The following is a 138,743-nucleotide window of genomic DNA, read 5'->3' on the forward strand; positions in this document are numbered from 1 at the left end:
CTGGACCTTTAATGGCCCGGACAGCGCCGTTGACCACAGCCACCAAGGTCCCTTTTCAACCAGGCATTCCGGTCTAAAACTGGACTCCTGGCAACCCTAGCAATGAGTATTATTCCTCCAGTAACTAGAAGGCCTGGGAGCCAGCTGGCTGGATTCACAGGGTTGATGCCAGGCCTGTAACCAGTTTTGGGAGTGATCAGTTTAGTGTACCAGGGCCCAGGGATCCACACAGCTCCACAGGGGCAGGCCCATGGCCTCCACCACAGGGCCTTTGGTGCCAGCATTCCCTATCTCTGACCGTGAGTCCAGCAGGCCAGACCCCTGCGGGAGCCCTGTTCTGCTCTTTCCGGGCCCAATGCCCCAAGGCCTGGTCTACACTTAAAAGTTAGGGTGCCATAGCACAGCACTCCCCTGCTGTGCCAATCTCACCCCCGCTGCAGATATGGCTTGGGCAACAGAAGAACACTTCCACCAGCCTAGCTGCTGGCACAGGTGTGGAGAGGTGGATTACCCCTTCTGTTGCCGCAGGAAGCACCTACAGTGCTGTAGCATCAGACGTGGCCTGAGTCAGCATCTGGCATCAGCAAAATTTGGCCAAAGCACTCTTTATGCTTTGAAATCCCTGCTCACAGGCCTCCATCCATTGCACCCAGTCTGGCTTTTCCTTTTTCATCAGGTCTGCGATGGATGCAACAATGTCACTGAATCCTTTTACAAACCTCCTGTAATAGTTGGCCAGACCAATGAACGATTGGACCTGCTTTTTAATTCTAGAGGTAGGCCAATTTTTAATGGCCTCCACCTTTAAAGGCTCAGGGTACAGTTGCCCATTGCCCACCCTATGCCCCAGGTAGGTCACCTCAGCAGCTCCCACTCTGCATTTAGAAACTTTAACAGTTAGGTTGGCCTCCCTGAGCCAGTGCAACACAATCCCTATGTGGTTAAGATGAACTTGCCACGAATTGCTGAAGATGTCTAGGTCGTCTATATATGCCCTTGCAAAAGATTCAAATCCCTGTAGGACCTTGTTTATAAGTCTCATGAAAGTAGCCCCTGAATTTCACATCCCCAGGGCAGCACTTTGAACTCATACAGGCCAGATTCCTCTATGAAAGCGGACTTTTCTCCTGCATCAGCATCTAGGGGTATTTGCCAGTACCCCCTAGTCAGGTCCAGGGTGCTTATAAACTTCACCCCCCTCCCCAGTGTATCTAATAGATCCTCTCTTCTGGGTGTGAGGTAAGGGTCAGGCTGAGTTAGAGGATTTAGCTTCCTAAAATCCACACAAAATATCATGGTTTTATCCCTTTTGGGCACCATCACAATGGGAGAAGCCCAGGGGCTCTTGGATTTGGTGATTACTCCCATTGTTAACATGCTTTCCACCTCCTCCTGGATCGGTCTCTACATTTCTCCCTTAGCCCTGTAAGCCCTGCTAGGAGCTGGGCGGGGACCCACTGTCTGAATGGAGCATGTCATCCTATCAATGAGCCCCGGCCTGTTGGAGAATGTTTGCTTGTGGTGTTTCCACATCATTAGCAACTCCTTCCTTTTGGGGCGGGGGGGGGGGGGGGGGAGGCGGTCAAACCCTCTCCCATCTCAGTGCTCTCAAGGGGTGTCTCCTCCTGGCTTTCCACCAACACGTCAGTCAAAGGGACGGACATTGCCTCTTCCTCAGCACAACAAATCACATTCACATTTACCTCCCTTTCATGGTAGGCCTTTCTTTTGTCCACACGCACGATCTGCACACTTCCCCGGCCCTGGGGTTTCCTCACATCATAGGTGCCCTCATTAATCCTTTCCACTATCTCCAAGGGTCCAGTCCAAACATCTTTCACTATGTTCTTCCCGACAGGATCTAGCACCAACACCATGTCCCCTATTTCAAATGCTCTTTCCTTAGCATCTCCATCATACCAGGCTTTCTGAGTACCCTAGCTCTCCTTCAGATTCTGCTGAACCAACTTCATCATCTCCTGCAAACTCTCCTTGAACTGAGCCACATACTCAGCCCCTGGCTGCGCTGCCTTCTCAACATTCCTTCCCATGAGTCACGAATCAGATCTAGGGGCCCACAGACCTGCCTCCCAAACCCTATAGACTCTTGGGGCACGCTTCTGTATGCTGTGGCAAGGCACCTTCTTGGTGGCACCAGACTCACTCAGCTGTTTCTAGCCTTGGTGAGATGGGCTTGGGGTAAAATAGTTCCTCTTGGCTGCACAGGGGCAATCTGTTCCTTCTCTCCGCCAGTCTTTTGGGCTTGTTTTTCTCCCTTATAGGAGGGAATGCAGCCTCTCTCCCCCATGGTGGGGCTTGCTGTCTTGCTGCTCCTACTGGCAACTTGACTCCTTCTCTCTCTCCCACTCTTCTCCCACCAGGGGCAGGTTTAAATAGGTCTCAGGCAGCCTGTCATAAATATAAAAGGAAAAGTAAACACTTTTAAAATCCCTCCTGGCCAGAGGAAAAACCCTTTCACCCGTAAAGGGTGAAGAAGCTAGGATAACCTCGCTGGCACCTGACCAAAATGACCAATGAAGAGACAAGATACTTTCAATGCTGGAGGGAGGGAGAAACAAAGGGTCTGTCTGTCTGTGTGATGCTTGTGCTGGGGACAGAACAGGAATGGAGTCTTAGAACTTAGTAAGTAATCTAGCTAGATATGCGTTAGATTATGATTTCTTTAAATGGCTGAGGAAATAAACTATGCTGAATAGAATGGATATTCCTGTCTTTGTATCTTTTTGTAACTTAAGGTTTTGCCTAGAGGGATTCTCTATGTTTTGAATCTAATTACCCTGTAAGGTATTTACCATCCTGATTTTACAGAGGTGATGCTTTTTACTTCTATTAACATTCTTCTTTTAAGAACCTGATTGCTTTTTCATTGTTCTTAAGATCCAGGGGTTTGGGTCTGTGGTCACCAATGCAAATTGGTGAGGATTTTTATCAAGCCTTCCCCAGAAGGGGGGTGCAAGGTTTTGGTGAGGATTTTGTGGGGGAAAGATGTTTCCAAATGGCTCTTTCCCAATAATAAACCCGGTTAGACGTTTGGTGGTGGCAGCAAAAGTCCAAGGGCAAAAGGTAAAATAGTTTGTACCTTGGGAAAGTTTTAACCTAAGCTGGTAAAAGTAAGCTTAGAAGGTTTTCATGCAGGTCCCCACATCTGTACCCTAGAGTTCAGAGTGGGGAAGGAACCTTGACACAGCCCTTAGTTGGAATCAGCTGATTCTAACTGACCTCAGGTTAATTCCCTCTCAGCTGATCCTACCTGATCTCTGTTAACCCTCTTCTCAGGTGAACCTGATTGACCTGTAGTCACCCCTCCCCAGTTGATAGGGAGGAGGGCCTTTTAATCTTCTGGGACTGTTTTCTACCCCACCTCCCCTTGCAGCCATCTGTCCTGAGTTTATCACAATGCATAGAATAGATATGACGGCATAACATCCCAGTCATTCTGGCATCTATCCATACACATTTTCAACATTGACTTCAGGGTTCCATTGGACCTTTCCACCAGACCATTAGTCTGAGAGTGGTAAAGAGCAGTTTTCAGGTGTTTCACCCCACATAACTCCCACAACTGCTTGAAAACCACAGACATAAAATTAGAGCCACGGTCAGACAATATTTCCTTGGGAAAACCCGCCCTGCTAAAAATAGAGAACAAGGCTCTTGCCACTGTCTCTGCCTCAATATTAGATAATGCTACAGCCTCAGGGTATCTGGTAGCAAAATCTAACAATACAAGGATGTATTTTTTCCCATTCCTTGAAGGTTTTGGGAGTGGTCCCACAATATCCACAGACACCCTGGCAAAAGCCTCCCCAATAATGGGCAGAGGCTGGAGGGGCCCCTTGCTAGGCCGCCTTAACCCCTTACGCTTCTGGCACAGTTCACAGCTCCTGCGGTACTCTCTCACTGATCTAAAGAGGTGGGGCCAGTGAAAATTTTGCTCTAGCCTGTCATGTGTTTTGCCTATACCCAGCTGTCCTGCAAATGGACCATCATGAGCCAACTTCAACAAATCATTGCAATAACTCTCAGGTACCACAAACTGTTTGCGAACTGCTGCTTGGGAATGCTTCCTTCCCCTAGGAGGCTCCCTATACAACAACACGTCCTGCATGAAAAACCTGCCTCTCTCTTCACTAGCTGGGATCTGACTCTGAGCATCATTCCTGGCTCTCTCTAGTAATACATCACTCTGCTGGGCCATAATGAATTCCTTCTGGGTTTCATTCGAATTCAGAACCATCTCTGATACCTCAGATAAACCCTCACCTGATCCATCCTGGGAGACTCTCTCTGTTTGCAGTCCCCCTCACTGTCATCAGTTAGGGTATCTGCACAGACCCAAACTCTCTTTGTGACCTGGTTACCACATTAACTCGGACAGGCACCTTCAGTAGGTTATTTCCTACCAAAACATCAGCCGGAATTAAATCCCAGACAGCAGCATTCACATCCCCTGTAAAGCCATACCACTCAAGATGGATTCTAGCCCTCAGCAGGTCCACAGAGTACTCCGATGTTGCCAGGGGAGTATGGGACGGTAATGGCACTATGTCCTCTGGCTTCACCAGATGTCCCTTAACTATAGTCACATCAGAGCCAGTATCTCGCCATCCCATGCATTCAACACCATTGACCTTTGCCTCCTTAATAAATCGCTCACTCCCTTGCCATGCCTCAGTCCTAACATAACTGGTGAGCTCACCGCCTCCTCCCATGCTACTAGAGACTCAGGGGTTGTCATTAGTCACTGCTATGCTTGCACCTGGACTCAAGGTGGTGCTGTTGTGGCTTGGTTCAGCCTGGGTTCTCAGAGTAATGGAGTTGGCATTTACCGTGGCTTTTGGGGCTGCTGGTCGGGCAATCTGGTCTCATGTGGCCAAGCACACCACAGTGATAACATTTAACCTGTTTATTCTTGTGGTGAGAGTTCCTACCCTCTGGGCCCCCTTGAGCTCCTTTATAAGAGTCAGGGCCAGGTTTACTTTTAAATCCTTCCCTACCCTTGAAGTGGGGAGAACGGTCATTAATTTTCCCCTGGGGTTTATACCCTTCCTGAGCCCCGTTTTGAGTATGCGCATCTGCAAATTCCACGGCCTGTAGGACTGACTCAGGGTTCCTATCCCTCACACAGCTGCTCTCACATGGTCAGGAACAATGTCCAAGAACTGTTCTAAAATTATTAAATCCAGCAGTTTTTCAAAACTCCCAAGCTCCTTTGTTCCCACAATCTACTTTTTAACAAAACCCATCAGCTTATGAGCACATGATACAAAAGTAGAAGCATGAGACATTTTAAAATTTCTAAACTTAACCCTGTAAGACTCAGGAGTGACCCTGAATCGCCTTAACACAGAATCTTTAAACAGCACATAATCTAAGGCTTCTTGCTCCCTCAATTAATTAAATACTTCCCTGGCTTTTCCAGTCAGTCAATCTGGTCAGCAGGACAGGCATTTGCTGCTCATCTGGGATCCCATGCAGAGTGCACAGATGTTCGAAGGTAGACAAAAACTCCTCTGTGTCTTCAGTATCTTTGTAAATGGGACAGATCCTTTCCCAGTTTCTTTCGTTATGGTGGGGAAGCGGAGTACCAGGTGGCGAGGACTCTCTCTGCTCTTCCAATACTTGGATCTGAAGTCTGGCTGTCTCCTGTTGCATCTGGTGAATCTTCTGTTGCATCTGCTTTAGATATGGTCTCCCACAGTATTCTTGCTAGCAAGTTAAAGAAGTATGGGCTGCATGAATGGACTACAAGGTGGATAGAAAGCTGGCTAGATCATCGGGCTCAGCGGGTAGCGATTAATGGCTCCATGTGTTATGCAGACAAAAACTACACAGGATCGTTTCAGGGGACAAGACAAGACGTCACGTTTATTATAACACAATTTGATTTATGGCCAATAACTAATATCTAATACCTATGTACACACACACACACACCCCCCCACACATCCCAAATGTTCTGCAGCCGCTGTATAGTTACCAGTCCTGAATGTAGCTTGAGTTCGTGGCTTGGGTTCGTAGCTTGTGGTGGCTACCTGGCCAGGAAAGCTGGGCACAAGGAAGGGCTGGGTCTCTGTGGGGCGTGCACTGATGCCCTTCCATGTTGGCAGCAGAATGTTACCCTCCAAAGTCTTCCATCTCATCCATCCTTTTTGTAGGCTTCAGTTTGAATCCAGAGTCTATAGGTCTTGCTGTGTCACGCTGCCTCTGGGGTCGGTGTGACTGATCACCCGTCAATTGCAGACATGACTTTCAGCTTTGATGTTTCTTCAGTTGTACTTTTGTCCTTTTCTTTTGAGGGTGGTCTCTTCTTGCTTTGTCAGGGCTGTTGTCTGCATCTTCAGCCATTGGCATTTACACTTATTTCATCAGGACAGGCTGGGGCTGGAGGTTGAGTCCATCATCCATCCATACCCATCCATCCATACCTCATTCCCACATCTAAACTACACTAATCAGATTACAGCCGGGTTTTGCAAAATGAAGGGTGCAGCAGGGTTTACAAAATGGAGTTTGGGACAAGTTAAAATGGAGTTTGAGTTACAATATGGACAAGTGTAAGGAATGGCAAACAGTGAGCAGAAGTTACAATGTTGAAACAGCGGCAAAGAGTTCTGTGGCACCTTATAGACGAACAGACGTATTGGAGCATAAGCTTGAAGTGGGTATTCTCCAATAAGTCTGTTCGTCTATAAGGTACCAAAGGACTCTTTGCCTCTTTTACAGATCCAGACTAACACGGCTACCCCTCTGATGTTGAAACAGTGCAAGTTTCAGTGATTTGAGCAGCAATTGAATTGAAAGTGAAACTCAATTAGACAGTTATTGGGGTAACCGGTTTTATGAATGAATGTTGTTTCATTCATAAAACTTTGCTTATGAAGTTATATTAATAAAGTGAACAATTAAAAACAATTTCATTGATCAGTTCTACATTGTCTAGTTGGCAGCCGGTATCAAGCGGAGTGCCCCAAAGGTCAGTCCTGGGACCGGTTTTGTTCACTATCATTAATAATCTGGAGGATGGCATGGATTGCACCCTCAGCAAGTTTGCAGATGACACTAAACTGGGAGGAGTGGTAGATATGCTGGAGGGTAGGGATAGGATACAGAGGGACCTAGACAAATTGGAGGATTGGGCCAAAAGAAATCTGATGAGGTTCAACAAGGACAAGTGCAGAGGCCTGCACTTAGGACGGAAGAATCCCATGCACCGCTACAGACTAGGGACCGAGTGGCTAGGCAGCAGTTCTGCAGAAAAGGACCTAGGGGTTACGGTGGATGAGAAGTTGGATATGAGTCAGCAGTGTGCCCTTGTTGCCAAGAAGGCCAATGGCATTTTGGGATGTATAAGTAGGGGCACTGCCAGCAGATCGAGGGATGTGATCATTCCCCTATATTCGACATTGGTGAGGCCTCATCTGGAGTACAGTGTCCAGTTTTGGGCCCCACACTACAACAAGGATGTGGAAAAATTGGAAAGAGTCCAGTGGAGGGCAGCAAAAATTATTAGGAGGCTGAAGCACATGACTTATGATGAGAGACTGAGGGAACTGGGATTGTTTAGTCTGAAGAAGAGAAGAATGAGGTGGGATTTGATAGCGGTTTTCAACTACCTAATTGTCAAAGTTTGACTCAGACTCACAATTTATCAGACCGCTCTGTTTTATTAGCAAAGCTGCTCTGCTAATACATTTAGAAGTGAGCCCGCCAAGTGGGGCTTGTGTCTTTTAATTTGTACAGTTTTTTGGAGAACAAGTTACAGAGAAGTTACAGACAAAAGAAGAAAAAGATTTTAGTCACCACCCTTCGAGATCCCTGAGACCAGTCACGTATCTTCAATTACCTGCCACCCTTAACAATCTCCTTTAACAGCTTCCAGTTAACTTAACTAATTGCCCTTCACACCTTCCATTCTGATGCCTGCTTCTTAGAGGTGCTGGCTCTATTTTAATTGCTTCTCCATTCAAAAGTAACTGTCCCTATGTGTGCTCCCTCAGATACTTTGTAACATGTTTTGGCATGCCTTCTCATATACAATGTATCCAGCATGTCCCCTTATACAACGTTATATAATGTTATACTTCCACAATCCCCCCTTTTGGTCAAGGCTACACCCATGGCCAATGACTTACTGGATTCCATACATCAATCGTTCTTTTTCATTACTTTCACTGGTGACATTTAACAACATTAGATTAGCACTCTGGTTAGGGGTAACCTGATGGATGGTGTGTCTTGTGCAGTTTTGGATACAACAAGAAATCAATTGAAAACACACAAAGATTATTAGAATTCCAAATAGGATTGTTAGGATTCCTTGAAACAACCAGTTTCCCAGACTAGAGAAATTGAATAAGTTACTTATCCATTTCCACAAGGAACTTGGTTCTTCGTGGGGAAGGTATGCAATTTGCTCCAGATGGCTAGCACGATTTATTTCCTCATTAGTATTATCAGGTATGTATACACAGCATTCTGTTCCAATTAGAGCACAGGTCCCTCCTTTGGCTGCCAGTATTATATCTAATGCCCGACGGTTTTGGAGGGCCACTTGTTGGACCGCTCCTGCTTCTTTGGCTAGAGCTTTTAAGCTCTCTCCTGTTTCATTGGCCATGATCTCAACCACCGCTTGTAACCTTAAAAGCCTTTTTGCATGGTGGATTACCCCCCCCTACTGGGACTAAAGAAATGCCAACAGCTTCTTCCCAAGTTAGGGGGCTTATGTTCTCCACATACCATTTAGCATCTGGCAAGTCCCTCCTTTTTTGCCTGAAATTACGGAGGTGTTTTTGTGGGAGGGATTGAAGCACCCGGAATTGTGGGAAAAGCTGAGCAGGATAACAGATACCTGACCAATTTGCTGGTAACACAGTGTAAGCATTTTCCCCACAAACCCAATGATGTCCCATTAAAGCTGGGAAGGGTTGACTGCAACCCTTTGACATGTAAGAATTTACAAAGGAGGAATAGTATCCCCCAAAGGGCACAGGATGATTTTCACTGGGAGAAGAGGTAGCATTCACACGACATTTGTAGATGGTGCTGTTTTTCTCAGGGAGGCTGTAGGAGGAGCAAGAGATTGAATCTTTGGTTTGATCCCAGGTTGAGAGGAAGTTTATCTTTCTATACCCGGTTCGCCATTCTCCAACCTTGTTTGAATCGTCCCATACACCATGGGACACGATGTATTGGAGACAGCTGCTCCTCCCTAGATTCAGCCCTGTCCCATTACACACCCAGCACCAGTGGCCCTTTCCTTTCACCACACTTATAAATTTAGGAACATATGTTTTTCCCAGCCCCCAAGTGTCATTTTCCTTCCATGTCCTTTCAAGTGGATAGGGTTCTCCAGCAAGCTCTGAGGAATTCACAGGGATCGCCATGGTGGGGATACTAGCTTGTGAGTGAGCTGGGATGTGGCTGCAGACCCAGCAATTAGAAATATTCAGGATCTGGGCTATCTGCACCTGTTGTTGGATGAAAGAATTGTCACTGTCACTCTGGATTGCCCAGATCCTCAGGACACAGTAGCTGAGGATTAAGCTTCTCAAAGGACACATGTTGGAAGCAGGACCCTTTCTGGTTCCGACAACCCCTTTCGAGGGAATCGCAGTCATGGTTTTACGTCCACCAGGCAGCAGACGCTAGGCTCACTACTGCTTCTTGTTTGTTGGGTCCTGCTGTCTGCTTACCCTCTGCTTCTGGCAACCCTTACGAGAGCGCAGATTGTAAGGTATTGCAGGCTGTTCCTCTTTGTCTTCTGGGGTTGAAGCTGGTTCTGCGTGGTCTTGCAGAGGTGCTGGGTCCCCTTGAGGTGGCGCTGGCTTACACTGTGGGGTGTGGATCCATGCAGCGATGCCGGATAATTTCACTGCTGTCTGGGTGGTGAGCAGTACCTGGTACGGACCCTCCCACCGGGGTTCCAAGGCGTGCTTCCGAAGGTGGTGCCGCAGGCAGGCTCAGGGGTGTGACAGGCAGCGGAGGTGGGTTCCCTCGGCCAAGCTGCTCCCACCTGCGAATGGAAGGAGCTCACCGCTTGCATTAACCCTTTGCAGTACTGGAGGAGCGTGCTGTGAGTTAGGTTTAGGTCTGGGGCTGGGGTAATAGTAGCCATTGTTCGCATAGGGCGTCCCATGATGATTTCAAATGGACTCAATTTGTGTCTCTGGGATGGGGATGACCGAATTTCCATAAGGGCCAGTGGTAAAGCAGCTGGCCAGTTTAACCCTGTGGAACTACAGATTTTTGCCAGCTTATTTTTAAGCACACCATTTCGCCTTTCCACGGCCCCTGCACTCTGTGGACGGTAAGGGCAGTGCAACAGGGGGGTGACATGTAATACCTGGTTTAGATGTTGAACAATTTTTCCAGTAAAATGTGTTCCCCGGTCACTAGACAAAGGGGCAGAAATTCCCTTGGTAGGGATAATGTGGTTTAACAGACATTTTGCAACAGACAATGAATCAGCTTTGCGACAGGGAAAGGCTTCAATCCAACCTGAAAACAGACATATTATAACTAAAATGAATTCATATTTCTGACACTTTGGCATTTGTACAAAATCGAGTTGCCAGTGTAGGAAAGGTGCTTGAGGCAAACCCCGGAACCCTTGTGTTACTTTTACAGATTTGCCGACATTGTGGCTTTGACAAGTAACACAAGTGGCACAGTGGCGGGTTGCAAAGGGGCTGAAATGGGGAGCCCACCACCCCGCCTTACTCATAGCAGAGACCATCCCCTCCTTGCCAACATGCAAAACACCACGTAGCAGGGCGGCTAGAGACGGGTAGAGTGAGAGGGGGGCTACAAAGGTACCGGTGGGCGATCGCCAAAGGGAATCAGAATGCAAAGAGCAACCCAAAGCACTCCAGGAGTTTTTCTCTGTTTCTGGGGCAGAATCCTGGAGCTGAGCGAGATGAGACAGGGATGGTGGCGTTACAGAGACAGAGAGGGGACCAAGAAACGCTTCTGGTGAAGATTTTATAGTGGCGGCATGTTTTGCAGCAGCATCAGCAAGTGCATTACCTTTTGCCACCTCGGTGTCTGCCGCTGAGTGGCCAGTACACTTAACAATTGCCAAGGCAGATGGTAGTAAAACTGCATACAGGAGGGCGGCAATGTAGGGGCCATTCTTGATAGGGGTACCAGCAGAGGTAAGAAAACCTTGAGCCTGCCAGAGGGTGCCAAAGTCATGCACAACCCCAAAGGCATACCGAGAATCAGTAAAAATAGTGGCAGAGAGCCCCTCGGCTAGAAAGCAGGCACGGGTTAGAGCAATCAGTTCAGCCACCTGGACAGAGGTCACAGAGGGTAAGGGCGCAGCTTCTATGGTCTCTGAGAGAGAGACCACAGCATACCCTGCAAGAAGGTGGCCTTGGTCATTTCTATAACAGGACCCATCAGTGAATAATACCAGGTCAGAGTTAGGGAGAGCTACATCTGAAAGGGCGGGGCGCGGGAGAGTGATAGCGGAGACAGTTACAAGGCAGTCATGGGGTTCACCATCACTAGGTAAAGGAAGGAGGGTAGCAGGGTTTAACCGGGAGCAGCGCTTAATAGTGATATGTGAGGCTGAAAGCAGCAAAAGTTCATACCTAGTGAGGCGAGCAGAGGAGAGGTGAGCCGTGTTGCGTTGCAGAAGGAGAGTTTCCACAGAATGGGGAACCATGAGAGTGAGAGGAGAGCGGAGGACAAGGGACTCAGACATCTCGACCAGGCACACTGCAGCAGCTACAGCGTGTAGGCAAGGGGGTAAACCCTGGGCTACAGGGTCCAAGGTTGCAGAAAAATAAGTCACCGGGTGATTTCTGTCACCGTGCTCCTGAGTAAGAACCCCGAGGGCACAAGCAGATTGTTCATGACAGAAAAGGGTAAAAGGCTTGTCATAGTTAGGTAACCCTAAGGCAGGGGCAGAGGCTAAATTCTGCTTAAGGGAGATGAAAGCAGCATTTGCTTCAAGTGACCATGGCATGGTGTTAGGTACAGAGGATCGAGTGAGTTCTTGGAGTGGTTTAGCCAGAGAAGCATATTGGGGAATCCATTGCCTACAGAACCCTGTCATGCCTAAGAATTTTCTGACCTGGCGTGGAGAGCAAGGCTGGGGAAAGCTAAGGATGGCTTGTACCCGGGCTGGAGAGAGTGTACGGGAGCCCTGGGAGAGAAGGAAGCCTAGGTATGTGACAGAGGTTTGGCAGAGCTGCAATTTTGTGCGAGAAGCCTTATGACCCTTGTTTGCTAAAGCTGTGAGAAGTGATAGTGAATCAGTTTCTGAGGCAGACAGAGAGGGGGAGCACAGGAGTAAGTCGTCCACATATTGGATCAGTGTGGATCCTGATGGGAAAACCAGATCAGCGAGATCCCTGGCTAGGGCTTGAGAAAAATAGGATAGACTCTCCGTATACCCCTGGGGAAGGGTAGTCCATGTATATTGCTGACCCTTGTAGGAGAAGGCAAAGAGATACTGGGATTCAGAGTGAACTGGGACAGAGAAGAAAGCCGTCAGCCTTTTGAACTGGGAGGACAGGGGTGTTACAAGGGCTGGAACAAGGGACAATAATTCCTTGTTCTTTTAATGCAGATATAACTGGAGCAATCCCAGCCTCTGCCTCAGGATTCAAAGGATACTGAGACAGGCGAGGCAGAGGTTTGGAATTGTCTACAGTAATCCGAACTGGGTCAGTATTTAATCGGCCCACTTCAGATGGGTGCGATGGCCATAGGGAGGAAGGAACCTGAGAGATTAGGTGCTCTAGGGACGGAGTTAAGGGACAGCAAGGGACCGGAGTGGAGAGGGAAGTTTCAGACAGCAGGGAGGCTACAGAATCACATAAGGAAGACTGAGGGATTTGCAGATAGACACCATCTGGGGAGCAGTAAATAGAATAGCCAAGTTTGCATAGCAAGTCCCGTCCCAGAAGGTTTGCAGGGGTGGAATCAGAGAGGAGGAATGCATGCTCCTCAGAGAGGGGACCAACCTGAACAGACAAAGGTTTTGAGAGGGGAAAAGAGGTAGGGATCCCTGTAATGCCAACAGCAGACACAGATTTTCCAGATCGGGGAACCTCAGGCAAGTCAGGGGTGCGGATTGTAAAAAGAGAAGCTCCAGTATCAACAAGGAAAGGGAGAGAGAGATCATTTACAGTCAGGACACATTCTCCAGTAGGGGACAGAGGTAATAAGGGAGCTAAAACTTTGTGAGGTTCCCCAGCATCCCGTCATTGTTGGGGTGAAAAATAGGGTTGGGGATCAGCTGGAGGAACCAGCGGGGGGTTCACTTGATTTCCCATACAATTATTAGGTCATCTTGGACACTCTTTTTTCCAGTGTCCAGGCTGTTTACAGTAGTTACAAACCCCAGTTAATCCAGCCCCCCACCCACTTCCGCAACCCCATCCCTGTCCCCGGTGTGGTCTGCTTAGTCCTGAATAATGCTGTATCTGCTGAGCCATTAACTTTTGGGAGGACTGTTCCTCCTTTCCTTTTAAAGTGCGGTGGCAATGCTCTGCTACTGCCAGCAATTTGTCCATGGTTTCAGTCTCCCATCCCACACTTATTCGTTTTAACATGCTGCCTGTGGCAGGGAGAAGACCATCAACAAATGCATGTGCCAAGGCCCTCTGCCCATTTACATCGGGCTCTTGTATTCCTGAATGTTGTAGGAAAATATCAGTTAGCCGGGACCTATAGTCGCCTGGGCTTTCTCCTTGCCCTTGCTTACAGCAACGTATTGCTGTCCAGTTTGTTTTAGGAGATCACGCTTTGGGAATGGCTTGATGCAGGCGCTTCCAAAGAGCCATACACCGGTCTCTGTATGCCGAATCTGGGCCAGTACTTTTTATGGTTGAGTGGCCAGCTGAGGCACGCCAGTCTGCGGCAGCCAACCATTTTTCATAATAACTGGCAGGAGCTAACAATTTACACAGTTAGGGGAGATCTGTCTCAGAGGGTTCATAGGTTTCACAGATTAACAGAAACTCCTCAGCAAATTTGACAGAGTTTTCCTGTGGTTTGGGAAAACTTTTAACTATAGACAAAAGTTCCGTACGAGTCCAGGTCTTATAATCCCATATGGACTCACTTTCTCCCATCTTAAGGACTCGTAAGGGTGCCACAACAGTTTGATCAGAGTCTCTCATTAACCTCCCATCAGGTTCTCTTTTCCAAGAAGAGATGTCAAGAGAATCTTTGCAGTCTGCTTTGGATTTCTTCTTCATAATATTTTGCAGAGCTGCGAGGCCAATGAGGGTATCTTCTTCGCTTTCATTATCTGTAGTCACTGAAGATTTTTCCTTTTCTGATTTCTTATTTGCGCAGGTGTATGGTGGGGGTCGGGTTTATAGAATCATAGAATATCAGGGTTGGAAGGGACCTCTGGAGGTCATCTAGTCCAAAGCAGGACCAATCCCCGATTTTTGCCCCGATCCCTAAATGGCCCCCTCAAGGATTGAACTCACAACCCTAGGTTTAGCAGGCCAATGCTTTGATCCGGATCATTGCACAGGACTGGGCAAAGGAGAGCGCTCGGACTAGTGGTGGGAGAGACTGCATCCAATTGAACTGTTAGTTTTTTTAAGAATTTTTAAGAGAGGTGAGTTTTGACTCAGTCCATCTGTGATTTGCCTCTTCCCACCACTGCATGAAGCAGTCTACTTCTCCTCTCTCCAATTTGGTTTTTGGGAGGACGAGTTTGCTTTTTAAAGCGTCCACTCGATCCTTGTCCCAAGAACCTAACAGTGGCCACTGTAATTTGGGGTTCTCTAGAGCTAATTTGGACCATTTTTCAAGAAACCTACAAGAGTCCGGACCCCTGCTAAAATACATAAAATAAGCTGGAGTTCCCTTAGGGAACTGTTCTACCTTAGACTTCTGATTACCCATCCAGGAGGACTTCACACAGCACTCACACAAGAAGGAAATTCGGGCTCAGCAGAGCGGTACCCAGTGCAACACACAGAAAGGAGCCCACAGGCTACTGCCTCAACTGCCCTTGCTTTCACACCAGGGGTTATACCCAAGGTGTGGTGCGGCTGCAGCTGTGCAGATTCCACTTATTCAGACCGTGGGGACGGGGACGCCTTGGTCAGCCAGTCTCCGGACAGAGATGGCTCCCAGATTCACACACACACCACAGGGAAGACGGATAGACACAAAGACAAGACAGTCCTCAAACCGGTTAAAGCACAAAAATAATAATTACCTGAGACGTCTGATTCCAGAAGCTGGATCCAAAGACCCCTACCCGAACAGAGTGGGAACCAACAAGTTCAAAGGCGTAGACTGCGCTGCTGCTGTGTACCTTTCTGTCTTGTGGAGGATCGCTTGGACTAAGCGTCCAGGCGCCGGCTGCCACGATTGTCCTGCAAAGCAGTCAGGGATCACACAGCCTCAGTGAAGCCACTTGCCATCTCGGTGGAGCCGCTTGCCATCTCGGTGGAACCTCCAAATTGTCAAAGTTTGACTCAGACTCACAATTTATCAGACCTCTCTGTTTTATTAGCAAAGCTGCTCTGCTAATACATTTAGTAGTGAGCCCCCTGAGTGGGGCTTGTGTCTCTTAATTTATACAGTTTTTGGAGAACAAGTTACAGAGAAGTTACAGACAAAAGAAGAAAAAGATTTTAGTCACCACCCTTCGAGATCCCTGAGACCAGTCACGTATCTTCAATTACCTGCCACCCTTAACAATCTCCTTTAACAGCTTCCAGTTAACTTAACTAATTGCCCTTCACACCTTCTATTCTGATGCCTGCTTCTTAGACGTGCTGGCTCTATCTTAATTGCTTCTCCATTCATAAGCTAACTGTCCCTACGTGTGCTCCCTCCGATACTTTGTAACATGTTTTGGCATGCCCTCTCATATACAATGTATCCAGCATGTCCCCTTATACAACGTTATACTTATACAATGTTATACTTCCACACCTGAAAGGGGGTTCCAAAGAGGATGGAGCTCAGCTCTTCTCAGTGGTGGCAGATGACAAAACAAGGAGTAATGGTCTCAAGTTGCAGTGTGGGAGGTTTAGGTTGGATATTAGGAAAAACTTTGTCACTAAGAGGGTGGTGAAACACTGGAATGCGTTACCTAGGGGGGTGGTGGAATCTCCTTCCTTAGAGGTTTTTAGGGTCAGGCTTGACAAAGCCCTGGCTGCGATGATTTAATTGGGGATTGGTCCTGCTTTGAGCAGGGGGTTGGACTAGATGACCTTCTGGGGTCCCTTCCAACCCTGATGTTCTATGATTTGGTAAGCTGTCTCCTCAGCAGTGAGCTGCTCAATACGCTCTCTACGAGTCCTTCCTCTCTCTCAGAAGCCTCTCTTTTTAATTCAGAATTCTTTTCCTTTTCCAGAAATCAAATGTCTGCTGGTTTCTGTTCATGCTGAAGTTGCAGTTTATTTGCTGCCTTTTGCATTCTAATTGCTTCTGCAGCATCAGGAAGGGCTGTGCTCCTGCCTTCTGATGACTGGCCATTAACAGATCTCTCAGTTCTTGATTTGTAGCTTTCTTTTTAAAGCTTATCTCCTTTTCTGAACACAAATCTTCCAGGGCTTTTTTGTCAGGACCCTCATATGCTCTTTGCTCACTCACTGCAAGTGCTCTTTAACCAACCAAACTCTCAATTCCAAAATTAAACTTGGATAGTGTGGGGTTCTGACCCAAAGCTTAACTGACCTGTGGAGCCAAGCAGGACTATGCCACTGTAACAATGCTGCCCTTGGTGGGACCCAACTGAGAGAGCCAATTCAGGACAAATTGCTTAGAGCAGAGCAGTTACAGCACAAGGCTGGGGTTCCTTTGCACACCAAGGCAAACCAAACCAGCCAGACAGAGAAGACTTTGGTTTTACACCATTGGCCAACCATAAGTCATACAAGCAATTCCCCTAGACACTCCAGTTTCCCAGTATTATCACTGGTGCCACTCATTATGGGGACGAATGGTTACGAAAACCAATACCCCAGTAAAAGAAAAAGGTTCTCCAGATCCCAAAGGACCAAGCCCCAGACCCAGGTCAATATACAAATCAGATGTTACCCACAAATCACACTGTTGCCCATCCTTTAGAATCTAAAATCTAAAGGTTTATTATTCATAAAAGGAAAAAGATACAGATGAGAGCTAGAATTGGTTACATGGAATCAATGACATACAGTGATGGCAAATTCTTGGTTCAGGCTTGTAGTAGTGATGGAATAAACTGCAAGTTCAAATCAAGTCTCTGGAGAACATCCACAGCTGGGATAGGTCATTCAGTCCTTTGTTCAGAGCTTCAGTTTGTAGCAAGCTTCCTCCAAGGGTATGAAGCAGGATTCAAGACAAAATGGAGATAGGGCAGCTGCCTTTTATAGTCTCTTCCAGGTGGAAGGACACCCCTTTGTTCTTACTGTGGAAAATTACAGCAGAAAGATGGAGCTCGGAGTCACATGGGCAAGTCACATGTCCATGCATGACTCAGTTTACAGGCCAACGCCATTGTTTACCTGTTAGTTTGAATGTTCCCATGAAAGCTCAGATATGGATTGGAGTCTCCCAAAGTCCACTGTCAGTTAAGTGTTTCTTGATTGGGCACTTACTGAGAATAGTCCCTTCTCAAGAAGCTGACCAAATGCTTCACTGAGGCTACTTAGAATCAGAACACATTGATTTACAAGTACATAGCTAATATTCATAACTTCAACTACAAAAATGATACACCATACAGATAGCATAATCATAATTAGCAAATCATAACCTCTCCATAGACTCCTTATATGACAGCCTTTGTACAATATTTGCTGCAAATATATAACAGTGGTTGCAACAATGATCTATACGGTCACAGGTTATGTCAGTAACGTCACACAGCTACAAGGATTAAGCATCAAGAATCGCTTTCTTGAGGTCCAGCTTAAAGGCTACAAGCAAAACAAAAGCACCTGGGGTTAGCACAGAGGAATCCACAAGCCATAACAAAATAAAAGGAATAAACCTAACCGTGTTTTCCTAAACATTTCCTCATCTACTTACATATTTGGGGTTTTAAATGAGTAGTTTGTAGGTATGATACTGATGATTTTTTCATACCTGGTCTAAGTTTCTTACAGCATAGCTGCTCCCTGGCCACCTCTCCCCAGAGAGCAAACACAGACAAAAGGGGAGTCTTGTTTCCATTTTAAAAAGTTCTAGCCTTTCCATTGGCTCTTTTGGCCAGGTGCTCACTCACTTCCTTTTACCTATGAATAGCAGGGAGACTTTTTAACCCTTTACAGGTAACACAATTAGAGAACAGCTACTAAGAGGGATTTTATAGCTACTGGCTGGCTGGGTGTCCATAAAAGGGAGCTACCCTCCACCCCTTTTCATTTATCACAGAGGTGTTGCATTTGGATTGCTTTATGGGTTTCATGTTACCCTGAAATGTTAGGGAATACATTCAAAAAGGGCAGGATGGCAGCCCGATTACACAGCCCACATCTGCACAGAGTCCTGTGCTCGGGCAGAGACCCACGGTAGAGTCCCCATCCGCTTTTCAGTTCTTTGGCTTGTTGAGCCAGACTGGGGGTGCTGTGTGAAGCGCTTTGTTCATTCCTTTGTCTCTTGGGTCATCTTGAGAGATCTCCAAGAAGCTTGCATGGAGATCCTCCATGACCCTCTCTGCTAGGGAATGCAGTCTTGTTTCTTCCCCCACCATAGTGCCACAGCAGCAAACAGGTGAGTGGCATAAACTGGGTACTCTGGCTTTGTTACCCACACCAGAATCACCATGGCCTGTAAACCAGTGCCAATATATACTGCACTTGCCTTATGGCCGTACCCAGGTAGGGATGCCCAATGTTTACAGCTTCCATACCACAGAACACTCCCACCGCCCCGTCTGGCCATTCTCACCATGGTTTAAGCTGCCCAGAGGACAATTAAGAAGGACCAATGCTAGAGAGAGCTATTGCTGCAGGAAAGACAATAGGATCAACGGGAAACACACCAGGACAAATTGGGTTTGCTCAGGCAACAAAGCCAAATATTGCACTCAAACGAATGTTCAGTTCAGGATGGCCACTAAGGTGCCGTTAGGGTTCGGTTCTGAGCAGGCCAGGGCAGGTGTTTTGGGTTAAGACAGAAGACATACTGCCTATCCTGTCCCAGCATCACCCAGAACAGGCCCCTAGAAGATGCAGCCAATCCTTTTAATCCTGCCTGCTGGGCCCTGATTGACTTGTGACAGAGGAGGAAATATTCTGTAAGATTTTTATGAGCTATTTGTGTGACTGTGCCTGTCATCTTGGCCTCGTCGTCCACTGGGGGGGGGGGGGTAATTTGCTCCCTAGTACTTGGGAGATCTGGTGTTCGAGACATGTAGTCACATCTGTGTCCACATACCTAAAACCTACAACAACAGTACCTTGTGGCCATCCTGAATTGAACATTCGTTTGAGTGCTGTAAGGTCAGGCACTGGACACCCCACTGCCTCCCATGAACTACATCTTCCAACTCACTCACGGATCCTAGTGGCCTCTTAGCCATGCAGTACCCATGCTGGATTGAACCCATTCCTTTGCAGGACCCCCCCCAACCTCCATGTGACAATTTCCTGCCTGTACAGTTCCAACCCTGCGCTTCCTATAAGCTAGTCCTCTTCTTGTTCCTTCCAGGCTGGTGCCTGTGTAATTCCACCCCGTCTGCATTTAGGCCATTCAGAATTTATAGCAGAGCCTCTTCTGGGCCACGTGTACTTCACAAGTCTGCACCAGCCCCTGTTGACTTTAACTGGGCCACACACCCTCCCCGGTCCTGGTCAACGTCCCTCGCCAGGAAGATCAAGATCAGAGTTTCTCAGCCAAGCAGCTTTGCCTGAGTCAATAAAACCTTGGGAAGAGCTTCCAAAATGGAGCCCCACCCCCCTTCTGGTTTGGCTCCAAGTGTCCAGGAATAGTCTACCCTGGGCCAGCTGGTTGGACTCTGGCAGGGTATGACAACAGCAGGAAAATCAGTGAGCAACAAGCAGCTTTCCAGACTAGGAACACCTTAACTCTGACCCCACGCTCCCCTGCTAGCAGGCTGCAGAGCAATAGCAGAGATGGTATGGGATCTAGGAGCCCTGCAGACAGGAGCCAGGCGCCCTGGCCGGTAGCAGCAGCCTCGAACCCGCAGCTCCCCCGTTGTGAGCAGGGGGTTACAGCCACTAAACCAACCCGCCAGGCAGCGAGCTTACTGGACGCATGCTCACCACGCTCAGGCGCTAACAGTTGATACGCATGCGCGACGCCCTCCCTCAACAGGTTTAGGGGTGGGGCTGAAGGACGCTCCGCATCCCCGCGCGCGCGCGCACCCGTACCTGTGGCGTGTGGGTGCGTGACTGGTGGTTGTACGCTGCGCATGCTCAGAGCCCTTCTCCCAGGCATGGCGCTTGCGCAGTTCTCCTCCAGGGCCGGGCATCCGAGTGATTGCGCATGCGCGTCGTCTTCAATCCCCAGGGAGCCGTGGCAGCGCATGCGCGGTAGGCCGGGAGAGGGAGCGGGGCTGTCTATGGTCGGCGGCGGTGGGGAGTGGGTGCCCGGGATGCTGCGGACAGTGGCAGCCTTGGTGCTGCTGGCGCAGCTGGCGGGCCGGGGGGCGCATGCGCTCTACTTCCACATTGGGGAGACCGAGAAGCGCTGCTTCATCGAGGAGATCCCGGACGAGACCATGGTGATCGGTGAGGGGGGTCAGGGCGATGGGGAGGGGGGCGAGACCAACCGGCGGGGGAGGCCGGGCGATGGGGGAGGGGGCGAGACCAACCGGCGGGGGGCGAGACCAGCTGGCGGGAGGGGGTGGGGGAGGCAGGGCGATGGGGAGGGGGGAGAGACCAACTGGCGGGGGGGGAGGCCGGGCGATGGGGGAGGGGGGCGAGAACAGCTGGCGGGAGGGGGTGGGGGAGGCAGGGCGATGGGTGGGGGGGCGAGACCAACCGGCGGGGGGAGGCAGGGCGATGGGTGGGAGGGGGTGAGACCAGCTGGCGGGAGGGGTGGGGGAGGCAGGGCGATGGGTAGGGGGGTCGAGACCAGCTGGCGGGGGGAGGCAGGGCGATGGGGGAGGAGGGCGAGACCAGCCGGGGAGGGGGGCGAGACCAGCCGGCGGGGGGGGGGAGGCAGGGGGAGGGGGGCGAGACCAGCCGGCGGGGGGGGGGAGGCAGGGGGAGGGGGGCGAGACCAGCCGGCGGGGGGGGGGAGGCAGGGGGAGGGGGGCGAGACCAGCCGGCGGGGGGGGGAGGCAGGGGGAGGGGGGCGAGACCAGCCGGCGGGGGGGGGAGGCAGGGGGAGGGGGGCGAGACCAGCCGGCGGGGGGGGGAGGCAGGGGGAGGGGGGCGAGACCAGCCGGCGGGGGGGGGGGGAGGCAGGGCGATGGGGGAGGGGGGCGAGACCAACCGGCGGGAGGGGTGGGGGAGGCAGGGCGATGGGGGAGGAGGGCGAGACCAGCCGGCGGGGGGAGGCAGGGGGCTTGACACGAGGAGGGGAAGTGGGCGGGGGGCTGGGTTTGATGTGGGATGGGGTGGTTGGCGTGATGGGCAGCAGGGGGTGAGAGGGCAGTGGGGGTGGAGTAGCACAGGGCAGTGCAGGATAAGGGAGTTGGGGGTGGGGTCAGGGCTAGCTGGGGGTATGACGGCAGCCCCCCGCCCTGATCCCCGTCTCTGGCGTGCAGGGAATTACCGCACGCAGCTGTGGGACAAGCAGTCAGAGTCGTTCCTGCCCTCCACGCCGGGGCTGGGCATGCACGTGGAAGTGAAGGATCCTGATGGAAAGGTAATGCTGCCGGTGGGCGCAGGGCTGGGGGTGGCAGCGCCCCGTGCCTGGACTTGCCCTGCTGCTTTGGGCAGAGCCCAGTTATCCTGCACCGGGGCATCTTTGTGTGCCCTCTCCCTTCCTCCTGCCCAGATCCTGGTGCCTCCCTATGGTAAGGCCTTTGGGGCCAGATCTCAGGGGCTGCAACCCTTTGTTGGCCCAGGGTTTCCCTTGCCCTAGGAAAGTGACATCAGCAGCATGCTGGCACTGTGGGGTGGGATGGTGTGTCTTGCTTGGCACTCACAGCTCTGTCGCTGGTGGTTCCAGGTGGTTCTGTCCCGGCAGTATGGCTCAGAGGGCCGCTTCACCTTCACCTCGCACACCCCAGGCGAGCACCAGATCTGCCTGCACTCCAACTCCACGCGCATGGCGCTCTTCGCAGGTGGCAAGCTGGTAAGAGAATCCCCCAGTGCTTCACCCGACCTCTGCCCCTGAACCCGGGGGGGTGGGGGGCTTAGGGTGCAGGTTGTCTGTTTCTTCCGGGAAAGCAGTTGGGACACTGCCTGTTGGCTGAGAGGAAGGGCTGTCTGCCTAACGTGCCTGACTGGGATTCCTGGGCTCCAATCCTGGCTCTGCCACTCTCTCCCAGGATGATCACCATGGGCCATTGCCTGCCCTCTTTGTGCCTCAGTTTCTCCAGCTATAGCACAGGGATAATGCCTACTGCTTGTGGGAAGGTGAAGTGAGTCTCTCTGATATGTGTAAAGTGCTCTCAGATGCTGGAGGGAGGGGGCCAGGGGGTGTGTGGAAGCTGAAAGACAGATTCTCTGGGGCCTTAACCTGTAACCGCGTGTGCTGTGTTGCTGGGAGCCCTGTGCCTCTGACCCCATGTGTGCCATGTGCAGCGTGTGCACCTGGACATCCAGGTTGGAGAACACACCAACAACTACCCCGAGATTGCAGCGAAGGACAAGCTGACAGAGCTGCAGCTCCGAGCCCGGCAGCTGCTGGACCAAGTGGAGCAGATCCAGAAGGAGCAGAACTACCAAAGGGTAAGGGGCCCTGGGGTACGTGGATGTGGGGCTCTTGAGGGTTCCTGAGGTGACTGTCCATTCTCCCCATAATCCTCTCCAAAGAGTTCAGGGCTGTAAGACCTGCTTGCTGAGTGCTGGTTCGCATTCTTGGAATCTGCACAGGGCTGGGACAGGGAACCGTGGCAGGAAAGCCATCCCAGTGGCAGAGAGGGCTCATCAGGGGACGTACAGGCTGAAAACACACACTTGGCCTCATGTTCTGCCAAAGGGGCAATACAAGATGTGCTTCGGGTTGTGGCTGGGTGAGGGGGGATTTGTGAGGAGTGGGGGTGTCATGAGGCAGCTGGGCATAGGATGTCCATGGCCACCCTCTCTGCTTCACCTGATCCTGGTCTGTGTCACACCTGGGACCATTGGGGACTGAGTGGGTTGGTGCCTGCCTAATCTGGAAGCTGTTGGCAGGGGATGTAAGTATGCGTGTGGGAGACCTGCCCGGTTTGGAAGCCATTGGTGGGGGGCAGTAAGTGTGGGTGTGTGCCTGCTTGTGGACGTGAAGAGGGCGCCATACGCTGGCTGCGCAGTAGCAGGGGTCGTGATCCCCTTTAGAGCAAGATGGAGAGGGGCCTGCCAACAGGGGGTGGCATTGTGCCTGGGAGGCAGGGATTGAGGAGGATTCCCCACCCGCTCTGACTCCTCTTCCCATGTGCTCCCTGCACAGTACCGGGAGGAGCGGTTCCGCATGACCAGTGAGAGCACCAACCAGCGGGTGCTGTGGTGGTCCATCGCCCAGACCATCATCCTCATCCTCACCGGCATCTGGCAAATGAGACACCTCAAGAGCTTCTTCGAGGCCAAGAAACTGGTTTAATCCCCTCCCTTTCCAATCGCCACTGCAGCGCCCTCCACTCTCCCCCACACTGGCATGCCCCTCGCTGCCCCTCCCCCTCTGGGCATAGGTAGGCACTGAATTGCACTGGAACTGGGAAGCACGGGTACCTGCTGGCTGTCACACCACCGTGCTCCCAAGCCCCTGGGGGGCCATGATTAGCCAGCCTGGCCACCAGGCATCTTGCTGTGTTGCCAGCAGACAGACAGGAGGAGGCCAGATCCTGGCTGTCTCGCTGACTCCAGCAGGTGCCTCTGGTGCTTCGCCAGCTGGGGCTAGCAGCCCCTCCTGGGGGCTTGGCACTGATCTGCCCTGCTACTGACAGGGCATCAGGGGTGTGCCAGCCTGGTCAGAGGCCGCTCTGTCCTCGCACACGAGTGCCATCGGTGCTGCTCTCCCTCCAGTTGCTGGGGCCCTGCTGCCCTGTCCTTTACCCCCCTGGCACCTGTTTCGCTCTGGTTCATCCCACCTGTGGTCGATAGCTGAGGCATTCGGGAGTGGGGTGCGTTTGGTCGGCGGCTCTGCACCTAGCGTGTGTGTTTCAGCCCTTGGGTGCGAGGAGAGGTGAGGGGCAGCCGCTATTTTATACCAGAATCTATTTTGATAACTGCAGCCCAAGACAGTGGCCCGGCGTCTTCTTTCCCCTGGTGCCCTGCCCCTTACCTGCAGGGGAGGCCAGACCCCACCTCCTCTCTCCCCTTCATCTGCTCCAGTCCCCCATAGGAGACCAGAGATGCTCTGACTGGCCAGGAGCGCTCAGGAAGGGAGAGCTGAATTTAGCCCTCTGGGGCCGGCCACATGCCAGGCTGTATCGGCCTGTCTTGCCCCCCGGCACATGACCTGTTCAGTTCTGTCTGAGATCCCAGGCTCCACGCACCCTCCCTCAGCTGGATCTATTCAGGGGGTGAAGTACATTGTGGTGGGTGCTTTGCCAGCTTTGTTGCATGGCAGGGGGAAGCGGCTGGTGCCAGTGGACACCCCCCTCCCTTTTGGTGTTTATGGTGGTGAAGGCAGATGGATGTGGGGCTGACCTGGTATAGTTAAGATGCAGTAAATCTGAAATGCAGTTTGTTGTTTTCTCCTTCCCCCATGGTACTACCAAATTGGGTTGGTTCTGTCTGGGCCCAGCCCCTGTGTTGCAGGGAGAATTCATAACAGATGTTCTTTGTTACAATTTTGGAGTGAAATAAAACCTCTTCTGGTAACTCCTGTGCTGGGGGATGGTTATTGGACTGGGGCCGGTTTCTGAGCTCTCTGTCTGGCTGCTTCTACTGGTGGGGAAATGGGGGAGATCCTAGAAAAATAACCCCAGTAAATTCTTTGGGGAGGCCCATGTGTACAGTGCCTAGCACCGAGCCCCACCCCAACATGCTGTGAAGAAAATGGATCTAGGTTTTGTAAAGATGGTGTTGTTTTCAAAGATGTGAGATTCAGGTGACAGTGAACAAGAACACAGGGAGCAAATGGTTACACACGCAACACAATCATAACCTGCTTTCTAGAGCCTCCCACCAGCTTAACTTCCTCTCTAGAGAAGTTTCTCTCACCCAAAGCCCTCTGCAGCATTTCAGCCAAGGTTGGCTGAGCCAGTTTTCATGATTGTAATCGTGCTGTCTGTTTACTTCCTAGGTGGGGAATGTTCTTTGCCTTCTAGAAATCCCCCCCAAGTTAGTTGTCTTTGCTTATGGACAGGATAATCTCCCTTTGCCACCGGGCTTGCATGCTCCATTCCTGTTGAGGTCACATCTGTTTGTTAACATTTGAGTGTGTTTAGCTGGGCACCCATTGCGTTAGCTTCCAATGCTTTAATTACATCCCAGTCCTGCTTTTCATCTCTGCCAGTGACTCATACTTTGCTGCAGACTCTGAGAACATATTTTCAGTCTATGTACATAACTCCTTAGGGGCTAGCCGGGCGTACATTTCATGCCGATGCTAAGGAGCAGCGTGACCCTGGCTTTCATATGAAACTGCACCTGACATCTGTTGGTGAACCAGCATGTACAGACCAGTCAGGATATACCTGTAACCCCCTTGTCAGTGCCATTACGAAGGTCTTGGGTCACAACGGGAGCTATTCTGAGCTCAACAGCTGGCCCATAAAGCATGTGGGAAGAGAGGGGAGATGCCTGTGCTCACCTACGGACATGACCCCTGAATGTAGATACACTCGCAGCCACTGTGACCCCAAGTGTGAATCACTCATAACTGATGTACAGTAAGAACAGCAAAGGGGGTACGTGGTGAGGTACATGCTAGAGTACATCTTCCCCTTGAGGGGGATCACTGTCTGGTGTTTCCTGTGGGGTCCTGCAGGGATCAGTTCTTGGCTCTGGGCAGTTTCATATTTTTATCAATGACCTGGAAAAGAGAATAAAATCACTGCTGAAGTTTGCAGGTGCCCCAAAGGGTGGGGGAGTGGTAAGTAATGAAGAGGACAGGTCACTGGTACAGAGCCAACTGGATTGCTTGGTAAGCTGGACACAAGCAATACACATTTTAATATGAGTGAATATAAAGTCCTACATCTAGCAACAAAGAATGCAGGTCATACTTACGTGACAGGGGATTCCATCCTGGGAAGCAGTGACTGAAAAGGACTTGGGGGGCATGGTGGAAAATCAGCTGAACATGAGCTCCCAGTGACACACTGGGGCCAAAAGAGCTAATGTGATCCTGGGATGAATAAACATCTGGAGCACAGAGCACTGGTGCGAGCACTGCTGGAATCCAGCGCCCAGTTCTGGTGCCCGCAGTTCAAGAAGGATGGTGATTAATTGGAGCGGGGTCAGAGAAGAGCCAAGACATTGATTAAAGGATTAGAAAATCTGCTTTGTAATGATAGACTAAAGGAGCTCAATCTATTTAGCTCAACAAAGAGAAGGCTAAGGGGTGATTGGATCATAGTCTATAAGCATCTACATGGGGAACAAATTCAATGGGGCTTGTCCATCCAGCAGGGAAAGATGTAACAGTGCAAGGGTTGGAAGTTGAAGCTAGACAAATTCAGACTGGAAATAAGATGCGCATTTTTAATGAAGAGGATAATTAACCACTAGAACAATTTCCTAAGGGTCATGGTGCATTCTCTATCACCGGCAATGTTTAAATCCAGACTGGATGTGTTTCTACAAGATCTGCTCTATTTCAAACAGGAATTAATTCGGGGAAGTGTTAGGGCCTGGGTTATGCGGGGGTCAGCCTAGCTGCTCACATTGGTTCCTTCTGGCTTTGAAATCTACAAGGCAGTGGGGGGCCCTGATTTATAATGGCATTTGGGTACTGCCACAAAACAAGTAAACTAGTAAAATGGCCTGGATCCACCTGGAGTCAGCCCCTGGTGCCTAAGAACCATGAGTCTGGCCCCAGCTTAACCAAAAGAACCAACTCTGAGCATTTTTCTTCGCCCTCATATCTCTGAGCCGTTAGGCAAGGCATTTCCCAGTTTTTCTCTACCAACGTGGCTGGTAGAAACGAACTCACACAATCACCTGACTCCATGAGCAGGTGCTTTACTAAACATCAGATATCACCAGACTGCTGAGAGTTGACAACACTGGAGTGCGGAGTGGCTGTGCTGGAACCAGCCTGGGGGGTGGGGGCAGCTGGGTTGGAGCCGGGTGTTGGAACAGACCCCCGAGGAGCAACTAAGGTGGAACTGGGTGTTGGAACCAGCCCTGGGGGAATGGCTGGGGTGGAGCTGGGCATCAGAACTAACCACCATCCTGTGGTTTCTCCCTGGGTGGCCCCTGGCTTGTAGCAATGCCTTTGATGCCACCCCAGCCAGCTGTGTTTGGGGGTGGGACCCAGCATCCCTGGATCTCAAAGCCTGAGCCAAAGGGTCATTAATGGCCCTTTTGCCTCCTGAGCCCTGCTCTGGGGACTGAGGCCAAGAAGGGCCAAGCCCCACTATCCCAGTGCTGGGAGGGGAGGAGGGTCTAGTGGTTAGAGGGGGGGGCTGGGAGCCAGGACTCCTGGGTTCTCTCCCTGGCTCTGGGAGGGGAGTAGGGGCCAGGGGTCAGAGCAGGGGGCTCCCCCTCCTTGGCCCAGGGGCTCTCGGCAGGGCTCTGCTCCTGCCCCCGCCCCCTCCCCCAGGCTCCGCCCCCCGGGGGTGCAGGACTCTCTTCCTGCCTAGGGGGCAGCAGACGGAAGAGGAGGGCGCGCTAGTCTCGCGGCTGCGCCTTTATGGTGCTTCCGCACGGCGAGCGGCGCATGCGCTCTGAGTCGGGGCGGGCGGGCCCGCGCCGGCTGGAGATGGCGACCGAGTCGAGCTTCGCGCACATGGGGCTGGACGGGCGGCTGCTGCAGGTACCGCCCCCGGCCGGGGAGAGAACCCAGGAGTCCCGGCTCCCCCCCTGCCCCCCCGGCTCTAACCACTCGAGTCCCCCAGGATCCCGCCGCCCCCGGCCGGGGAGAGAACCCAGGAGTCCCGGCTCCCCCCCGCCCCCAACCACTCAAGTCCCCCAGGATCCCGCCGCCCCCGGCCGGGGAGAGAACCCAGGAGTCCCGGCTCCCCCCCCCGCCCCCCCCGGCTCTAACCACTCGAGTCCCCCAGGATCCCGCCGCCCCCAGGCCGGGGAGAGAACCCAGGAGTCCCGGCTCCCCCCCCCGCCCTCCCCGGCTCTAACCACTCGAGTCCCCCAGGATCCCGCCGCCCCCAGGCCGGGGAGAGAACCCAGGAGTCCCGGCTCCCCCCCCCGCCCCCCCCGGCTCTAACCACTCGAGTCCCCCAGGATCCCGCCGCCCCCAGGCCGGGGAGAGAACCCAGGAGTCCCGGCTCCCCCCCCCCCGCCCCCAACCACTCGAGTCCCCCAGGATCCCGCCGCCCCCGGCCGGGGAGAGAACCCAGGAGTCCCGGCTCCCCCCCCCGCCCCCCCCGGCTCTAACCACTCGAGTCCCCCAGGATCCCGCCGCCCCCAGGCCGGGGAGAGAACCCAGGAGTCCCGGCTCCCCCCCCCGCCCTCCCCGGCTCTAACCACTCGAGTCCCCCAGGATCCCGCCGCCCCCCGGCCGGGGAGAGAACCCAGGAGTCCCGGCTCCCCCCCCCGCCCCCCCGGCTCTAACCACTCGAGTCCCCCAGGATCCCGCCGCCCCCGGCCGGGGAGAGAACCCAGGAGTCCCGGCTCCCAGCCCCCCATCCCGAGCCCCCCATCCCGAGCCAGGGGAGGACCACGGGGTCCCGCCAGTGCCGCCCCCAGCGCAGGGCGGGAGGCGCGAAGCCGGGAGTCCCCCTCCCCGCAGAGGCTGTGCGGTCCCCGGGCTGGGGGCCCCAGGAGACCCCTGCCCTCCCTGTGTCCGTGGGGGGTGTCTCAGCGAGGGACCAGGCGCGTCCCACCAATCGCATTGCCCCTCGCTGCCCGGTGTCTGGGTCCCCTGGCAATGCCCAGCTGCTGCCCTGGGGGGCGTGGGGGGTGATGGTGCGACATCCCCACCCCTGCTCCCCTTGGCATCCCCCCAGATGCGCTGTGGGGAGCATGGCCTAGTGGTTCGAGCACTGGCCTGGCTGTCAGGGCACCGGGTTCTGTTCCTGGCCCTGCCGCCCAGCCATGCGGGACTGGGGATGTGTGCCCCACTCTGTGCACAGGGTGATGGGGCCGGGGTGAAATTCATCCCCTTGGCAAAGCTCCATGTGATCTCGGCTGCCAGCCGCTGGCCTTGGCAGGTGGCGGAGACCCCAAGACTTGGGCATAGAGTTTGGTTACTCGCGCACCCTCAACCCCTAGTGGGGAGAACCCAGGGCACCGAGTGCTCTAGTCTCAGCCGACCGAGGGGCTGGAAGGGCCCTGCAGCGCCACCCCTCCTTGTGCCCCAGATGTTTTGGCTGCTCTCTGGGGTCCCTACCAGGCTCCCTCCATCCCTCCCTACAGGCCATTGCTGAGCTGGGCTGGGCCAAGCCCACGCTGATCCAGGAGAAGGCCATTCCGCTGGCCCTGGAGGGCAAAGACCTGCTAGCCCGGGCTAGGACAGGCTCTGGGAAGACGGCCGCCTATGCCATCCCCCTCATCCAGCACTTGCTCCAAGTGAAAATGGTACGTCTGCCTCTTGGGGGTAGGGCTCCCTTCTCGGGACTGTCTCCGAGCCAGGGGCCAGCCAGCCCCACACTGCACTGGCTCCTGATCCTGTTAGGAACCCCACTGGCTTGGGCAGTGGGACCCTGAGTCCCTGGGGGAGCAGCTGGGGCCCTTCTGCCTCTCAGCCCACATGGGCCCCCTTTGCTGCTTATGCCAAGGTGCCCCAGGTGGAGGGATGGGGGGCCCCAGTGCATCGGATCAGAACCTGGCAGCAGCCTTGGGGCCCTCTCGAGCCTCAAGGCAGTTGTTGTGTAACAGGAGACAGTAGCTCCTAGGAGGGCTGCCCTGGAATGGCTCAAGGCAGTGTCCATCTCTGGGGCACAGGCATTGTATCCTCTCCAGCGTGATACCCTGGGACATCCCACTGAGCACATGGCAGGCTGTGGGCACCGGGGTATGGCGGCAGGTGCCCAGTTGGCTTCTGACCCTGCCCCTTATCCTCCAGTCCCCCTTGGTGACAGAGCAGGCCGTGCGCGCGCTGGTCCTGGTGCCCACCAAGGAGCTGGGCCAGCAGGTGCTGCAGATGATCCGGCAGCTGATGGCATACTGCTCCCGTGATGTCCGTGTCGCCGACATCTCCGGGCAGGTGGACATGTCTGCCCAGAGGTGAGAGCCCCGGGGAGAAGGGGAAGGCTGGGGCAGATGGGAGGGGGAAGGGAGTGGGGTTGGGGGGCCTGGTGCCCACCCATAGTCAGTGGTCCAAGCTGCCTGCTCCCTGGGAGCAGCCTGTGCCCCGAGTGCCAGTCACTTGTGGGACCCGATGCACCCCAGGTCCACCATGGAGCCAAAGGGCTGGCTGGTTTGGAGAATATCTGGGGATACACGACGGGGAGCTATTGTCCCCTCCCAACCCCAGGGGCCCTGCTGCCCTGGAGAGACTAGAGGGCCCATGTGAGCCAGTGGCAATGTGTCAGACTGGGGCCCCACTGTGGGCAGCTGCTCTCCATGTGGTTTGGCTCTTTCCTGCCCTGATGTGGGTCCTGCCCTTCCCTTCCCCCTGGGCAGGAGCCCTGGGAGCTCTGTAGGCTCACGGACTCCCCATGAAGGGGTTTCGGGGACACCTCCCTGGTCGGGGGTAGGGGCTCTGCGGTGCAGTGACTAGCTAAGCCCAGCTGTGATCAGAGCCAGGCTGGCTACCGGGACCAGCATGGACCTGGCTGGGCCAGCCCAGGCTATTGACCAGCTCCACTTGGGGTGGGACCCGGGGCTGGGAGCACAGCCTCTCTGCTCAGTGAGGATCACTGGCCAGCAGCTCCTGAGAGCGGAGCCCCTGGGGCAGTTACCCCATTCTCACCCCCCACCCACCCCCAGCTGGTAGAGGCTGCCAGTGCCTGGGGCCTCTTCTGCTCCAGCCCCACCTGCTCTCTGACCAGCTGTGGGGAACAGCCAGGCCCTGATAGCTGTGTCATCCTTGGGGAAAGGAGCGGGGCCAGTCGGGCTCCCTGCGAACCCAGGCAGATGCTGTCCCAGTTGCATTGGAATCCTGGGCTACAAGGTTTTCTTTGCAACTGTAAGAGGTAGAGCCCGAAGGCGTGTGTGTGCCGGGGCCTGGCCCGGGGGCGTGTGTGCCCAGGCTGGCTCTTGGCTGCACTCTGGGGAATGCTGTTGTACTAGAACCCTGCAGGCAGGCAGCAAGATAAAGTGGTTGGGGTAGCGGACAAGGAGCAGGACTCCTGGGTTTTTTTCCTGGTTGTCCCGGACTTGCTGTGTGACCGTTCCCTCCCGGGGGTAGTTCCGTTCCCTCCTGCCCTCGTAGGAGGTGCTGGCAATCACTGTGTACCTGGCCTGGTGGTGACCCTCAGCCCCGCGTGGCCCAGCCCCTCATGCTCGCTCTGTGCCCCTGGTAGGCCCATCCTGATGGAGAAGCCGGACGTGGTGGTGGGGACGCCGTCGCGGGTCCTGGCTCATCTGCAGGGCCACAGCCTGAGCCTGCGCCACTCCCTGGAGGTGCTGGTCCTGGACGAGGCTGACCTACTCTTCTCCTTTGGCTTTGAGGAGGATCTGAAGAACCTGTTGTGGTGAGCTGTTAGGGCTGGCCAGCCTGCCCCCAGCCTGAGTGAGGGGGCCCAGGGGAGTGGATATGCTCTGCGGGGTTGGGGGTCCCTCGGGAGTGGGTGTGTTCTGGGGGCGGGGGGTCCCTGGGGAACGGATGTGATCTGGGGGACGGGGGGGTCCCAGTGAGTGGGGTTGATTGGGGGGGGCTGTGGGGAGGGAAATTTGCTTTGCTGCCTGTTGCCTGAGGGTCTGTACTGCCTATAAGGCCCAGCCAAGGCTCCCTTGTCCTGGCTAAGGCTCAAGGTCAGGAGACAGCGACTGCTGTTGTAGGGAGCGGGAGGTTCAGACCCCTCTTGTGTGGGCTGTGAACAGAGGCCTTGGCAGCAGGGTGGCCAGCCCCTCCTGGAGCCCGTGGGGGGTGTCACTCTGGGACCAGGGGGAGGCTCTGAGCTGGTCTCTGGTTCCTTGGCAGCCACTTCCCCAAGATCTACCAGAGCTTCCTGATGTCGGCCACCTTCAGCGAGGAGGTGCAGGCGCTAAAGGAGCTGGCGCTACACAACCCAGTAAGGGGGACCCGGGGGTGGCTCGGCTGGCCTGGCGCCAGGCAGGTTCAGCGTCTTCCCCCATTGCCTTGGGCAGCTCTGCTCTGCGGCCTGGCTGCTGCACAAGGGGTTAAATCCCTTTGGGGGGCGGGGGGCTCCTCACTCAACCATCCTGGCCTGTTATCCTGTGGGTCTGTGGGATTGGAGGGGGGGCAAGATCCCCCACTGCCGCATGAGGGCTGGGCCCCCTCCCCATGGGCTGAGCGCTAAACCTTGCCCCGCCCGCAGGTGACCCTGAAGCTGCGGGAGTCCCAGCTGCCGGAGGCAGCCCAGCTCTGCCAGTACCAGATCCGCTGCGCGACTGAGGAGGACAAGTTCCTGCTGCTCTACGCACTGCTCAAGCTGGGGCTGGTGCGGGGCAAGGCCATCCTCTTCGTCAGCACTGTGGAGCGCGGCTACCGCCTCAAGCTCTTCCTGGAGCAGTTCAGCATCCCGGCCTGCGTGCTCAACGCAGAGCTGCCCGTGCAGTCCCGGTGAGGGGGCGGGGGGGGAGTCCTGGGGAGGGGAGGGGAGGCCCATGCAGCCCTGGGGGATTGGGAGTGAGCCCTGGGGAGGGGCAGCCCATTGTGGCAGGATAGATCGGGGGTTGGTCCCTACGGCTCTCACTGGCGCCTCTGCTTGGACTCCAGGTGCCACATCATCAGCCAGTTCAACCGGGGCTTCTTCGACTACATCGTCGCCACTGACGAGCAGGTTCTGGCGGAGCCCGCGGCGCGGGCCAAGAGGAAGAAGGGCGCCAAGTCAGAGAAGTAAGGACCCGTCAGGACCCCTGGGCTGGCCAGCACTGGCAACAGAGACCAGACTCTTGGTCCGTGTCCATGGTAGCCAGGCCCGGCAGCAACAGCCTCTGTCACCAGCAGGGGGCATCTGACTGTGCCGTGCTGCCCCTGCCTTATTCCGAGCTCTGCCCCCCAGCTCTGCCAGGGCCCCTCACTGCCAGCCCCCTGCCATCCAGCCCCACCCCCAGCTCTGCCAGTACCCCTTGCTCCTGACCCGCAGCTCCCTGCCGTCCCAGCCCACCCCCAGCTCTGCCGGGGCCCCTCGCTCCCCGCAATCCCAGCCCTGCCCTGGAGGAAGAGCTCTAGGGAGCTGTCCTGCACTGGCAGTGTGGGCTGTTCTCCTGGGTCTCTGGTTGGGCAGGCTGGGCTTGGGCTGGTGGGTTGGCTGTGCCCTGAGGTGCCCCTTCCTTTGCAGGGGCAAAGACCCAGAGTACGGCGTGGCACGGGGCATCGACTTCCAGAATGTCGCCACAGTCATCAACTTTGACCCGCCCGCCTCGGTTGAGTCCTACATCCACCGGGCCGGCAGGTAGGGTCTCGGGCTGAGGGGAGGGGTGGGAGGTTCTGCTCTGGTCCATATTGGCTGGTAGCGCCCAGCTAGCTGGCTGTGGAGCCCCAGGGTGTCCCCAAGGGGCACTCTCCCACAGCTGGGCCTCCAGCCAGAGGCACCAGGCTGGGCTTCTCTGGCTCTCCCTGTGGTGCCCACGTGTGCAGGGCACCTGGGTGGTACTGAGCTCGCTGGGGCTGCACTAGCCGCAGCCCCCAAGTCAGGGTGTTCTGTCTCTAGGCTCTCGGGTCAGGTGGGACTGGGGGAGACAGCAAGGGGGCCCGGGGATCCGGGAGCCGGCGCTGAGGCCTCTTGAAATCCCCAGGGCTGTCTCCTGCGACCCAGGCCCTGCCCTGTCTCATCGGCGAGGCCAGGACACCTGGCTAACTGGGCCCAGTCCGGGACGGGTCCAGCCTAGCCAGCGCTATGGAGAGGGCACAGCCCTGGCCTTGGTACCTCCCACGTCGGTCCCTGTCCCTGGGGCTGATTGCCTACCCATGGGGCAGGGCGGTAGGGCCCCTCTGCGCAGTGGGGCAGGCGGGAGCTCTTGGGTCCTAGGCCTGGCAGGAGAACCCCCCTGCTGATCCCTCCTGCCCGGCTGCCCCCAACGTTCTCCCCTCTGCCCCCTGCAGGACAGCCCGCGCTGACAACCCTGGCACAGCCCTGACTTTCGTGACACACCCAGAGTGCCCCTTGCTGGCCGAGATCGAGGAGGCTCTTGCAGGAGGTCAGTGAGCTCTGGGGCTGAGGTCCGATGAAGGGTGGGGAGATCAGGGCACGCAGCTCGACTGGCTGCCCAGCTGGGAAAGGGTTTGAGTTGCCATTCTTGGGGACGGGCACGGCTATCAGGTGGGGGCTGGGTGGGGGGGCATCTCCCTGTATCTACCACACAGGCTGAGTCCTGCCCCAGCCCCTCCCCTGCTCCTCAGGGTGTCAGGGGCTGTGGGTCCCCTCCTGGGCCATGGTGCCAGGGTCCCTGGGCCTGACAGGCCACTTCTGTCCCCACAGAGAGCACCGAGCCCGTGCTGCGCCCCTACCAGTTCCGGATGGAGGAAGTCGAGGGGCTCCGCTACAGATGCCGGGTCAGTGGAGGGGGGCGGGTGGGCAGGAGAGGGGCACGGGCAGAGAGACCAGCTCAAAACAGGGCCCAGCCTGCCAAGTAGCCGGGGGCTGGGCGGGAAACACCCCTTCCCTCCCCCTGCCTCCCCCTGCACCTGGGAGACCCTCCCCATATCAGCGCCAGGGAAGGGACAGTGGGGCCCAAGGCAGCTTGGCCAGAGGAGGGGGGCTTGGAGCAGGTGCCAGGGGTTGGGGGAGTTGCCAGGGCCCATGGGGTTGGCGCAGCTACACCCCAACTCCAGCCTTGAAGTCCCACCAGAGGGCGGGAGCCATGGGGAGAAGGGTGGGTGAGGGGGCAGGCGTTGGGATCTGGGGGAGCTGGGTTCTGGCCTTGTCTGTGCAGGGGGCTCTTACCTCCCCCCTTCTCCCCAGGACGCCATGCGCTCTGTCACCAAGCAGGCCATCAAGGAGGCGCGGCTGCGGGAGATCAAGGAGGAGCTACTCAACTCGGAAAAACTGAAGGTCGGGGGGGGTTGGGAATGAAGCAGAGTGCGGCCCCTCCCTCTGCAGGGAGTGAACCCACTGCCCTGGGGGGTCGGCTCCCCAGTTTGCACAGACGGGCTGGCTGCTGTGGGGTGTGCCTAGGCATGGCCTTGTCTCTATCCTGGGGGGTGGGCACTTGGCCCCATATGGAGTGGGGTGGGGTAACCTGCAGGGGGTGGGGGGGCAGGGAACCCCTGGGGGGCACTGACTCCTGTGACAGGCTCTGGGCGGGGTGCACTGAACCCTGGGGCGGGCAGTTCAGAGGGGCCCTGTGTCTCTGCAGCTGGGTCTAGACTCAATGTGTCCCCTCAGACGTACTTCGAGGACAATCCCCACGACCTGCGGCTGCTGCGCCACGACCGGCCCCTGCACCCGGCCATCATCAAACCGCACCTGCGCAACGTTCCCGAGTACCTGGGTCAGTGCCGCCCGCTGCGGGGTTGCCCGGGCCTGGGGCTGGCTGTTCTCACAGGTTCCCAGCCGGGGGAAGAGGGGAGCAGGGACAGGGGCACTTCTGGGGTCCCTTGTTGCCTCTCTAGTGCCTTTCACCCAGCATGATCCCAAAGGTCCTCCAGACCCTTTATAGGGACCCCTTGCCCTGGTTGTACAGCGACCCCTTACCCAGCACTGAGACCCAGCTCCGCTGGGGTGGGGCATGGGAGCTGGTTATAAAGGGACCGTCATCGAGATGCAGCCCATCTGGGGTGGGGCGCGAGGGCTGTTAGCCACAGGGCACAGTCTCCTGTCAGTTTGGGGCAGGACTGGGGGGGGTCTGGCCCTGCAGCAGGGATATCCAGGCTGTAGGATTCCCCAGCTCCGTCCTGGCCTTGCTGGATGGGGCAGGGAGTTCCAAATTCAGGGCCCAGCCAGCCCCAGCCGCAGTTCCTGACCCGTCTTCTCCACTGGCAGTGCCCCCCACCCTGCGTGCCATCGCCCAGCCCCTGCTCAACAAGCGCAAGCGACGGAAACACTTGGCCCCCAGCAGCAGCCGACCCAGGGGGGGCTTCCAGGTGGGTGTCTGGGCTGGGCTCCTCCCCGAGCCCAAGAGCACTGGGGGCGGCCGTGTAGGGAGAGTGTGAGGGCACGCAGGGGGAACTCCGAGCCCTGTCCCGGGACTGGAGGGAGGGATTGGCCACAGCAGTGCCAGTCTGAGGTGGGATGGAGCTTTGCAGTGCCGCTTCCCACTGCATGGGAGCTGGGGGCACCCTGCCTGCTGCCCTCAACAGGCACTGCCCTGTATGCTGGGGGTGATGGCTGGAGGGGCGGTTTCCCACAGTGCCCCCAGCATGGAGTCGAGGCCAAGGCAGAGCCCCACGGGCCCAGGAGGGGCTGTGATGGTGCCCACCCAGCCCCAGACAGCCTTATCCTTGGGGCTCCGTAGCTGGCACCGCCATGTGCTGGGCATGGGGGGGGTCAGACCCACATTGTAGCGGGTGGAGGAGTATTCGGGGGGGGGTCCCAAGGCAGCAGGAGATTCTGGGAGCCAGTGGGTCCCAACAGCCCAAGTTCTTCTTGATCCAGGGAGGCAGAGCTGCCTCCAGCCAGCAGGGGTCACCGGGGAGCCAGCCCCACTGCATTGCCTGGAAATGGACGCCCTCTCCCCCCCGACTCCCAGCTGCTGTCCCTAACCCCCCCTGCTTCTCTCCTAGGCCCGGAGGGGGCGCAACCCTCTGCGGAGCTTCCAGTACATGGGGAGGAGACCCCGGCACCTAGCCAGCAAAGGGGAGACATCCTGAACCGTGGGCCCCCATCAGTGAGAGCACCTGGCTGGATTCAGAACAGACAATGTCTTGTGTGGCTGGGGCCGATGCCCCTGCTGGGCCGAGAGGAGACAAGTGCTCCCCCTGCGCCCCTGCCCGGCTCCGCTCTCCAAACAGGGATCTTCTGGGGCACCTGTGGCTGGGCGTGGGCATCTTCTGCTGCTGGCATCAGCCACATCCCGGTGCCAGCCCCCAGGAGCCTGAGTCTGGCTGTGGGGAGAGGGGGCTGGGGCCGAAGGGTTGCGGACGGCAGCTGACCCCAATAAAGCTCAATGCTGGCTCCACTTGGCTGGGTCTCTCTCCTGGGGCTGGGCCACCCACTGCTCCCATGGAGGCACCAGCCAGGGAACAGCTGGGGGTTGCTCTGAGCAGCATGGAGGAGGGGAAACTGCTTTGTCCGCTCACCCCCGGCCTGCTCTGGCTGGGATGCTGGGATGGCGGGGGCTGGATGCGTCTTTTGCTGGGGTGTCTCGCCAGGCCTGGCGCAGTGCTGGCCCCCTGCCCAGCTGAGAGTGCCCATGCTCATCCCATGGCTGCTATGCTGCCATAGAGGGTGGAACCATATCTGGAAGGCCCAGCCTGGGTGGTCTTTTCCACAGCCAGCAGAACCCCTGCTCCTCCTGGTACTGGGACGTGCCAAGTGAGGGAGGGTGTTTGGGCAGCTGCCCTTGCTCTTGGCGCTCCCTCTGCCAGAGCGACAGGGGGTGGTACTGGCCATCTGCAGGGTGAGGGGCGAGGGCTCCCCTAGTGTTCTAGGGGTTAATGAGGAGCGGGCACCTCTCCCTGGGCACAGGGGAGCTGGAAGTTAATGAACTGCCCTGCTGGTGCCCCCCAACCCCTTGGTGCTGACTCAAGGCCTGGCCTTACAGCTACAGGAAGGAGGGGGCTCTGGTCAGGGCTGGCCTTGTGTCCCCAGGGCAGGGCTGCTCCTACCTGTGCCAGCTCTGTGTCTCGGCCCCCCTCTCCCTCTGACAGCCAGGGACGGGCAGGACTGGCTCCACCCCAGGCACAAGGTTGGGTGAGGGCTAACACCTCGCAGGCTGGGGAATCAGGCCTCTGCATTTCCATGTCTCATCCTGTCCAGCCTCTCACTAATTGTAACGCTGGCTCCTTAGCACGCTGGCTCGCCTGGCTCTGCTTAGCCCCCGCGGCTCTGGCCTTGGCTCCGTTAGTAAGCAAGTGCGGCATCACCCCCAGGGGCCATCTGGCCAGAGTTACCCAGCCTGTGGGGACCGCAGCTGGCGCGGGCTAATACAGAGGACCCAGCTTTCTGACCATGGTTGCTCAGCCTCAGCTAGTGTTGGCCCCAGCAAGCCCTGCTGCAGGGGCCAGGCTGCACTGGGTGGAGGGTCCTGTTCCCCCGGACTTGGGGACAAGAGGTTCCACTTTAAGCCATCGCCTGCAGTGGCTCCTGGTTACTGTGTGAGGCTCTCTGGCCCGCTCGCTTGGACTCGCACGGGGGGGACATGCCCGGAGCCTGGCTTGGTTCAAAGCCAGGGCGCGTGCTGCCCCGTCCAGGGACCCTGCTGTGGCAGCATATGTCATTGGGGGCTTTGGCAAACCCACTTTGCAGGATGGCCTCGGGTTTCATACCCTGGTGTCGGGGGAGGGGTGGGGCTGGCAGAGGAGGCAGCTGTGAGCCGTAGGGGAGGATTCCACATTTAGTTATGGCCAAGGATTGTGCTTCTCTGTGGCCCCAGAGGATGCCCACCACCACCTTTTAGAGCAAGTTGTCTTCACCTTTCAAAGTCAAAACTGCATCAGGTGCTTGTATCTCCCCTGGGCCGGTCGGTGCCATCACGCCCAACGCAGCCAGCAGTCAGCAAGAAGACCGGCCCCTCTGTTCAGTGCCCAGGGTGCAGGCCAGCTGAGTACACCCAGGCCTTCCCCTTCCCTGCTTGCTGCAGAACAAGAGCTGGGATTGAAGGAACGAACCAGACTCTCCTCACCTGTACGGCAGGCCAGCGGACTGGGGCTGGGCTGGATTTCTTGGGGCAATCAGGGTACTGAACCTTTCAGCCCTTCATTTCTCTGGCTTGTGCAGGGGGCTGTTCTGACTGCGTTGAAAGTGTGTGTCCCCCGGGACAGGTGGGTACCTCTAACGGTTACGGAGATTGGGGGGCATCAGGGGCATGTTCCATCTGCCCTGCATGGCCTTTCTTTGTCCCCCCAGCCATGCTGCTTTCAGGGAAATTATTGCTGCCTGCCCCCACCCATGCTGACAGGGCCCCAGTCCTTGCATCAATACAGGGCCCATGGGCTAATCCCCCAGGGCCACTTTGCCAAGGGAGCCTGGTTATTTCACTCTCCTGGTTTAGATAGAGAGGCCGGGGGCACCTGTCTGGCTCCCTCAGTCCGGGCTGGGATCCCAGCAGGCTCGTGTCCTGAGCAGGCCTTGGCACATTCATCACTGGGCAGGGCTGGGGGTCGAGGTTAAGGCACTGTCCTGCTGGGGGTTCTGTGGTCAGGGTGTCTCACCGGGGTGGCCAGTACAACTGCAGCCCAGAAAGCCAGAGCTCTGCTACCTGGAACTGGGCCTTGCCCTGCACTGGGGGTGTCCATGGGGGCAGGACCCAGCTCACCACCTGTGAGCCTCCTCCAGGGCCCCCTTCCTGACAAGGGAAAGCCCATGCTTAGGGGTGCGCTGGCTTCGTGGCCTGGCTCAGCCCCACACGCCCAGGGCTCAGGCTGGGGCCACTCTGCTGCATGTGCTGGGCAGGGCTCAACCAATCTATGGGGCTTTCTGCGTCCATATTGCAGCTTGGGGTGACTGGTAGATCCCAGACAGCAACAGGTCTTGTGGGGGAGGGGGGGGAAGTGTGCTGGGGGCACGAAGGTGGGGTTGGAGTCGCCTGAGGGACAGAAGGGGGTCCTGTTACCTGGGGAACAGGAGGATGGGGTCAGGGTTGCCTGGGGGACAGGAGGGCAAGTTCCCGTTACCTGGGGGATGGGTGGGTGGGGTCAGGGTTGCCTGGGGAACAGCAGGGCGGGGTCTGGGTTGCCCAGGGCCCTTGTCTGTATATTCACAGGTTGTCTGACAGAGCAAGCGGTGTCCTTGGCACATCGACCAGGCTCCCCATATCTGCTGCTGCATCAGCCTTATTGGGGCCTGGGACTGTGCTCCAAGGCCATAGGCGTTGGTTAGCTGGGTGATAACAGGATGGGGCAGAGGGCACCCGCAGTCCCTGACACGCAGCGCCAGATTAATGCATAAACTAACTAAACTACAGCTTGGGACCTCTAAAAAGAAAAATCTGACTCTATTTCCAATTTCATGAAAATTGGTTGGTAACTAAAGGACATAGGGGAAGAGAAGATTCTCTCAATGCATTTTTGTGCAAATATGACAAATGTACACAATGGCTACACAAATACCCTTACCCTACCCTCACCCTTCACTAATTGTTCATTGCTGAGAAAAAAAGCCATAATTGCTCTTGTAAAATTAGCATGTCTAGGAGTAAGTCTGCTGTCAGTCTCCGAAGGCAGCGTTTTGTTGGCCAGCTGCTACGGGTAAAATTCTGACCGTGCCTTCAGAACTTATTTAAATAAATAAATGACCCCTCTGCCAATAAAATCGGGGAAAATGTGCGGTTGGAGATGGCCGTGTGTGAAGCAATCCTGCCACGCTCCTACTTGGATGGGATTTGTCCTAAGAGTGACGTCACATACAGCATCCCTCCTGGCTGGTAATAGCCGGAAGGCCACCATCTTTTGCTTATGGTCCAGCACGCTCCGTTGTATAGTGCCCTCGCTCCTGTTTTTCTTCGTTTTCTTAAATATTAGTGTATTCTTTCCTCTTCTGATCTGTACATAGGGACCATTGTGTATTGTGACAAAGTTCCTCCTCTGCCTTGGTGGTTCTGCACTTCTGGCGAGTTTGCTTGCCTCAGAGGTTTACGGCAGCCCTCAGTTTGGCTCCTTTTGTTAGTGGCACAAACCTGCCATTCACTCAGCTAACCTCATCGCTGGCCAGCATGGGGAAAGGGAGGAGAACAATCCCCGCAGTCTCTGTTGGCCCACCTAATGGGTTGGGGGACAGGCCAGAGACCTTCCCCTCTGGTGGGACCTACAGTCCAGGTCGACTCCTCTTATATCAAATAGGGGATGGGGGGAACCCGGGCCCGCCCTCTACTCCGGGTTCCAGCCCAGAGCCCTGTGCAATGCAGCTGTCTAGAGTGCCTCCTGGAACAGCTGTGTGACAGCTACAACTCCCTGGGCTACTTCCCCATGGCCTCCTCCCAACACCTTCTTTATTCTCACCACAGGATCTTCCTCCTGATGTCTGAAGATGCTTGTACTTCTCAGTCCTCCAGCAGTACGCCTGCTCACTCTCATCTTCTCGCTCCCAGCTCCTCGCATGCATCACAAACTGAAGTGAGGTCCTTTTTAAAACCAGGTACCCTGATTAGCCTGCCTGTCCTAATTGATTCTGGTAGCTTTTAATTGGCTCCAGGTGTCCTAATTAGCCTGCCTTAATTGGTTCCAGCAACTTCCTGATTGTTCTGGAACAGCCCATTATCTTACTCAAGGAAAAGGGATCAGCTTAATCTGGGGCTAATATATCTACCTTCTATCACTTTCCTGTAGCTGTGACTGTGGGGCCTATTTCCAATCCTCCTTCTGTTCACGCCTCCGGGCAGAGTTCCTCTGGGCAGTGTCCACTGACTCTCTTGACTTCTTTGAGGAGCAGTGGGCTCTGTCCGGGGTTCTCTGCTCTGTGTCCCCATCCAGTTCCCTTCGTTTGACCCTTTGACCACACTCCTGTCCCTGTTATTTCATTAGTTGTCCCCGCTACTCATTTGGTTTCCAGGTCCTGTGGACCCCTCTTAGGGGATCCTTTAGCACTTCCCGGATCCCAATAGGATTACTCTCCTGTAGCCATCTGGCCTGACCCTGCCACAGTATTTTAGTGAGCACACCGCTTTCTGCTCCATGCGCTATCCATGCTTCACATGATTGAGTTTGCAGGTGATCATCTTATGAACTATGGTCAAGTGGATCTTGAGGAGGATACATTTGTGTTGGCTTTCCTCCGTCAGTTTCGGGAACCTTCCCAATAAATATCAGAGAGTGCTGATGAAAGGATAAATAGAAGGTTTTGAGAGAAGAGAAGGCAGATATACATCTATATCAAAATATTCTGAGCACTTGGTGAGCAAGTTATTTCAAACTATGTGTATATATGATTTACAGGCTATTAAATATTGATTATATTTGCTTGATTTTCCTGACTTTCTCAATGCCTGTCGAGAGATTACCAGTCTTCTTTCTGGTACATTCTTTCTCTTTCACATATTGCTTGTTGTCACTCTGTGTGTCTGAGCAGTTCGCTCGAGATTGATTAGTCGTCCTGGGGGAGACAGAGGACAGAGAAGCAAACGCAAAGAGAGATGTCTGCCTAGAAAAAAGACTCGGATATTCTGCTTGACAGGTTTGGAGCGCACAAGATAATATTTTATTATGGGTGGTATGCTATGTAAAAATTAATATATAGACTTACAAATCACATACCATATGCATAATACATTGTATCTTTATAGTATGGCAAGAAAAATCCCAACAATTCATTGTTTCTTAGCAAAAATTAATCGGAATAAACATTTGTAAATATATTTTATATAGTCTGGATAAACTTTGTATTTCCCTAACAAAATTAATCAAACGTTTTTTCATTTATTCATGGTGTAAAAAAATCATATAACCTCTCTTGTTTTCCTGTGAGAACATAAACAAAATAGCAGTAACTTTCACAGAAATATTCTAAAATTAAAATAACATAACAGGTTTAAAATAACAGGTTTTCAGCATAATATATATATACACAAAAATATTATTTGTTGTATAGATATATGACTCTCAACATTTATAATATAAAATTACATTTTTTACTGGTTTTTGGAAGCAGCTTTTTTTAGTCTAATCGTAAACTGCTCAGGAGAAAGGTCATTTTGCCACTGAAATATATCAAGAATGAACTGTGGACAACAATGCTGCAAGAAAAGCTCTCTGTCCTAAGCATTCTGTGCATCATAGAATCATAGAATATCAGGGTTGGAAGGGACCACAGGAGGTCATCTAGTCCAACCCCCTGCTCAAAGCAGGACCAATCCCCAACTAAAGCATCCCAGCCAGGGCTTTGTCAAGACTGACCTTAAAAACCTCTAAGGAAGGAGATTCCACCACCTCCCTAGGGAACCAATTCCAGTGCTTCACCACCCTCCTAGTGAAAACGTTTTTTCTAATATCCAACCTAAACCTCCCCCACTGCAACTTGAGACCATTACTCCTCGTTCTGTCATCAGCTACCACTAAGAACAGTCTAGATCCCTCCTCTTTGGAACCCCCTTTCAGGTAGTTGAAAGCAGCTTTCAAATCCCCCCTCATTCTTCTCTTCCGCAGACTAAACAATCCCAGTTCCCTCAGCCTCTCCTCATAAGTCATGAGTTCCAGTCCTCTAATCATTTTTGTTGCCCTCCGCTGGACTCTTTCCAATTTATCCACATCCTTCTTGTAGTGTGGGGCCCAAAACTGGACACCATACTCCAGATGAGACCTCACCAATGTCGAATAGAAGGGAACGATCACGTCCCTTGATCTGCTGGCAATGCCCCTACTTCTACATCCCAAAATGCCATTGGCCTTCTTGGCAACACGGGCACACTGCTGACTCATATCCAGCTTCTCGTCCACTGTCACCCCTAGGTCCTTTTCTGCAGAACTGCTGCCTAGCCATTCGGTCCCTAGTCCATAGCGGTGCATGGGATTCTTCCGTCCTAAGTGCAGGACTCTGCACTTGTCCTTGTTGAACCTCATCAGATTTCTTTTGGCCCAATCCTCTAATTTGTCTAGGTCCCTTAGTACCCCATCCCTACCCTCCAGCGTATCTACCTCTCCTCCCAGTTTAGTATCATCCGCAAATTTGCTGAGAGTGCAATCCACACCATCCTCCAGATCATTTATGAAGATATTGAACAAAACTGGCCCCAGGATCAACCCTTAGGGCACTCTGCTTGATACCGGCTGCCAACTAGACATGGAGCCATTGATCACTACCCGTTGAGCCCGACGATCTAGCCAGCTTTCTATCCACCTTGTAGTGCATCCATCCAGCCCATACTTCTTTAACTTGCTGGCAAGAATACTGTGGGAGACCGTATCAAAAGTTTTGCTAAAGTCAAGATACAATACATCCACTGCTTTCCCTTCATCCACAGAACCAGTAATCTCATCATAAAAGGCGATTAGATTAGTCAGGCATGACCTTCCCTTGGTGAATCCATGCTGACTGTTCCTGATCACTTTCCTCTCATGTAAGTGCTTCAGGATTGATTCTTTGAGGACCTGCTCCATGATTTTTCCGGGGAATGAGGTGAGGCTGACTGGCCTGTAGTTCCCAGGATCCTCCTTCTTCCCTTTTTTAAAGATGGGCACTACATTAGCCTTTTTCCAGTCATCTGGGACTTCCCCGGTTCACCACGAGTTTTCAAAGATAATGGCCAATGGCTCTGCAATCACAGCCGCCAGTTCCTTTAGCACTCTCGGATGCAGCACATCCGGCCCCATGGACTTGTGCTCGTCCAGCTTTTCTAAATAGTCCCGAACCACTTCTTTCTCCACAGACGGCTGGTCACCTCCTCCCCATGCTGTGCTGCCCAGTGCAGTAGTCTGGGAGCTGACCTTGTTTGTGAACACATAGATGAAAAAAGCATTGAGTAGATTAGCTTTTTGCACATCCTCTGTCGCTAGGTTGCCTCCCTCATTCAGTAAGGGGCCCACACTTTCCTTGACCTTCTTCTTGTTGCCAACATACCTGAAGAAACCCTTCTTGTTACTCTTAACATCTCTCGCTAGCTGCAGCTCCAGGTGCAATTTGGCCCTCCTAATTTCATTCCTACATGCCCAAGCAATATTTTTATACTCATCCCTGGTCATTTGTCCAGTCTTCCCCTTCTTGTAAGCTTCTTTTTTGTGTTTAAGATCAGCAAGGACTTCACTGTTAAGCCAAGCTGGTCGCCTGCCATGTTTACTGTTCTTTCTCCAGAGTGGGAAGGTTTGTTCCAGCAACCTCAATAAGGATTCTTTATAATACAGCCATCAAAAGTGACAAACACCATAGCTTATCATTTGAGGACATCATCAATGACTTTGCTTTCCCAGAATCACAAAAGAAAATATTTTAAATTTCAGTGTTAAAATTAATGTGATGTGCAAACAGACATACTGCAGGTTGTACTGCTTCTATTAAGTAAGCTGGTCTGTGTAACTAATTGCTTTTGTGTTGCTGTAGATATAAAGTTTTCATATCTACTAATTAAGATGAAAATATGTTAATTTGAAACTATTTTTTATAATGCAAACAGGAATATTGCAAGACGTGTTTTAGTTAGATTATTATTCTATTTTTACAACTTCGCCTTTGTATATATGCAACTATAAAGCCTTCGTGTTATGTATTCAATGTCCTTTCTGTGAAAATAAGAAATTAATTTTTTTTTAATAGTATGGACCCTCTTACACTTGACAGAGTTTAGGGCCTCAGAATGTCCTAATCTGGCCCTGCTGACGGGGGAGGGGCGTGGTGCATTACACCCATGAAGGGACATGAACCAAAGACTAGCACCAGCCCGGGGCAAGAGGGGCAACCAACCCCCAACCCCCAACATACCCACCGCAGCCCCACACCCACCCATTGGACAACAAACCAACCCCCCATAGCCTAGGATCATAGAATCATAGAATATCAGGGTTGGAAGGGACCTCAGGAGGTCATCTAGTCCAACCCCCTGCTCAAAAGCAGGACCCATCCCCAATTAAATCATCCCAGCCAGGGCTTTGTCAAGCCTGACCTTAAAAACTTCTCAGGAAGGAGATTCCACCACCTCCCTAGGCAACGCATTCCAGTGTTTCACCACCCTCCTAGTGAAAAAGTTTTTCCTAATATCCAACCTAAACCTCCCCCACTGCAACTTGAGACCATTACTCCTTGTCCTGTCCTCTTCCACCACTGAGAATAGTCTAGAACCATCCTCTCTGGAACCACCTCTCAGGTAGTTGAAAGCAGCTATCAAATCCCCCCCTCATTCTTCTCTTCCGCAGACTAAACAATCCCAGTTCCCTCAGCCTCTCCTCATAAGTCATGTGTTCCAGACCCCTAATCATTTTTGTTGACCTTCGCTGGACTCTCTCCAATTTATCCACATCCTTCTTGTAGTGTGGGGCCCAAAACTGGACACAGTACTCCAGGTGAGGCCTCACCATTGTCGAATAGAGGGGGACGATCACGTCCCTCGATCTGCTCGCTATGCCCCTACTTATACATCCCAAAATGACATTGGCCTTCTTGGCAACAAGGGCACACTGCTGACTCATATCCAGCTTCTCGTCCACTGTCACCCCTAGGTCCTTTTCCCAGGAACTGCTGCCTAGCCATTCGGTCCCTAGTCTGTAGCTGTGCATTGGGTTCTTCCGTCCTAAGTGCAGGACCCTGCACTTATCCTTATTGAACCTCATCAGATTTCTTTTGGCCCAATCCTCCAATTTGTCTAGGTCCTTCTGTATCCTATCCCTGCCCTCCAGCGTATCTACCGCTCCTCCCACTTTAGTATCATCCGCAAATTTGCTGAGAGTGCAATCCACACCATCCTCCAGATCATTTATGAAGATGTTGAACAAAACTGGCCCCAGGACTGACCGCTGGGGCACTCCACTTGACACTGGCTGCCAACTAGACATGGAGCCATTGATCACTACCCGTTGAGCCCGACAATCTAGCCAACTTTCTACCCACCTTATAGTGCATTCATCCAGCCCATACTTCTTTAACTTGCTGACAAGAATACTGTGGGAGACCGTGTCAAAAGGTTTGCTAAAGTCAAGATACAATACATCCACTGCTTTCCCTTCATCCACAGAACCAGTAATCTCATCATAGAAGGCGATTAGATTAGTCAGGCATGACCTTCCCTTGGTGAATCCATGCTGGCTGTTTCTGATCACTTTCCTCTCATGCAAGTGCTTCAGGATTGATTCTTTGAGGACCTGCTCCATGATTTTTCCAGGGACTGAGGTGAGGCTGACTGGCCTGTAGTTCCCAGGATCCTCCTTCTTCCCTTTTTTAAAGATGGGCACTACATTAGCCTTTTTCCAGTCATCCGGGACTTCCCCCGTTCGCCACGAGTTTTCAAAGATAATTGCCAATGGCTCTGCAATCACAGCCGCCAGTTCCTTCAGCACTCTCGGATGCAACTCGTCCGGCCCCATGGACTTGTGCACGTCCAGCTTTTCTAAATAGTCCCTAACCACCTCTTTCTCCACAGAGGCTGGCCATCTATTCCCCATGATGTGATGCCCAGCACAGCAGTCTGGGAGCTGACCTTGTTCGTGAAGACAGAGGCAGAGGCAAAAAAAGCATTGAGTACATTAGCTTTTTCCACATCCTCTGTCACTAGGTTGCCTCCCTCATTCAGTAAGGGGCCCACACTTTCCTTGGCTTTCTTCTTGTTGCCAACATACCTGAAGAAACCCTTCTTGTTACTCTTAACATCTCTCGCTAGCTGCAGGTCCAGGTGCGATTTGGCCCTCCTGATATCATTCCTACATGCCCGAGCAATATTTTTATACTCTTCCCTGGTCATTTGTCCAATCTTCCACTTCTTGTAAGCTTCTTTTTTATGTTTAAGATACGCAAGGATTTCACTGTTAAGCCAAGCTGGTCGCCTGCCATATTTACTATTCTTTCGACACATCGGGATGGTTTGTCCCTGTAACCTCAACAGGGATTACTTGAAATACAGCCAGCTCTCCTGGTCTCCTTTCCCCTTCATGTTAGTCCCTCAGGGGATCCTACCCATCCGTTCCCTGAGGGAGTCGAAGTCTGCTTTCCTGAAGTCCAGGGTCCGTATCCTGCTGCTTATCTTTCTTCCCTGTGTCAGGATCCTGAACTCAACCAACTCATGGTCACTGCCTCCCAGATTCCCATCCACTTTTGCTTCCCCCACTAATTCTACCCGGTTTGTGAGCAGCAGGTCAAGAAAAGCGCCCCCCCTAGTTGGCTCCTCTAGCACTTGCGCCAGGAAATTGTCCCCTACGCTTTCCAAAAACTTCCTGGATTGTCTATGCACCGCTGTATTGCTCTCCCAGCAGATATCAGGAAAATTAAAGTCACCCATGAGAACCAGGGCATGCGATCTAGTAGCTTCCGTGAGCTGCCGGAAGAAAGCCGCATCCACCTCATCCCCCTGGTCCGGTGGTCTATAGCAGACTCCCACCACTGCATCACTCCTGTTGCCTCACACACCGTACAAGAAACCAGCCCGCCCCAAGCCTACACTTGTACAGGGGCCATTGTGAACACATTATATGGATCCCCACAAAGCTGCAAACCCTGTTGGGAATGTGGTGGGGGGCCTCCATGTTGGACAGGGATCTAGGGTTGCCAGGAACATCCGGTCGAAAAGGGACCCTGGTGGCTCCGTTCAGCGGTGGGTCTAAAGCAGGCTCCCTGCCTGCCGTGGCACTGTGCAGCTCCCAGAAGCAGCAGCATGTCCTGCCTCTGGCTCCTGTGCGTAGGGGCAGTCAGGCGGCTCCACGTGCTGGCCCCGCCCCAAGCGCTGGCCCCGCCCCAAGCACTGCCCCCACAGCTCCCATTGGCCGGGAATTGGGGGCGGGGGCAGGGACTGCTTCCAGGAGTTGCTTGAGGTAAGCACCACCTGGAGCTTGCACCCCTGACCCCCTCCCATGCCCCAACTCCCTGCCCCTGCCCCACTCTCCAAACCCCTTGATCCCAGTCCAAAGCCCCCTCCTGCACCCCAACCCCCTCATCTCCAGCCTCACCCCAGAATCTGCACCCCCAGCCAGAGCCCTCACCCCCGCCACATCCCCCCACACCCCAACCCCCTGCCTCCAGCACCCTGAACTCATTTCTGGCCCCAGCCTGGTTAAAATGAGCAAGTGAGTGAGGGTGGGGAGAGCGAGTGACAGAGGGAGGGGGGATGGAGTGAGCAGGGGCGGGGCCTCAGAGAAGGGGCGGGGCAGGAGCAGGGCCTTGGAGGCGGGGCAGAGTGGGGAGCGGGGAGAGGGGGTTCGGTTTTGTGCAGTTAGAAAGCTGGCAGCCCTGCAGAGACCCCGAAGGCCGGTGGCAAAGGGCTAACAAAAGAGTCATTGACTTAAGTGCTCGCCTACAAGGAGGACACTGTGGGGCTTGTCCTGGCAGGCCCTGGCGGGCCTCGGTCTCTTCAGCCATTCTCCCCTGCCCACGCTGAGTGCAGCCACATGCAGGAGCTGCATGGAGAGGGGGCCACAGCTGGCCCCCCTGCGCTGCGCAGGGAAGGGGGGCGAGGTGGGGCCCTGCGTGGGGCGGGTTCCAGGTGATCTCTCTGGTTGGCTGTTAAGTGAAGAGCAAAATGACAAGTTAGACTCTGTGCAAAGCGTCTGGCTGGGTGCTCCGGGTGCCCCGGGATGCTCTGCGGGATGGTGCTCGGCCCCCGGGGAGGCTGATTGTCAGCGCTGGGCGCAGGGGCTGAGCAGGAGCCCACGTGCTCTGTGCGATCAGGTCGCTCACGCCGTCCGTGTGCCGGGGACCCCACGAGACGGCCGGGCTGGGGCTCTGCACTTACACCAGGGGGTGAAACGCCCAGGGACTCGGCCGCTGCATCCCTCAGCAGTGTGGGGAGTTGCCAGCCATACACCAAACCCCCCCCCCCCAGACACCACAACCAGACACCCCACCCCCAGCCAGTCATCCCCACACAGCACACCCCCGGCCCCACACCTAACCCCAGCCACCACAACCGCACACCTCACCCCCACACTGCACACCCCCGGCCCCACAACCAGACCCCCCACCCCCATACCCCCAGCCCCACACCTACCCGCAGCCACCCCAACCAGCCACCCCAGCCCATCACCCCCACACTGCCACCCCCAGCCCCACAACCAGACCCCCCACCCCCATACCCCCACACCTACCCCCAGCCACCCCACCCCCACACTGCCACCCCCAGCCCCACACCTACCCCCAGCCACCACAACCGCACATCCACATCACACACCGACTCCAGCCCACCAGCCATCACACACCCCAGCCACCTACCAACCCATGCTCAAAGCCACTGCCCCTCACCCACCCCCCTACCCTCTCAGCTGTGGGCTATGTCCCTCACCCACTCAGAACCCCCTGACTTGGCCCACGGCAGGGGGAGGGGAGTTCCTGCTCTCTTCAGGGAAACAACACTTCAGGTTGCCCTCGAACCCTGATCTAATTTCTCAGCGATAACCTTTATCTCGTCAGCTTTTATTGCCAACATGCGAGACTACGTGGGCTGCTCAATTCCACCTGGGGCAGATGCGCTGCGGTGAATGAGACCGAGCCCCACCAGGCTCACACTCTTCTTTATCACAGGCAGAGCCGGTAGCAGCATCTCTCATCAAGGTCGCCCGGCGCCTGCCAATGCACGGTCCTGTTTGCAGCTGCTTTGGCTCAGGTTGGGCTTTTGGGTGGATATTTTCCAGGCCGAGCATCTGCCTTGAGCTGTGTGTTCAGAAAAGTTTCAGCCCAGATGTTTCCAAGAAGGAGATCGGGGGGGAAATACGTTGTTTGGTCCCTGTTAAAAAACCCCTTATAACCTTGGTTGAGAAGCTCTAGCGTCCCCAAGCTTTGGAGCAGGGGGTTGTCCCGGTGGCTGGGAGGGGCCTTTTGCTGCTTTCCTAAAAATACACCCACATTTGGCCAAGTTACGAGCCTTTGAAAAACCTTTGCAGCAAGTGCCCCATGGAGACTTGTGAGAGTTTGGCTGCTCCCTTCTGACAATTCTGAATGCGCTGAGCATGCTCGGTTTCTGCAGAGCAACTGAGCGTGTTCCTGCCCAGGGCTGCAGGGGCTGAGCAGGACATTTCCCCCAGGGACGGGGGTAGTGGCCAGCGCGAGGGCAGGCTGGGAGCCTGGCTCTCCTGCGCAGATTGGGACAAGGGGTCTGGGGCGGGAGGGGAGCAGCGAGACAGGGCGCGAACGAAGAGGCACAGGAACCGGCAATCGCTGCACTTTAGCTGCACTTTGCGCATGACTAACGCAAAACTCGTCACCCAAACCTGCAGCATCCCCGGGGAGATCCCTGGGATCAACCAGATGAGCAGCCAAAGCCAACTTGTGTTGGGGCAGGACCCCTGGGCCGGATGAGTGGAGGGATCCCCGGAGCAAATTTTGCAGGGGGCGCCTGGGTGTGTGCAGTTCGACAATGCGGCTGGCTGGACAGGAGGCAGCATGGCCCGATTTTCAAGCCTCTGTGGAGACCGCAAAATGCAGAGGACAATTGCTGACTGAGAAGTCCTTGTGCGGGTCAGTGTGATGTGACTGTGGGGCTTCACCCTGTGAGGGTGTATGGAAGGATGGGGGAGATGGGGGCTGGTACGTGGAGTTGGGCGGGGTGGGGGAGACAGGACTGGACTGAGGACAAGTTGGAGCGCGTGAGGCAGTAAGGGTCAAATCTGATCTGGGAGAAACGGGCAGAAGTGTCTGTGCCCAGTACAGACATTGCCCTCCAGAGCATGGCATGGAACCCAGGAGTCCTGAGTCTCCCCCTTCCTCTGCTGTCAGGAAAAAGCCATGAAACCCCCTGGAGGAGTGTGTGTCCTGTCCCCCCTAGTGCTGGTCCATGCAGAGGATGACAACCTACTACTGCTGTCACTTCCTGCAGTAACTCAGGTGGCGGAGATCTGAAGGGTGCAGCCCGGCTGCTAACCCAGGGGGGTGTCAGTGTGACCCCACACGCCAGGATCTCTAGTTTTCAGTTTGTTTTTTTAAAGACACGCCCCACTCCAAAAAAAACCCCGTTACAATATGTATAATAGCAGCTCCTGTCGCTGGCCCAGCCGGCCTGCCCCTGAGTTAATGATACAAGGGATTTACGGTTGTGGTGCAGTCTGATTGGCTTCCTGGCCATCAGGCCAGATGGGCTAATAGCAGGCAGTAGCTGCATTAATGCAGGGTCCGTGGGGGTGGGGCAGACCTGGCCCTGGGCTCCCACTGCCAGCTGCTCCTCCAGCGCTGGCGACACTGAGAGGATGCCAGGCCACTTTGCGCTCACCCTGGTGCTGCTCAGCGCCACCCTGGGCCTGGTGAGTGCGTCCTGGGCATGGCCAGCCACTCCCCACCCCATCAGCTGGTTTGGTGGGGTCTGGGGAGTGCGGGGAGGGCAGGGCACCCTTATACAGAACAGCTGCTGAAGGGTTGCCGGTGCCACCCAGGGGACTGGGCTGGGCTGGTGTCTCTGGCATCATCTCTTCCAAAATCAGGGTGATTGTGCCAGTCTGGGGCAGCTTCAAGGATGGGCAGGGAATGGGCAAGCTCCAATCCACCCCCAGGGCAGGGACTGGCTGGCTCAGGGGGGCAGGGGAGAGAACATGGGGCCTTTCCCCTCTTGGGGGCCCTGGCCCCAATCCAGCCAAGGCTTTCAGTGTCCAAAGGTCTAACGGAGTTGCAGGGTCCCTACGCAGGGGTCTGAGCCCATCACTCGTGGGCAGGGGGTGATCACAGCTCCGCTGGCCGAAGATGCCTGCCTCTGCCCCCAGAGGGGGTCTCTCCAACGGCAATGGCGGGGGTGCTGTGTGGAGGGGCAGCTCAGCTGGCTGCCCTTGCTCCGTGGTTGAGGGGTGCCCAGTTTCTGGGCTGGTGGGACTGGCATTGGCTAGGATGTTTGTGGGCAGACCCATGTGTGTGGGGGGTGCATTCATAGAATCCTAGGACTGGAAGGGACCTCGAGAGTCCAGTCCCCTGCCTCATGGCAGGACTAAGTATTAACGAGACCATCCCGGACAGGTGTTTGTCTAACCTGCTCTTAAAAATCCCCAGTGATGGAGATTCCACAATCTCCCTGGGCAATTTATTCCAGGATTTAACCACCCTGACAGGATGTTTTTCCTAATGCCCAACCTAAACCACCCTTACTGCAGTTTAAGCCCATTGCTTCTTGTCCTGTCCTCAGAGGTTAAGAAGAACAATTTTTCTCCCTCCTCCTTGTAACAACCTTTTATGTACTTGAAAACTGTTCTCATGTCCCCTCTCAGTCCTCTCTTCTCCAGACTAAACAAACCCAAGTTTTTCAGCCTTTCCTCACAACTCATGTTTTCCAGACCTTTCATCATTTTTGTTGCTCTTCTCTGGACTTTCTCCCATTTGTCCACATCCTTCCTGGAATGTGGCACCCAGAACTGGACACAATACTCCAGTTGAGGCCTAATCAGCGCGGAATAAAGCAGAAGAATTACTTCTCGTGTCTTGCTTACAACACTCCTGCTAATCCAGCCCAGAAGGATGTTTGCTTCTTTTGCAGCAGTGTTACACTGTTGACTCATATGTAGCTTATGATCCACTATGACCCCCAGATTCCCCTTCTGCAGCGCTCCTTCCTAGGCAGTCACTTTCCATTTTGTATGCGTGCAACTGATTGTTCCTTCCTAAGTGGAGTACTTTGCATTTGTCCTTATTGAATTTCATCCTAGTTACTTCAGACCATTTCTCCAGTTTGTCCAGATCATTTTGAATTTTAATCCTGTCCTCCAAAGCACTTGCAACCCCTCCCAATTTGGTATCGTCTGCAAACTTTGTAAGTGTACTTTCTATGCCATTATCTAAATCATTGATGAAGACATTGAACAGAACCAGACCCAGAACTGATTCCTATGGGACCCCACTCTTTATGTCCTTCCAACATGACTGTGAACCACTGATAACTACCCTCTGGGAACGGTTTTCGTACCAGTTTTGCACCGACCTTACAGTAGCTCCATCTAGGTTGCATTTCCCTAGTTTGTTTATGAGAAGGTCATGCAAGACAGCATCAAAAGGTTTACTAAAGTCTAGATATACCATGTCTACCGCTTCCCCCTATCCACAAGGCTTGGTACCCTGTCAAAGAAAGCTGTCTGGTTGGTTTGACACAATTTGTTCTTGACAAATCCATGCTGACTGTTACTTATCACCTTATTATCTTCTAGATGTTTGCAAATTGATTGCTTAATTATTTGCTCCATTATCTTTCCGGGTACAGAAGTTAAGCTGACCGGCCTGTAATTCCCCGGGTTGTCCTTATTTCCCTTTTTATAGATGGGCACTAGATTTGCCCTAGAGTATTCTAGGATGTATTTGACTTGAAGACATCTAACTTGTCTAAATAATTTTTAACTTGGTCTTTCCCTGTTTTAGCCTCTGATCCTACTTCATTCTCACTGGCAGTCGCTATGTTAGATGTCCAATCGCCACCAACCTTCTTGGTGAAAACCAAAACAAGGAAGTCATTAAGCACCTAGCCAGGGCCAGCCCCTAGCTCCCCCGAAATCCTGCCAGGAGTCCAGGGCTGGGCAGGGCGGGGCCGCTGCTGGTACCCGACAGGTTTCCAAACTCAAATCTGGGAAATTCCCCATTTTAAAGTTGAGAAAAATGGTGGGTCAAAAAACGATCTTGAGGGGGTGGAAAAGAATTTGGGGCAGTCTGGGAATAGGCAGCGCTGGGAGCAGCTGGCTGGGCAGCGTGAAAAGGGCATGCAGCTCTCAGCAGGGTGAGAGGGCAGGGCAGGTGCAGGGCCTGGTGCTGGTCTCACTTTGAGGGGAGGAGGACGGTCTCATTAGGTCGGGGGTTGTGTGGTTGGGGATCAGTCGCACTCTAGCAGGAGTCATGCGGTGCTGTCAAGGCACTGGGTCAGAGTCACACTAGGAGTGTCACCAAGTTGGGGGTCAGGGTGTGTGGGGGGGTCAGTCTCCCACTGGGAGGGTTTTGGGTTGGGGGTCGGGGTGCAAGGGATCAGTCTCACACTGGGGGTGTCCCTGGGTTGGTGGTTGGGTTGTGGCAGTCAGTCTCACACTGGGGGTGTCTCTGGGTTGGTGGTTGGGTTGTGGCAGTCAGTCTTGCACTGGGGTGTCCCTGGGTTGGAGGGTTGGGATATGGGGATCAGTCTCCCACTAGGGTGTCCCTGGGTTGGAGATCAGGGTGCAGGTGGTCGGCTCACACTGGGGTGTCCCCGGGTTGGGGGTTGGGTCGTGGGGGTCAGTCTTGCCCTGGGTGTCCCTGGGTCATGGGGCTGGGGGATCAGGGCAGGTCCCATCCCCGGTGACTCCCAGCCCCCCAGCTGCGCTGCTGGTAACCCGTCTCCCTTCTCTCCTGCAGGGACAGGCTGCAGGGGCGCTGACAGAAATCCACCAGGCCGGGTACTGCTCCTTCTACGGCGAGTGCGGGCGGAACCCCGAGGTCAACGTGAGCCTGCTGTGGTCGCCGGTGCCCTGCCTGTCCAACACGCAGGCCCGGCTGCTCAGAGGTGCCACCCTCAGCAAGCTGAAGGAGGTGTGCCCCCGGCTGTACACAGGCGAGACCGCCACCTATGCCTGCTGCTCCTATAACCAGCTGGTGGCCCTGCAGCTCAGCCTGGCCATCTCCCAGGCCGTCCTGACCCGCTGCCCTGCCTGCTCCGAGAACTTCGCCAACATCTACTGCCAGAACATCTGCAGCCCCGACCAGAGCCTCTTCACCAACGTCACCCGCTTCTTCAACCGCACCTCTGCCCTGGGCGTGCGCCAGGTGGGCGTGCTGGAGTACCAGTGTTTCTACAACCAGACCTTCGCCGACCAGTCCTATGACTCCTGCAAGGGCGTCCGGATCCCCGCCACCGGTGGCTATGCCATCACTGCCATGTGCGGCAAGTACGGTGCCACCCTGTGCACCAGCCAGCGCTGGCTGGACTTCCAGGGGGACAGCAGCAACGGGCTGGCCCCACTGGAGATCGACTTCCAGCTGGTGCCCGCCAATGGCGTCGTCGGGGAGGGCATCGTGCCGCTCAACAGCAAGACATGGCGCTGCGGCAGGGCCGTCAGTGACGAGGGAGAGGCGTGCTCCTGCCTGGACTGTGCCGAGTCCTGCCCGCAGATCCCCACCCCCACGCTCCAGCCCCCACCCTTCAAGGTGGGCAGCCTAGACGGGATCTTGTTTGTGTGCTGTCTGCTCTTCTGCCTGCTCACCGTGCTCTTCGGGGCCTTCCTGACGTGGCGCTGCATCTCCAGGCCCAAACAGGCCGGCGGTGAGGGGCGGCAGCATCCGAGGGACCGGCCGAAGCGCTCGGAGAGGCTCAGCCAGGCCACCCACCGCATCCTGGGGAAGATGTTCAGGAGATGGGGCACCATGGTGGCTTCCCACCCGGTCTCGGTCATCTTGATCTCAGCCGTGGTGGTGGTGGGGCTCTCCTGTGGGATGGTCTTTATCCAGCTCACCACGGACCCCGTGGAGCTCTGGTCCTCGCCTGACAGCCAAGCCCGGCAGGAGAAGGACTTCTACGACCAGAACTTCGGGCCCTTCTTCAGGACCAACCAAGTGATCCTCACGGCCAAGGGCCTCCCTAGCTACACCTACAACTCCCTTCTCCTGGGCAAGAAGAACTTCAGCGGGATCCTCTCCATGGCCGTCCTGCTGGACCTGCTGGAGCTGCAGACGCGGCTGCAGGAGATCGAGGTCTGGTCGGAGAAGGACGGCAGGAATGTGACGCTCAAGGACATCTGCTACGCCCCCCTGAACCCCAACAACGCCCGCGCCACTGACTGCTTCGTCAACAGCCTGGTGCAGTACTTCCAGAACAACCGTACCCGCCTGGAGATGACAGCCAGCCAGACTCAGGGGGGCCAGACGGGCATGGTGGACTGGAGAGACCACTTCCTCTACTGTGTCAAGTAAGTGCCAGGCCCCGGTGTGGGAGAAAAGGTGGTGTGCACGCTTCCCATACAGCTCTGCCAATGCCCCATTCCTGATCTGCAGCCCTCCGCTCGTCCAGCCCTGGGCCCCCCACAGCTCTCCCCTTTGGCTCGGGGGGTAGGAGTCAACACAGAAGGTTGTGGTTCCATACCCGCTAACGGTCTGTAGAGACTTGGACTTGACTGATGCCCCTTTATTCCCTGTGTCCCCCCACATCTGTGGCCTATTCCTTCCAGAGCAGGACCAGTCGCTTTCCACTCTGCTTCTCTCGTGCGTTTCCAAGCCGTTCTCGGTCTGCCCCGTTGCCTCTCGGCCTCGGGATTCCGGCCCAGCTCCTGCCTCATTCCCTGGCTCAGCGCACCCCTCCATGCATTTCCTACCACCTCCATTTTCATGCCAGCATTTCCTGGCCCGTCACTTTCCCTTTCATCCTCCCTGCAAGTTCTGGGCTTGGGAGCTTTGCTGGCTGTCTGCTAGTGTGGATTTGTCCTAGGCAGCTGGGCCCAGCACGTGGTGTTTGGTTTGGGTTGTGAATCATGTCTGGCTTCGCTATTCTGGCTTTAATGTCTCCATCTGGCTGCCTCTTGTGCTTACAGCGCTGCCGAGTTCTGCGAAGTGTCGGACGTCACAGTCAATCCAGTGACAGTTCGGTGTCAGGCTCTTCAGTGCCTCTCTCCTTTCCCAGTCCGTCCCCGGGAGGAAGCTCCCAGACATCTTAGTGTCATGGATCCCTGGGACCGGGGCTATGGCACAGTCTCTGGGAGGCTCCCTTCAGCGAGCCAGACTCCCGGCAGTCTCGCTATTCCTCCAGGACAAGCCCTGCAGCTTCACCGCCTCCTTAGGCCATCAGCCCCTGGCTTCCCACTGTGAGCTCCTCTCAGCAAGTCCCACCAAGGCAGCCCCTGAGGGAGACTGGGACGATCTCGGGGAGCAGCACATTCCCTCCACTAGCCTCTGCAGGGACACCCAGTCGGCGTGGGCGCCCGGCTGGACACAGCACAGGGAGGCCTCGGGTAGCCCAGAGAAAAGAAAGATCCAGCCCCGTCCATCCTGCTTAGCCCAGAGCCCTCAGCCCCATCACTCTGACCTGCCTATGTCCCAAGTCAGGTGCCCCAACTGCTTCCCACAACCCACTTTTAGCTCCCCGAGCTGCAGCTCAGCCCCTGCGGTGAAACGGGCAGTGCTGCTCTCTGGGGCACTGGTTGCTAGGTCTCCATGCCTGGGCAATCAGATTTGCTGTGCTCTTCTCCAGAGCTCCACCGGGTACACCCCGGGGGACCACTTCAGCGTGCCAGCCCCCCAGGGGTCCCCCTTTTCCTTCAGGGTGGGCCATGGCATCCCAGCCCTCCTGCTTCGCACCCGGAGCTCTGCCCAGTGAGCGCGGCCGAGCCAGACGCTGGGCAGAGCCTCGCGGGGCCCAGCGCAGCCCCGTGGGGTGTGCACGGACCCCAGGCAGCCTGTCCCAGCAGAGCAGGGTTGATTGGTGGGGTGCAGGCCGGGCTGAGCTCAGCACAGAGACGTGAAGGCTGAGACATAACCCTGCTGGCCAAGCTGGTGCCCCCCAGCCACACGGCCACGGGCGCCTGCCAGGCTCTGCCTCGCCGGCCTGTTGCCTGTCCCAGAAGCCAGCTCTGTATCCCCAGCCCAGCCCCCTCGGGCTTTGTTCTCCAGCTGCCTCTGCTCAGCGTCCCTGGTGAGAGCTGGGGGAACCCATCCCTTGCCCCCTCCTACGTGCAGCTCTCTGCCTGGATTTCCCATAGATCTGGGTCAGCCTCAGCCACTCCCACCTCCCCAGCTCCTGCCTGGTCCCAAGGGCAGTCTTAACTCTTTCGCCCCCATGGGGTTGCCATGAAAAGTACAGGGGAAACTGAGTCACAGGTAGGCCTCACAAAAATACTGCCAAAAATTCCCACTTCCTCACAGGGTGGCTCTGGGCTCTGGGGGACTCCCTGCTGGGATGTGTGCTGGGAGGCTCTGGATCTACACTGGGGGTCTCTCCCTGGAGTGCTGTGGGGGACTGGCAGTGGCTCAGCCCTGGGGTGGGGAGCTCCCTACGAGGCAGTAGCTCTGCCATGCTGGGTGCCCCTTGCAGAAAGGCTGGAGATGGGGATGGTTAGAGGGTGCCGACCTTCCTCTCCTGCTGCCCCTGCCATGCCCACCGCCAGCTCCTCCCCTGTCACTGGCTTTCTCCATCTCTTCTCTCCACCCTCCCGCTTCGCAGTTCCCCTCCCCACCCTGCGGTGTGCCTCCAGCCCCCCTTCTCTCTGCGCCCACCCCAGGCCCATCCCTAGGGGGAGCTCCTGGGGCAGGCTGCAGTTTGCAGAGGAGTGAGCATAGACACAGTGCTGCAGAGCCAATGGGACCGTGGCATCCGGAGTCCCGGGGTGCGGGGGCCCTGCAGTGCCCCTGGCAGGCAGCCTGCTCTCACTCACTCCTTCTGCCTCCCCAGCTCGCCGCTCTCCTTCAAGGACATCACGAACCTGCAGCTGAGCTGCATCGCTGACTACGGCGTGCCTGTCTTCCCCTTCCTGGCCGTGGGTGGCTACACAGGTAAGGGACACCAGTGCCAGGCGGGCACCCAGCTCCTTGGCTTCATGGGCAGCGACCGCCCACCTCCTCCACAGGGCTCACGGCTCCGTGGGGGAGGGGGGCACAAGGGAAGCATGTGGTGGGTTGGCTGGCAGGTGTTGGCACAGCGCCCCAGCAGCCTGGCACCACGGCCAGGGGAAGAGTGACGGAGCGGCTGAGAGGGGATAACCAGGCGTCTCTGGGGATGTTCAAAGGGAGCGTCTCCCCAGCGTGAGGGCAGCGGGTGCACAGCTGCATCTGTTGGGCATGTGCCACGTGAGCGGTGCCAGCTGGCATGAATGGCAAAGCACAGCGGGGCTCGCCAGCGCAGGAGAGGCGATGGGCAGGGTGGGGACAGCCAGGCAGGACCTGGCAAGAGAAGACCAGCGGCGGGTGTCCGAGGCACCGGAGAAGGTGTGAGGCGAAGAGATGAGCAGCAGCATCCGAGTGGGGCGGGGCTGCACGCAGCGAGGGCATGGAGCAGCAGCTGTGCCCGCCGCGGAGGGGCCAAGGTCCAGCTCTGGGTGAGGACAGCCCGAACTGGAGAGACGGGCTGCAGAAGGCATGGGCAGGAGAGGGCTGAGCCTCGCAGGCATCCCACTCTGGGGGCTGGCTCAAGGGGGAGCTGGTGATGGGGCTGGTGTGGGAAGCAGCAGGGAGCCGTGGAGCCCCTTGCCTGCATCCGGCCTGGTGGGACCGAGCACAGATTGTGCCAGTCCAGCCAGGGTGACTCCAGCACCAGGTCTGCTCTGGATCGCCGGCCCTGGGGGCGTCCCGGCATCTGGATGAGAAGCCCCCAGCCCCTGGCACACGTCTTAGCTGGTTCAGTGCCTCAGCCCGGTGCTCCTGGAGGTGCCATCTGGAGGAGGAGACCGGAACCAAGGCTCTGGCTGCTTGGGGCCACTGGAGATTCCAGGACTCTGCTAAGGACCCTGGCATCCTAGCCAGTGCTCCAGGGACTTCAGCCTGCCCCCCGACTCCCTCCACCCTGTGGCAGTATCAACTGGGTACAGAACTGTCACTTCCTGTCTTAAGCGGTCAGCAGGTGTTGCAGTGTGGGGTTAGCCAGCTACCACACCGCTGCCTGTCAGTGATGTTGGAAGGCTCCTTGCCCCTCTCCCACTGATCCCGGGGGGCTGGTGTTTGGGAAGTGGCCCTAAATCCTGAGCTGGAAGGTGCCCGGGTGGGGCAGGATGGCAAAGTCTGGATATTTATGATCTCCCTTATCAGCCCAGCTCCTTTCCTGTGAGCCGGGTGCTGCTGTGGGCAGGGGCAGGAGGCTGAGTGCCGAGGGCTGGCGGGAGGAGGGGGATGTCCATGCCTGCCGGCTCTCAGTGCCCTCCTCCGCCAGGTGAAGATTATTCGGAGGCCCAGGCACTGATCCTCACCTTCTCGCTGAACAACTACCTGCGGAGCCAGGCAGAGTATGGCTGGGCTCTGCTGTGGGAGCAGCGCTTCCTGCAGGTGGTGCGGGAGTTCCAGCGGGCCCACACCCACAACTACACCGTCGCCTACATGGCCGAGGTACTGGGGTAGCGACAGGCCCTGGCATCGCAGACACCCGGCTGGGGGCCAGGGCCTGGGGTGCCAACCCTGGACAATGGGGGCTCAAAGACCCCCCCATCAGGAACTCTCTTATGGCTCAGGGCTGTTCAGGTCTGTTGGGGTCTCTGGAGCCAGGACCCCAACACTGCACAGGGTGCAGCGTGCTCCCCCCAGCCTGGAGTATCCCCCAGCCCAGAGTGGCCCCCACATCCTGTTGCCCCCTCTCCTTGCTCCATTAAAGGCCAAGGATGAGCCTCTGCTGCTGGCACAGTGGACAAGCTCTGGTTTGGGGGCATATGCGCGGGTGATGGTGCTGGGCACAGGGCATTTCCTGATGCCAGACTGGGGCTGGGGGGAGAGGGGGGACAGCAGGAAGGGATGGGGGAGGGACAGCCACAGCCAGGGCAGGGGCAAACAGAGGGCACTTCAGGGTGCATGGGGGAAGCCCAGCCCTCTAGCCCCATAGGAGGCCCCAGGGCACAGCTCTTGGCTCCAACGGGCACAGTTCCAGCCAGTGGCCATGGGAAGCGGGCGCTGCCCCTTCCCCCCGTGGCACTGCCTGTCTCTAACCCCCTGCCCCCCAGCGCTCCCTGGAGGATGAGATTAACCGCACCACAGCCGAGGACATCCCCATCTTCGCCATCAGCTACCTGGTGATCTTCCTCTACATCGCTCTGGCCCTGGGCGAATACTCCAGCTGCAGGCGTATCCTGGTACGGGGGCAGCGGGGCTGGTGGGAGGCTTTGGGGCTTGCTTTGGGCCCATTGTGCCAGCTGGGAAGCAGGGGACTGGGATGGGGCCCTGGCATGAGCCTGCGGTGAGGGCAGTGTCTGTCTGCTGGCCTGTGTCTCACTCCAGTCTCTCCAGTCTGCATCCGATGAAGTGAGCTGTGGCTCACGAAAGCTTATGCTCAAATAAATTGGTTAGTCTCTAAGGTGCCCCAAGTACTCTTTTTCTTTTTACTCCAGTCTCTAGTAGCCAAGCACCCCTGCACCCACCCATTGCTGGCACGCCCTGGGGCTGAGCGGGCCCTGGAGAGGGGGCTGGCCATTCCCTGCAGAGTAGGGGGCTGGGGCTGCCTGTGGGGGACTCTCGGTCTCCAGAGCTGGTTGGGTCTCTTTGCGCAGCTTGGAACGGACTCAATCAGCCGCCACAGAAAGACCAGGGTCCACTGCATGCACCCCGCATCTCTGCACAGCCCCGGCTCCCCGGCCCCACAGCCCAGTGCTCCCTGGCTTTGCCATGCACAGCCCCAGCCCCATAGCCTTCCCTGAGCACCAGGGCAGAACGCCCCCTGCCGAGCCCCCCAGCCGCTTCCTTGCAACCCCGTCTCCGCATCACTCCCGAGAGTCCCTGTCCCCCACGGGTGCCAGTCGCCCTGACCTGCTGCGCTGCCCCCTGCAGGTGGACTCCAAGGTGACGCTGGGCCTGGGTGGGGTCCTGGTGGTGCTGGGGGCCGTGTTCTCCTCCATGGGCTTCTACGCGTACGTGGGGCTGCCCTCCTCCCTCGTCATCCTCGAGGTGGTGCCCTTCCTCGTGCTGGCTGTGGGCGCTGACAACATCTTCATCTTTGTGCTGGAGTACCAGGTGAGCTGGGGCACCCAGCCCCCCAGAACACCCAGCCCAGCCCCCCAGAATGCCCAGTCCTCCAGGGAATCCCTTCCATCCCCCACACCCAAGGGCAGTGCCCCCTCCTGGCACATCCTACTGGGCAGCATCCCATCACTCCTGGGGCCCGCTGGGGATATCCCATCGGTCATGGGCTGGGGTGTCCCACTGGGGCCTGGCTGAGGGGGCTGGGGTCAGGGACTGACCCTCATGAGCATGGGGGTCAGAGGGGCCCTTCCCACAGCAGCGGGGGGATGGGGATCGACCCCGTCTGGCTGTGGGAGCAGGTGATGTAAAGAAGAAAACCAGGCTGGGGCAGGTCCTGTTTGGGGGGCGAGGTCCACTGGCAGGACAGGTGGGAGGTGCAATAGGCAGGGGGTACGCCCCTACCAGGGGGCGGGGCAGTTGGGGGGCATCACCCAGCCCCTCCCCTCACCCTGGCGGGTGCTTTGCAGAGGTCGGTGCGGGAGCCAGGCGAGCGGCGGGAGCAGCACGTCGGGCGGGTGCTGGGCACTGTGGCCCCCAGCATGCTGCTGTGCAGCTTCTCCGAGGCCACCTGCTTCTTCCTGGGTGAGTGCCCCGTGGCGCAGGGTAGGGGGGCCTGAGCTGGGGGAGGGCTGGGCCCAGGTGTGGGGCACCTGGGGGTGCCCAGCGCCATGGCTGCTTGTGCCCTTCCTGGAATGCCGCCGGGCCATGGCTGGGGCATCGGGACCCGTGCCGGGAAATGCTAGTCTGGCCAGGGTAGTTCCGGGTGCACACAGCGCCTCTCCCCCACACTCACGAGCTGCTCCCCCAGGCACAAAGACCCCTCCCTTGCTCACGAGCTCTCGTGCCCACAGGCTCCCTGACACGGATGCCCGCAGTTCGCACCTTCGCCCTCAATGCTGCCCTGGCTGTGCTCTTTGACTTCCTGCTCCAGATGTCCATGTTCGTGGCACTGGTCTCCCTTGACGCCCGCAGGCAGGAGGTGAGGTGCCCCCTCCGGGGGGCATGGGGCTGGGGGGCAGGAGGGGAGGGGTGCCCACCGTGGGGCATGGGGCTGGGGAGCAGGAGGGGAGGGGCACCCGCTGTGGGGCACAGGGCTGGGGGGCACGAGGGGAGGGCCATCTGCCGTGGGGCACGGGGCTGGAGGGCAGGAGGGGAGGGGCGCCCACTGGGGGACAGGGGACTGGAGGGCAGGAGGGGAGGGGCACCCACTGGGGGACAGGGGGCTGGGGGGCAGGAGGGGAGGGGCGCCCGCCGAGGGGCGTGGGGAGGGAAGGGGCGGGGCCATTCCCCGGCTGCACCGAGCAGGCAGATTTACGGGCAGGGCCGGGTGCCCCTTGGGCCGGGCCAGGGCTAGGGCTGCAGGGCTCCTGCGTCCAGGCCGCTGGCCGGACAGACGTCCCCTGGCTTCCCCGTCCTGGCAGGGCTGTGCCCTGCGCCCTCGTGCTGCTGACACCCCCTTTGCCCCCAGGCCGCCTGCCTCGACCTCTGCTGCTGCCACCGCCTGAGCAAGCCGGGGTGCCCAGCGCGGAGCGAGGGGCTGCTGCGCCCCTTCATGCGGCGCGTCTACACCCCCGCGCTGCTGAACTGCACCGTCAGGGCCCTGGTGGTGAGCGAGGGCCACGCGCAGGGGGCAGGGAGGGGGCCTGGATGCCAGGGTGGGGTTGGGCCCTTGTGCTGGGGCTGGGGTGCTGTGCGGCAGGGAGAGGGCAGGGACTGGAGGCGGGGAAGGGGAGGGTGCTGGGGGGAGGGACAGTAGAGCTGTTCTCACCACGGTGTCCCCTCCCCACCAGATGCTGCTTTTCCTGTTCACGTTCTGCGCCGGGATCTACCTGGCGCTGCAGGTGCCTGTGGGGCTGGACCAGGAGCTGGCGCTGCCCAAGGTGAGAACCCCCCCTCCCCCCCACGTGCCCATTGTCTGCCCGGGTCCTGTGGGCCACGCGGCTCTCACAGGGCGCCTGGAGCCTGGGCTACAGGCCCTGTCCAGGCGCTGCCTGGCCCTGATGCCCCTTGGCCAGTTGCACCCCACCCACCCATGTTGGCAGCTTCCCGGGAGCCCCAACAGGGCAGCTCTGTGTCACGGGGTCCCTGGGCCATGCTCTGGAGCTGCTCCCCATGAAGCCAGGCAGGACTCTGGGGCAGTCTCCTCTCGGGGAGCAGCCTGTCTGCAGGACACACAGCTCCCCCGGCTCCACCTTCCTGGAGCATTCAGCCTCCTCTGCCCCTCCGTGCGTTTCCCACAGCGAGTCCGCCCAGGCGGGGTCCTGGGGAAGCCAGAGTGTCCTGCCCACGCGCTATCTCAGAGTGGGACTCTCAGCCAGCCAGTAACACAGAAGGTTTATTAGACGACAGGGACATGGTCTAAAACAGACCTTGTAGGTGCAGAGAACAGGACCCCTTAGCCGGGTCCATTTTGGGGGGCAGTGAGCCAGACAACCATGTCTGCCCTTCACTCCATGTCCCAGCCAGCCCCAAACTGAAACTCCCTCCAGCCTCTCCTCCTCTGGGCTTTGTCCCTTTCCCGGGCCAGGAAGTCACCTGGTCTCTTTGTTCTCCAACCCCTTCAGTTGGCACCTTTGCAGGGGAGGGCCCAGGCCATCAGTGGCCAGGAGACAGGGTGTCGGCCATTCTTTGTGCAGACAGCATCACACCTGCCCTCTAGGGCTCTGCAACAATCGCACACCTTTATCCCACCACCTAGAGACTTAAGAAATGCCTAGGGGAAACTGAGGCACCCAGACAGTATTCAGAGAAAACATTAAGAACGTTCCCACTTTGTCACACTCTGTCCTGTTCCGCCCAGGCTTTTCTGCCACCCCCATCACCAGGGTATCTGGGCACCTTCCAGCCGTGTGTGGCTCGCTTTCCCCTGGGGGCATTGCCCTGTGCCGGGCTTCAAGGAGGCTGGCTGGAGACAGGCGCCTGGTGGGTTGGGCGGGGACTAGGGAGGTGTGGGGGTGCCCCATAGCCCTGAAGTTGCTCCATCTCCCACTCAAAGACACCAGCTTGCCCTGGGGCAGGAGATTCCTGGGGCTGCGACCCCACTGGGAGCTCTGGGCCTGGCAGCTCTGTGGGGGCCAGTCTGGGGGGTGCCTGGGAGGGCAGGCCATGCCGGGGCACCAACCCTGTTCTGTGGAGCCCGTGGAGGGGTGACATGCTAGCCACGGCTGGTGCCCAGCGCGAGGCGGGGAGATGGCGGTGGGCAGGGCCATGGCGAGGGGGGGCGCAGTCTTCGAGCCAACCGAGCTGCCCCCTCCGGGAGGCAGGGCAGGGAGCTGGCACGATGGTTCCTGCGCTGTCTCCTCAGGACTCCTACATGGTGCAATACTTCGAGTACCTGAACCAATACTTCACGGTGGGCCTCCCCACCTACTTCGTCACCACCGGCGGCTACAACTTCTCCACGGGGCCTGGCCTGAACGGGGCCTGCTCCAGCGCCGGCTGCGACAACAACTCCCTGACCCAGAAGATCCAGTATGCCACAAGCTTCCCCAACGTGTGAGCACCCTGGGGCCGGGGAGAGGGCGCCCAGCCGTGGGGCCGCACACAGCTCCGCGGGGCCCTCGCTCCCACCCACAGCCCCGGCCCCGCGGGGCCCTCGCTCCCACCCACAGCCCCCGGCCCCCGGCTCCGCGGGGCCCTCGCTCCCACCCACAGCCCCCGGCTCCGCGGGGCCCTCGCTCCCACCCACAGCCCCGGCCCCGCGGGGCCCTCGCTCCACCCACAGCCCCGGCCCCGCGGGGCCCTCGCTCCCACCCACAGCCCCCGGCCCCCGGCTCCGCGGGGCCCTCGCTCCCACCCACAGCCCCCGGCTCCGCGGGGCCCTCGCTCCCACCCACAGCCCCGGCCCCCGGCTCCGCGGGGCCCTCGCTCCCACCCACAGCCCCCGGCTCTGTGGGGCCCTCGCTCCCACCCACAGCCCCCGGCTCCGCGGGGCCCTCGCTCCCACCCACAGCCCCCGGCTCCGCGGGGCCCCTCGCTCCCACCCACAGCCCCCGTCCCCCGGCTCCGCGGGGCCCTCGCTCCCACCCACAGCCCCCGGCTCCGCGGGGCCCTCGCTCCCACCCACAGCCCCGGCCCCCGGCTCCGCGGGGCCCTCGCTCCCACCCACAGCCCCCGGCTCCGCAGGGCCCTCGCTCCCACCCACAGCCCCCGGCTCCGCGGGGCCCTCGCTCCCACCCACAGCCCCGGCCCCGCGGGGCCCTCGCTCCCACCCACAGCCCCGGCCCCGCGGGGCCCTCGCTCCCACCCACAGCCCCCGGCTCCGCGGGGCCCTCGCTCCCACCCACAGCCCCCGGCTCCGCGGGGCCCTCGCTCCCACCCACAGCCCCGGCTCCACGGGGCCCTCGCTCCCACCCACAGCCCCCGGCTCCGCGGGGCCCTCGCTCCCACCCACAGCCCCCGGCCCCCGGCTCCGCGGGGACCTCGCTCCCACCCACAGCCCCCGGCTCCGCAGGGCCCTCGCTCCCACCCACAGCCCCCGGCTCCGCAGGGCCCTCGCTCCCACCCACAGCCCCGGCCCCCGGCTCCGCGGGGCCCTCGCTCCCACCCACAGCCCCGGCCCCGCGGGGCCCCTCGCTCCCACCCACAGCCCCCGGCCCCCGGCCCCGCGGGGACCTCGCTCCCACCCACAGCCCCGGCCCCGCGGGGCCCTCGCTCCCACCCACAGCCCCCGGCCCCCGGCACGCGCTATCTCAGAGTGGGGACCTCGCTCCCACCCACAGCCCCCGGCTCCGCAGGGCCCTCGCTCCCACCCACAGCCCCGGGCCCCCGGCTCCGCGGGGCCCTCGCTCCCACCCACAGCCCCCGGCTCCGCGGGGCCCTCGCTCCCACCCACAGCCCCGGCCCCCGGCTCCGCGGGGCCCTCGCTCCCACCCACAGCCCCGGCCCCGCGGGGCCCTCGCTCCCACCCACAGCCCCCGGCCCCCGGCTCCGCGGGGGACCTCGCTCCCACCCACAGCCCCCGGCTCCGCAGGGCCCTCGCTCCCACCCACAGCCCCCGGCTCCGCGGGGCCCTCGCTCCCACCCACAGCCCCGGCCCCGCGGGGCCCTCGCTCCCACCCACAGCCCCCGGCTCCGCGGGGCCCTCGCTCCCACCCACAGCCCCGGCTCCACGGGGCCCTCGCTCCCACCCACAGCCCCCGGCTCCGCGGGGCCCTCGCTCCACCCACAGCCCCCGGCTCTGCAGGCCCTCGCTCCCACCCACAGCCCCCGGCTCCGCAGGGCCCTCGCTCCCACCCACAGCCCCGGCTCCGCAGGGCCCTCGCTCCCACCCACAGCCCCCGGCTCCGCAGGGCCCTCGCTCCCACCCACAGCCCCCGGCCCCCGGCTCCGCGGGGACCTCGCTCCCACCCACAGCCCCCGGCTCCGCGGGGCCCTCGCTCCCACCCACAGCCCCCGGCTCTGCGGGGCCCTCGCTCCCACCCACAGCCCCCGGCTCCGCAGGGCCCTCACTCCCACCCACAGCCCCCGGCTCCCGCGGGGCCCTCGCTCCCACCCACAGCCCCCGGCTCCGCGGGGCCCTCGCTCCCACCCACAGCCCCCGGCTCCGCAGGGCCCTCGCTCCCACCCACAGCCCCGGCCCCCGGCTCCGCGGGGCCCTCGCTCCCACCCACAGCCCCCGGCTCCGCAGGGCCCTCGCTCCGACCCACAGCCCCCGCCCCCGGCTCCGCGGGGCCCTCGCTCCCGCCCACAGCCCCCGGCTCCGCGGGGCCCTCGCTCCCACCCACAGCCCCCGGCTCCGCAGGGCCCTCGCTCCCACCCACAGCCCCGGCCCCCGCTCCGCGGGGCCCTCGCTCCCACCCACAGCCCCCGGCTCCGCAGGGCCCTCGCTCCCACCCACAGCCCCCGGCTCTGCGGGGCCCTCGCTCCCACCCACAGCCCCCGGCTCCGCGGGGCCCTCGCTCCCACCCACAGCCCCGGCTCCGCGGGGCCCTCGCTCCCACCCACAGCCCCCGGCTCCGCGGGGCCCTCGCTCCCACCCACAGCCCCGGCCCCCGGCTCCGCGGGGCCCTCGCTCCCACCCACAGCCCCCGGCTCCGCGGGGCCCTCGCTCCCACCCACAGCCCCGGCCCCCGGCTCCGCGGGGCCCTCGCTCCCACCCACAGCCCCGGCCCCCGGCTCCGCGGGGCCCTCGCTCCCACCCACAGCCCCCGGCTCTGCGGTGCCCTCGCTCCCACCCACAGCCCCGGCCCCCGGCTCCGCAGGGCCCTCGCTCCCACCCACAGCCCCGGCCCCGCGGGGCCCTCGCTCCCACCCACAGCCCCCGGCCCCGCGGGGACCTCGCTCCCACCCACAGCCCCGGCCCCTGGCTCCGCGGGGCCCTCGCTCCCACCCACAGCCCCCGGCTCCGCGGGGCCCTCGCTCCCAACCCACAGCCCCCGGCTCCGCGGGGCCCTCGCTCCCACCCACAGCCCCCAGCTCCGCGGGGCCCTTGCTCCCACCCACAGCCCCCGGCTCCGCGGGGCCCTCGCTCCCACCCACAGCCCCGGCCCCCAGCTCCGCGGGGCCCTCGCTCCCACCCACAGCCCCCGGCTCTGCGGGGCCCTCGCTCCCACCCACAGCCCCCGGCTCTGCGGGGCCCTCGCTCCCACCCACAGCCCCGGCCCCCGGCTCCGCTGGGCCCTCGCTCCCACCCACAGCCCCGGCCCCCGGCTCCGCGGGGCCCTCGCTCCCACCCACAGCCCCCGGCTCTGCGGGGCCCTCGCTCCCACCCACAGCCCCCGGCTCCGCGGGGCCCTCGCTCCCACCCACAGCCCCGGCTCCGCGGGGCCCTCGCTCCCACCCACAGCCCCCGGCTCCGCAGGGCCCTCGCTCCCACCCACAGCCCCCGGCTCCGCGGGGCCCTCGCTCCCACCCACAGCCCCCGTCCCCCGGCTCCGCGGGGCCCTCGCTCCCACCCACAGCCCCCGGCTCCGCGGGGCCCTCGCTCCCACCCACAGCCCCGGCCCCCGGCTCCGCGGGGCCCTCGCTCCCACCCACAGCCCCCGGCTCGCGGGGCCCTCGCTCCCACCCACAGCCCCCGGCTCCGCGGGGCCCTCTCGCTCCCACCCACAGCCCCCGGCTCCGCGGGGCCCTCGCTCCCACCCACAGCCCCGGCCCCCGGCTCCGCGGGGCCCTCGCTCCCACCCACAGCCCCCGGCTCCGCGGGGCCCTTGCTCCCACCCACAGCCCCCGGCTCCGCGGGGCCCTCGCTCTCGCCCACAGCCTCCGCCCCCCGGCTCCGCGGGGCCCTTGCTCCCACCCACAGCCCCGGCTCCGCGGGGCCCTCGCTCCCACCCACAGCCCCCGGCTCCGCGGGGCCCTCGCTCCCACCCACAGCCCCCGTCCCCCGGCTCCGCGGGGCCCTCGCTCCCACCCACAGCCCCCGGCTCCGCGGGGCCCTCGCTCCCACCCACAGCCCCGGCCCCCGGCTCCGCGGGGCCCTCGCTCCCACCCACAGCCCCCGGCTCCGCGGGGCCCTTGCTCCCACCCACAGCCCCCGGCTCCGCGGGGCCCTCGCTCCCACCCACAGCCCCCGGCTCCGCGGGGCCCTCGCTCTCGCCCACAGCCTCCGCCCCCCAGCTCCGCGGGGCCCTTGCTCCCACCCACAGCCCCCGGCTCCGCGGGGCCCTCGCTCCCACCCACAGCCCCCGCTCCCGGCTCCGCGGGGCCCTCGCTCCCACCCACAGCCCCCGGCTCCGCGGGGCCCTCGCTCCGACCCACAGCCCCCGCCCCCGGCTCCGCGGGGCCCTCGCTCCCGCCCACAGCCCCCGGCTCCGCGGGGCCCTCGCTCCCGCCCACAGGCCCCGGCTCCGCGGGGCCCTCGCTCCCACCCACAGCCCCCGGCTCCGCGGGGCCCTCGCTCCCACCCACAGCCCCCGGCTCCGCGGGGCCCTCGCTCCCACCCACAGCCCCCGGCTCCGCAGGGCCCTCACTCCCACCCAGAGCCCCCGGCCCCCGGCTCCGCGGGGCCCTCGCTCCCACCCACAGCCCCGGCCCCCGGCTCCGCGGGGCCCTCGCTCCCACCCACAGCCCCGGCCCCGCGGGGCCCTCGCTCCCACCCACAGCCCCCGCCCCCGGCTCTGCGGGGCCCTCGCTCCCACCCACAGCCCCCGCCCCCGGCTCTGCGGGGCCCTCGCTCCCACCCACAGCCCCCGCCCCCGGCTCCGCGGGGCCCTCGCTCCGACCCACAGCCCCCGCCCCCGGCTCCGCGGGGCCCTCGCTCCCACCCACAGCCCCCAGCTCCGCGGGGCCCTCGCTCCCACCCACAGCCCCCGGCTCCGCAGGGCCCTCACTCCCACCCAGAGCCCCCGGCCCCCGGCTCCGCGGGGCCCTCGCTCCCACCCACAGCCCCCGGCTCCGCGGGGCCCTCGCTCCCACCCACAGCCCCGGCCCCCGGCTCCGCGGGGCCCTCGCTCCCACCCACAGCCCCCGGCTCTGCGGGGCCCTCGCTCCCACCCACAGCCCCCGGCTCCGTGGGGCCCTCGCTCCCACCCACAGCCCCCGCCCCCGGCTCCGCGGGGCCCTCGCTCCGACCCACAGCCCCCGCCCCCGGCTCCGCGGGGCCCTCGCTCCCACCCACAGCCCCCGGCTCCGCGGGGCCCTCGCTCCGACCCACAGCCCCCGCCCCCGGCTCCGCGGGGCCCTCGCTCCCGCCCACAGCCCCTTCCCCCCGGCTCCGCGGGGCCCTCGCTCCCACCCACAGCCCCTTCCCCCCGGCTCCGCGGGGCCCTCGCTCCCGCCCACAGCCCCATTCCGCCCTGCCCCAGAACCCCTCCCCCCACCTCTGACAGGGCCCCTCGCTCCGCCCTACAGCCTCATTCCGCCCCATCGCCCCATCTCTGCCAGGGCCCCTTGCTCTGCCCCAATGCCCATGCCTCCAGTTCTGCCGGTACCCCTCGCTCTGCCGGTACCCTCAACCCCAAGTCTTCTGGGCGCCCCGCTGTGTGGATTTGTTCGGTTTGAACAAAGGCGGGCGCCTCTGATGGTTGCTTGGGACCTAAGTCATTATCTGAGCCGGGTCCCCCAGCCCACACCGGCGGCTGCCTCCTGTCCAGCTCTGTCCCTACCCTAGCCTGGGTAGGCCCGTGGTGCCCTACGGCTGGGCCTGCAACCGCAGGCAGGGCCCCCACTAACCAGCCACCCCTGCTTCTCGTGCAGATCCTACCTGGCCATCCCAGCTTCGTCCTGGGTGGATGACTTTATTGACTGGCTCCATCCTCTGTCGAGATGCTGCCGCATCAGCCACAGCGGGGGGCAGTTCTGCCCCTCCACCAACAGTAGGTCTCGCTGGGGGGTTAACCTGACTGTGCTGCCCAGGGCTGGGCACGGAAAGGGACACCAGGACCCTGCTCCCCCAGCGGGTGTGGCACTGTGACCCCCCAGACAAGGGGGCAGGTGGTCACTGCAGAGAGAGGGGTCAGAGATGTGGGGGGGGGGGGGCGCCCTGTGGGGCAGGGCAAGACAGGGCCCCTGCAGTCTGGGGAGAGGGAAGGCTGGAGAAGGGGGCTCACCCCGCAGCGAGACAGGACCGTCCCGGCACAGCCACACCTTGGACAGACGGGCCCTGTGCGCCCCGATGGCGTCTGGCTGCCACTGCTGAATGCCACGGCCAGGCGATTCCAATGCTAGAGGCCGGGCAGAACCCCAGGGGTTTGGGGCAGGTGGAAAAGCTGGATTTCCCCTCAGATCGCCATGAGATCCCAGTGGGGGCAGGCTGGGGCAGCGAGTCAGTGGGGTCTGGCCAGCCCTGCAGGCACACTGGAAAGCAGGTTTCAGCCCAAAGCGATTTTGCCAGCGCTTGCCAGACTCAGTTCTGTTTAGTGTGTGTTGGGGGGCAGGAGTGGGGGGCAGGAGGTGGCTGGGAGGGGCGCGGGGGAGTTTGGCCAGAGTGGGATGGCAAAGGGCATGGCTGGGTGCAAAGCTCATCCTGCACAAGCAGTGAAGGGCACAACACTCTGGGTTTCGATTCCGTGCAGCCTGTGGAACTCCCGGCCACTAGATCTCTGAGAGCTGAGCAGAGCCCTGCATTGACCTGGGCCGCGACTGCAGCGGGAGCTCCCTGGAGGGATAAAGCAGCAGCAGGGATCTGAGCCCTCCCGTCCCTAGCCATGAGCTGGCCCTGGCCTGACAGGGTCTGGGAGAAACAGCTCCAAGGGGCCGGTGATTCCAGAACAGCCATGGGATGGGGGCTCTGGCACGTCCCTGGGACTGGCCCCGTGGGAGAGGAGACGGGTCTGGGCAGAGCCAGGTCTGATCCACCCGGGGGATTCCTCTGGGTGAGGAGAGCCCCCATGCCCACCTGCCCGTCATTCTCGCCCTGCGACCCCCTCACCATCCTGGCCTCTCACCCCGCAGCCATCACAAGCTGCCCGCTCAGCTGCATGAGGAACCTGAGCGAGGTCATTCGCCCCTCGGTGGAGCAATTCAACCACTTCCTGCCCTGGTTCCTGCATGACATGCCCAACCTCAACTGTCCCAAGGGGTAGGTGCTGGTGGGGGCAGGGCCGGGCGCTGGGACGGCGGCGGGGGCTGGAAACATGCCCTGCGGGCAGCGGGGCTGGGATCGAGGTGCAGCACATGCCCCACACAGCACCCCCTGCTGGCCAGGAGTGAGACAGGCACACACATGTGCAGCACCCCCAGCCGGCGAAGGGTCAGATAGACAGACGCACAGTGCCCCCTGCTGGTGAGGGGTCAGGCAGACGGCGCCTCCTGCTGGCCAGGGGTGTCTCTCACACACACACAGAGTAACTGACTGTCACAGGCGCCTGCAGCTCTCGCCAGGCCCGCGGCTGTGCTGGGCGGGGCGCAGCCTTCTGGCGGGACCTATGGGCGCTGGCCATTAGCGCTGGGCCAACCTACAGGGAAACACTTCCAACTGACCCCTCACTCTGCCTCCCCCCCAGTTTGCCATTCTAGGGGCGTTCTGGGACCGGCTAGCAGCACCCCCAGCCCGTACCCCCAACCCCACCTCTGTCCCCCAGCCTGGCTAGCAGTGTAGGACACACATACCCTGGCTGATAGGGCTGGACTCGGAGCCCCAGGCCAGCACCCTGGGGCCCAGCCCTGCCCCACACAGGGACCCCACATCTGCCCCGCTGGGGACCTCTCCAGGCACCCCCTTCCCCATAGTGGGCAGCTCAGACTGTAGGCAGACTCAGGTGAGAGGAGAGCTTCCCATGTAGCGGGGGGTCACCCTGCCCCTCCCCGCTCTCACCCACCCCTCTCCTATCCCCACCCAGGGGGCTGGGTGCCTACGACACCGCTGTGAAGCTGGGCCCGGACGGCGAGATCCAGGGTAAGTACCAGCCGCGCTGGGCACACCCACGCATGGGGCGGGGGAGACCCCCTCTGCAGTGAGATGGGTGGGGAGGGCCTGCCCCCAGGGGAGGGGGGAATGGCACACAGCAGTCTGCCTCCTGGGGGCATCAGGACCACACTGCCCTCCTGCGCCACACAGCGCTGGGGGTCCAGCCCCACTGCCTGTCGCATGCCAGGGAAAGAGTGGGCACAAGGGGGCCCTGTGGGACCACACTGGGGGCAGGATCCGGCAGTCTGGGTAGTGAGGAGGGTACAAGAAAAGCATGGGGGGGTTCCCAGGATATGGGGGAGGAGGGCACTGGGAGGGCATAGTGAGGGAGAGCGTCCCAGGATATAGGGGTGAGAGCATAGTGGGGGAGGGGGTCCCAGGATATGGGAGGAGAGGGACAGTGGGAGGAGTGGGGGTCCCAGGGGAGCTCTCCAAACCAGGGGACAGTAGTCTTACCCCCCCATCTCCCCCAGCCTCGCGGTTCATGGCCTACCACACGCCCCTCACTAACTCCCAGGAGTTCACGGCCGCGCTGAGGGCAGTGCGGGAACTGGCAACCAACATCACCCACTCCATGCGGCGGGTGCCGGGCACCGACCCCAGCTTCCGGGTCTTCCCCTACACGTGAGGGGGCAGATGGCACAGAGGGGTCGGGGGGGCGCTCTGGGGGGTGTTTCCCATAAGGATGTTGCTGCCTTGTCCCATGAGGAGAAGGGGGAGGGGATGCCCATTGGGTCCCTGTGGGGTGCAGCCTGGTTGGGCCCATGTCTAGAGGGATTGGGGCTGGGGCCAGTCCAGTGAGAGCAGGGGCAGAGGGGCAGCACAATGGGGCCCATGTCCCTGAGGCAGGGAGGGTATTGTCCCAGGGGGCTGTCCAGGGGCCCATGTCCCAGGCACAGGGGGATGGGTCCCGGGGGACCATGGAAGGGACCCGTGTCCCAGGAGGGAGGCAGGGGAGGGTCCTGGGGGGCTGTCCAGGGGCCCATGTCCCAGGGGGAGGCAGGGGATGGTCCCAGGGGCCCATGTCCTGGGCAAGGTGGGGGTCCTGAGGGCAATCTGGGGGGCCATGTCCCAGGCACAGGGGGATGGGTCCTGGGGGCCATCCCAGGAGGAGGCGGGGGGGAACGGACCGTCCAGGGGCCTGTGTCCCGGGGGGAAGCAGGAGGGTCCCAGGGTGCCGTCCAAGGGGCCCTGTTCCAAGGGGGAGGCAGGGGAGGATCCAGGGGGGACTGTCCAGAGGCCTGTGTCCCAGGTCGGAGGCAGGGTAGGGTCTCGGGGGGGCTCGTTGTTGTCTCACGCCATGCCCGGCCCCCAGGGTCACCTACGTGTTCTACGAGCAGTACCTCACCATCGTCAGCGAGGGCCTCTTCAACCTGGCGCTCTGCCTGGTGCCCACCTTCGCCATCTGCTGCGTGCTGCTGGGCATGGACCTGCGTTCGGGCCTCATCAACCTGCTCACCATCGTCATGATCCTGGTGGACACCGTGGGTGCCATGACGCTCTGGGGCATCAGCTACAATGCCATCTCCCTCATCAACCTGGTGACGGTGCGTGCTGACCCCGGGCACCCAGCCCCTGGTACCCGGCACCCAGCCATCCAGCCTCCAGCCCTGGGCACCTGGCACCCAGCCACCCAGCCTCCAGCCCCGGCATCTAGCCTTGGGCACCCAGCCTCCAGCCCTGGGCACCCAGCATCCAGCATTGGGCACCCAGCCACCCAGCCTCCAGCCCCGGCATCTAGCCCCCGGCACCCAGCCCTGCACACACAACCCTGGGCACACATTACCCAGCCTCCAGCCACCCGGCCTCCAGCCCCAGGCACCTGGCACTCAGACTCCAGTCCTTGGCATCCAGCCCTGGGAACCCAGCCTCCAGCCCCGGGCACCCAGCATCCAGTGTTGGGCACCCAGCACCCAGCCACCCAGCCTCCAGCCCTGCACACCCAGCCCTGGGCACACATTACCCAGCCTCCAGCCACCCGGCCTCCAGTCCCAGGCACCTGGCACCCAGCCTCCAGTCTCTGGCACCCAGCCTCCAGCCCCTGGCACCCAGCCCTGATTCCCAGCCCCAGCTGTCTGGCACCCAGACCTGGACACTCAGCTTCCAGCCTCCATCCCCAGGAACCCAACCCCCAGCCCTGGCTACCTGGCACCCAGCTCCCGACCTCCAGCCCCAGGTGCCTGCTTCCCAGCATCCCCCCACCCTTCCCATGCTGCCGTTCACAGGTGGCCGCAGGACCCAGCTCTGGTAGGGGAGGGCATGGCTGTGATGTCCCGAAGCCCACTGCATGCTGGGACAGGACTTGGTGGGTGTGTGGGTCCTTGATTCAGTGCTGTATGGAGAGCCTGTTACCCAGCAGGCCCAGTGCCCCCTCGCTGCCCTCTTCCACTGTGCCCCATGGGGCAGGGTCTCTGATCCTGGGCATGGGGTATGGGTGCTGAGCGGGCTGCACGTGCTGGGGGGCCATGGGGTTTGGGTGCTGTGGGCAGAGGGTGTGGGTGCTGGGGGGCATTGTGAGCCTGCTGCAGCCCTGCCTGCCCCAGCCCCAGCCCTGCTAACTCCCTGTGCCCCTTGCAGGCCGTGGGCATCTCGGTGGAATTCGTGTCCCACCTGACCCGGGCCTTCGCTGTCAGCACCCAGCCCACCCGGCTGGAGAGGGCCAAGGAGGCCACCGTCAACATGGGCAGCGCGGTGAGTGGGAGGCCGCGGGGCGAGGTGGGGGGTCGGGGCCGGCCAGCCCCGGGGAAGGAGGGCCTGTGAGGGGGTGGCCGGAGCCATCTCTGACCAACCCCCTTCCCTGCAGGTCTTTGCTGGCGTGGCCATGACCAACCTGCCGGGAATCGTGGTGCTGGCGTTCGCCAAGGCCCAGCTCATCCAGATCTTCTTCTTCCGCCTGAACCTGCTCATCACGCTGCTGGGCCTGCTGCATGGCCTGGTCTTCCTACCCGTGCTGCTCAGCTACTTCGGTGCCTACCGCCACGCTGCCCGCCTGCCCCCAGCGCCCTCCCCCCGGCCACCACACTGCCCGGCTGCCCCCAGCGCCCTCCCCCCGGCCGCCACGCTGCCCGGCTGCCCCCAGCGCCCTCCCCCCGGCCACCACACTGCCCGGCTGCCCCCAGCGCCCTCCCCCCGGCCGCCACGCTGCCCGCCTGCCCCCAGCGCCCTCCCCCCGGCCACCACGCTGCCCGGCTGCCCCCAGAGCCCTTCCCCCGGCCGCCACGCTGCCTGCCTGCCCCCAGTACTCACCCCGGCCACACGCGCTGCCCACCTGCCCCCAGCGCCCTTCCCCCGGCCGCCACACTGCCCGCCTGCCCCCAGTACTCACCCCGGCCACATGCGCTGCCCGCCTGCCCCCAGCATCCGCACCCCGGCTGCAGCGCTGGTTGCCTGCCCCCAGCGCCCTCCCTCCAGCAACCACGCTGCCCGCCTGCCCCCCAGTGTTCGTCCCGGCCGCTGCACTGCCCGTCTGCCCCCAGCACCCTCCCCCTGGCCGCCATGCTGCCCGCCTGCCCCCAGTACTCACCCCGGCCACCCGCGCTGCCCAGCTGCCCCCAGCGCCCTACCCCTGGCCGCCGCACTGCCTGCCTGCTTTAGTGCTCATCCCAGCCACCCGTGCTGCCCAACTGCCCCCAGTGCCCTCCCCCCGGCCGCTGCGCTGCCCGCCTGCCCCCAGTGCTCACCCCAGCTGCCCGCACTGCCCGGCTGCCCCCAGTGCTCGTCCCAGCCTCCCACGCTGCCCGCCTGTTCTCGGTGCTTGTCCCGGCCGCCGCACTGCCTGCCTGCCCCCAGCGCCCTCCTGCCAGCCGCCACGCTGCCCGCCTGCCCCCAGTACTCACCCCGGCCACCCACGCTGGCCACCTGCCCCCAGCGCCCTCCCTCCAGCAACTGCGCTGCCCGCCTGCCCCCAGTGTTCGTCTCGGCCGCCCGCACTGCCCACCTGCCCCCAGCGCCCTCCCCCCAGCCACCGCGCTGCCCATCTGCCCCCAGTACTCATACAGTATCGCACCTGTCCTGCCTTCCCCAGTGCCCCATCCACCCCGTGCTGCCCACCAGCGCCCAACCCAGCTGCCCTGCACTCCTTGCTTCCCCCACAGCATCCCACTCGCCCCGCGCTTCCCGCTTGCCCCACAGTGCCTGCCCCACTACCCTGCAATGTCCACCTGTTCAACACCCAGGCCTCCTGCTCCGAGGTCGGAGCTGGGGGGAAGGAGGCAGGGCACAGGGGCACCATGGTTGGCACGGGGGGAGCTGCCTGTGGTACCTCTGGCCATGGCGTCTGCCATCCCACCCAGCTCTAACCTGCCCCTCCTGTACCCTAGGGCCCAATGCCAGCCCCACCACAGCCCTGGCCAAGGCCCCACAGCCGGAGCCGGAGAAGAGGCACCCTGATGGCAGCCTGACCGTGAGGAACCCCAGCTTCCAGGACAAGGACCAGGGACCAGGGGACCCCCCCACGGCCTCCCACCGCCTCTGAGGGGCAGAACCAGGGGGCACCGAGCTGCTGCTACTGCCAGGGGAGTCACTCCTCTCTGACTCAATGCGGGTCGGGGGGTTCTGCTGCTGGATAGCCCCCAACCCTTTGAATCTTCAAATCTCCCCACCTCTACCACCACCGCCTTGGAGGGGCCAGGCCAGCGGCTCAGGGCTGGGGGGATGGGCACCCTGCATAGCGTGGGGCGCTCTCCCCACGCACTCAGTGCCTGCCCCAGGGCAGAGCCAGGGGTGTTTTCAGGGAGTGTGCTGGGGGCTCCCCACCTTCAGCACTGACCTCAAAGCCCTAGCTCAGCGCTAGGGGGCGCTCACTCCTCACACTCAGTGCTGCCCCAGCGAGACACCCCATCACTCGGGCCCCTGTGGGAGCTCATGCACTTTCCTTGCCCAGTGAGTTGTCAGCCCCTAGGACAGGCCGAGCTGGGGGGCCTGCATGTCTCTGATCCCTGGAAGTCTGGGGGCTCTGATTTGCTGTGTTTAATTCCAGGCAGATTCTGGCCCTGGGGCCGGATGGAACCCGCCTCTCAGTGTTTACAAGACAATTTCCTACCTGAATTATATTTAAACCTTGCTCTAACCCTTCTGCCTTTGTCTGCGTTTAACCTTGCAAATGGGAACCCTGGGGCAGGGTTCCTCCGTCTCTACCCCACACTGGGCCGTTGGTGCAGCTGCTGCACAGCGGCTGTGCTCCCCCACGGAGGCAGCTGCATTTCAGTGTAAAGGATTCCTGCCTGTGCTAAGCACTTGGGGATGAAATTGTTTCATTGACTCTTGAGCCAGAAGGACCCCTGTTCAGCACAGGCCAGTAATTTTCACCCAGTCTAAGCCCAGACCAGGAGAAACTGAGGGGCACCCATGCCCGAGGCCCCTGAGAGGGCAGGAACTTAACTAGGTGCAACATGCCCAGATGATGCCAGCAGGCAATCTGCTCCCCCCAACTGCAGGGGAAGGCGATACTCCCCCCATCACCCCCCCAGGTCCCTGCCAGTCTGACCTGGGGGAAAGGCATACTCGCTGGGCATCTAGGACAGATTCTCTGTGCCACCTCCAAACACGTGCACCGCATCGCCTCTCCCACAGTGTCCTGGCTCCACCGTGGGCAAGCTCTGATGGGTCTGACCAGTTGGGCACTGGGAGAAAGATTCCTTCCTGACCCCTACAGGTGATCAACTGCAGCCCTGAAGCATGCGGTTGGATTACTGTTGTTATCTTGGTGCAAGGCATTCTGCACATGTTGAGGGCCACGACAGAGGGCGACGGCCAGGAAGACTCAGCTTCGCAGACTCCAGGGCCAGAAGGGACCCCCGCAGCCCGACCCATGGGCTGTAGAGGTCCTCTGAGGATTCGACTTACAGCCTACCCCTTAAAAAGTGATTGGCTCAAGGTGTTGAGACTCCAAGCCATGGCGACTCCAGCACCTCCTCACTGCGCTGTCCTGATGTTTAACCATCACTGCTGGGAGTTTGTCCTGCTTCCAGTCACGAGTTGGGAATGCCCCAGCCGCTCTCAGACCTTCATCCACCTGGCAGGACCTTGGCACAAAGCCCCATCACCATCTCCTCATCCATAGGCCGATTCAGTCACACTCCATGGTGATTGTTGGGACACCCTCCAGTATCTCCCCACCCTTCCTGGGGTGTGGACCCCAGCACTGGACCCGGGATTCCTGTAATGGTCTCACTAGGGCTGTGTCCTGCGGGAAGCTCATGGCCTCAGGATCTCCGGGGCCCAGTTATCCGCAGCCTTGCACCGAGCACTCATTAGCCACAACCCGCAGGTCCTTGTCTGAGTTCCTGCTCACCAGGGCGCCGTCTCCCAGCCCGCAGGGAAAACCCGGGGTCTGGGTTCCCTGTGGCCTCGGGCTGCATTCAGACGCTGCTGGTCTGAGGGCGCGGCAGGTCTCTCTGTTGCAGGAACCCAGCCCGCCGGGACAACACCCACCCCAGCCTCCCGCTCGCCTGCCAACTGTGCCCGCAAAGATCTGAGCCTCCACTAGGGTGGGGGTGGCGGGGAGGTAATTAAACAGCTTTGGCCCAAGGACTGAGCCCCGGAGGACCCTGCTAGGAGCATCCCCCCCAACTGATAGCTCCCCATAACAATGCCCCAGTGCGATCCATGAGCCAGGTTTTCTCCATCCCCCGCAGGTCCTGTGTGGTCCATGCAATGTGGGTCCTTACAGATCGGCCCCCCAGTAGTGCCAGCCTGTTACCAGTGAGGGCCTGGAGCAGTGACTTTATTTCCCTCTGGCCATGCTGCAGCCAGGCAGCCCCGCGTGGGAATAGAACCCAGGAGTCGTGGCTCCCCGCGCCCCCTGCTCTAACCATGAGACCCCACTCGCCTCCCCGAGCTGGGGACAGAACCCAGGAGTCCTGACTCCTAACCCTCCCCCGCCACACACATAGGTAGAGCTGCCTCACTTGTAAATCAGAGAGGGCAGGATTCCATCCCCCCTTCAGTATCAGCTCTACGGTGCCCTATGCCCTGCCCCCATTGCTCCCCTGCCCGGCCTGCTCCCACCATTAAGCTGGACCCTCCAGCCCCAGGTTTCTAAGGTGTGCCTCTGTGCTCCAGGGCAGGCCAGCTGGGTGGGTGCAGGGCCCTGGGCCATTCACATGCTGATCACCCAGGGGCAGCGCTACCTGCCCACAGGCTCCCCTGTCCTGCTCTCGGAGGTCCTGCCAGGTAGGGGGCAGAGTAGGGGTCAGGCCCCATGGCCCAGCCAGCCTCTCTGCTGCAGGGGGTAGCATAGCAGGAGATGGGCCCCATACCCTGACCATGGGGGTTGCCCAGCTTGCAGAGGCAATGGGGAAATCCTACCCCCCATGTGGATCCAGCTGTCCCCCAAAGCGACCCTTATCCCTGCCCTGCTCTTGCTGCAGGCCCCTCTTACCCATGCTGAGCCGGGGCCCCAGGGTGTGGGTGGGGTGCCCCATCCCCAGCCAAGGTGGGACTCACACAAAGCATTGAGCCTGGCCGCAGCCCCTTGGAGAACTAATCAGCCACACACCGCAGCCCTGACTCACAGAAATCTCGGGGCCCCACATGGGCATGGTCCTTAACGAGTTTGGCAAAGCCCAGAGCCTGTTTCTCAGCCCTGCAAGCGGGTTGGACCTGTGGCAATGCTCCCTGGGGCAGGGCCCAGCAGTGACCCACTCCAGCCCCACTGCAAATGGAGCGGCAGCCAGTCTGGCCCCTGCATGGGGCTATGGAGGGCACCTGCCCTCAGCTGGTTATGTTCACCCACCCAGGCTGACAGACACGGCCACTCCCATCTGAGACCAAGACAGGCTTGCTGCGCCAATCACCCTGGTATCAGGGCCTGGGTACAGAACTGGACACAGCAATCCATGCACCGATCACCTCCAGGCTCAACAACTGCTCCCAGGAACCAGCCCCAAGAACTCCCTGGTGCACCCCACTGGGCACGTTCTGCCCTGCTATTCCCAGGGCCCGTGGACAGGTCCCATGTTCCCGAGACATGTCTCCCTGTGAGCTCCTGCTGCAGCCACGTGGCACCGGGACGACATTGGGCTGGACTCCAGAACTCACTCCCAGAGGAGATCGGAGCCCCTGGGTCTGAGCACATGCCCTGCTAATCGCAGCCTGCATGGCCCTGGTTTGGGGTTCTGTTCCTAGAACCCCCAGAAACCAGCCAGCTCTTCCCTGGCAGACGGGCAAGGGGCAGCACGAGGGGGCAAGATGCTGCAAAACAGCCCCCAAAGTTGTAAACCTGCAGGCAAGGGATGCTGGGACACATACCCCAACGTGCCACAACAGAGCCCTGATCTCAGTCTTCTCTGTCTGGCTGGTTTGGTTTGCCTTGGTATGCAAAGGAACCCCAGCCTTGGGCTGTAACTGCCCTGCTCTAAGCAATTTGTCCTGAATTGATACTCTCAGAAGTGTCCCACCAAGGGCAGCATCGTTACAATGGCAAAGTCGGGCTAGGATCCACAGAACCGGGGGGGGGGGTTAGTTTCAGTTTGGTGCTGGGTGGTGGACCGCAGGGAACCCCAGGGCTGGGGTCTAAGCTCCCTGCTCCCCCAGAAGGACTTGACTGAGGGGTCCTGGGTGTACCCACAAGCTCTGTTGTGGACTGTGTTCCTGTTGTCCAATAAACCTTCTGTTTTACTGGCTGGCTGAGAGTCTCAGTGAATCCCTGGGAGAGGGGTGCAGGGTCTGGACTCCCCCACACTCCGTGACAACTGGTGGCAGCGGTGGGATGTACTGCACCCCGTGAACGGCGCTTCCTGCAGTAAGTGACTGGGGAACAGTAAGACGAAGGGGGATTGACGGGGACCGGGCGTGCTGAAGATTCAAAGAGAGACAGTTCCAGGGGGTGGTTAACCCCTGGGAGTGTGTGACTAGAGAGAAGGACTTTTGCAGTAACAGAGTTCCCCGGGGGATTGCAGCGAGCGGTCCCAGGGGCAGAGGAGGCTGCAGCTCGACCCTGGCAAAGAGGTGGTGACCTCAAGAAGGACTGGCACACGAGGGGTTTTTCCTGGAAACTGTGGAAAGCTGCCCGGCCTGCGAGTGGCCAGCAGGGAGATGTACGCTAAACGCCTTAAGAGCGACCCGGTGGAGCTGTGCAGGCAGAGGGGGCTGCACATTGGGGGGTCCACCAAGGAACAGCTGATTGCCCAGTTGGAGGAGAGGGATCGCTTGGATGACCCGATCCCTGTCCCTGAGGGAAGCCGCCCGGCGGACGCAGCGTGGGCCCTGGGGCCTGACCGAGCTGGGAGGGGTCAGACTGCTGCCCAGGACATCCCGAGACCCTTCCTACCTATGTCTGGGGGAGGGGTTGGGGGAAGCCCAGCGAATACCGAGGGCACCCTGACCCCGGCAGCCAGCGGGGGATCCTCCCGGCGGAGCTCCCCATCCCTGGAGCGGAGGCGGCTGGAATGGGAGAGGGAGATGAAAATGAGGGAGCTGGAGGATCATGAAAAACAACGTCAACATGAGGAGAAACAACGTCAACTGAGCAGGAGGAGAAGGAGAAACAACGTCAACATGAGCAGGAGGAGAAGGAGAGGGAGCGTCAGGAGAAGGAGAGGGAGCGTCAGGAGAAGGAGAACCAGAGACAGCATGAACTGGAGCTGGCCAGGCTGAAGAGCAGTGGGGCCCCGGCTGCGGTGAGTGAGGGGGGACCCAAGACTGCAAGGAACTTTGATAAGTGCTTCCTGGCCCAGCGGAAGGAGGGGGAGGACATGGATAGCTTCCTGACGGCCTTTGAGAATGCCTGTGAGATGCACAGGGTTGACCCTGCAGACAGGCTCCAGTTTCTCACCCCCTTACTGGACCCCAAAGCCGTGGAGGTGTACAGCCGGATGACAGGGCTGGAGGCAGGGGACTACGAACTGTTCAAACAGGCCCTGCTCCGTGAGTTTGGGCTGACCCCCGAGATGTACCGGAGAAGGTTCCGGAGTCAGCGTAAAACGCCTGAGATCACCTACCTACAACTGGTCAACCGGATGCAGGGGTATGCCCGCAAGTGGGCAGCTGGGGCCCGAGCTAAAGAGGACCTGCTTGACCTAATCGTACTGGAGCAGCTGTATGATCAGTGCCCGTCCGACCTGAGGCTGTGGCTGGTGGACAAAAAGCTCGAGAACCCCCAGCACGCAGGGCAGCTGGCCGACGAGTTTGTGAACAGTCGGTCAGGGGGTAGCCGGGAGGAGTCCCAAAAGAACAGCCCCCCCCCCCCCCCCGATGCAGAGAGAGAGTCACCATAGGGCCTCCCAGCGGGGAAATAGGGAGAACCCCCTCCCACGGGGAACGCCTGGCGTCGGGCCCCTCCGACCCGCTCGAGGGGACCAACGTGACCTGAGCTGCTATCACTGTGGCCAGAGAGGCCACGTACGGTCCCAGTGCCCCGGGCTCAGGGACAGACTGAGCAGACCCAACCTACCCAGGGTTAACTGGGTAGGGACTCAGCTGGACGAGGGGCAGATGGCCCAGGCAAGGGGGGCTGCCAGTTTACCACCTGCTCCGGAGGGAAGAGTATCCCCGGCCAGCTCCGCCAGAGGGCTGGAGGCTCTGGACTCAGGGTGCTCGGTTTACAGGGTGGGCGCGGGGCTGTCCCTCTGGAGAGAGTGCCTTGTTCCCCTGGAGGTGGATGGGAGGAAGGTCAATGGATACTGGGATACGGGCGCGGAGGTGATGCTGGCCCGGCCTGAGGTGGTGGCCCCAGATCGGGTGGTTCCCAACACCTACCTGACCCTGACAGGGGTGGGCGGGACCCCATTTAAGGTGCCTGTGGCAAGGGTACACCTGAAATGGGGGGCCAAGGAGGGCCCCAAGGATGTGGGGGTACATCACCATTTGCCCACTGAAGTTTTGATGGGGGGAGACCTAGAGGACTGGCCAAGCAACCCCCAGACTGCCCTGGTTGTGACCCGTAGCCAGAGCCAGCGAGGGGCACTGCTCCCTGACCTTGTTGAGGGTACCACACCGGAGGCGCAGGACCCTACCCTGGTGGGGGGGGAGCGCCGAGGGGCACGGCTCAGAGAGACTGTGGTCTCAGACCTGGCCACTGAGGGGGAACCGGGCCCCGTCCCTTCCCCAGCCACTGAGTTCCAGGCCGAGTTGAGGAAAGATCCCTCCTTGCGGAAGCTCAGGGACCTGGCCGACCTTGGTGTGGGACGGACCATGAGGAGAGGCTGCCAGGAGAGGTTCCTGTGGGAGAAGGGGTTCCTGTACCGAGAATGGGCTCCCACAAGGGAAGTAGAGTCCAGTGGGGTCAGGAGGCAGCTGGGAGTCCCCCAGAAGTATCGCCGCAGGCTCCTGTACCTGGCCCATGACATCCCCCTCGCAGGGCACCAGGGAATCCGGCGCACCCGGCAGAGGTTGCTACAGAACTTTTACTGGCCCGGGGTCTTTACCACGGTCCGGCAGTATTGCCGATCCTGTGACCCCTGTCACAGGGTGGGGAAGGCCCGGGACAAGGGGAAAGCGGCTTTGAGACCTTTGCCCATCATAGAGGAGCCTTTCCAGAAGGTGGCCATGGACATCGTGCGGCCTCTCAGCAGGACGACCCGGTCGGGGAAGAAATACATTCTGGTGGTGGTAGATTTTGCCACCCGCTACCCCGAGGCAGTGCCCGTAGCTTCCATTGAAGCCGACACCGTGGCCGATGCGCTCCTGACCATTTTCAGCCGAGTGGGGTTCCCCAAGGAAGTCTTGACAGACCAAGGCTCCAACTTCATGTCGGCCCTGCTCCGGTGCTTGTGGGAGAAATGTGGGGTCCGGCACGACTGGGCCTCAGCTTATCACCCCCAGTCCAATGGGCTGGTGGAGAGGTTCAATGGGACGTTAAAGATGATGCTGAAAACCTTTATGAACCAGCAGCCGCAGGATTGGGACAAGTACTTACCGCACCTGCTGTTCGCATACAGGGAGGTGCCCCAGGAGTCTACCGGATTTTCGCCTTTCGAACTGTTATATGGCAGGAGGGTGAGGGGCCCCCTGGACCTGATGAGAGACGAATGGGAAGGGAAGGCCACTCCCGATGGAGAGACAGTGGTGGAGTATGTCCTGATCTTCCGAGAGAGACTGGCTGAACTCATGGGCCTGGCCAGGGAGAATCTGGCCAGAGCCCAGAGGAAGCAGAAGGTCTGGTATGACCGCACGGCACGGGCCCGCGCCTACGCCCCCGGGGATCCGGTGATGGTTCTCATCCCAGTGAGAAAGAACAAACTACAGGCCGCCTGGGAGGGCCCTTTCAAGGTCGTCAAGCAGCTCAATGAGGTAAACTATGTGGTGGAGCTGTCGAACCGGGCGCACCACCGCCGGGTGTACCATGTGAATATGATGAAGCCATATTATGCCAGGGGGAATGTGGTGTTGGCCGTGTGTGGACAGTGGGAGGAGCAGGGAGATGACCCTTTAGTAGATCTATTCCCTGGGACCAGAGCTGGTTCTGCCCTGGAAACAATTCCCCTCTCGGATCAGCTAACCCCTGCCCAGCAAGCTGAGGTCAGGGGGGTGCTGCATCCGTCCCGACAGCTGTTTTCCAACCAGCCTGGACGCACAAATCTGACTGTCCACCGGGTGCAGACAGGGTCACACCCACCGATAAGATGCTCCCCCTTCTGAGTCACAGGAAAAACTGCTCAGGACCTGGAAAGAGAGGTCCGGGACATGCTGGCTTTGGGGGTGATCCAGCCCTCTGCCAGCCCTTGGGCCTCGCCGGTGGTGCTGGTCCCCAAAAAGGACGGGTCGGTCCGGTTCTGTGTGGACTATCGGAAGCTCAGTGCCATACCCCATGCCCAGACCGGATGAGCTCCTAGACAAAGCTGGGAGGAGCTCGGTACCTCACCACCATGGACCTTACAAAGGACTACTGGCAAGTGCCGCTGGATGCAGAGGCCCGGCTGAAATCGGCCTTTATCACCCCTCTGGGGCTCTATGAGTTCCTGACCCTGCCTTTCGGCCTCAAGGGAGCACCGGCCACCTTCCAGTGCCTAGTGGACCAGCTCCTGAGGGGGATGGAGAGTTTTGCTGTGGCGTATATTGATGACATCTGTGTCTTTAGCCAGACCTGGGAGGACCACGTGTCCCAGGTTAGACAAGTGCTGGACCGACTCCAGGGGGCTGGGCTGACTGTAAAAGCGGAGAAGTGCAAGGTGGGGATGGCGGAAGTATCTTACCTGGGCCATTGGGTGGGGAGCGGCCGCCTAAAGCCTGAACCAGCCAAGGTGGAGGTGATCAGAGACTGGCCCGCTCCCCACACCAAAAAACAGGTCCAAGCCTTTATTGGGTTGGCCGGATACTACCGAAGATTTGTGCCCCACTTTAGCGCCATAGCCACCCCCATCACGGAGCTATGCAAGAAGGGGAAGCCAGACAAGGTGGTCTGGACCGAGCAGTGCCAGGAGGCTTTCCGGGCGCTGAAGGAGGCTCTGGTCAGTGGCCCAGTTCTGGCAAACCCAGACTTTGACAAGCCCTTTGTGGTGTTCACCTTCGCCTCCGACACGGGACTGGGGGCGGTGTTAATGCAGGAGGATGAAAAGGGGGAGAGACACCCCATCGTGTACCTGAGCAAGAAGTTGCCACCCCAGGAGCAACATTACGCGGCCATCAAGAAGGAGTGCCTGGCCATGGTGCGGGCCCTCAAGAAACTAGAGCCCTATCTCTTCGGGCGACACTTCACCGTGTACACCGACCACTCTCCCCTGACCTGGCTGCGCCAGATGAAAGGAGCCAACGCCAAGCTCCTGAGATGGAGCCTGCTCCTGCAGGATTACGACATGGACGTGGTCCACGTGAAAGGAAGTGCCAACCTGATAGGGGATGCGCTGTCCCGGAGAGGGGGCCCCCGAACTTCCCCAGGTCACTGGTCAGAGTGACCCCGCTCAGTTCAGTCTCGAAGGGGGGAGAGATGTGACGATGTGACGCAGCAGGGAGGGGGGAGTGTTGACCTGGGAATGTGCCCTGGGGATGGGAGACCTGAGAACCTGTCACCTGAGCCAGGAGGGGGAGGGGGAGGTAACACCTCTGCCCAGGAATGTGAAGATAGGCTGTTTCCACAGTATGCATCCGATGAAGTGAGCTGTAGCTCACGAAAGCTTATGCTCAAATAAATTGGTTAGTCTCTAAGGTGCCACAAGTCCTCCTTTTCTTCAAGCTGCAGGAGAGAGCCTGCGGGGAGGTGGGGGGGTTAGTTTCAGTTTGGGGCTGGGTGGAGGAACACAGGGAACCCCAGGGCTGGGGTCTAAGCTCCCTGCTCCCCCAGAAGGACTTGACTGAGGGGTCCTGGTTGTACCCACAAGCTCTGTTTTGGACTGTGTTCCTGTTGTCCAATAAACCTTCTGTTTTACTGGCTGGCTGAGAGTCTCAGTGAATCCCTGGAAGAGGGGTGCAGGGCCTGGACTCCCCCACACTCCGTTACACCAGGTCAATTAAGCTTTGGATCAGAACCCCATGCTATCCAAATTTGAATTTTGGTATTGAGAGTTTTGTTGGTTAAAGATCAGTGACCATGAGCCAGAAAGCAGCAACAGAAGCAATGAAACTGCAAGCCCTGAGAGACAGCCTGCAGTTTGAGCATGAACAAAAACTGGCAGAAATTCGAATGAGAGAGAAGCAAGCCTAGGCCCAGCTGGAGAAAGAAGCTGATGAAAGAAAGAGAGGAAAGGGCTCGTAGGGAGCATATTAAGCTGCTGGCTGCTGAGGAGAGGGTTCGCCAGACATGACAAGAAACTGCCAGACTTCAGCTCCAAGTCAAAAAAGCAAGGGAAGAACAGCAGAAACTGTATCATCTTGGAAGTCCAGTTTATAACAATGCTGGTGTGTTGCACAACTCTGAGCAGTTGTCTGGGTGTAACCAAATGTACCCCAACACTGCCACCCTTTATGTAAATGCTGTTACTGCGAGTTCAGCAGAGGGTGGCCCCATAAATTGTGCCAATGCTCGGTATGGGAGTGATAATGGAAAATTCATAGAGAGTGTAAAAATCAATGGTAAAAGCTGTTTAGGGCAAATTATAGCTTCTAACATCACTCTTGTTAAAGTAGATCTTGTCAAAGAGGAAGATTACTTTCCAAATCAGAGTGTGAATGTTGTCTTCCTCTATGAGTTTACTGGTTTCAGAGTAGCAGCCGTGTTAGTCTGTATCCGCAAAAAGAAAAGGAGGACTTGTGGCACCTTAGAGACTAACCAATTTATCTGAGCATGAGCTTTCGTGAGCTACAGCTCACTTCATCGGATGCATTCAGTGGAAAATATAGTGGGGAGATTTTATATACACAGAGAATATGAAACAATGGGTGAAGTAAATACTCACCAGCAACCACACGCCACACAACAGAACCACTAACCCAGGAACCTATCCTTGCAACACAGCCCGTTGCCAACTGTGTTCACATATCTATTCAGGGGACCCCATCACAGGGCCTAATCACATCAGCCACACTATCAGAGGCTCGTTCACCTGCACATCCACCAATGTGATCTATGCCATCATGTGTCAGCAATGCCCCTCTGCCATGTACATTGGTCAAACTGGACAGTCTCTACGTAAAAGAATAAATGGACACAAATCAGATGTCAAGAATTATAACATTCAAAAACCAGTCGGAGAACACTTCAACCTCTCTGGTCACTTGATTTCTGACCTTAAAGTGGCAATTCTTCAACAAAAAAAACTTCAAAAACAGAATCCAACGAGATACTGCTGAATTGGAATTAATTTGCAAACTGGATGCTTTCCTGCTGGTACTAGCCCACCTTTCTTGATCACTCTTGTTACAGTGTGTACGGTAACATCCATTGTTTCATGTTCTCTGTGTATATAAAACTCCCCACTGTATTTTCCACTGAATGCATCCGATGAAGTGAGCTGTAGCCCACAAAACCTTATGCTCTAATAAATGTGTTAGTCTCGAAGGTGCCACAAGTCCTCCTGTTCTTTTTATGAGTTTACTGTAAGCGTATCTTTAGCCCGAATCCACCTTGAATGGAATAGTACGAAGCATGAAGTTATAGCTGGTGTAAGGAAGTTGTTGCCTAAGGATCTTTTGATTGGGGAAGATGATATTAAAGCTTTGTTCAATCCAGGTAACCAGTCACAGGAAAGGAATGATCTTAAACCTGTGTCTATTATGGGCAATGATTTGCCTGGGGCGGGTTTCTCCAAATGTTTGTCTGAGGAAAAGAGCTGTTTGTCTGTGAATGAAGTTTCTGAATGTCTGTCTAGTGTCTCAGAAGTGAATCTGGAATTAGATCAAGCTCAGAAAGAACTCATTGGTCAGGAAAATGTTTCTCTGGAGCAGATTAAAGTGGATGGTCAGGTTGAAGCCCTAGCTGAGGAAGGCAAGGAAAGTTTGGATGGGCCTAGGCAGCCCTGTGAGCTGATGGATTTGTCTAATCAGCAGTTTGGGAAGGCGAGGAGAGTGTGAGATGAGTGTCCCTGGACCTTACCTGTTACCTGGGTGGAGAATTGTAACAGTGAAGGGAATGTGCCTGTGTCTGTCAGGGGTATTGACTTGCCTATGGAGGGAGCCACTCCGGTCTCCAAGCAGTTGACTGTGAACAGCCCTGTGTGCTGGGACAAGGGAAATGAGATCCCGAGTTGTGTGTCTGGAAAAGGAGAATGTGTCTCCAGTTCTTTGTCTGTGGAGCAGACAGAAGGGGCCTTTCAGCCTGTGATCATTGAGGATAGTGCAGTTGTCTCAGAGTTGTTTCTGAATTCAACTAAATCCCAGAAAGGAAATGGTCCTAAGTTTGTGCCTGCTCGGGAGAATGTCACTGTAACTAGGTTTCAGAGTAGCAGCTGTGTTAGGGTATGTCTACACTACGGAATAAGGTCGAATTTATAGAAGTCGGTTCTTTAGAAATCGGTTTTATATATTCGAGTGTGTGTGTCCCCACAGAAAACCCCTCCAACGCATTATTAAGGATCTACAACCTATCCTAAAGGATGACCCAACACTCTCACAAGTCTTGGGAGACAGGCCAGTCCTTGCCTACAGACAGCCCCGCAACCTGAAGCAAATACTCACCAACAACCACATACCACACAACAGAACCACTAACCCAGGAACTTATCCTTGCAACAAAGCCCGTTGCCAATTGTGCCCACATATCTATTCAGGGGACACCATCACAGGGCCTAATAACATCAGCCACACTATCAGAGGCTCGTTCACCTGCACATCCACCAATGTGATCTATGCCATCATGTGTCAGCAATGCCCCTCTGCCATGTACATTGGTCAAACTGGACAGTCTCTACGTAAAAGAATAAATGGACACAAATCAGATGTCAAGAATTATAACATTCATAAACCAGTCGGAGAACACTTCAATCTCTCTGGTCACGCAATCATAGACATGAAGGTCGCTATCTTAAAACAAAAAAACTTCAAATCCAGACTCCAGCGAGAAACTGCTGAATTGGAATTCATTTGCAAATTGGATACTATTAATTTAGGCTTAAATAGAGACTGGGAGTGGCTAAGTCATTATGCAAGGTAGCCTGTTTCCTCTTGCTTTTTCCTACCCCCCCCCCCCAGATGTTCTGGTTTAACTTGGATTTAAACCTGGAGAATGGTCAGTTTAGATGAGCTATTACCAGCAGGAGAGTGAGTTTGTGTGTGTATGGGGGTGGGGAGGATGTGAGAAAACCTTGATCTATGCAGGAAATAGCCCGACTTGATTATGTAAAGAGTTGTCACTTTGGATGGGCTAGCACCAGCAGGAGAGTGAATTTGTGTGGGGGGGTGGAGGGTGAGAAAATCTGGATTTGTGCTGGAAATGGCCCACCTGTTGATCACTTTAGATAAGCTATTACCAGCAGGACAGTGGGGTGGGAGGAGGTATTGTTTCATGATTTCTGTGTGTATATAAAGTCTGCTGCAGTTTCCACGGTAAACATCTGATGAAGTGAGCTGTAGCTCACGAAAGCTCATGCTCAAATAAATTGGTTAGTCTCTAAGGTGCCACAAGTACTCCTTTTCTAAGTGCATTAAGTGCATTAACTCGGTGGAGTGCTTCCACAGTACCGAGGCTAGTTGACTTCCGGAGCGTTGCATTGTGGGTAGCTATCCGACAGTTCCCGCAGTCTCCGCTGCCCATTGGAATTCTGGGTTGAGATCCCAGTGCCTGATGGGGCTAAAACATTGTTGCGGGTGGTTCTGGGTACATATCGTCAGGCCCCCGTTCCCTCCCTCCCTCCATGAAAGCAAGAGCAGACAATCATTTCGCGCCTTTTTTCCTGAGTTACCTGTGCAGACGCCATACCACGGCAAGCATGGAGCCCGCTCAGGTAACCGTCACCGTATGTCTCCTGCGTGCTGGCAGACGTGGTACAGCATTGCTACACAGCAGCAGCAACCCATTGCCTTCTGGCAGCAGACAGTGTAATATGACTGGTAGCCGTCATCGTCGTGTCCGAGGTGCTCCTGGCCACGTCGGCTGGGAGCGCCTGGGCAGACATGGGCACAGGGACTAAATTTGGAGTGACTTGACCAGGTCATTCTCTTTAGTCCCGCAGTCAGTCCTATTGAACTGTCTTATGGTGAGCAGGCAGGCGATATGGATTGCTAGCAGTCCTATTGCATCATCTTCTGCCGGGCAGGCAAGAGATGAGGATGGCATGCAGTCCTTCTGCACTGTCTGCTGCCAGCCAAAGATGTAAAAGATAGATGGAGTGGATCAAAACAAGAAATAGACCAGATTTGTTTTGTACTCATTTGCCTCCTCCCCGATCTAGGGGACTCATTCCTCTAGGTCACACTGCAGTCACTCACAGAGAAGGTGCAGCGAGGTAAATCTAGCCATGTATCAATCAGAGGCCAGGCTAACCTCCTTGTTCCAATAAGAACAATAACTTAGGTGCACCATTTCTTATTGGAACCCTCCGTGAAATCCTGCCTGAAATACTCCTTGATGTAAAGCTACCCCCTTTGGTGATTTTAGCTCCCTGAAGCCAACCCTGTAAGCTGTGTCGTCAGTCGCCCCTCCCTCCTTCAGAGCAACGGCAGACAATCGTTCCGCGCCTTTTTTCTGTGCGGACGCCATACCAAGGCAAGCATGGAGGCCGCTCAGCTCACTTTGGCAATTAGGAGCACATTAAACACCACACGCATTATCCAGCAGTATATGCAGCACCAGAACCTGGCAAAGCGATACCGGGCGAGGAGGCGACGTCAGTGCGGTCACGTGAGTGATCAGGACATGGACACAGACTTCTCTAAAAGCAGGGGCCCTGGCAATGCGTGCATCATGGTGCTAATGGGGCAGGTTCATGCTGTGGAATGCCGATTCTGGGCTCGGGAAACAAGCACAGATTGGTGGGACCGCATAGTGTTGTAGGTCTGGGACAATTCCCAGTGGCTGCGAAACTTTCGCACGCGTAAGGGCACTTCCATGGAACTTTGTGACTTGCTTTCCCCTGCCCTGAAGCGCATGAATACCAAGATGAGAGCAGCCCTCACAGTTGAGAAGCGAGTGGCGATAGCCCTGTGGAAGCTTGCAACGCCAGACAGCTACCGGTCAGTCGGGAATCAATTTGGAGTGGGCAAATCTACTGTGGGGGCTGCTGTGATGCAAGTAGCCCACGCAATCAAAGATCTGCTGATATCAAGGGTAGTGACCCTGGGAAATGTGCAGGTCATAGTGGATGGCTTTGCTGCAAGGGGATTCCCTAACTGTGGTGGGGCCATAGACGGAACCCATATCCCTATCTTGGCACCGGAGCACCAAGCCGCCGAGTACATAAACCGCAAGGGGTACTTTTCAATAGTGCTGCAAGCTCTGGTGGATCACAAGGGACGTTTCACCAACATCAACGTGGGATGGTCGGGAAAGGTACATGACGCTCGCATCTTCAGGAACTCTGGTCTGTTTCAAAAGCTGCAGGAAGGGATTTTATTCCCAGACTAGAAAATAACTGTTGGGGATGTTGAAATGCCTATATGTATCCTTGGGGACCAGCCTACCCCTTAATGCCATGGCTCATGAAGCCGTACACAGGCTGCCTGGACAGTAGTCAGGAGCTGTTCAACTACAGGCTGAGCAAGTGCAGAATGGTGGTAGAATGTGCATTTGGATGTTTAAAGGCGCGCTGGCGCAGTTTACTGACTCGCTTAGACCTCAGCGAAACCAATATTCCCACTGTTATTACTGCTTGCTGTGTGCTCCACAATATCTGTGAGAGTAAGGGGGAGACGTTTATGGTGGGGTGGAAGGTTGAGGCAAATCGCCTGGCTGCTGGTTACGCACAGCCAGACACCAGGGCGGTTAGAAGAGCACAGGAGGGCGCGGTACGCATCAGAGAAGCTTTGAAAACCAGTTTCATGACTGGCCAACCTACGGTGTGAAAGTTCTGTTTGTTTCTCCTTGATGAAACCCCCCGCCCCTTGGTTCACTCTACTTCCCTGTAAGCTAACCACCCTCCCCTCCTCCCTTCGATCACCGCTTGCAGAGGCAATAAAGTCATTGTTGCTTCACATTCATGCATTCTTTATTCATTCATCACACAAATAAGGGGATGACTACCAAGGTAGCCCAGGAGGGGTGGTGGAGGAGGGAAGGAAAATGCCACACAGCACTTTAAAAGTTTACAACTTTAAAATTTATTGAATGCCAGCCTTCTTTTTTTGGGGCAATCCTCTGTGGCGGAGTGGCTGGTTGGCCGGTGCCCCCCCCCACCGCGTTCTTGGGCGTCTGGGTGTGGAGGCTATGGAACTTGGGGAGGAGGGCGGTTGGTTACAGAGGGGCTGCAGTGGCAGTCTGTGCTCCAGCTGCCTTTGCTGCAGCTCAACCATACACTGGAGCATACTGGTTTGGTCCTCCAGCAGCCTCAGCATTGAATCCTGCCTCCTCTCATCACGCTGCCGCCACATTTGAGCTTCAGCCCTGTCTTCAGCCCGCCACTTACTCTCTTCAGCCCGCCACCTCTCCTCCCGGTCATTTTGTGCTTTCCTGCACTCTGACATTATTTGCCTCCACGCATTTGTCTGTGCTCTGTCAGTGCGGGAGGACAGCATGAGCTCGGAGAACATTTCATCTCGAGTGCGTTTTTTTTTCTTTCTAATCTTCACTAGCCTCTGGGAAGGAGAAGATCCTGTGATCATTGAAACACATGCAGCTGGTGGAGAAAAAAAAAGGGACAGCAGTATTTAAAAAGACAAATTTTATAAAACTTTTATAAAATTTTCTCACCCCCCCCCTTTCTGCAAAAAGCACACACACAAACTCACTCTTTGTGTGTGTGGTTTTTGGAAAAAAAAGCGGGGGGGTGGTGAGAAAACCTGGATTTGTGCTGGAAATGGCCCACCTTGATTATCATACACATTGTAAGGAGAGTGATCACTTTAGATAAGCTATTACCAGCAGGAGAGTGGGGTGGGAGGAGGTATTGTTTCATGGTCTCTGTGTATATAATGTCTTCTGCAGTTTCCACAGTATGCATCCGATGAAGTGAGCTGTAGCTCACGAAAGCTCATGCTCAAATAAATTGGTTAGTCTCTAAGGTGCCACAAGTACTCCTTTTCTTTTTGCGAATACAGACTAACACGGCTGCTACTCTGAAACTTGCTGTTAACATTACATACATAGCACATGTGTTTTCGTTACAAGGTCGCATTTTGCCTCCCCCCACCGTGTGGCTACCCCCTCAACCCTCCCCCCTCCCCGTGCCTAACAGCGGGGAACATTTCTGTTTAGCCACAGGCAAACAGCCCAGCAGGAACGGGCTCCTCTGAGTGTCCCCTGAAGAAAAGCACTCTATTTCAACCAGGTGACCATGAATTATATCTCACTCTCCTGAGGATAACGCAGAGAGATAAAGAACGGATGTTGTTTGAACGCCAGCAAACATACACTGCAATGCTTTGTTGTACAATGATTCCCGAGTACGTGTTACTGGCCTGGAGTGGTAAAGTGTCCTACCATGAAGTGTCCTACCTTTTCTGCGGAAAAGGACCTAGGGGTGACAGTGGACGAGAAGCTGGATATGAGTCAGCAGTGTGCCCTTGTTGCCAAGAAGGCCAATGGCATTTTGGGCTGTATAAGTAGGGGCATAGCGAGCAGATCGAGGGACGTGATCGTTCCCCTCTATTCGACATTGGTGAGGCCTCATCTGGAGTACTGTGTCCAGTTTTGGGCCCCACACTACAAGAAGGATGTGGATAAATTGGAGAGAGTCCAGCGAAGGGCAACAAAAATGATTAGGGGTCTGGAACACATGAGTTATGAGGAGAGGCTGAGGGAGCTGGGATTGTTTAGCCTGCAGAAGAGAAGAATGAGGGGGGATTTGATAGCTGCTTTCAACTACCTGAAAGGGGGTTCCAAAGAGGATGGCTCTAGACTGTTCTCAATGGTAGCAGATGACAGAACGAGGAGTAATGGTCTCAAGTTGCAGTGGGGGAGGTTTAGATTGGATATTAGGAAAAACTTTTTCACTAGGAGGGTGGTGAAACACTGGAATGCGTTACCTAGGGAGGTGGTAGAATCTCCTTCCTTAGAGGTTTTTAAGGTCAGGCTTGACAAAGCCCTGGCTAGGATGACTTAACTGGGAATTGGTCCTGCTTCGAGCAGGGGGTTGGACTAGATGACCTTCTGGGGTCCCTTCCAACTCTGATATTCTATGATTCTATGAAGGACGCAATAAGGCTGCCCTCCCCAGAAACCTTTTGCAAAGGCTTTGGGAGTACATCCAGGAGTGCCGCGAATGCCAGGGCAAAGTAATCCTTTCACATGCTTGCTTTTAATCCATGTATAGTATTTTAAAAGGTACACTCACCGGAAGTCCCTTCTCCGCCTGTCAGGTCCAGGAAGCAGCCTTGGGTGGGTTCAGGGGGTACTGGCTCCAGGTCCAGGGTGAGAAACAGTTCCTGGCTGTTTTGCCCCCGCTTGCTTGCTGTGAGCTATCTACAACCTCATCATCATCTTCTTCATCCCCAAAACCTGCTTCCGTGTTGCCTCCATCTCCATTGAAGGAGTCAAATAACACGGCTGGGGTAGTGGTGGCTGAACCCCCTAAAATGGCATGCAGTTCATCATAGAAGCGGCATGTTTGGGGCTCTGACCCGGAGCGGCCGTTCGCCTCTCTGGTTTTCTGGTAGGCTTGCCTCAGCTCCTTAAGTTTCACGCGGCACTGCTTCAGGTCCCTGTTATGGCCTCTGTCCTTCATGCCCTGGGAGATTTTGACAAAGGTTTTGGCATTTCGAAAACTGGAACGGAGTTCTGATAGCACAGATTCCTCTCCCCAAACAGCGATCAGATCCCGTACCTCCCGTTCGGTCCATGCTGGAGCTCTTTTGCAATTCTGGGACTCCATCATGGTCACCTCTGCTGATGAGTTCTGCATGGCCACCTGCAGCTTGCCACGCTGGCCAAACAGGAAATGAGATTCAAAAGTTCACGGTTCTTTTCCTGTCTACCTGGCCAGTGCATCTGAGTTGAGAGTGCTGTCCAGAGCGGTCACAATGGAGCACTCTGGGATAGCTCCCGGAGGCCAATACCATCGAATTGTGTCCACAGTACCCCAAATTCAAGCCGGCAAGGCCGATTTAAGCGCTAATCCACTTGTCAGGGGTGGAGTAAGGAAATCGATTTTAAGAGCCCTTTAAGTCGAAATAAAGGGCTTCATCGTGTGGACGGGTGCAGGTTTACATCAATTTAACGCTGCTAAATTCGACCTAAAGTCCTAGTGTAGACCAGGGCTTAGTCTGTATCTGCAAAAAGAAAAGGAGTACTTGTGGCACCTTAGAGACTAACCAATTTATTTGAGCATAAGCTTTTGTGAGCTACAGCCCACTTCATTGGATGCATTCAGTGGAAAATATAGTGAGGAGATTTATATACACAGAGAACATGAAACAATGGGTGTTACCATTGTAACTGTAAGGAGAGTGATCAGGTAAGGTGAGCTATTACCAGCAGGAGAGCGGGGCAGGGCGGTGGGGGAACCTTTTGTGGTGATAATCAAGGTGGGCCATTTCCAGCAGTTGAGAAGAACATCTGAGGAACAGTCAGGGGGAGGGGGAATAAACATGGGGAAATAGTTTTACTTTGTGTAATGACCCATCCACTCCCAGTCCCTATTCAAGCCTAAATTAATTGTATCCAGTTTGCAAATTAATTCCAATTCAGCAGTCTCTCATTGGAGTCTGTTTTGGAAGTTTTTTTGTTGAAGAATTGCTACTTTTAGGTCTGTAATCGAGTGACCAAAGAGATTGAAGTGTTCTCCGACTGGTTTTTGAATGTTATGATTCCTGATGTCAGATTTGTGTCCATTTATTCTTTTACATAGAGACTGTCCAGTTTGGCCAATGTACATGGCAGAGGGGCATTGCTGGCACATGATGGCATATATCACATTGGTAGATGTGCAGGTGAACGAGCCTCTGATAGTGTGGCTGATGTGATTAGGCTCTATGATGGTGTCCCCTGAATAGATATGTGGACACAGTTGGCAACGGGCTTTGTTGCAAGGATAGGTTCCTGGGTTAGTGGTTCTGTGTTGTGGTGTGTGGTTGCTGGTGAGTATTTGCTTCAGGCTGGGGAGCTGTCTGTAAGCAAGGACTGGCCTGTCTCCCAAGATCTGGGAGAGTGATTGGTCGTCCTTCAGGATAGGTTGTAGATCCTTGATGATGCGTTGGAGAGGTTTTAGTTGGGGGCTGAAGGTGATGGCTAGTGGCGTTCTGGTATTTCTGTCCTGTAGTCAGTAACTTCTGGGTACTCTTCTGGCTCTGTCAATTTGTTTCTTCACTTCAGGAGGTGGGTATTGTAGTTGTAAGAATACTTGATAGAGATCGTGTAGGTGTTTGTCTCTGTCTGATGGGTTGGAGCAAATGCGGTTGTATTGTAAAGCTTGGCTGTAGACAATGGATCGTGTGGTGTGGTCTGGATGAAAGCTGGAGGCATGTAGATAGGCATAGTGGTCAGTAGGTTTCCGGTATAGGGTGGTGTTTGTTTATGTGACCATCGCTGATTAGCACCGTAGTGTCCAGGAAGTGGATCTCTTGTGTGGACTGGTCCAGGCTGAGGTTGATGGTGGGTTGCATCCAGTTAGTGTCTTAGGGCTTGGCTACACTTGCGAGGTAGAGCGCATTAAAGCAGCCCCAGGCACCCTAGCTCACTCCCCGTCCACACTGGCAAGGCAAGGAGAGCGTGCTGACTCCATGGCTAGAGCGCTCCAGGTACTCCACCTCGGCAAGGGGAATAACGTTTGCTGGGCCCCAGCTGGAGCATCGTGGCGCCAGCGTGGACACCCTGGTCTGTTAGTGCACTCTGATCGGCCTCCAGAAGTGTCCCACAATGCCTGTGCTAGCCACTCTGGTCATCACTTTGAACTCTACTGCCCTGCCCTCAGGTGACCAACCGTCAGACACGCCCTTTAAATTCTCTGGGAATTTTGAAAATCCGCTTCCTGTTTGCTCAGCCAGGCGTGGAGTGCTCTTGGTGAATCTTTCCAGGTGACCATGCCTCCACGCGCCAGGCGATCCCCCAGTATGGAGCAATGGTGAGGTGCTGGACCTCATCAGTGTTTGGGGGGAGGAAGCTGTCCAGTCCCAGCTGAGCTCCAGCCATAGGAATTACAATACCTTCGGGCAGATATCAAGGGACATGATGGAAAGGGGCCATGAGCGGGACACACTGCAGTGCAGGATTAAAGTGAAGGAGCTGTGGAATGCCTACAGCAAAGCCCGCGAGGAAAACAGCTGCTCCGGTGCTGCCTCTGCGACTTGCCATTTCTACAAAGAGCTGGACGTGATACTTGGGGCCGACCCCACCTCCACTCCGAGTACCACTATGGACACTTCAGAGCCCAGTTCAACAAGGCGGTAGGAGGAGGAGCAGAAAAGTGGGAGCGAGGGTGCTGAGGTGGAGGAAGACACCCCGGAATCCCTAGATGAACGCAGTCAGGAGCCAGGAAGAAGGTAGCCAGTCGTGGCAGCCAGTGCTGGGGGAAGGACAAACACCAGAGGAGGTTCCCGGTAAGCGGCTTTTATTTTGGGAAGAAAGGTATTCGGTGCAGGCTCTTGGGGCGAGGAGGGTTAGAGCTGAATGCACGCCTAGATGCGGAATAGGGCGTTGACGTGCTCTCTCACATCGTGGTAATCGGCCTCAGTGATCTCTTCAAAGGTCTCATCCAGAACTTGGGCAATGCGCTTAGGCAGGTTTCTCGGGAGAGCCACTGTGTTCCTTTGGGGGGAGGGATAGCTCAGTGGTTTGAGCATTGGCCTGCTAAACCCAGGGTTGTGAGTTCAATCCTTGAGGGGGCCATTTAGGGATCTGGGGCAAAAATTGGATTGGTCCTGCTTCAAGCAGGGGGTTGGACTAGATGACCTCCTGAGGTCCCTTCCAACCCTAATCTTCTATGATTGTCCCAGTAAGACTAATTTATCCATGCCACTGTGCCGTAAGGGGCAGGGGGGACCATTGCTGCACACAGGCAAGCTGCATCTGGGCCAGGGCGGAAGCCGAATAGCAGAAGAGGACCCTCCCTTGCTTCCCAGGTCACCCTCAGCAGCAAGATATCTTCCAGGATGAACTCCTGTGGAAAATATGGGGCCAGTGTTCAGTATAGGGGTCCCCTGCCACTGTTGGCTCTCCCCAAGGCACAGAAACCCAGAGGACAGTACGGCTGTGAAACAATCAGTCACGCTCGCTCCTGTGCTTACTCACCATTTTGGGGCTCCCAGGGGTTATGTGTGCTCGCTTTGGGATGCTATTGTGTAGACTGTGCTTGCCCTTAAGTACGGGGGAATCATTGCTCTATCTGGTGTGAACAAAGCTGCCTCTGTTAAGTGTTGCATTTTGCCTTTACATGTAAGCAGTGTCAGGATGAGCTCCACCCTGACATCTGGTGGTGAGGTGTGGCAAGTTGTGGAAAAGAACTTCAGGGGCCAATCTCATTTGCATAGGCACACCCACCACGCCTAGAATGAGACCATAGCTGCCCAAATGGTCACTTTGGCTGCTGTGGGATCCCCAGTGTCTCTGTTATTGGGGCAGGAAGAATAAATTGTTATTACCCTGATTATGGGAACTGTGCTTGGAACTGTACGTGGCCTTTTGTTATGATGGAGGGATTCACCATCAACTAAGTAGCACTCGCTAGGCAAGGGTCATGGGTTCCAAAACTGTGTGAATGGAGAGAGGCTGGGGACAAGTATTAATACTTGGTGGTATGGGCCCCTTGGTGAGGGCCTTACATGCTAATTGCACTTCCTCCTCTCTCCACTGTGGACTGTCAGAGCTAATTTTGATTTCATTAGGAGTCTAGTTACAGGCTGCTGAGCTCACTTTGGGCTGACAGTGCACCAGCACTGGGGCTCCTCTACTACAAACTGAATTCACCTAAGAGCTGAAATCACTGAGTGTTGTGTTAAGTAGTGGGGGAGCCTGAAGATATATTGTGGAGCAGTTTGCGGGGCGGCTGGAGTGCCTTGTGGACCGGCTGGTGAAGCAGTTTGTGGATGGCAGGAGCTGCTTGTGGGCCATGGAGCTGAGCAAAGGAGTTCGTGGGGAGGCTGGCGGAGCGGAGCGCCGCTATGGAGCTATGGGGCGGTCAGCTTCAGATCATGTAAGGTGCCTCTTACCCCCGTCCCATTTCCACCCAGGTTGGGAGGTAAAGCTCCGCAGATAAACTTTCGAACTCTGGGGCTGCCCTGACCAGGGACAGAGACTTTTGGGGCATTGGACTTTTGGGACTTTGGGTGATTTCGGGTTGCTGGACTCAAGAACCAAAGGGAAAGGGCACGCCCCAATTTGCCTGGGGTGGGTTTTTTTGCTCATGGGTTGTGTTATGAATCCTGTTGGTGGTGTTTCCCCAACATAATGCCACATTGTTTCTCTCTGTTATTAAAAGACTTTTGCTACACTCAGACTATGTGCTTGCGAGAAGGGAAGTATTGCCTCTTGGAGGCGCCCAGCGGGGGTGGTATATATTTGTCCCAGGTCACTGGGTGGGGGCTCGAGCCGGTTTGCATTGTGTTATTGGAATGGATCCCCTAGATATTGAACCCGGCCCTTGTTGCTGCCAACTCTGACGGGCAGAAGGGTTACATTTTTGGGGGCTCGTCCGGGATCGCCTGGGTCAGTACCCCTCGCAAGCACCTGTTGAGTGATCCACTACATTGGGAAACAATTTATATTTTTTTTGTTTGTGCTTATGTTTTGAGGAAATTACTGTTTGTATAATGGCTAATATGTCAGGTTTGTTGGGCCCTGGCTCAGCAGCTTCTAGCTCAGAGGCTGCAGCCTCGGCTGATGATTGGACAAAAGCTCTGGGGCAAATATTGGAAAAGGTTGTGCTGCCCCATGCTGAGTCAGACTCTTGTCGTAAGTTAAGATTATTTGCTGGGGAGGAGGAATTTGAACTCTGGTTAGAGCATACCACTGAAATGCTGCAAGAGTGGGCCGTACCAGATGCAGAAAAGCGAAGATGCCTTATAGAGAGCCTTGGCGGCCCAGCATTAGATGTGATTCGCACCCTGAAGCTCATTGACCCTGGGGTCAGTGTGAAGGACTGCCTAGAGGCCCTTGAACACAACTTTGGGAGTGTAGAGGGCCCTGAAGACAGCTACTGTAAGTTCCTTAATTCCCGACAACAAAAGGGCGAGAAGGCTTCAGCCTACATACAGAGACTGGAGAGACTGCTTCAGAGAGCTGTCATGAGGGGAGCAGTGACTGCTGAGCAGATGGATCAGACCAGACTGGCTCAAATTGTAAGAGGAACTCAGTATCAGAACCCGATTCTACTTCATCTCCAGCTAAGAGAACAACGGGAACATCCCCCAAGTTACTCCCAGCTGATAAAAGAGGTCAGAGAGGAGGAAGAAAGGCAGGCTGCCAGTGAGTTTTGGGAAGCCCAAACATCGGAGCCAGGCAGCACAACACCATTGCAAACGGCCAGTGTACTGATGGTGAGCACCAGAGAGGAACTTGCCCAACAAATGCAGGTCCTGACGGAACGGATAGCTGAGCTGCAAAGTACCGTTGACTGAGTTAAGACTTCCAGGAATAAGAAGCCTCAAACTGTGGCGATTGAGAAGCCTGCACTTAGAGCCACCATCCCCCCCAGGCGAAGGGGGAAAGGTCAATTCTTCTGCTACCAATGTGGTCAGGATGGACACAGTGCTGCCAAGTGCAGTAATGAAGAAAACCCCTCCTTAGTGTATGGAAAGCTGAGGATCAGTTGGGAGAGATCCGGTAGCTGCCAGAGGGTCTGGGGACGGGGACTCCCCAGGTCTGCAGGATTTGAAGATTCCCCCAGAAAAGACTGTCCAGCTGGGATCCCTGCAGGACTGATAGGGCCTCGAGCAGAGGTCACGGTGAGGATCGAAGGGGTGGAGTGTAAAGCAGTGCTTGACACTGGATCTCAAGTGACTATTATATTTCAGTCATCCTACCAACAGATGCTTAGGCACCTGCCTATACAGCCACTGACTGGCCTTGGCCTGTGTGGCCTCAGCATGGATGAATACCCCTACCAAGGGTATGTCATACTGCACCTGGAATTCCCAGAGGAGGTTGCTGGGGTAAGAGAAGAGGTAGACACAGCTGCCTTAATATGCCCTGACCCTAAAGGGACTTCTGATGTGTCTGTGCTGATAGGGACCAACTCCAGTCTCTTCAAGGTACTCGCGGATTACTGCAGAAGGCGGGCTGGGGACCAATACCTGAATACCCTGATGATCCATACGCTTTGTGCTGAAGCCTATAGGAAAATTGAGAGCGCTAAAAGGGACACATCTGAGCTACCGCTTGGGGCACTGAAGTACGTGGGCACGACCCCCTTAGTAGTGCCTGCAAGGACGGAGCAAGAAGTGCTTGTCATGAGTACCTGGCTGAAAGACAGTAAAGGGACGTTAGCAATGATAGAGCAGCGGATGGGAGGAGAGCTCCCTGAAGGAGTGCTGGTCCCCAGTGGATTCATAACCCTACCTGCTGAAGCCCAGGAAAGGGTGACTATACTGATTGCTAATGAAACGAGTCGTGATGTTGTTGTGAAGCAAGGACAAAAGATAGCAGACCTCTTTGAGCCTGAGTCGATTGTAAAACCCCAGTGTGAAACTCAAGTTCCGACAATAGACCCAGCAAAGTTTGACTTTGGAGATTCACCAGTGTCCGAGGAGTGGAAAGATCACCTGAGGAAGAAACTTTGTGAAAGATCCAAGGTGTTCTCACTGCATGAGTGGGATGTGGGATGTGCAAAAGGAGTAGAACACAATATCAGACTACATGACTCTCGACCTTTTAGGGAGAGATCTAGGAAGATTGCTCTCTCTGAGATGGAAGACGTGCGACATCATCTTCAGGAGCTGGCTGCGAATGGCATCATTACAGAGTCCCGCAGCCCATACGCCTCACCCATTGTGGTAGTCCGCAAAAAGAATGGGAAAATCCGGATGTGTATTGACTACCGCACCCTAAACAGCCGTACTGTGGTCGACCAGTACACTATGCCTCGAGTGCAAGATGCCTTAGACTGTTTGCTGGGAAGACAGTGGTTCTCTGTGTTGGATCTTCAAAGTGGATACTACCAGATCCCTCTGGGAGAAGAAGATAAGGAGAAGACAGCCTTCATCTGCCCATTAGGGTTTTATCAGTTCGAACGCATGCCCCAAGGGATTTCTGGAGCACCTGCCACCTTTCAACGTCTCATGGAGAAAGTTGTGGGAGACATGAATTTACTGCAAGTGTTAGTTTATTTGGATGACCTGATTGTGTTTGGAAGAACCTTAGAGGAGCATGAAGAAAGACTTCTTAAAGTGCTTGATAGGTTGGAGGATTATGGTCTGAAGCTCTCAATTGACAAATGCCAGTTCTGCAGAACCTCAGTGAAGTATGTGGGTCACATTGTGTCCCAAGAGGGTGTGAGTACTGATCCTGATAAAATAGAAGCACTCACTACATGGCCACGTCCAAGTAACTACAGAGAACTCAAGACCTTTCTTGGATTTAGTGGCTACTACCGCAGATTTGTGAAAAACTATGCTACGATTGTAAAGCCTCTGAATGATCTTACCAGGGGACATCAGTCCAGCAAGAACAAATCTAAGTCCAAGAATAAGGGGAGGTCCCCAAAGCCTCCTGTGCAGAGACACAATGGCCCCTTTGCACCATTTGGGCTACGGTGGGATGAGAGATGTGAAAGGGCTTTTCGAGAAATCATTACTTGCCTAACTCATGCTCCAGTCCTAGTTTTTGCTGACCCAAGCAAACCATTTATCCTGCATACTGATGCCAGTTTGGAGGGTCTGGGAGCAGTCCTGTACCAGGAAGTGGAAGGCAAATGTAAACCTGTAGCCTTTGCCAGCCGAGGATTGTCTGATAGTGAAACTCGCTATCCCACCCACAAGCTGGAATTTTTGGCCTTGAAATGAGCCATCACTGAGAAATTTCGAGACTACTTGTATGGTGCTCAGTTCCAGGTGTGGACAGACAACAATCCACTGACTTATGTGTTAACAAGTGCTAAGCTGGATGCTACAGGGCAGAGATGGGTGGCCACCTTGGCTAGCTATGAGTTCAGCATTCAGTACCGATCAGGGAGAAGCAATGTAGATGCAGATGCATTGTCCAGGCGTCCGCAGGCTCCAGAAGTTGCTGTGATACCCACAGATGGAGTGAGAGCTATTTGCAGTGTGAGTCGCCGAGAGCCAGAGGCCCGTGAGGGCCTTCAGGGATGTGTTGCAGAAGCTTTGGGCCTGCCCCCTGAATGCATGCCTTCTGCTTCAGTGAACTATATTGCATTGGACCAATCTCCTTTGCCCATGCTCAATGCGGCTGACTGGCAAGAAGCCCAGCGGCAAGATATTGACATTCGTGATACACTACTTGCTAAAAGGGAGGGGCGAAGCCCAGCTGCGGTTGTCCCACCTAACCCGGAGGGTAAACTACTATTGAGAGAATGGACCAAATTAAAACTGATTCAGGGAGTGCTACACCGAATGACCACTGACCCTTTACAAAAACAACGAGCACAACTAGTACTGCCAAAAAAGTACAGAGCCCTGGCCATGAGGGCCCTGCATGATGACTTTGGGCATTTAGGGATGGAGAGGACCCTGGAACTTATTCGTAGTAGGTTCTATTGGCCCCAAATGGCTGAAGATGTTCGCAGGAAATGTGAGACTTGTGCTCGATGTGTTCAAAGGAAAACTCTGCCCACGAGGGCTGCATATCTCAAGAACATCACCAGCAACAAACCTTTGGAATTGGTATGCATTGATTTCTTGTCTGTAGAGGTAGACAAGAGGAATGTTGGAAACATTCTAGTAGTGACTGACCATTTTACACGGTATGCACAGGCATATCCCACACGTGATCAGAGGGCCACCACCGTCGCTCGAGTATTGTGGGACAAATATTTCTCAGTCTATGGATTCCCGGCTCGGATACACTATGATCAGGGGCGGGATTTTGAGAGTCACCTTCTGAAGGAGGTGCTGAAGATAGCAGGAATTAAAAAGTCTAGGACAACGCCTTATCACCCCCAAGGTGATCCCCAGCCAGAGAGGTTCAACCGAACCCTATTAGATATGTTGGGAACTTTGCGACCAGAGCAGAAGGCAACCTGGAGCCAGCATGTCGCATTTCTGGTGCATGCCTACAATGCCACAAAGAACGATGCTACGGGAGTCACCCCATATCTCTTGATGTTTGGGCGAGAACCAAGATTACCCATAGACTTGTGCTTTGGTGTATCAGAGGATGGAGATAGCTATGAAACTCATCAGCAATATGTATCCCGACTAAGAGAAAAGCTGCGGGATGCTTATCGCTTAGCTACCGCTGCGGCTCAGAAGAACGCAGACCGCAACAAACATCGATATGATGCTAGAGTGCATTCGCAGGAGCTCCAGCCGGGGGACAGAGTCCTGCTGCGAAATTTGGGTATTGCTGGCAAACACAAGATAGCTGACAGATGGAAGGCAATACCTTACCTGGTGATGGAAAAGCTGGGAGATCTGCCGGTCTACAAGATCAAACCTGAAGACGGTCCAGGGCAAATAAAGACGGTGCATAGAAACCTTTTGCTCCCTGTGGGGGAATTGGTAAGCACCCCTTATGAGATGGGCCAAAGCAGGGCCGCCGGACAGAACAGAGGTGCTAGACCAAAGCCGCCATCCAACACAGACAGCGGGCCCCCTGCAGCTAACTTACCCCTATTCTGCACATCTGAGAGTGAGTCTGAGGAGGAAGACACAACCCTGGTGTATCCTGGGATGGAGACAAGATTTCAGTCTCGATCAGCTGAACCAAACGAGAGTTTTCCCTCTTCCGCCCTAAACCCAATGGCGGAACTATTTAGGCCCCTTTCTGATACCCCGGTGCTGCTGATGAGACCCCCCTGTGATGACACACACAGGTTATTGGACAATGGGGACAGACAGGTAGAGGATGTCCTGGGCACCTTGGACCCTCCAGCGTTAGAACTAGGAGTGCAGGGGCCTACGCCAGTAGCCGAGGGACCCTCCAGGGAAGCCTCTCCATCCGTCACTCAAGAGGATGTTCCCCCTACCTCGGCAACAGAGATTCTCAATAGACGAGACAGGGCGATAAGACCAGTGAAACGGTTAACTTATGATGCACCTGGGGTGACTAGTGAGGAGCCAATACATTTAGCACACAGGCTTGTGGAAGCTAAAGTGGGCTTCCTGAGGCCCTTTGGAGGAAACCAATGAGTTGGTATAAAGGGAGTGTGATTTGTCGGGACGACAAAGTCTCGGCTGGGGGGACGATGTAAGCAGTGTCAGGATGAGCTCCACCCTGACATCTGGTGGTGAGGTGTGGCAAGTTGTGGAAAAGAACTTCAGGGGCCGATCTCATTTGCATAGGCACACCCACCACGCCTAGAATGAGACCATAGCTGCCCAAATAGCTGCCTAGAATGAGACCATAGCTGTTCGTGGCGAACGGGGGAAGTCCCGGATGACTGGAAAAAGGCTAATGTAGTGCCAATCTTTAAAAAAGAAAGAAGGAGGATCCTGGGAACTACTGGCCAGTCAGCCTCACCTCAGTCCCTGGAAAAATCATGGAGCAGATCCTCAAAGAATCAATCCTGAAGCACTTGCATGAGAGGAAGTGATCAGGAACAGCCAGCATGGATTCACCAAGGGAAGGTCATGCCTGACTAATCTAATCGCCTTTTATGATGAGATTACTGGTTCTGTGGATGAAGGGAAAGCAGTGGATGTATTGTTTCTTGACTTTAGCAAAGCTTTTGACACGGTCTCCCACAGTATTCTTGTCAGCAAGTTAAGGAAGTATGGGCTGGATGAATGCACTATAAGGTGGGTAGAAAGTTGGCTAGATTGTCGGGCTCAACGGGTAGTGATCAATGGCTCCATGTCTAGTTGGCAGCCGGTATCAAGTGGAGTGCCCCAGGGGTTGGTCCTGGGGCCGGTTTTGTTCAATATCTTCATAAATGATCTGGAGGATGGTGTGGATTGCACTCTCAGCAAATTTGCGGATGATACTAAACTGGGAGGAGTGGTAGATACGCTGGAGGGGAGGGATAGGATACAGAAGGACCTAGACAAATTGGAGGATTGGGCCAAAAGAAATCTGATGAGGTTCAATAAGGATAAGTGCAGGGTCCTGCACTTAGGACGGAAGAACCCAATGCACCGCTACAGACTAGGAACCGAATGGCTAGGCAGCAGTTCTGCGGAAAAGGACCTAGGGGTGACAGTGGACGAGAAGCTGGATATGAGTCAGCAGTGTGCCCTTGTTGCCAAGAAGGCCAATGGCATTTTGGGCTGTATAAGTAGGGGCATAGCGAGCAGATCGAGGGACGTGATCGTTCCCCTCTATTCGACATTGGTGAGGCCTCATCTGGAGTACTGTGTCCAGTTTTGGGCCCCACACTACAAGAAGGATGTGGATAAATTGGAGAGAGTCCAGCGAAGGGCAACAAAAATGATTAGGGGTCTGGAACACATGAGTTATGAGGAGAGGCTGAGGGAGCTGGGATTGTTTAGCCTGCAGAAGAGAAGAATGAGGGGGGATTTGATAGCTGCTTTCAACTACCTGAAAGGGGGTTCCAAAGAGGATGGCTCTAGACTGTTCTCAATGGTAGCAGATGACAGAACGAGGAGTAATGGTCTCAAGTTGCAGTGGGGGAGGTTTAGATTGGATATTAGGAAAAACTTTTTCACTAAGAGGGTGGTGAAACACTGGAATGCGTTATCTAGGGAGGTGGTAGAATCTCCTTCCTTAGAGGTTTTTAAGGTCAGGCTTGACAAAGCCCTGGCTGGGATGATTTAACTGGGAATTGGTCCTGCTTCGAGCAGGGGGTTGGACTAGATGACCTTCTGGGGTCCCTTCCAACCCTGATATTCTATGATTCTGTGGCCCTGTGGTCATCTAGTCCAACCCCCTGCTCAAAGCAGGACCAATTCCCAGTTAAATCATCCCAGCCAGGGCTTTGTCAAGCCTGACCTTAAAAACCTCTAAGGAAGGAGATTCTACCACCTCCCTAGGTAACGCATTCCAGTGTTTCACCACCCTCTTAGTGAAAAAGTTTTTCCTAATATCCAATCTAAACCTCCCCCACTGCAACTTGAGACCATTACTCCTTGTTCTGTCATCTGCTACGACTGAGAACAGTCTAGAGCCATCCTCTTTGGAACCCCCTTTCAGGTAGTTGAAAGCAGCTATCAAATCCCCCCTCATTCTTCTCTTCTGCAGGCTAAACAATCCCAGTTCCCTCAGCCTCTCCTCATAACTCATGTGTTCCAGTCCCCTAATCATTGATGAAGTGAGCTGTAGCTCACGAAAGCTCATGCTCAAATAAATTGGTTAGTCTCTAAGGTGCCACAAGTACTCCTTTTCTTTTTGCGAATACAGACTAACACGGCTGTTCCTCTGAAACTAATCATTTTTGTTGCCCTTCGCTGGACTCTCTCCAATTTATCCACATCCTTCTTGTAGCGTGGGGCCCAAAACTGGACACAGTACTCCAGATGAGGCCTCACCAATGTAACCAATCACCGGACCCCAATTTCTGTTTTTTTCCCCCCTTCCAGTCCAACCCATTTGGTACCCCCCCGCCTGCAGCCCAGCAAGGAGAAGCAGTTAATCTGCTTCCCCCTCCCCCCTCCTCCTTCTGGTGTCTCCTCGTCTCTCCCTGCTCACAATGGCGGGGAATGAGAGGGGCGAGGCCCCTCTAACAATATCAGTTGTCCCTCTCCCACCTGCCCCCCTGCCCAACCCCCAAGCCCCCCCCCACTGTCAAAACACCTGCCACCGCCCCCGCTGGGGCACCGGCACAGGAGGCACCGGGGCGACTACTGCCGCTGCTACGTCCACCGCCCCCCCAGATTCTAGGAACCCCCCCCAGCTGGCCGGAAAGGCCAGGGCGGGAAGAAAGGAAAGGGCCCCGCTAAAACCACTAGGCCCTCCATGGCAGGGGCTGCCCCCACCTCTGTGGCCTCGTCATCGACCATGGCATCCCTCCCTGCTGTTCCCCCTACCTGCTCTGCGAACTTCCCTCCCCCGGCCCCCAGGACGTATGCCCGGGCGGTGGCAGGCTCCCCCCGCCTGCCGCCTCGTCATCTCGCCCACCCCCTGCCTCCGCTACCATCACCAGCGGCCGGGGCCCTTTCCCCACCTTGACCAGGAGGCACAGTGTCCGTTGCCTCCTGGTGCCCGCCTCGCCCCACGTGGAGACGTACGTGCAGGCGTTGGCGAAGGGGGTAGGACCCACGGCTATTGTGGCGGCCTCCAAAATGTGTGGGAAGGTCGTCTTCTTCTTAGCTTCGGAGGCTGCCGCCCAGGAGGCAGTGGAGAAGGGCCTGGCAGTGGGGGGGGCGTTTGTCCCCCTAGAGCCGCTAGAAGACCTGGGCGTTCACCTCGTCCTCACCTCCGTCCCTCCCTTTTCCCAATGCTGCCCTGTTACCCGCTCTCTCCACCCTGGGGAAACTTGTCTCTCATCAGCCCTCTCCCGCTGGGCTGCAAGGACCCCACCCTCCGTCACGTCCTTTCATTCCGCCGGCAAGTGCAGCTTCTACCGCCGGCAGCGCGTGACGGAGAGGCGCTCGAGGGGTCCTTCCTAGTCCCCTACCAAGGAGCCCGCTATCGGGTCTTCTACTCCACCAGAGAGGCCCAGTGCTACCTCTGCCGCTCAGCGGGGCATGTCCGCAGAGACTGCCCTTTGGCCCAGGGGGGAGGGGCACCCAAGACCCCCGAGACCCGGCAGGACATCAGCCCCGTCGTTGCCGACGCCCCTGGCCGCCCGGCACCTGAAACCAACCCTCCTCCTACTCGACCCACCGCTGCTCCCGTCTGGGCCCAAGAAACATCTCCCCTACAACGCCCAGGCGAGCAAGGGAGTCCCACCCTTGCTATTACCAATCCGGCAAAGCCTATGGAGGAGGGTGTGGCAAATATATTACCGGGTATAGGAGAGGGCCCACCCCAAGGAGAACCCCCCGCCCCTCATGCTGCCTCACCGTTACCCCCCCGAACCCCTGAACCATCGCCTCCGCCCCCCGACATGACCCCTGCTAACCAACCCCCAGACGACGCTATGGAGGGCTGGAAGCGAGGCAAGCGGAAGGCTCGAGCTCTGCTGCACCCATCCGATGCGGAAGCCCCCCGGAAGACCAGGAAGGGAAGCACTGATATTGGCCCTTCTGCTACGGCCATGAGTGAGATCCATCCGCTGGTGTCGGGAGGGGAAGACAGACTGGCATTGGAGGGCAGAATCCCCCCTCCACGAGAGACCCTCCCCTCCGAGACCCCTGAGGAAGCTCCTTCTGCCCAGATACCACCCAAACCCACCGCGAACCACGAAGCGACCATCGAGGCGGGCCCTAGAGGAGAGACCCCCAGGGTAGCAGGAGTTGGCCTCTCCTCCGTGTATGCGGAGATTGAGGCCCTAGATTTGACCCCGGTCACCCAGGGAGAGGATGATCTACTGCCGGCTGGCCTCGATCTGGGTAACCTCACCCCAACCCCCCTTTCCCCATGCTCCCTCCCTCTAATTGCCTTCCCGGGTGAGCACCCCGCAGAAGGTGGTCCACCACCTGATGCCATGGCCGCCAAGACCACCACGGAGCCAGTGCCTAGCGTCACTGGGAGCCCCCTCCCTTACCCCTTAACCTTGACTCTGCTCAGGAGGCACCTTCTTTTAGTTGCTCGCCTCATGAAGCCCAGAGCCTTACCCCTGCCCCCACCCCTGTCCCTGCCCAATTCACCTCCTCCTGCTATGCTATTTCCGCCCCTGGGGTTATTTCTTTCCCGCCTTCCGTAGATCCCCCCCCGCAGGGAGCAGCCTTTGCACTTTCTAGTTGCGACCCATTAGGAGTTGCAGTTTTTCCCCTGCCATCCCCTTCCACCCCAAGGCGTGAAATGGATTTAATAACCCCAGCCTGTCAGATGCCCCGTCGGTGGACCGCACCCTTCCTACCCGCCTTAGCTGTAGGACCACGAGGCTGCATTAAGAGCCCCACCAGGGAACACCCCAGAAATCATAACCCCACCCCCCCATGAGCTGCGGCATGCACTACGGAAGTTCCTAGAACACACCCGTGGCGCCCGCAATAGGGTACAGCTGGCTCTTCAGCTATGGGGGGACTTTGATCAAATTTTTCAGGCCACAAGGGCCCTTATAAAGGAGGGCAGAGGGCAAGGAAAGCGCGGTGCTGCGGCCTACGAGTGGGCCCGCAGCTTCCAAAAAGATTTACTCGTCCACGGGATGGGTCACGGGTTGCTGCACAACCCGCCGGGGGCCACGAACACCCCCACCAACAAGAACCCCCCACCCCCCCAGCTCTCCGCATGACGCCTCTTATTATTGCAACCTTGAACACCAGGGGCTGTAGGATGGCTCTCCGCAGGTCCCAGGTGCTCTCTTACCTTCGGGAAGGGGGGTACTCTGTACCTTTCCTGCAGGAGACCCATACGGACCCGACCGTCGAGGCCAGGTGGCGGCTGGAGTTGGGGGACGGGGTATACTTTAGCCACTTCACGACTTGGAAAGCTGGAGTGGCGACCCTGTTCTCCCCCACCCTACGGCCCGAGGTGCTAGGGGTCACTGAGGCCGTGCCGGGCCACCTGCTGCACCTTCGAGTCTGTATGGAGGGGCTCGTGGTCAACCTTGTTAACATTTATGCCCCGCAAACAAGCCCAAAGCGGCCACAATTCTATCAGCGGGTGTCCGACTTCCTTGGCACCCTAGATTCGCATGAGTGCCTGGTCCTGGGAGGGGACTTTAACACCACCCTCAAGGAACGGGACCACTCAGGGGTCGAGCCGAGCCCAGCCGCCACGAACATTCTCCAAGGCATAGTCGAACATCACTCCCTCGTGGACGTCTGACGTGACCATCACCCAGATGACACTTCCACGTTCATCTTTGTCCGGGTGGAGGCCCATCGGTCACACCACTCTCGGTTGGACCGTATTTACTTATCCCGTTTCCATCTTTCACAGGCCCACTCCTCCGCCATTCGGCCGGCCCCATTCTCCGACCATCATTTAGTCACCATAACGGTCTCCCTCCGTGCAGAGAGACCGGGGCCGGCGTATTGGCACTTTAATAACAGCCTGTTGGAGAACGAGAGCTTCGTGACGTCCTTCCGGGAGTTTTGGCTGGCCTGGCGAGAGCAGTGGCGTGCCTTGCCCTCGGTGGGGCGATGGTGGGATCTCGGGAAAGTGCGCGCCAAGCTCTTCTGCCGTGACTACACTTGGGGAACCAGCCGACGGCGAAATGCGGCGATCGAGCAGTTGGAACGGGAGGTCTTAGAGCTGGAGAGGCGCCTGGCCGCCAGCCCCGAGGACCCGTCCCTCTGCGGAGCGTGCCGGGAGAAGCGGGAGGAGCTCCGGGCCCTCGAGGACCACCGCTGGGGCATTGGCAATGGAGGGCACCAGGGTGACCTCCGCCACTGCTATGCCCACCGCCTCCCCACACTCTAGGGGACCCCCCCAGCCAGCGGGAAAGGTCAGGGCAAGAAGAAGGGGAAGGGCCCCGCTAAAACCACCAGGCCCTCCGTGGCAGGGGCCACCCCCACTGCTGCGGCCCCGCCACCGACCATGGCGTCCCTCCCCGCTGCCCTCTCCACCGGCTCTGCGGGTGTCCCTTCCTCACCCCCCAGGACATATGCCCGGGTGGCGGCAGCCCCCCCGCCTGCCGACTCGTCATCTCTCCCTCCCACCACCTCCGCCACCATCAACAGTGGCCAGGGCCCCTTTCCCACCATGACAAGGAAGCACGGTGTCCGATGCCTCCTGGTGCCCACCTCGCCCCACGTGGAGACCTACGTGCGGGCGTTGGCAAGGGTGGTGGGGCCCTCGGCCATTGTGACGGCCTCCAAAATGTATGGGAAGGTCGTCTTCTTCTTAGCATCAGAGGCTGCCACCCAGGAGGCAGTGGAGAGGGGCCTGGCAGTGGGGGGGGGGTGTTTGTCCCCCTAGAGCCGCTGGAGGACCTGGGCGTCTGCCTGGTCCTGACCTCTGTCCCTCCTTTTCTCCCCAATGCTGTCCTGTTACCTGCCCTTTCCACCCTGGGGAAACCTGTTTCTGTCATCAGCCCTCTCCCGTTGGGCTGCAAGGACCCCCCCCCCTCACATCTTTTCCTTCTGCCAGCAAGTGCAGCTTCTACTGCCGTCGGCAGCGCATGACGGAGAGGCACTCGAGGGGTCCTTCCTAGTCCCCTACCAGGGGGCCCATTACCGGGTGTATTTCTCCACGGGGGAAGCCCGGTGCTACCTCTGCCGGGCATCAGGGCATGTCCGGAGGGACTGCCCCTTAGCCCAGCAAGGAGGGGCACCTGGGATTCCCGAGACCCGGCAGGACATCGGCCCCATCACTGCCGACGCCCCTGGCCACCTGGTACCCAAACCCGCCCCCGCTCCTCTTCGGACCACCACTACTCCCGCTCAGGCCCAAGGGGCACCTCCCCTACAAAGCCCAGAAGAGTGGGAGAGCCTCGCTCTTGCTGCTGACAATCTGGCGGGGCCTATGGAGGAGGGCGTGGCAGAGATACCACCAGGCATGGGAGAGAGCCTGCCCCAGGGAGAATCCTCCCTCCCTTATGCTGCCCCACCATTCCCCCCCCCAAGTCCCTGAGCCATCGCCTTTACCCCCTGATACGACCCCTGCTAACCAGCCCCCAGATGATGCCATGGAGGGCTGGGCCCTAGTCCAGGGGAAGCGAGGCAAGCGGAAGGCTTCAGCTCCGCCTCATCTACCCGAGGCGGAGGCCCCCCAGAAGACCAGGAAGGGGGGCACCGATGCCGAACCTTTTGCTTTGCCCACGAGTGCGTCCCATCCACCGGTGTCAGCCGGGAAAGACATGGTAGCACCGGAAGGTAGTGTCTCCCCTCCATGGGAGACCCTCCCCTCCAAGACCCTCGAGGAAGCCCCTTCTGTCCTGACACTACCCGAAGCCCCGTGAACCCCGAGGCAACCGTCATGGCGGGTGCCAGTGGGGAGAAGCCCGGGGCAACGGAAAGTGTCCTCTCCTCCATGTTCGAGGAGATTGAGGCCCTAGATCTGACCCCGGTCGCCCAGGGGGAGGACGACTTTTTGCCAGCAAACCTCGATTTGGGCAACCTCACTCCACCCCTCTTTTCCCCATGCTCCCTCCCCCAACTGCTGTTTCTGCTCCCACCCCCGAGGAGCCCCTGGACTCCTCCATCGACCCGGCCGCTGATGGCACCCTGCTGACGACCACCGAGCCTACTCAGGTTACAGCTGGTGCCATGCGGCCGGGACACGAGCCGCCAGGGGCGTGGAATAATCGATTTCCTTCCCAGGCGGGGGCCCAACAGAAGATAATCCACCTCCTGATGCTGTAGCCACTAAATCCACCACAGAGCGCCCGCCCGGTATCACTGAGAGCTCCTTCCCTACCCCCTTAACCCTCGAGCCTGAATGGGAGGCGCCACCATCCAGCTGCTTGCCTCCCGAAACCCAGAACCTCGCCTCTGCCCCTGCCCCTGTCTCTACCCCTATCCAGTCTACCTCCTGCGATGTTATCGCCGCCTCCGGGGCTGTCTCCTTCCCTTTTCCAAGTGATGACCCCCAGGGAGTGGCCTTTGCGTTCTCCTGCCCCGACCCATTAGGGGCTGCTATTTTCCCTCCACCACCCACTATCGCCCCAGAGCTTCAGGCGGGCCTAGAAGCTCCAGCCCATCAGGCACCCCGTCAGGGCTCCGCACCCTGCTTGCCCGTTTTAGTGGGCCACGGGGCTGCACCAAGCACCCTGCCGGTGAACAACTGGGAAACCATAACCCCACCCGCCCATGAGCTGCGAGGAGAGCTGCAGAAGTTTTTAGAGGATGTCTGTGGCTCCTGCAACAAGGTACAGCTTGCTCTCCAGCGATGGGGAAATTTTTTTCAAATCCTCCGGGCCACAAGGGCCCTCATGGGGGAAGGTAAAGGGATGGGGAAGCAGGATGCTGCGGCCTACTGGCGGGTCCGTGTCTTCCGTGACCAATTACTCACCTACGGGATGGGTCAGGGACTGTCGCGCGGCCCGCTGGGGGATGCGAGCGTCCCTGCCAGTGAGGATCCCCCGCAGCCCTCCCCAGGACATCTCTCACCATCGCAACGTTGAACACCCGGGGTTGTAGGATGGCTCTCCGCAGGTCCCAGGTGCTCTCCTTCCTGCGGGAGAGAGGGTACTCTGTGATTTTCCTGCAGGAGACTCATACGGATCCGACTGCCGAAGATAGTTGGTGGCTGGAGTGGGGGGACAGGGTCTACTTTAGCCATTCCACGATTCGGCAGGCTGGAGTGGCGACCCTGTTCTCTCCCGGCCTACGGCCCGAGGTGCTAGGGGTCGCCGAGGCTATGCAGGGTTGCCTGCTGCAACTCCGGGTCCGGATAGAGGGGCTCGTGGTTAACCTCGTTAACGTCTATACCTCGACATCGGGCCCGGAGCGGCTGCAATTCTATCAGCGGGCGTCCGCCTTCCTCGGCACCATAGATTCTCATGAGTGCCTGGTCCTGGAAGGGGATTTTAATACCACCCTCGAGGAGCGAGACCGCTCAGGGACCAAGCAGTGCCCGGCTGCCGCGGACACCCTCTGGGAGATAATTGAACATCACTCCCTAGTGGACGTCTGGTGTGACCACCACCCGGATGACACTTCCACGTTCACCTTTGTCCGGGTGGAAGCCCATCGGTCGAGCCACTCCCAGTTGGACCGCATTTATCTATCATGCTTCCATCTCTCACGAGCCCACTCCTCCAGCATTCAGCTGGCCCCATTTTCTGACCATCACCTAGCCACCAGGACGGCCTCCCTCTGTGCAAACGGGGACGGCCTATTGGCATTTTATCAACAGCCTGTTGGAGGATGAGGGCCTCGTGACGTCCTTCTGGGAATTCTGGCTGGCCTGGGGGGGCAGCGGCGTGCCTTTCCCTCGGCGTGGTGATGCTGGGACCCGGGGAAGGTGCGCGCCCGGCTTTTCTGCTGCGACTACACCCGGGGCACCAGCCGACGGAGAAATGCGGCGATCGAGCAGTTGGAACGGGAGGACTTAGGAGAGGCGTCTGGCCACCAAACCCAAAGACCCGCTCCTCTGCAGAGCGTGCCGGGAGAAGCGGGAGGTGCTCCGGGCCCTCGAGGACCACTGGGCCCAGGGCACCTTTGTTTGATCCCGCATCCGCCTCCTTCGGGAGATGGAGGCTCCCACTTCTTCTACGCCCTGGAGAAAACAAGGGGGGGGCCAAGAAACACGTCACCTGCCTCATGGCAGAAGACAGCACCCCCCTCACGGAACTGGCGGAGATGTGCGGGAGGGCCCGAGCCTTGTACGCAAGTCTTTTGTCCCCAGATCCGACCGACCCTAGCGCTTGCAGAGTGCTTTGGGAGGAGCTCCCTACTGTCAGCACGAGTGACCGAGACCGGCTAGAGTTGCCTCTCACCCTGGCCGAGTTCTCGGAAGCCCTCCGTCGTATGCCCACTAATAAGTCTCCAGGCATGGACGGGCTGACCGTGGAGTTCTACCGCGTGTTTTGGGACGTCCTCGGCCCAGACCTAGTCACCGTCTGGGCCGAGTCTCTGCAGAGCAGGGTCCTCCCTCTCTTGTGCAGCCGAGCTGTGCTCGCCTTATTGCCGAAGAAGGGGGACCTCCGCGATTTACAAAATTGGCGTCCCATCTTGCTCCTCAGCACAGACTACAAAATCATAGCGAAAGCAATCTTGCTGCAGCTAGGGTCCGTGCTGGCGGACGCGATCCACCCAGACCAGACCTACACCATCCCAAACTGCAGCATCTTTGATAACCTATTTCTGGTTCGGGACCTTTTGGAACTCGGGCATAGAGACGGTCTGTCATTCGCCCTCCTGTCCCTAGATCAGGAGAAGGCGTTCAATAGGGTGGACCATGGGTACCTCCTGAGCACTCTGCGGGAGTTTGGCTTCGGACCTCAGTTTGAGGGTTTTCTCCGGGTGCTGTACGCTTGCGCAAAGTGTCTGGTTAGGCTCAACTGGACCCTGACCGAACCGGTGAGCTTCAGGCGAGGAGTACAGCAGGGGTGCCCCCTCTCAGGCCAGCTGTACGCTCTGGCGATCGAACCCTTCCTCTGTCTCCTCCACAGAAGGTTGACAGGGTTGGTGCTGCAGGAGACGGAACTGCGGCTGGTCCTGTTGGCGTACGCTGATGACGTGCTCCTCGTGATCCAGGACCCCAGCAACTTGGCGCGGGTGGAGGCTTGCCAGGCCATCTATTCGGCAGCCTCCTCCGCCCGAGTTAACTGGGTCAAGAGCTCTGGTTTGGCGGTAGGAGACTGGTGGCAGGCGAGCTCCCTCCCACCCACGCTTCAGACCATCCGGTGGAGCGCAGGTCCGCTGCTCTACCTCGGCGTTTACCTTTCTGCCACACATCCCTCTCCGCTGGAGAACTGGGAAAATTTAGAGGGCGGGGTGATAGAGTGGCTCCGGAAATGGACGGGACTACTCCGATGTCTCTCCCTCCGAGGGAGAGCGCTGGTGCTCAATCAACTAATCCTGTCCATGCTCTGGTATCAGCTCAACACCCTGGTCCCGGCCCCGGGTTTCCTGACCAAATACCAGACATCGATTCATAGAATCATACAATATCAGGGTTGGAAGGGACCTCAGGAGGTCATCTAGTCCAACCCCCTGCTCAAAGCAGGACCGATCCCCAACTAAAGCATCCCAGCCAGGGCTTTGTCAAGCCTGACCTTAAAAACTTCTAGGGAAGGAGATTCCACCACCTCCCTAGGTAACGCATTCCAGTGTTTCACCACCCTCCTAGTGAAAAAGTTTTTCCTAATATCCAACCTAAACCTCCCTCACTGCAACTTGAGACCATTACTCCTCGTTCTGTCATCTGCTACCACTGAGAACAGTCTAGATCCATCCTCTTTGGAAACCCCTTTCAGGTAGTTGAAAGCAGCTATCAAATCCCCCCTCATTCTTCTCTTCTGAAGACTAAACATCCCCAGTGCCCTCAGCCTCTCCTCATAAGTCATGTGTTCCAGTCCCCTAATCTGGGATTCTGGGGTTCTTTTGGTCAGGAACGCACTGGGCCCCTGTAGGGGTCCTTCATCTACCCCTGAAGGAAGGAGGACAGGGCCTGAAGTGTCTACACAGTCAGGTCCGTGTCTTCTGCCCCCAGGCCCTACAGAGGCTCCTCTATGGTGCAGGCAGTTCGGCGTGGAGCACAGTGGCGCACGCCATTCTGCGCCGCATCCGAGGGCTCCGATACGACCGGCAGCTCTTTTATCTCTGCCCGGGAGGTCTTCCGCGTGACCTCTCCAGGCTGCTGGTCTTCTACCAGGACCTCCTCCGGACTTGGAAACTGTTTTTAATGACCAAGTCCGTGGCGGCCACCGAGGAGGAGCCCCTGCTACACAACCCCCAGCTCCGTGTGCAGGTGGTAGAGTCCCGCTTGGTGCGCCAGAGCTTGATCCTGGCAGAAGTCACGAGAGTTGGAGACCTCCTGGACTACGACCAGGGAGACTGGTTGGATCCCCTGACGCTCGCCCGGTGCATGGGGCTCTCCAGACCTCGTACCCCCCGGCGCGTACTTCAGGAGGTGAAGGCCGCTTTGCTACCCGCTGTTCAAGCTTACCTTGACCGGGTCCTGCTCGAGGGCATGCCCTGCCCACCCTTTACCCCAGGCCGGCAGGCTGCACTTTTTAATTGGACCCCTGCCCCGCAGATCCAATCGCCCCTCCCCACCCCTTCACTGCGAGTCGGCTGCATGAACTGCAGCCAGTACGTTTCCAAACGTGCCAAGGAAACATCTATACATGCTCGCGCTCCACACCCTTCACGCCCTGACCCTAGTGGCCCGCCCCGACACAAAGTGGCGAGACCTTCTGCCACCTTTGGAGGGTGAGCAGCCCCGGTGGGCCAGCCTATATTCCACCTTGGTTCCGAGGCCCATTGGGGACATCAGTTGGCGTCTCCTTCATGGAGCTGTGAGCACGGGCACGTATCTGGCGCAGTTCACCCCTATCCCAGATACTTGTCCCTTTTGTGGTGTGAGGGAAACCCTGGCACATGTATATCTTGAGTGCGCCAGGCTGCAGCCCCTGTTCCAGCTCCTCACAAATCTCCTATTACGTTTTTGGTTGCATTTTTCCCCTCACCTTTTTATTTATGCACTCCCCATCCATGGCCTCACAAAGTCACAGGATCTCCTAGTTAACCTCCTCCTGGCCCTGGCTAAAACAGCCATCTATAAAACCAGAGAGAGGAGGTTGGCCGATGGAGTTTCCTGTGACTGTGGGGCTGTTTTACGATACGTTCACATATCCGGGCGGAGTTCCTCTGGGCGGTATCCACCGACTCCCTTGATGCTTTTGAGGAGCAGTGGGCGCTGTCAGAGGTTCTCTGCTCGGTGTCCCCGTCCGGGTCCCTTTGTCTGACCCTTTGATTGGGGAAGAGAGTAAGGGACCTCAGCCCCAGCCATTGTTGCTGCGGACACCACCACCCTAGAGGGGTCCTTTCACACGTGGGTGCACGTGACCCCCCCCCGGATTGTCCACCCCACAGCCTGCCCCTCTTGTTGGGTGCTTTCAGAGGAGGGAATTGTTGGTGACACTCGGGCGTGGCGCCAGGTAACTCGAGGGGGTGGAAGACCACAAGAGTTGAGGAAGTCCCCCGCCCTGGGTCCGGGCAGGCTTGAACACTTCCCTCCCCAAACAATTGTGATTGGTTGCTGTGTTACACATTGCATATGCTGCTGTTTTTACTTTGTAATGTGTTATGCAAATAAAAATATCTTTTGCTTCAAAAAAATTACTTTCCTATAGCCATCTGGCCCGACCCTGTCACATATCGCCCCCCCCGCTCAACAGTATGGGGTTGAGCAACTTGGGACGTCAGGCAGTGTATTCGTGACAAGCCATCTGCATTGCCATGGTGGCTTCCAGCTCGGTGTTGTATGGTGAATTGGAAAGGTTGTAGGGACAGGAATCATCTGGTCACCCTTGCGTTCTTCTCTTTATTTCGCTGCATCCACTGGAGGGGTGCATGGTCGGTCACAAGGGTAAACTGTCGTCTCAGAAGGTCAAAACATAGTGTTTCCATGGCCCATTTCACAGCTAGTCACTCTCTTTCAACAACGGCATACTTCTGCTCTTTCGGGAGGAGTTTCCTGCTGAGGTGGAGGATTGGGTGTTCTTCATCTCTGACCATCTGCGATAGGTCAGCTCCCAATCCTGATTCAGATGCATCTGTTTGTAAAATGAATTCTTTGTTGAAGTCTGGGGCTACAAGCATGGGGTTACTGCAGAGGGCTGTCTGTAGATCCATGAATGCTTTCTCTGCGGCATCTGTCCACTTCACCATGTCTGGAACCCAGGCTTTTATCAGGTCTGTCAGGGGACTCACTCTGGTAGCAAAATGGGGAATAAATCATCGGTAGGACCCCACCACACCCAGGAATGCCCGGACTTGCTTTTTCTGATTCGGCCGGGGCCAATTTTGGATAGCCTCTAGTTTGTTTAGTTGGGGCTTGACCATGCCCCTTCCTACAATGTAGCCAAGGTATTTAGCCTCAGCTATCCCTTTGCACACTTGGCTGGGTTGGCTGTGAGGCCAGCCTGTCTTAGCATGTCCAGAACCACTTCCACCTTTCCTAAGTGGGTTTCCCAGTCGGGGGTGTGAATAATCACATCATCCAGGTATGCCGCTGCATAACTGGTATGGGGCCGTAGGAGCTTGTCCATAAGACGCTGGAAGGTGGCAGGTGCCCCATGCAGTCCAAAAGGAAGAACAGTATATTGAAACAGACCCTCTGGGGTAGAGAATGCTGTCTTTTCTTTCGAATCTTTGGCAAGGGGAATCTGCCAGTATCCCTTTGTTAAATCAAGGGTGGTCAAAAATCAGGCATTGCCCAGGCGGTCAACTAACTCATCGGTATGGGGTATGGGGTATGCATCGAATTTGGATCTCTCATTCAGCCGGCAAAAGTCATTACAAAACCTAGTGGTGCCATCAGGTTTGGGCACCAACACAATCGGGCTTGACCACTGACTGTGGGACTCTTCGATGACTCCCAGCTCCAACATCCTTTTTACCTCTGCCTTGATCTCCTCCCTTTTTGCTGCTGGGACCCGATAGGGCCTTAAAGTTACCTTTGCCCCAGGATCTGTGATAATGTGGTGATATGCTTCGGTGGTCCGGCCTGATTTGGTTGAAAACACGTCCTGGTATCAGTTGATCATATCAGCATATCAGTTACCTCCTTCTTCTGGTTTGGTGTCAGATCAGTGGATATCCTGATCTGCTCCTGCATATTATTTCCCTGGATTGGGGTCTCTTGGGCCACTACACACGCCTCTTGTTGGTGCCAAGGCTTTAAGAGGTTAATGTGATAAATTTGTTCTTGTTTCCGGTGTCCTAGCTGCCGCACCTTGTAGGTTACTTCTTCCCCCACGGGTTCAACCACCTCATAGGGCCCTTGCCATTGGGCCAAAAGCTTGCTTTCTGCCGTGAGTACCAACACCATCACCCGATCCCCTGGTTGGAACGGTCAGACTTTTGCCTGGCGATTGTAATGGGTTCGCTGGGCCTCCTGCACCTTTTCCAAATGTTCCTGTACAATAGGGGTGACCCAGGCTATCCGTTCTCGCATCTGCAACACAGGGTCAGTTATATTTCTCCCCTCATTGCAATATCTAGTATGCCACGGGGGTGGTGTCTGTATAATAATTCAAAGGGGGAAAACCCAGTTGAGGCCTGACGTACCTCCCAGATTGCAAACATAAGGTAAGGTAGTAGGGTGTCCCAATCCTTCCCGTCTCGACTTACCACTTTCCCTATCATTGCCTTGAGGGTTTGGTTAAACCTTTCTACCAGGCCATCCGTCTGCGGATGATAGACTGAAGTTCTCAGGGTATGTATATGGAGCATTGTACAGAGGTCCTTCATTAACTTTGACATAAATGGGGTACCTTGGTCTGTTAATATCTCCTTTGGTAGCCCCACTTGGGCAAAGATCCCCACCAACCTTTTAGCTATCATTTTAGAGGCCGTGTTCCGGAGGGGGACGGCTTCTGGGTAGCGAGTAGCATAATCCAGAATGACAAGTATATATTGGTGGCTCCGGGCTGTCTTCTCCAGGGGCCCCACTAGATCCGTGGCTGTTCGCTCGAAGGGGACCTCTATGATGGGAAGGGGTACTAAAGGTGCCCTCAAGTGGGGACAGGGACTGTGCAGCTGACACTCCGGGCAGGACGCACAGTACCTCCGGACTTCTTCATGTACTCCGGGCCAGAAGAATCGTCGCAGGACCCGTGCCAGGGTCTTCTCTACCCCCAAATGCCCCCCAAAAAGACGACTATGGGCCAGACTTAATACAGCATTCTGGTGTTTTTGAGGTACTAGGATCTGCTGTACCTTCTGCCACTGTACTGGTGCAAGCTGGTACAAGAGATTCTTCTTCATTATGAAGTAGGGTCCTGGTCCCTGGGTTTTCCCTTCCACGGGGGACCCCATCTATTTCGGTCAACTCCTTCCCAATGTTGTCATAGCTTGGGTCTTCAGCCTGGTCCCGTCCAAAATTTCCTCTCCCGGGGCTAATCTGCCCGAGATCTAGGGGGCCAGTCTCTGTTGCCTCGACTGGTTCAGCTGTTGGTCGGGGGTCTGGGCGGCGCCCGGGACGACGGGCCCCCGATCTCGGACAGGGGTCTGGGCGGCGCCGGGCTCAGGGGGCCCCCGATCTTGGCTGGAGGTCTGGGCAGTGCCCGGGCCGTCGGGCCCCTGATCTTGGCTGGGGGTCTGGGCAGCGCCCGGGACGACGGGCCCCTGATCTTGGCCAGGGTCTGGGCGGCGCCGGGCACAGGGGGCCCCCGATCTCGGAAGGGGGTCCGGGCGGCACCGGGCTCAGGGGGCCCCCGATCTCGGAAGGGGGTCTGGGCGGCACCAGGCGCAGGGGGACCCCGATCTCAGCCGGGGTCTGGGCGGCGCCGGGCGCAGGGGGCCCCCGATCTCAGCTGGGGTCTGGGCGGCGCCGGGCGCAGGGGGCCCCCAATCTCGGAAGGGGTCTGGGCGGCGCCGGGCGCAGGGGCCCCGATCTGGGCCGGAGTCTGAGGGGCGCCGGGCACAGGGGCCCCGATCTCGGACGGGGTCCGGGCGGCGCCGGGCACAGGGGCCCCGATCTGGGCCGGGGTCTGGGTGGCGCCAGACTCAGGGGGCCCCTTATCTTGGCCGGGGTCCGGGCGGCGCCGGGCGCAGGGGCCCCGATCTGGGCCGGAGTCTGAGGGGCGCCGGGCGCAGGGGCCCCGATCTCGGACGGGGTCCGGGCGGCGCCGGGCACAGGGGCCCCGATCTGGGCCGGGGTCTGGGTGGCGCCAGACTCAGGGGGCCCCCTATCTTGGCTGGGGTCCGGGCGGCGCCGGGCGCAGGGGCCCCGATCTCGGACGGGGTCCGGGCGGCGCCGGGCGCAGGGGCCCCGATCTGGGCCGGAGTCTGAGGGGCGCCGGGCGCAGGGGGCCCCTATCTTGGCCGGGGTCTGGGCGGCGCCGGGCGCAGGGGCCCCGATCTGGGCCGGAGTCTGAGGGGCGCCAGACTCAGGGGGCCCCTATCTTGGCCGGGGTCCGGGCGGCGCCGGGCGCAGGGGCCCCGATCTCGGACGGGGTCCGGGCGGCGCCGGGCGCAGGGGGCCCCGATCTGGGCCGGGGTCCGGGCGGCGCCGGGCACAGGGGCCCCGATCTGGGCCGGGGTCTGGGTGGCGCCAGACTCAGGGGGCCCCTATCTTGGCCGGGGTCCGGGCGGCGCCGGGCGCAGGGGCCCCGATCTGGGCCGGAGTCTGAGGGGCGCCGGGCGCAGGGGGCCCCTATCTTGGCCGGGGTCCGGGCGGTGCCGGGCGCAGGGGCCCCGATCTGGGCCGGAGTCTGAGGGGCGCCGGGCGCAGGGGGCCCCTATCTTGGCCGGGGTCCGGGCGGCGCCGGGCACAGGGGCCCCGATCTGGGCCGGGGTCCGGGCGGCGCCGGGCGCAGGGGCCCCGATCTGGGCCGGGGTCTGGGTGGCGCCAGACTCAGGGGGCCCCTATCTTGGCCGGGGTCCGGGCGGCGCCGGGCGCAGGGGCCCCGATCTGGGCCGGAGTCTGAGGGGCGCCGGGCGCAGGGGGCCCCTATCTTGGCCGGGGTCCGGGCGGCGCCGGGCGCAGGGGCCCCGATCTGGGCCGGAGTCTGAGGGGCGCCAGACTCAGGGGGCCCCTATCTTGGCCGGGGTCCGGGCGGCGCCGGGCGCAGGGGCCCCGATCTCGGACGGGGTCCGGGCGGCGCCGGGCGCAGGGGGCCCCGATCTGGGCCGGGGTCCGGGCGGCGCCGGGCACAGGGGCCCCGATCTGGGCCGGGGTCTGGGTGGCGCCAGACTCAGGGGGCCCCTATCTTGGCCGGGGTCCGGGCGGCGCCGGGCGCAGGGGCCCCGATCTGGGCCGGAGTCTGAGGGGCGCCGGGCGCAGGGGGCCCCTATCTTGGCCGGGGTCCGGGCGGCGCCGGGCGCAGGGGCCCCGATCTGGGCCGGAGTCTGAGGGGCGCCGGGCGCAGGGGGCCCCTATCTTGGCCGGGGTCCGGGCGGCGCCGGGCACAGGGGCCCCGATCTGGGCCGGGGTCTGGGTGGCGCCAGACTCAGGGGGCCCCTATCTTGGCCGGGGTCCGGGCGGCGCCGGGCGCAGGGGCCCCGATCTGGGCCGGAGTCTGAGGGGCGCCGGGCGCAGGGGGCCCCTATCTTGGCCGGGGTCCGGGCGGCGCCGGGCGCAGGGGCCCCGATCTGGGCCGGAGTCTGAGGGGCGCCGGGCGCAGGGGGCCCCTATCTTGGCCGGGGTCCGGGCGGCGCCAGGCACAGGGGCCCCGATCTGGGCCGGGGTCCGGGCGGCGCCGGGCGCAGGGGCCCCGATCTGGGCCGGGGTCTGAGGGGCGCCAGACTCAGGGGGCCCCTATCTTGGCCGGGGTCCGGGCGGCGCCGGGCGCAGGGGCCCCGATCTGGGCCGGAGTCTGAGGGGCGCAGGGGCCCCTATCTTGGCCGGGGTCCGGGCGGCGCCGGGCGCAGGGGCCCCGATCTGGGCCGGAGTCTGAGGGGCGCCAGACTCAGGGGGCCCCTATCTTGGCCGGGGTCCGGGCGGCGCCGGGCGCAGGGGGCCCCTATCTTGGCCGGGGTCCGGGCGGCGCCGGGCGCAGGGGCCCCGATCTGGGCCGGAGTCTGAGGGGCGCAGGGGCCCCTATCTTGGCCGGGGTCCGGGCGGCGCCGGGCGCAGGGGCCCCGATCTGGGCCGGAGTCTGAGGGGCGCCAGACTCAGGGGGCCCCTATCTTGGCCGGGGTCCGGGCGGCGCCGGGCGCAGGGGCCCCGATCTGGGCCGGAGTCTGAGGGGCGCCGGGCGCAGGGGGCCCCGATCTGGGCCGGGGTCCGGGCGGCGCCGGGCACAGGGGCCCCGATCTGGGCCGGGGTCTGGGTGGCGCCGGGCGCAGGGGCCCCGATCTGGGCCGGGGTCCGGGCGGCGCCAGACTCAGGGGCCCCGATCTGGGCCGGAGTCTGAGGGGCGCCGGGCGCAGGGGCCCCTATCTTGGCCGGGGTCCGGGCGGCGCCGGGCGCAGGGGGCCCCGATCTGGGCCGGAGTCTGAGGGGCGCCGGGCGCAGGGGGCCCCGATCTGGGCCGGGGTCTGGGTGGCGCCAGACTCAGGGGGCCCCTATCTTGGCCGGGGTCCGGGCGGCGCCGGGCGCAGGGGCCCCGATCTGGGCCGGAGTCTGAGGGGCGCCGGGCGCAGGGGGCCCCTATCTTGGCCGGGGTCCGGGCGGCGCCGGGCGCAGGGGCCCCGATCTGGGCCGGGGTCCGGGCGGCCAGGGGGCCCCTCTGTGACACACAACACCCATCTGCACGTGTGAACACTTGGCAGCGCCCGGGGGTGATCAGCTCGCAGGGGAGCCCCGGGGTGCTCCAGCGCCCCCGGGCCTGCGGCTGAGGAGCCCCGCCCCGGGCGATCACCCGGCCCCGCCCCCCGGCCTGAGCCCCGCCCCCCGGGGCGGCAGGAGGCCTTGGGGGCGGGGTTACCCGCTCCCGCTCGGCCCCGCCCACGGCCCCGCCCCCTTCCCGGTGCCGTGGGGTCGGTTCGGCTCCACCCTTCCCCCCTCTCGCACCTTCCAAGATGGCGGCGCCGCTGGGCGGGAAGCGCCTGACGGTGAGGTGGCGCCGCGGCCGGAGCATCCCTGGGGCGGGGCCTAGCGCGGGGCCGGGGGTCGCCGGGCCAGGCAGACGCTCCGCGAGGGGCGGCTTCAGCCGGGCGGCGCCCAGCGGGTGGGGATGTGCTCGGCGCGGTACGCTGTGCTAAGGGCTGTGCGGGCACAGAGGGGACGGAGTGTGTGACCCAACGGGGCGGGGGGTGCAGCTGCCCCCCAGAGTCGCTCCCTTCCCCTGCCCGCTGCTCTCAATGCCCCTTTCCCCAGAGAGCTGGCAATCCAAGTACCCCTGTCGGCCCCGCGGACCCTGGCAACTCCCCTTGGGACCATTTCATCAAAACCCCAGGGCCCCGGCACCGAAATGGCCCGCCGGGCGTCCCTGGAGCCCGGCTTGCGGGAGGAATGTGCAGGACCCAGCGGTGGCCGCGGCTTTGGAGCCAGCCGGGGGGGCGTTACCGTAATAGACTGACTCTGGGTGCCTCTCCCTCCAGTGGTTCTAGCACAGGGGTGGGCAAACTTTTTGCCCCGAGGGCTACATCTGGGTATGGAAATTGTATGGCGGGCCATGAATACTCACGAAATTGGGGGTTGGAGTGTGGGAGGGGGTGAGTGCTCTGGCTGGGGGTGTGGGCTCTGGGGTGGGGCTAGAAATGAGGAGTTCAGGGTGCGGGGGGGGACTCTGGGCTGGGGCAGGGGGTTGGGGTGCCAGGGAGTGCAGCTCCGGCTAAGAATGCGGGGTCTGAGGTGGGGCTGAGGATGAGGGGTTTGGGGTGCAGGAGGGTACTCCGGGCTGGGACTGAGGGGTTTGGAGGGCGGGAGGGGGATCAGGGCTGGGGGAGTGGGTTGGGGCATGGGAGGGGATCAGGTGTGCAGGCTCTGGGTGGCGCTTACCTCAAGCAGCTCCCGGAAGCAGTGGCATGTCCCCCTTCCGGTTCCTATGCAGAGGCACAGCCAGGCAGGTCTGTGCTCTGCCCCATCCGCAGGCACTCCCCCTGCAGCTTCCTTTGGCCGTGGTTCCTGGCCAATGGGAGCTGCGAAGGCAGCGCTTGGGGCGGAGGCAGCGTGCGGATTCCCCTGGCTGCCCCTACATGTAGGAGCCGAAGGGGGGACATGCTGCTGCTTCCAGGAGCCGCGAGGAGCCACAGCATGCGCAGAGCGAGACAAGCCCCCAACCCCACTCCCCAGCTGGAGCGCTGAAGCAGGGCAAGCCCTGGACCCTGCTCGCCAGCGGGAGTTTGAGGGCCAGATTAAAACGTCTGAAGGGTTGTATGCGGCCCCCGGGCCGTAATTTGCCCACCCCTGTTCTAGCAGCTGGCTTCCGGCTCCCACGAATGTGACTCCTGCAGCTCAGTTGCCAGGGCTTTGTGTCTCTGGTGCTGCGGCGCCCTCGTTCAATCCCTAGCTTGCAACCAGGGGTCTGTGCGCTCGCCACCGCCCCTGCTCCCTGATGCCCTGTGCTTTGCTTTGCTAGGCCGCTCTCTGGACACGGGGCGCTTTCTCGTCACTCCTTCCCTGCAGCCGGGCTATTCAGACCACAGCTGTGTGTCACAAGGTAAGTGCGTGGCAGGCTGCAGTGGGGAATCCTGCCCGTTAGCCCTTCGGCTGCTGCTGCAAGGGTCTGTCCGTGTGGATCCCAGCAGTGGCATACACTTGTGAGACACAGGTGCCAGCGATGGGATCCCATGGACAGCCCCTCAAAGAATACCTAGAGAGGTGGTGGAATCTCCTTCCTTAGATATTTTTAAGGTCAGGCTTGACAGAGCCCTGTCTGGGATGATTTAGTTGGGGATTGGTCCTGCTTTGAGCAGGGGGTTGGACTAGATGACCTCCTGAGGTCCCTTCCAGCCCTGATATTCTATGATTCTATGAATCCCAGGAGTTGTAAGGTAAGTAACAGCCGTCCCTCCCTCTGAACCTGCAAAACCAAAGCTGGAGAGGGGCCTGTGAGACAAGGCCTCACTCACCCAGCAAAGCCTCTCCCCAGCGGGAGCAGAGGCACAGAGTTCTGGGTGAGGCCTTGGAAATCCCCTGTGTACCCCAGCAACCTGTGCCAGGAGCCTTTGCTCTCTCCTGTGGAGCCCATCCCAGCTCCGTGTCCCCCGAACAGCCCTGCATGGCAGGTGTGGTTAGGGCAAGGAGTCAGGACTCCTGGGTTCTACATGCAGGTTTGTCACTGACTCACTGGATGACCTGGGGCTGGTCCGTTCTTGCCCATGCCTCAGTTTCCCCCAGGACATGAGGTTATTCTGCCCGGTCCAGGGATGGCAGGGGCCTGGAGGCTAGGCGAGTCGATATCGAAGAGTGGCTCCTGGGCTTTTTTCTGTAGCCTGCACCTCGCAGTGCCTGTTCTTCACTGTGTCTGCACCTTCAGCGCCCCTGAGGTGCCCGCTGAGAGTGTGACTGAGTCTGAGTTGTCAGACTGGGCAGGACCTTGGGGTGTCCTTAGCAGAGAAATGAACACTCAGGCTAAAGCTTCCCGCAGGCTGCCTCATACACGGGCTGCATGCCGTTCTGCTGCCACGTGTAGCCAGGGCTTGGCGGTGCCAGGCATGACGGTGCCAGACCCGAGGAAGGGGGCATGTGGGAAGTGGGATCAGCCTGCTAGCACCAGGGCGTCAGTGCTCTGGGCCCTGGGTACTGCCAAACGCTTTGAAATACCTGCTGCCCTGGTCCCTCCGTGCTGTTAACACCTATGGAGCAGGGGAAGATGCATCCCCTGCTCCTGGCCCTGCCCAGGAGCCCCCACTGTTGTTTTTCACCCCCCTCCCAAGGCTGTTCTCTTACAGAACCGGGCGGCCCGAGTGCGAGTTGGGAAAGGAGACAAGCCGGTGACGTACGAACAGGCCCACCCACCCCACTACATCGCCCATCGCAAGGGCTGGCTCTCCCTGCACACCAGTGAGTGACCCGTCAGCTGCTGCCCTGGGGTACCTGGGCTTCCCCGTCTCTCAGTGCCTGCCCTGCTCCCCACCATGCCTTCTGCTGGGAGAGGCTGAGACTGGAGTAGCCAGGAGCTCCCCTCCAGCCAGTGCTCCTGCCCTGCTCCCCGCTGGGAGAGGCAGTTATGCTTATAAGAAGCACACAGGATCTTTTTCAGGGGAAAGAGCAATACACCCTGTTTATTAAAAATGCAACAATTAGCATATGCATTTAAACACACACACACACACACAGAGTCTTGGCAGGATGAACCCAAAGTTTCATGGCCAGGCCCCCTGTTTCCATAGTGATTTTCCCATCATGCTGTAATCAGTTGTTTTTTTGACGAGTGCTTGTTTTCTTACATTTTTTTTTATTTTTATTTTTTATTAAGTCTTTTAAAAGGTTACCCCATTCTGGTTTTAATCACAGCTATCTTGTCCCCATTGATAGGTGCCAGTCTTATTTTTAAAGTCGTCAATCTGCCCTTCTCTGACATAGGCGTGTTGCAGCTTCCTGGTGCCCTGACATCTTGGTTTTTCCCTAAAACATCTGGTTCAGCGATGGCCTTTACACTTATTTCTTAACACACATGTTCCTCATTTACACACAACACAGAATTAATTTACACAAAGCATTTAAACAAAAACATCAAATTGCAATGCAAAAAAACCCAAGTCATTGCATTTTTTTACTTATTTTAAAATACTAAACCTGCAACAAAATGGTAATGCTAAAAGGTCTGTTACTGCCTTAAAAGCAGTTCCGATACAAATTCTGGCTGATGCATCTTTACCAATGGCCCATTAGGCCATTCCTTTCTGCTTTCAAAAAGAATAGCCAGCAAAATATAGTCAAATCATACATCAATAAATGTAATACATGCTACATTATTATTTTTTATTTTAAATTATACAAAATGCAAACATAAACTCCTACTACAACAAGGCCAGGGCTGGAAAAGCCAGGAGCTCCCCAACAGCCAGCATTCCTGCCCCACCGCCCAGAACGCCCCCTGCTGGGAGAGGCCAGGGCTGAAATAGCTGGGAGCTCTCCCCACAACCAGTGCTCCTGCCCCGCTCCCCACAGCATCCCCTTTTGTGTGGCCCCTCTGACGTAACAAAAGGGGGTGAGGGGTCTTCAACCTGGGCATGGGCTGTTCTCCCCGAGCTCTTCTCCAGGCATAGGGGAGGGAGCAGGAGTCCCTGTCCCCCGGCAGATGTGTGTTCTGTGGCCAGATCCTGATGCAGTGCCTGGCCGGACACCCATGCAGCCCCCTGCTCTGGCTGGTGCTGCTCGTACCATCTCTTAAAGGTGCCCTGTGGGCATGGGGCACCTGGTGCTGTCCCCTCACCCCCCCGCTGCCCTGTCTGCCCTGCAGGTAATCTGGACGGGGAGGGTGGGGCGGCCGAGCGCACCGTGGAGGACGTCTTCATCCGCAAGTTCATCTACGGCACCTTCCACGGCTGCCTGGCCAACGAGATTGTGCTGAAGCGCCGCGCCAACACGCTGGTCATCTGCGCCGTCTTCCTGCAGCGCATGCCACCCTACAAGTTCTACTTCCTGATGGGCTACACCGAAACGCTGCTCTCCTTCCTCTACAAGTGCCCCGTCCGGCTGGAAGTGCAGACCCTGCCCGAGAGGGTCATCTACAAGTACCTATAGCACCGCTGGACCCCTGGGCGAGGCCTGCCCCCCGGCAGCCGGGCACCCCACCTCTCCCCTGGGCTAGCCTGTGCCTGACTCAGGTCACCTGCTGTCCTGTCTCTCACTGGCCCGTTGTGGGGCAGGGCACCCACGCTCCACATGGGCCCGAGGAGGCTGTGGACCCGTGGGTGGTGGCCATGGGGTGCTCTGGTGTGGGTGTTACTGAGGCTCTGGACGTAGCAGTGGCCCGGCCCAGCAATGGGGAATAAAACCACTCTGGCCCCTGTGTCCATCTCTGGAGTCACCGTAGCCCAATTCCTCCCAGCTTGGTCCCGGGGCCGTCAGAGTGTGGGCCTGGGAGCATGGGTAGCAGGTCGCCTAGGTTTAGGGAGGCTGTGCCTCCCCAAACAGCCAGACATGGCCTTGACAAATTAGAGGATTGGGCCAAAAGAAATCTGCTGAGGTTCAACAGGACAAGTGCAGAGTCCTGCACTTAGGACGGAAGAATCCCATGCGCTGCTACAGAGTAGGGACCGAGTGGCTAGGCAGCAGTTCTGCAGAAAAGGACTGGGGGTTACGGTGGACGAGAAGCTGGATATGAGTCAACAGTGTGCCCTTGTTGCCAAGAAAGCCAATGGCATTTTGGGCTGTATAAGTAGGGGCATTGCCAGCAGATTGAGGGACATGATCGTTCCCCTCTATTCGACATTGGTGAGGCCTCATCTGGAGTATTGTGTCCAGTTTTGGGCCCCACACTACAAGAAGGATGTGGAAAAATTGGAAAGAGTCCAGCGGAGGGCAACAAAAATGATCAGAGGACTGGAACACATGACTTATGAGGAGAGGCTGAGGGAACTGGGATTGTTAATCTGCAGAAGAGAAGAATGAGGAGGGATTTGATAGCTGCTTTCAACTACCTGAAAGGGGGTTCCAAAGAGGATAGATCTAGACTGTTCTCAGTGGTAGCAGATGACAGAACGAGGAGTAATGGTCTCAAGTTGCAATGGGTGAGGTCTAGGTTGGATATTAGGAAACACTATTTCACTAGGAGGGTGGTGAAGCACTGGAATGGGTTCCCTAGGGAGGTGGTGGAATCTCCTTCCTTAGAGGTTTTAAAGGTCAGGCTTGACAAAGCCCTGGCTGGGATGCTTTAGTTGGGGATTGGTCCTGCTTTTGAGCAGGGGTTTGGACTAGATGACCTCCTGAGGTCCCTTCCAACCCTGATATTCTATGATTCTGTGGCCCTGCCCCATGCTGTGACTGCTCCCTGCATGTGGCTCCAGTCCTCCAGCTCCAGCCCCCCAGTGCTCCAGCTGGGAGGCTGGGGCCTACTGCCTTCCCAGCACTCCAGGGCTGGGGCCGCGTACCGCCCTCCCTCCTGGCACTCCTTTGGGACTGCGGGGCTAGCTACGGAACTGGGCTGGTGGCCATGGTGGGGGGGGGGCCCTCTGGGCTCCAGCAGGTAGCAGAAGGTGTGGAGCCTCAGGCGGAAGGGACTGGGTTGGAGGCTAGCCTCCCCCAGCCGGCGGTTCATTCGCCACCCATGCCTGGGAGCCAGCAGCTTTGCATCCCCACCCTGTGTGGGACATGGCCAAGTCCATGAGGCCTCCCTCCTGCTGCCTTCCCCCACAAAGACCTCCCCCCATCCCTGTGGGACCTACACGCAGACATAAACCTGGGAAAGCCAGCGTGGCGGGATTGGGCACTGTGTCACTGAATCACTGGGGTGATGCTCTGGAACTACTGCCTACAAAGCCAGTCAGGACTCTTGGGGAGCCTCCTCTCTCTGAGCAGACTGTCTCCAGGTCAAGAAGTTTACACAGCTTCCACCTTCCTGGGTCTGACCTCGGAGGATTCAGCATCCCCTTCCACACCTGACGCTTCCCGCAGTGAGTTCATCCAGGCGGGGTCCTGGGGAAGCCAGAGGGCCTTGCACACGCACAGCATAGAACAGAACTTGTTAGCACAGAAATCTGTGATTTTCACCCAAGTCCATCTTGGGGGGGGGGGGGCTGCCTGGCCTGTTGCTCCTCCTTTGGCCTTTGTCTTGCTTCCCAGGCCAAGAGTCTCCTGCTCGCATCCCCATCCTGGGTCTCAGGTGACGAAGCGGTGGCCATAGCATCCATGCAGGCAGTTGGAGCAGCCTCTGCAAAAGTCACACGCTTATTCCACCACCATAGGCGCCGACTCCATGGGTGCTCTGGGGCTGGAGCACCCACGGGGAAAAATTGGTGGGTGCAGCCAAGCTCCTTGCCCCACCTCACCTCACCTCACCTCCTCCACCTCCTTCTCTGAGCGCCCCACCCTGCTCCTCCCAGCCCTTGCCACGGCCAAACAGCTGTAGCAAGCTCGGGGGAGGAGGCAGGGCCAGGGCCAGGGGGGGATTTGGGGAAGGGGTTGGAATGGGGGCGGGGCAGAGGTGGTAGGGGCGTCAGTCACCCACTGGCACCATTAGAAGTCAGTGACTATACCCACCACCTAAACATTGGTGCAATACAATGGGAAACTGAGGCACACGCAGCATTCATGCAAAACGGTAAGACTCACATACAACATAAGGGAAAATCTCCACTTCACCACACCCTGCATTGGTGCCTGCTCTGTAAAAGGGGTGGGGGTGGGAACCCCTTCTGGTGATAGCAGAGCCTTGCCCGAAGCACTGGAGTCCCTGGCTGGGGCACTGGGGGCCAGCCTGCTGTGCTGTACTGTGGGGAGGGGTAAGGGAGGGAAACCACCAGGAATGAGGGGTCTGTCAGGAGCATAGCGGGGGCAGAGGGTGTGGGCAAGGTCTGTCCCACCCAAAGGGTGCCATGGGGCTCAGGGAGGTGAGTAAGGCAGCAGGAGGGGAACCCGCTGCTGATCAACGCCCAGCGGGGGGAGGAATGGGCCCTGCTCAGATCTCAGTGGGCTGAAAAGGGGCAGGGCTGGGGCAGTGCCATGGAGATCTTGGTGTGGAGTGCCGCTGGACCCAGGGAATGAGGCACTGGGCAGGACATCAGCACTGAAGAGACGTGGCTGCCAGCGTGCATGGGCAATGGGCACATGGATTGCCCACTGCCCCAGCTCTGGCAGGCTGGCAATAGGCCTCTCCACAGATGCTGCTGCAGCGTTTCCTGGTGCCCGCACCAAGGGGTGCAGACACACGGGGCTCTGGCCCAGAGGGGTGTTCTGCAGGAGGCTCTCGGGGCTGTACCACGCCATCCACCTGCCCATCCTCAAGGGGTCAGCAGCTCAGCAAGGGAGAAGGAAATACCCTGGGTTCTCTGGGGTGGAGCTGGCAGTTGGACCCCAGCCACAGGGAGGCAGGCTGTACTATGCTCAGCCTTGGGCGGTGGGGGGAAGGTGTTCACATGCCAGCTCTCGTGTGATGGTCCCAGCAGGGGCGTCCCACCGCTGAGCGGGCACCACAAACCGCAATGGTGCCAATTCACAGCCCTGTCCCCACTCCCATCCCTGGCATGAGGCCGGGGCTCTGTAGCTGCATCCCGGGTGGCAGGTGCACGCCCTGACCTCGTGCGGGGCTCATGCCAGCTCCGAGCACGTGAGTCAAACCGGAGTGAGGCAGAAACATCCACCCTGGCTGAGCTATTTACTGCGCTGTTCCCATGGTTGCCCGAAGTGGGGCAGAGGGCAAAGGATGAGCTGTGGGAAACTAACTCTCCGGGCAGGGCAGGGCTGGGTTGTTCCCAGGCCTGTGCCCTCATGCCAAGCCAGCTTGGGCCTGGCCAGTGTGCGGCTGGGAGACCTGAACAGAGGGTGCTGCAGTCAGCTGGGTGGGGCTGTAGGGGCTGTTCTGCCCCTGAGTTAGTGCTGACACCTGGCAGCAGGGAGCAGTCTCAGGACACAGCAGGGCTCCTCCCTGCCCCTCTGACACCAACCCCAACTGTGCCCCATAGACTGTAATTTGCTCAGGATCATTCTCACTGCTGGGGAACCTGAGGTAGGGAGTGGGGATGTGACCTCGCTGCTGGGGAAACTGAGGCAAGGAGTGGCAAACTGACTTGCCTAGGGCGGAGCCAGGAAAAGAACCTAGGAGTCCTGCTTCCCAACTAATCACTGGAGCCCTTTTCCCCATCCAAAGCCAGGACTCCCAGTTCCCGGGGCAGTGCTCGGATGGCAGGCGGGTGTGTGCAGTGTGGGAGAAGGTAGGTGCCCTGGGGCAGGGTGCAGCCCTGGCTCGGGCCTGCTCTGTGGGCAGCACGATCCTGTGGCAGGTGCCAGGACTGGGCCAGGCTAGGGCTGGTTCCCGCAGTGTGGGGCCAGGTGCCAGCTGGGGGCTGCCACGCAGGAAAGCGCCTGGGCCTCTGTGCTTGGCTGGGCACACGTCCCTGCCTCTTTGTCTGGGCACCCTGGGAAGTGCCGGGAGGTGCATCTGGGCTCCCCGAATGCAGCGCCGCTGGTGCCCCTCAATCCCGACCTGCAGCCCCCCGGTATTCTAGTCCGGTGAGTGATGGCCCAAGGGAGGGGAGCAGGGAGAGTCATGGCCCCAGTAGTACCCACTGGCCTACTGCTACCCTCAGCGTGTTCTCTGCCCTAGCACTGCCCCTGCAGTAGCCCCCTGCACCCCATGCCCCCTTTGGCCCTCACCCTTGTCATGTTGGCTGTTCACATGCAGCATTTCATGGCCACGTGCCCTGGCTGCCCCTCTTTGGTCCCGGGAGGAGGGAGGGAGGGGGAGCGATGGACCTTGCCCCTCCGCTGGCGTCAGGAAGCAGCTTGGAGCTCAGTCCTTGACCCCTTGCCCGGCTTAGGGCAGGAGGAGGCAGAGCCATGGCCAGGACATTGGAGATCATCTGTGTGGGGGAGGCACCGGGGCCCTGGCACCCTAAGCTGTTCGGTTGGTGGGACTGTCCCTACTTGGGGGGAAGGAGGGCTCCCCAGTCTAGCTCTGCTTCCTCTTCCCTCAGCTGAGAGGCCTGGTGGCCTGCGAGGACAGTGCCAGGGTCCCAGTCCTAGGAGGCAGAGCTGTGCCCCCAGCCTTGTGCCAGTCAGGGGGAGCAAGGTGCCAACCCCCAGGCCATGGGCAGAGGCAGCTCTGGGCCTTGCCATCAGCCCCAAGTCCCCCTGTGCCAGAGCCAAGGAACACCCAGCCCTCAAGCCTGCCCCTCTCAACTAGTCTCTTCTCCCTCTGTACCCTGGCGGGCCCCAAGTCCCTCAGAAGCCCACATCTCTTGTGAGGCTCATTCGCCCCAAGATCAACATCTAGCCCTCGGCATCGCTCCCACCTCTGGGCTCCTCGGGTCCATACACTGGGGGCTGCCTGGGACAGGGACTCTCCTCACTGAACTGGCTGCCATTGTCTCAGCAGACCCTGATCTTCGTTGGAGTTGGGCAGCGCCCAGCACGACGGGACCTGGTCTCGGTTGGAGTCTGGGCAGAGCCTGGCATGACAGGGCCCTGATCTCGGTTGGGGTCTGGGAAGCACCCACACAGATATAATGTAACTTATAACCTTCCAGGTCTGGTGCTTCTTATTCATTAAGGCAGTTAGGGCCACTCTTCCAGTCTGAGCCGACCAGTGCCCTGTTTGGGTGATTTGTCCCCCATCCGGCACTGAGAGAAAACCAGATGTGTCTTTGCCTGGTATCAGCCCGGGGACACCATCTGGAAGGGCGCACTGCTCCCCCACCCTGCTGCTGGTGTGCCCTCGCAGACCCCGTAGGTGAGGGCCTGCACCGGGGGGGGGGGGGGGACGGGGACTGCAGTGCTGGAATGTCTGGTATTCTGGGAATGAGTGAGCGGCACCCCAGGGTGCTCTGTCACAGCGAGGGCGATAGGGTGCTAAGCACACAGGCCGCTGCCCACCCTGGAAGGAGCTGGCTTGCCAGCTCCTCCACCCGCTCCTGGCTGGCTCGGTGCCAGGGCTATGGCCTAGTTGGGAGCTCTGTGACGAGGTCCGGGGCTGGCGTCAGGGGGGTGTTAATGAATTCAGCGTTGCGTGGAGGAGCTGATCTCTGTGTTAAAGAAAAGCTCCTCCAGCGGGTTTGAAATTGCAGCAGGGGCGGGGGGTTGGGTGGGGGGCTGAACAGCTGCCCTTCCTGATATCTGGATTAGTCATGCTGGGACCCCCACATGCACCCCTGGCGGTGAAACATGCCCTCCCCTCCCCTCGCTAGGGCAGGCAGGGTTAGCTGATGCCCCCGGAGTTCCTGGGTCCTGGGCCTTCCCCTCCCGCCATGTAACCCCACTAGGCAGGGCGCCTTCATGCCCTGGGCAGCTCTGTGCCCTGGGGAGGGGACCCGCCCTGCCCCTGCTGCTTACTGGACTGGGTTCACTGGGCAGAGGCTGTCTGGCTCTGTGGCTGCATCGCCAAGAGTTCAGCTCCCAGCACGGTGGGCACACTGACAATCCATCCTCTGCTCTGGGCAGCGCCCAGCACGAGGGGGCTCTGATCTCAGTTGGGTCTGGGCAGAGCCCAGCATGATGGGGCTCTGATCTTGGGTGGGTTCTGGGCAGCACCTGGCATGACGGGACCCTGATCTCAGTTGGGTCTGGGCAGTGCCTGGCATAACGGGGCCCTCATCTCGGTCGGGGTCTGGGCAGTGCCCAGCACGAAGGGGTCCTGATCTTGGTTGGGGTCTGGGCAGTGCCCGGCACGAAGGGGCCCTGATCTCAGTCGGGGCCTGGGCAGTGCCCACAGACCAGGGGATGTCACAGCACAGGAGAATGCCCTCACTATGTCCTCACCACTCAGCCCTTCCCCCTCCCCAGATGTGGATGCCTGGCTCTTTGGGGTGTGGATCGGGGAGGGTGACACCTCTCCTTGTGTGCGGGGGATGGGGAGGCTCTTTGAGCAGCCTGCTCCTCCTGGGGTTTCTAAGGGGCAGATTCGTGCACCTGCCAGGGTTGACCAGCAT

General features: G+C 58.2%; 4 protein-coding genes and 1 long non-coding RNA gene across 6 annotated transcripts; all 5 read left to right on the forward strand.

Annotated features, from left to right (window-relative positions):
- Positions 1 to 20,374: 20,374 nt before the first annotated feature.
- On the forward strand, positions 20,375 to 24,881 carry TMED4 (transmembrane p24 trafficking protein 4). Its single transcript, XM_073325461.2, has 5 exons — positions 20,375 to 20,693; positions 21,677 to 21,777; positions 22,084 to 22,209; positions 22,662 to 22,808; positions 23,509 to 24,881. Exons 1-5 carry the CDS (start codon positions 20,375 to 20,377, stop codon positions 23,656 to 23,658), a joined length of 843 nt encoding a protein of 280 aa, XP_073181562.1. The 3' UTR covers positions 23,659 to 24,881.
- A 2,793-nt stretch (positions 24,882 to 27,674) lies between these two features.
- DDX56 (DEAD-box helicase 56) lies at positions 27,675 to 37,316 on the forward strand. Of its 2 annotated transcripts, XM_073325460.2 has the most exons (14): positions 27,677 to 27,984; positions 29,544 to 29,705; positions 30,193 to 30,353; positions 31,595 to 31,765; positions 32,215 to 32,305; positions 32,573 to 32,817; positions 32,974 to 33,093; positions 33,539 to 33,652; positions 34,303 to 34,397; positions 34,679 to 34,752; positions 35,162 to 35,251; positions 35,585 to 35,690; positions 36,182 to 36,282; positions 36,922 to 37,093. In XM_073325460.2, exons 1-14 carry the CDS (start codon positions 27,862 to 27,864, stop codon positions 37,006 to 37,008), a joined length of 1,740 nt encoding a protein of 579 aa, XP_073181561.2. In that variant the 5' UTR covers positions 27,677 to 27,861; the 3' UTR covers positions 37,009 to 37,093. The 2 variants fall into 2 exon arrangements, with proteins under 2 accessions (XP_078706768.1, XP_073181561.2); XM_078850642.1 differs by lacking the exon at positions 36,182 to 36,282 and having other exon boundaries at positions 27,675 to 27,984; positions 36,922 to 37,316.
- Positions 37,317 to 40,011: 2,695 nt separating this feature from the next.
- LOC144929902 (uncharacterized) lies at positions 40,012 to 42,647 on the forward strand. The gene is made up of 2 exons (XR_013635064.1): positions 40,012 to 42,186; positions 42,362 to 42,647. It is a non-coding gene; the product is annotated as an uncharacterized LOC144929902 (long non-coding RNA).
- Positions 42,648 to 52,092: 9,445 nt separating this feature from the next.
- NPC1L1 (NPC1 like intracellular cholesterol transporter 1) lies at positions 52,093 to 78,822 on the forward strand. The gene is made up of 19 exons (XM_078850637.1): positions 52,093 to 52,146; positions 55,190 to 56,736; positions 59,208 to 59,308; positions 60,678 to 60,850; positions 61,456 to 61,584; positions 62,276 to 62,458; positions 62,935 to 63,049; positions 63,319 to 63,446; positions 63,936 to 64,073; positions 64,258 to 64,347; positions 65,772 to 65,962; positions 71,606 to 71,724; positions 72,803 to 72,929; positions 73,690 to 73,745; positions 74,231 to 74,381; positions 75,073 to 75,304; positions 76,335 to 76,448; positions 76,561 to 76,723; positions 78,077 to 78,822. The coding sequence occupies exons 1-19, from the start codon at positions 52,093 to 52,095 to the stop codon at positions 78,229 to 78,231; spliced, it is 3,966 nt and encodes a 1,321-aa protein (XP_078706763.1). The 3' UTR covers positions 78,232 to 78,822.
- Positions 78,823 to 127,218: 48,396 nt separating this feature from the next.
- MRPS24 (mitochondrial ribosomal protein S24) lies at positions 127,219 to 132,172 on the forward strand. Its single transcript, XM_073324867.2, has 4 exons — positions 127,219 to 127,322; positions 128,792 to 128,872; positions 130,107 to 130,218; positions 131,621 to 132,172. The coding sequence occupies exons 1-4, from the start codon at positions 127,290 to 127,292 to the stop codon at positions 131,902 to 131,904; spliced, it is 510 nt and encodes a 169-aa protein (XP_073180968.2). The 5' UTR covers positions 127,219 to 127,289; the 3' UTR covers positions 131,905 to 132,172.
- The last annotated feature ends 6,571 nt before the right edge of the window (positions 132,173 to 138,743 follow it).

The sequence above is a fragment of the Lepidochelys kempii genome, chromosome 26, assembly GCF_965140285.1.
Source record: "Lepidochelys kempii isolate rLepKem1 chromosome 26, rLepKem1.hap1, whole genome shotgun sequence".
NCBI lineage: Eukaryota > Metazoa > Chordata > Testudines > Cheloniidae > Lepidochelys > Lepidochelys kempii.

Coding starts and splice junctions, on each gene's coding strand:
- TMED4 (XM_073325461.2), top strand. CDS start 20,375: ATGCTCAGAGCCCTTCTCCCAGGCATGGCGCTTGCGCAGTTCTCCTCC. Junction 21,778..22,083: donor TGAAGGATCCTGATGGAAAG/GTAATGCTGCCG, acceptor TGGTGGTTCCAG/GTGGTTCTGTCCCGGCAGTA. Junction 22,210..22,661: donor TCTTCGCAGGTGGCAAGCTG/GTAAGAGAATCC, acceptor TGCCATGTGCAG/CGTGTGCACCTGGACATCCA.
- DDX56 (XM_078850642.1), top strand. CDS start 27,862: ATGGTGCTTCCGCACGGCGAGCGGCGCATGCGCTCTGAGTCGGGGCGG. Junction 33,094..33,538: donor AAGGGCGCCAAGTCAGAGAA/GTAAGGACCCGT, acceptor CTTCCTTTGCAG/GGGCAAAGACCCAGAGTACG. Junction 35,691..36,921: donor CAACGTTCCCGAGTACCTGG/GTCAGTGCCGCC, acceptor CTTCTCTCCTAG/GCCCGGAGGGGGCGCAACCC.
- NPC1L1 (XM_078850637.1), top strand. CDS start 52,093: ATGCCAGGCCACTTTGCGCTCACCCTGGTGCTGCTCAGCGCCACCCTG. Junction 56,737..59,207: donor CACTTCCTCTACTGTGTCAA/GTAAGTGCCAGG, acceptor CTGCCTCCCCAG/CTCGCCGCTCTCCTTCAAGG. Junction 61,585..62,275: donor CCAGCTGCAGGCGTATCCTG/GTACGGGGGCAG, acceptor TGCCCCCTGCAG/GTGGACTCCAAGGTGACGCT.
- MRPS24 (XM_073324867.2), top strand. CDS start 127,290: ATGGCGGCGCCGCTGGGCGGGAAGCGCCTGACG. Junction 127,323..128,791: donor TGGGCGGGAAGCGCCTGACG/GTGAGGTGGCGC, acceptor TTGCTTTGCTAG/GCCGCTCTCTGGACACGGGG. Junction 130,219..131,620: donor CTGGCTCTCCCTGCACACCA/GTGAGTGACCCG, acceptor TCTGCCCTGCAG/GTAATCTGGACGGGGAGGGT.